This window comes from Pan paniscus, chromosome 3 (genome assembly GCF_029289425.2).
Source record: "Pan paniscus chromosome 3, NHGRI_mPanPan1-v2.0_pri, whole genome shotgun sequence".
Taxonomy (NCBI): domain Eukaryota; kingdom Metazoa; phylum Chordata; class Mammalia; order Primates; family Hominidae; genus Pan; species Pan paniscus.
Window position 1 is genome coordinate 85,429,021 of NC_073252.2, and position 144,179 is coordinate 85,573,199.

The window sequence follows — 144,179 nt, forward strand, 5'->3', positions numbered from 1 at the left end:
AAAAAGTCCTTACTTCTCCTTCAATTCTGATGACATCTGTTTAACTAATTTAGGATGTGGGTAATTTGATGAGGAGATGTTTTGTTTCTACCCAAGAGCAGGTTGCAGAACATGCACTCACTACACCTGAGCAGACGTGGAGTATGCATCCCTGAAGGGAGGAACCCAGGAGATCTGGCTGTCCCAGCTAATTGCAGTTTTGTTTCAGTGCCATGGAACTGGTTTTGTTTGTACAGTTGTTTGCACAGGTTCATCAAACTAAGTTCACGCTAGCCTCCCCTTAGGGAATATGGAGTTATAAGACTAGGGTCTGAGGAGCTTCCTGTGAGAACTACTTTCTGTTGCTCCCTTTCTTTGATTGTTGACTTTGTAACTCACTGCTTTTCTCCTGTCTTCTCTCGTGACTAATTTGTCAACAGACTTTGGACACACTGAACTTGATGAACAGAGCCGGTCTAATACATTTCCAGTTTAAGCAGTGATTAACAACACTGAGAGCAAAGTTTATCTGACCAGAGGAAGCCGAGTACTGATATTTATCTTTAAAATGCACATTTCAATAATAGTACTTCTCAACCTGAGAAAGCAGTCAAAATAAACAAAGCTGGACACTAGTTAAAGCAGTAAGGACAGACTTTATTCAGTGATGCTAGTCCAATAGGGAAGAGAGTGTAATACAAACTAATCCCACACTTCCCTGAAACAAAAGGCTGTGGTATGCAAAAAGGAAAGGCACAAAAGGATCTTAAGTTTTGGGGGGTGGCAGGGGGGCACGGTGGTTTGTTGATTGATGTGATTAGGCCATTTGGGTTTGTTAACTGGCTCTTATCCAGAGGAGAAACAAACTTCTATCTTTATGATAGGAGGCAGTGGTGCTAGCTAAAGCAAGGTACCGGTCTTGTATAGGGACTAGGAGCTAGAGTGAGTTATCTTTCTGAATATTTGCATTTCAAAGAGATGGCTCCCAAGTCTTTGAGGAAACTGTGTTGGGTGGTAGACTTACATCACCAAGGGTAGAGAAACAAGCTTTCTAAAGTGACTGCTCTAAGAAGGGGTTCAGGGACCTATCTGCCTATCATCAAGTTTTGGCTGGAACAAACAGTAAATTCTCCAGGCATTGAGTTTTGATTTCAGGGAAGCATTTTAACGGGATCTGAGGTCAGCCTAGGGACAAAGCCTTAAGCTACTGGAAGCTATGCTAGAGTATAATCAAATCTCTCAGTGCCGAGAAAAGAACTTTTATATGAGGAAGGTGAATCCTTTTAAATTATCAGGCCCAGAGAGACATTAAAATGAGACAGCAATTACATCCTACTCCCCACTTTGTTATGCATTCATCTCTTTAAACTGCTTGCTATAGCCACAAGTAGCTAAAAATTAACCTAATAATGGTACACTGGACACTGTAACTCGCACCCTATAGCTTAACGTATAGCCAACCACTAACCAATGCTATTTCTACAAACCAGTAATTCTTTACAACTTTGTATCAGTCAACTCCCTGTCCCCTTTTTGCCTTTAAAAACCTGATTGTAACAAAGGTGGACAGGAGTTCACATTTAAGGTTACTTGGGTCTGGGTCTTCTGGGCAGCTGTCCTCACTTTGGCTAAATGCTTTAAATTCTATTTCGTGCCTCAGCGTCTAGGTTGACAGTGTAGTTTGAACAGTCAATACCTGTCAAGAGTTCTGCAGTTTTCAGAACAATGGTTGTTAAAATTTGATTAATCTGGCTTTTAAGATGGTCAAAGTTTTGTAACGTCGGTGTATTGGAACCACACCACAGAAACAGCGGATCATCTCAGTAAAAGTCAAATATTTGCCACATCAATAAGCTAATATAAATGAGGTAAGCCTGATTACAAGCTGCTTTGGACAGTCTGGGTTTCCAACTTTGTTTGTCGGTTTGGCTAATTTTTCCCTCTCAAGTTTATTATCCAGTATTATGGGTGTTGCCCTCTGTTCCTCCTCCAGCATGTGTGCCTATTTTCATAGCTTTTCTCCTCCACGAGTTTCCAAGGGCCACAGCTGGTCCTAGCAAAGCCTTGTGAATGAAATCCAGCAATTGGAGCAGACAACTTGGTTAACAAAACAAAAACAAAAAACCAAGAAACGCTTCAAGATACGAGCGCTGAGTCTCTGGACTATCTCCTCTTGCTGTAACCGCCCAAGGGGTTCACCTTTCCCGCTTCCTAGACAGAGCTGATTCATCAAGACAGGGGAATTGCCATAGAGAAAGAGTAATTCATGCAGAGCCAGCTGTGTGGGAGACCGGAGTTTTATTATTACTCAAATCAGTCTCCTTGTGCATTCAGGGAGCAGGGTTTTTTTTTTTTTTTTTGATACGTAGTTTCACTCTTGTCGCCCAGGGTGGAGTGCAGTGGTGCGACGTCGGCTCACTGCAACCTCCACCTCTCGGGTTCAAGCGATTCTCCTGCTTCATCCTCCTGAGTAGCTGGGACTACAGGCGCGTTTACCACCATGCCCAGCTAATTTTTGTATTTTTAGTAGAGACGAGGTTTCACCACGTTGGCCAGGCTGGTCTTGAACTCCTGACCGAAAGTGATCCCGCCTCGGCCTCCCAAATCAGTCATAATTTTGCAAAAGCGGTTTCATTCCCATAACCAAGTATTATTCAAAATATGGCCAAGACCTGCGTCCTTCCGCAACAACTTACTCCCTAAAAAAACTAGGACAGGGCCAGGCGCGTTGGCTGAGGCCTGTAACCTCAGCACTTTGGGAGGCCCAAACAGTTGGATTATTTGAGCTTGAGAGTTGGAGACCAGCCTGGGCAACATGGCAAAAATCTGTCGCTACAAAACATACAAAAATTAGCCAGGTATGGCGGTGTGTGCCGGTAGTCCCAGCTACGCCGGGGGCTGAGACAGGAGACTCGCTTAAGCCCAGGAGGTTGAGGCGGCAATGAGCTAAGATCGCGCCCTTGCACTCCAGCCTGGGCGACAGAGCCAGACTCTTGTCTCAAAAAACAAAAACCCAGGGCAGCAAGTCTCTCTCAAACCCCTTGGCTTCTTTCCCACCTATTCCCGTTCCAGTTCCTCGTCTGTTTCACGTTTCCTTTCCTCTGACACTTTCTTGGTAGCTCCCTGCGTCCTCAAGTAAGCCTGCGCAGACTAGGAAGTCGAAGGAAGGCGCTGCGAAGCCGGCAACGCACGACCTTTGCTTTGCGGCGCGGCCGTAAAGCGCCATTATGCACAGAGAAAGTTACGAGGTTCGTGGCCGCGGTTCCCCCAGGCAGCTGGCGCTGGGGGCTTCGGCGTCACGTGCTGGTCTGGATTTTTCTCGATGCACTGGGGAAAGCGGTGGACTCTTATCGTGGGAGGGCTCTTGATCTGTGATTTATAGATAGGCACAGCTACTCCCGTTCGGGAACCCAACGGCAGACAGGTCCTAGTGCCCATCAGATACCCGCGGCCGGGACTCGGAGCTGTGGGGTGTGGGGAGGCGGAGGCACCAACTAAGAGCGACCTAGCATCGCAAAGCCGCCCTCGGGGCGCTGATGGCCAGACGCCTCCTGGGAAAGGCTTTAGCCGCGGTGTCTCTCTCTCTGGCCTTGGCCTCTGTGACTATCAGGTCCTCGGGCTGCCGCGGCATCCCGGCGTTCAGGTATTCCACCCTCCTACTACCGGCTCCTTTGCCCTAGACCTTGAGTTGGGGGTGGGAAGCAGCTTTTTTTTCTGGCGTTTTCTGTAGGCTTTGCTTTGCCTCCCGGGTTTTTATAGTCATATACAAGTTTTCAAAAAGGCTCTAAAATGTTTTCTCTGCCTTTTGAGGAAAACGAGTGGCAGGGACCCTTCTTGACCTCTGATTTTGAAATTTGCCATCCTCCGTAAATCATTGTTAGTATCACGAGAGAGTTTAAATAGCAATTGTTTGGGGTGGTGGTGTCCCGTGCCATTTTTTTATGGTTAATACTTAAAACATTATTATTAGTATTAATACATGTACTTAGTTAAAACAACTTGAAAATGTAAAATGAAAAGTAAAATCACTATTCCCCCTGTCCCCTTTCCAGGGTGGACAATATATTATATTTACTATCTACCTCCTTTTTTTTTTTATAATTTGTCTATTGTGGATAAATTTAGGGATTTATGGTGTCTTACACTGCCTCCTTCTGTTCTTCCCTTCTCCAGTTTTTATTCTTTGAGTTAGTAAACACAGGGTCCTAGGTGCAGCAGTCTTTTCTTATTTTATAGATATTAAAAGTCTTGAATCTACAAAGATGATAATTAGAAAAAATATCTATTTCCTAAATAATGTACTTACTGTTGGTCAATTGTTCTGTGTCTTTTTGGTCCTGTTTCCTTCTGTTGCTTTTTCTCGAACATGTGATGGGCACTGGTTATCTGTCTATATTTTGATTAATATGAGTAATAGGTCTTGTTTTCAGTACATGGGTCGCTAATTGACTTTTGGCTCTGTACCAGGTTGCCTAGATAGGAAGGTTTCAGTTGAGGGCATGTGAGCAGGTACCAGATGGGTAGACTGGGAACCTGCCTTTTGCTTCAGGCTTTGCAGTAGTGGTGGAGCAACTTCTCTACAGAGTATAGCTGTTTATTTCCTCAGTGTGAACTGTAAAATTATTAAGGCTAAGTTTCTGCTGTGTACTCTTAACACCAGTATTCACAGTAGGGGTCCTACCCCTTCATTTCTAAAAAACTTTTGATTTTATCTTGGAGACAAACATAACTATTTTGGACTTTTTGCTTGGAGATTGGGGAGGGAGGAGGACTGAGTGATTTCCATGGTTATTGTCGCGCTGCCAGTTTATGATCCTTGGGCCCACTGACTTCAAGCTTGAAACCTCTAGCTCGGCTCAGCTTGTAGGAATAGCATTTCTCCCTAACCTTTTGGTGCGTTTTTTTTTTTTTTTTTGAGAAGGAGTTTCGCTCTGTCGCCCAGGCTGGAGCGCAGTGGCGCGATCTCGGCTCACTGCAACTTCCGCCTCCTGGGTTCAAGCGATTCTTCTGCCTCAGCCTCTTGAGTAGCTGAGATTACTGGCACTCGCACGCCCGGCTAATTTTTTTGTATTTTTAGTAGAGACAGGGTTTCACCATCTTGGTTAGGCTGATCTGGTCTTGAACTCTTGACCTCGTGATCTGCCAGTCTCGGCCTCCCAAAGTGCTGGGATTACAGGCGTGAGCCACTGCGCCCGGCCTTGGTGCATATTCTTATTTTACTTTGTCCTGCTCTGGTTTGTAGGTCAATATTCCAACTACTTTTAATTTTCCTGAAGTTGGTTACCATCTGTCATTCACTGGTGGCATTTATTCCTTCTCCTGGTATGGATTTTATTTCCTTTTATCTTTATCTTATTTTAGTGGGATTTGAGGAAGGAAGGAATACACGTGTGTGCTCTCTGGAAATCTCTAATGCTCTTTTTGTTAGATGCCAGCAGAACAATGTAAAGTTGCTTGGCAGTTATTCTTCGTTTTTGTAACTCTGGGAACCCTACATGAGGCAGGTATATCCAGAACCAGAGACTGTACTGACTTGAAAGAAAAAGCCAACAGTTAACAAATGTGCCAAGTACCTGGTAACTAATGTGGCAGAAAAGCTTGAACCGGGGAGGTGGAGGTTGCAGTGAGCTGAGATCATGCCACTGCATTCCATTCTGGGTGACAGAGTGATACAATGTCTCAAGAAAAACAAAAAAAGAATTTTATGGCCACGCACAGTGGCTAACACCTGTAATCCCAGTGCTTTGGGAGGCTGAGGCAGGAGGATCGTGTGAGGCCAGGAGTTTGAGACCAGTCTAGGCAACTTAGCAAGACCCTTGTCTCTAAAAAAAAAAACGGGGCCTGGTGGCATGCATGTGTAGTCCTCACTATCAGTAGGATCAGAGTAGGCTCAGAGACTACTAAGTGATCAGTAGGATTGCTTGAGCTCAGGAGTTGAGTTTGAGGCTGTGGTAAGCTATGATCGCATCACTGCATTCCAGCCTGAGTGGCACAGCAAGAGCCTGTCCCTAGTGTTCTTTTCCTTTTTTTTTTTTTTTTTTTTTTGAGATGGAGTCTTGCTCTCGTTGCCAAGGCTGGAGTGCAGTGGCGTGATCTTGGCTCATTGCAACCTCCGCCTCCCAGGTTCTAGTGATTCTCCTGCCCCAGCCTCCCTAATAGCTAGGATTACAGGCGCCCATCACCATGCCTGGCTAAGTTTTATATTTTTAGTAGAGACGGGGTTTCACCATGTTGGCCAGGCTGGTTTTGAACTCCTGACCTCAGGCAATCTGTCTGCCTTGGCCTCTCAAAGTGCTGGTGATTACAGGTGTGAGCCTCCACGCCTGGCCAAGACCCTGTCTCTTTAAAAAAAAAAAAAAAAAAAAAAGAATTTTACCAGTCTTTGATAATTTGGAAAAACCCAGAAAGTGACAGTTTTGCACTTAGTTTTTGTGATTACTAGAAGGTTTCCAATGTTCATTTTCTTTTTTTCTTGCTCTGTCACCTAGGCTGGAGTGCAGTGATGTGATCATGACTCACTGCAGTCTCAACTTCCTGGGCTCAATGATTGTCCCAGCTCAGCATCCTGAGTATCTGGTACTACCGGTGCGCACTACCAGGCCTGGCTAATTAAAAATTTATTTATTGTTTGTAGAGATGGGTCTCCCTATGTTGCCCAGGCTGGTCTCAAACTATTGGGCTCAAGTGATCCTCCTGCCTTGGCCTCCTGAAGTTCTGGGATTGTAGGTGTGAGACACTGCTCCCAGTCATCAAATGTACATTTTCTAGAAAAAAGGTAGTATATTACAAAGATGTAGTGAATGCTTTTACATACCACAACATACAAATCTTCCAGAAGGATCTACTGGTGACGTGTGTAGAATATTGTTTTATTCCTGTGAATGCATAAAACATATGAATGAACTAAAAATGAAATAGAGATAGTAAAACATAGTGTTAAGAGCCTGGAATTCTAAGACAGCTTGCCTAGGTTTGGATGCTGATTTCTACTCTCAATTGTGTGACCTTGGTAAACTTATTTACCTCTCTGGGTCTTAATGTTCTTATTTCCTTTTTTTTTTTTTTTTGAGACAGTCTCTCACTGTCGCCCCAGCTGGTGTGCAGTGGTGCAATCTTGGCTCTCTGCAACTTGCGCCTCCAGGGTTCAAGCGATTCTCCTGCCTCAGCCTCCTGAGTAGCTAGGATTACAGGCGTCTGCCACCATGCCTAGCTAATTTTTTTGTACTTTTAGTAGAGACGGGGTTTCACTATGTTGGCCAGGCTGTTCTTGAACTCCTGACCTTGCGATCGCCTGCCTCGGCCTCCCAAAGTGCTGGGATTACAGGCGTGAGCCACTGCGCCTGGCCTTAATGTTCTTATTTATTAAAAAAAAAATTGAAAAAGGATAATATGGCCTGGTGTGGAGGCTCACACCTGTAATCTCAGCACTTTGGAAGTCCGAGGCAGGAAGATTGCTTGAGCCTAGGAGTTCAGGACCAGCCTGGGCAACATAGAGTGAGACCCCATCTTGACAAAAAAATAAACAAAATTGGGAGTTGCTCAGCCTACCCGATTTACCAAACGACTCCCTTGCCAAAAAAAACACAAAAAACTAAACCAAAAAAAAAGCCGGGTGTGGTAGCACGTGCCTGTAGTCCCACCTACTCAGGAGGCTGAGGTAGGAGGATTGCTTGAGCCTGGGAGGTCGAGACTGCAGTGAGCCATGATTGTACCAATGCATGCCAGCCTGGGTAACAGAGTGAGGCCTTGTCTCAAAAAAAAAAAAAAAAGTTAAAAAAAAAAAAAAGTACCTGAACTCAGTTGTGAGGATCAAGTGAGTTAATTTACAGTGCTTAGAACACTGTCTTACACATAGCAATCACTGTATACATTTAGGTGTGATTATGACAATGATTGTTGCAGATTTTATTTCAAAGCACCATGTCAGTATTGCATTTTTAAAAGTTTACCAGTCTTAAGAATTGGTTTTTGCCATGTAAATGGACCTTATCAGCTACTTAGTTCCCATTTGCTAGGCCAAATATATTTCTTGCACTTGTTCAATAATACAATACAAAGGTCTAGGCTGTATATGTGTGTATTACAAGTATTCTTTTTTCTGGTACCTTACAGTGTATCACATTTAAATAGCATATATAGATAGCAGTGTTAGCACTTCTTGATGTGATAAGATGTATAGCCTGAATTTTTGCACAATTAAATTTGTTTTAGAAAAGTAAATAATCCAGTGTGTAAATCTGCCTGGTCAAGTAGGTAGATTTGTGGAATTCCATAAACATTTTATTGCTAAATCGGGGAACAAAGAGCCTTAAGTTATTTAAACATTTTTGGTACGTGGGTGGGATGGAGTGGAACAGGATTAGTGTTTCCTGTTGGGTATTTAATTAATGGCCTTAACTTTTTTCTTGCCCTACTCCCAAACTATGAAACATAACTCATTTTGTAATAGGGTTCAGTTAGAGATTAGGGTTCCATATGTTAAAATTTTGCTTTTTAAAACACCTGAAGTCTGTTTGCTAATTTTGATAAATGTGTTTCATATATGTATTCATTTTTTATTGAGTATGGGTTTAAGGTGAGTGAGGGAGACTTTATTTTCAGAATATTCATTGTGTAGGTTTCCTAAACTGTGGCAGCTGAGGCAAGAAAGTCGTCATAATATGAAAGTGACTGAACCTACTGCTTTTAGTAAAGTTAGTCACAAATCAAATACTCGCTCACGTTACACTAGTTTTCAGCCCGTCTGGGGATATTAACTTCTTTATTAGTTAGGTTTTCCCTCATTTTTGGGTGTTTTACAACACTTTACAGATGTAAAGTGAGTGTAAAATGAAATAGTCATTGTTACAGAGTCTTTAAATGTGATGAAAGAGAACAGCTTGAATAGTATATAAAACTGTAGACACACAAGAATAGGAAAGAATGAAACCAGTTAAAAATCCAACTGAGTTTGTCAGTTTCTTACAGAACTCAACACTTATAATTCAGCAATCACACTCTTTGGTATTTACCCAAATGAATTGAAAATTTATGTCCACACAAAAACCTGCACACGGATGTTTATAGCAGTTTTATTCATAACTGCCAAAACTTGGAAGCAACCAAGATGTTCTTCAGTAGGTAAATGGATAAATAAACTGCGGTACATCCAGACAATGGGATATTATTTAGTGCTAAGAAGAAATGAGCTATCAAGCCATGAAAAGACATGGAGGAATCTTAAATGCATATTATTAACTGAAGGAAAGGCTGTATGATTCCAACTATATGGCATTCTTGAAGGCAGAACTGTGGAGACAGTAAAAAGATCAGGAGTTAGATGAATTGGGGTAGCACAGAGGACTTTAAAAAATAGTCATTTTTTTAGAGCAGTTTTTAGGTTCACACCAAAATTGAGCTAAAGATAAGAGATATCCTGTATACCTCCTACCTCCACCCATGCATAGCCTCCCGCACTGTCAACATCCCCACAGAGCCACGGAGCCATACGTTTGTTAAAATTGAACCTACATTGACGCTTTATCACCCAAAGTCCTGTGGTTTATGTCAGGGTTTACTCTTGGTCTTGTACTTTATGGTTTGGATAAATGTATAATGACATGCATCAACTCTTATGGAATTGTACACATAAAATTCACTGCCTTTAGGGCAGTGAAACTTGCGTATGATACCTAATGGTAGGTACATGTTTACACTATATACACCGAAGAGGGACCAGGAGGAAGTCTAGTAAGCAGTTCTTGTAAGTCAGGTTAAGAATTTTAATTTAAAAAGTTTCTTATTTTTTTAATGAGTCAGGATCTCACTATGTTGCCCAGGCTGGAGTGCAGTGGCATGATCATGGTTCACTGCAGCCTTGACCTCCTGGACTCAGGAGATCCTCCCACCTCAGCTTCCTGAGTAGCGGCAACTACAGGCACATACCACCATGCCTGGCTAACTTTTAAAATTTTTTGTAGAGATAAGGGTCTCACTGTCTCACCTAGGGTGGTCTTGAACTCCTAGCTTCAAGCAGTCCCCCTGCCTTGGCCTCCCAAAGTGTTGAGATTACAGACGTGAGCCACCGTGCCCCACTGAGAAGTTTCTTTTTATAGATATATAATTATGTAATTTGCCCTAATTGCATACATTTGATCAGGCATACCTCACTTTATTTGGTATATTTGGGTAGTCTTTTTTCCTTCTCTTTTTTTCCTTGTTTCCTTTTCTCCTTTTTCTTCAGTTTTATTTCTTATCCTTTTTAAATTTTTCTTTCTTGTTCTTTTTTTTCTTATCCTTTCTTGCAACTCCCTTTCCTTTTCTCCTTTTCTCTCTCCCCTTTTCCTCCCCATCTTTGCCACTGTCTCTTCTTTCCCCCTCATCTCCTTTTTCTTCTCTCCTGTACTCCCCTTTCCCCCTCCCTTTTCTTTTCGTTCTTCTTCCTTTCTTTTCCCTCTTCCTGTTTGCCTCTACTTCTCTTCACATCAGCACCTTATTTCCTAGCCCATATTAAGAACCTGATTATATGGCTCCTTCTATATATGTTTATATAGTAAATAGTAGAGACAGTTGTGGTAAGCAGAATAATGGCCCCCCAAGTATGTCCACATCCTGATACCTGGAACCTGTGTATATGTTGCCTTACATAGCAAAAGAGAGTGCAGAGGTGGTTAAGGTTAAGGACTTTGAGATGGGGAGAGCATCCTGGAAGGTGCGCCTGATTTAATTGAGAGTCCTTAAAAAATGGCCTGGCCGTGATCAAAGATATGATTACTAATAAATGGTCAGAGATTTCTATGTTGCTGGCTTTGAAGATGATGGAAGGGGGCCATGAGCCACAGAATGCAGGTGGAATGAGGATTCCCTCTAGAAGCTGGGAAAGTATGGCAAATGGATTTTTCTCTTGAGCCTCCAGAGAGGAATGCAGCCCTGCTGATAAATTGTCTTTAGCTGAGTGAGACCTGTGTTGGACTTCTAACCTACAAAACTGTAAGACAATGAATTTTTATTGTCTTAAGTCATTGAATTTGTGGTGATTTGTTGTGGCTTCAGTAGAAAACTAATACATTATATACATGCACTGAAATATACTTATTTATTTTTTATGTCATTGCTTTATAAAAATAGTACCATATTATAGGACTTTACTGAATCTTTTTTCAGCAATGCCTTACAGAAATACAAATTGTTTGATGTCATTTTTTTATTAGCAAGTAAATTTCTCCACATCCTTGCCAATACTTATTTTCTGTATTGTTTTTTTGATAGTGATCATTCTAATGGGTCTGAGGCAGTATCTCATTGTGGTTTTGACTTGCTTTTGTCTAATAATTAGTGATATTGAGCATCTTTCCGTGTGCTTATTGGCCATTTGTATATCTTCTTTGGAGAAATGTCTATTGGAGTCCTTTGCCCGTTTTTAAATTGGGTTGTTTTGTTGTTGTTGTGTGTAGGAGTTCTTTCTATATTCTGGATATAACCAACCCCTTATCAGACATGTGATTACCAAGTATCTTCTCCTGTTCCATGGGTTGCTTTTTCACTCTTGATTGTGTCTTTTGATACCCAGAAGTTTTTCATCTTGATGTAATATGTAGTCCAGCTTACCAATTTTTTCTCTTGTTGCTTGTACTTTTGGTGTCATATCCAGAAAATCATTGCCAAATCCAGTGTCATGAAATTTTGTCAGCATGTGTTCCTCTAAGATTTTGATCATTTTAGGTCTTATGTTTAGGTCTTTGACCCACTTTTAATTAATGTTTTTATATGGTGAAAGGTAAAGGTCAAACTTCATACTACTTTTGCATGTGAATATCCAGTTTTCCCAGCACCATTTGTTGAAAAGACTGCCCTTTCCCTGTTGAAATGGTCTTGGTACCTTTGTCAAAAATTATTGTGAGGATTTATTTCTGGGTTCTACTTCTATTCCACTAGTCTATATGTCTTTCCGTATGCCAGTATCTCAGTGTTGGGATTACTATAGCTGTGTAGTAAGTGTGAGACCTTGAACTTGTTTCTCCCTTTCAAGATTGTCTTGGCTATTTGGGGTTCCTTGAGATTCCATATGAATTTTAAGGTAGAATTTTCTCTTTCTGGAAAAACATCATTGGGATTTTGACAGAGATTGCATTGAATCTGCAGATAACTTTGAGTAGTATTGACATCTTAATATTTTTTTCCAGTCAATGAACATAGGATGTCTTTTTATTTATTGGTGTCTTTAATTTCTTTTAGCAGTATTTTGTGGTATTCAGTGTATAAGAGTTTTGCTTCCTTAAGTTTATTCCTAAGTATTTTATTCTTTTCTATGCTATTGTAAGTAGAATTTTCTTAATGTTCCTTTTGGATTGTTAATTATTAGTGCTTTGTTTGTTTGTTTGTTTGTTTTTGAGATGGAGCCTCGATCTCGGCTTACTGCAACCTCTGCCTCTGGGGTTTAAGCGATTCTCCTGCCTCAGCTTCTCGAGTAGCTGGGATTACAGGCACACATCACCATGCCCGGCTAATTTTTGTATTTTTAGTAGAGACAGGGTTTTGCCATGTTGGCCAGGCTGGTCTTGAACTGCTGATCTCAGGTGATCCACTAGCCTCTGCCTTCCAGAGTGCTGAGATTACAGGCATGAGCCAGTGCACCCAGCCTGTTAGTGTTTTTTAATGTAACCATTTTTGTGTGTTGATTCATACCTTGCAACTTTGCTGAATTCATTTATTAGTTCTAACAGTTTTTTCATGAATTATCTTGGGTTTTCTACATAAAACATCATGCGATGTGTAAATACAGGTTGAGTATCCCTTATCTAAAATGCTTGAGACCAGAGCGGTTTGGATTTCAGGTTTTGGAATATTCGCATACACATAATGAGATGTCTTGGAGATGGGACTCAAGTCTAAACACAAAATTCATTTATGTTTTATATATACTTTAAACAGGTAGCCTGGAGATACTCTTATACAGTATTTTAAACTTGTGCCTGAAACAGTTTTGGTTGTGACCCATTACATGAAGCCAGGTGTGAAATTTTCTATTTGTGGCATCATATCAGCACTCAAAAAATTTCTGATTTTGGATTTTTGGATTAGGGATGCTCAACCAGTTTTACTTCTTCCTTTCCAATGTGGATACCTTTTCCTTTTTTTTTCTTTCCTAATTGTTCTGGCTAGAACTTCTATTTCTTTCCTAATTGCTCTGGCTGAACTTCCAGTGTTATATTGATTAAAGTGAACATCCTTGTCTTGTTCCTGATCTTAGAGGAAAAACTTTCAGTCTTTCACCTTCACACCATTAGCTGTGGGCTTTTCATATATGGCCTTTATTATGTTGAAGTAATTTCCTTCTATTCCTAGTTTGTTGAATATTCTTAAATCATGAAAGGGTGCTGAATTTTGTTAGATAATTTTTCTGCATCAATCAAGAAGATTGTGTGTTTTTTTTTTAAATTTTGTTAATGTGATACATTATGTTGATTGATTTTCGTTATATGGAACCATCATTGGATTCCAAGAATGTCTCCCTTGGTCATGGCATATAATCCTTTTCATGTGCTGTTGAATTCTGTTTGTTATTATTTTGTTGAGGATTTTCACATCAGTATTAATCAAAGATAATGGTTTGTAGTTTTTTTATAGTGTCTTTGTCAAGCTTTAGTATCAGGATAATGCTGGCCTCAGAGTGAGTTTGGAAGTGTTTACTTCCTCTTTAGGTTTTTGGAAGAGTTGAGGGAATATTGGTGTTGATTCTTCTTTAAATGTTTGGTAGAATTTATCAGTAAAGCCATCTGGTCCTGGGTTTTTCTTTGTTGGGAGTAAATAGATACTTTAAAAAAATTCACCTTTTAAAATTATTTATACAACCCCATCCAAACTTTACTACCTATCCTGCAATGTTTATTTTTTCCTTTATGGTCATCAGCCCATCCAGGATCATTGATTGCTTCTAATTGTCATGTCTTTTTAGTCTTAATCTATCTGGAAGAGTTCCTGCACCTTTCTCTATCTTTCATGACCTTACCAATTTAGAGAGAACACACCTTTATTCTGTAAGATGTCTCTTAACCTGGGTCTGTCTTGTGTTTCCTAATGTCCAGATTCATGTCATATATTTTTGGGAGAAATACCTCAAATGACTGTTGCATGCTTCTCACTGTATGAGATCAGGAGGCACATGCTGTTGACTTATTCCACAACCTTGGTCAAGTGGATATTTGCCCCGTCAATCATTTGTCTTAAGAAGGGCAAATTGACTGGTATTGTGAGAGCAGGGGAAAGGAGCTATCATAATTTTACCATGTCCTCAGAATCTCCTTTCACACTTTAGATGTCCTAATTTAAGGTCATCAAGAATTCGTATTTTATTTTAAGAATAATGAGAAGTCATTTAACTTTTTAGGCAAGATGAGATATGAAAAATTTTTGTATATGCTGTGTGGTTAGGGTGAAGGTTAGTTGGTTTTTCTTTTGCATATGCTATCCAGTTATTTCATGCCTGTATATTTTATTTAAATTTTGCTCTAAAGGTTACAATTTGTATATTTACCACAGTCTACCTTCAGATTATATTACATTAGTTCATTTTCAGTGTAAAAAATTTTTCAATAATTTCTATTTTCCTGTTTTTCCTTTGAACCATTTTTGCCATACGTTTTATGTGTATGTTAGACTATAGATGATTTTTAAAAAATATATTCCTTTACATAGACTTTAAACAGTTTTCTTTTATATATATATATTTTTTTGAGATGGAGTTTCACTCTTTCACCCAGGCTGGAGTGCAGTGCCACAATCTCGGCTCACTGCAACCTCCGCCTCCCGGGTTCAAGCAGTTCTCCTGCCCCAGCCTCCCGAGTAGCTGGGATTCACCACACCTGGCTAATTTTTGTATCTTTTAGTAGAGACAGGGTTTCACCATGTTGAGCAGGCTGGTCTCGAACTCCTGACCTCAAGTGATCTGCCCTCCTTAGCCTCCCAAAGTGTTGGGATTACAGATATGAGCCACCACACCTGGCCTACACTTGTTTTTATGGTTTGAGTTTTCATAACAAACTTCCCCTTCCACAACAGATAGCACACAAGTAAGTTTGTGTCCTTTTTTTTCTTTTTTTTTTTGCCCAAAATAAATTCAGTGAGTGGGTTCCAGCTAATAAGATTTAGCTGTATGTTAAAAAAATGTATATTTGAAAATAATCTCTCATAGATGTTGGACCTTTAGACTAATATGCATCATATTTGAATTTTCTGATTCTTAAAGGCTTTTGAAATTGGAAAGTATGTTTTTGGGTCTTTGAATTAGGTTCTTTTTTTTCTGAGATGGAGTTTTCGCTCCTGTTGCCCAGGTTGGAGTGCAATGGCGCGATGTTGTCTCACTGCAACCTCTGCCTTCTGGGTTCAAGTGATTCTCTTGCCTCAGCCTCCCAAGTAGCTGGGATTACAGGCATACGCCACTGATTTTGTATTTTTAGTAGAGACGGCATTTCACCATGTTGGTCAGGCTGGTCTTGAACCCCTAACCTCAGGTGATCCACCCACCTCGGCCTCACAAAGTGCTGGGATTACAGGCGTAAGCCACTGCACCCGGCCTAGGTTCTTTAATTAATATGTTTTTGGTATTTATGTAAAATGTTTTTCTTTTTCTCCCCCAGAAACTCGTTTTCATCTTCTTGGTTTCACCTTAATACCAACGTCATGTCTGGTTCTAATGGTTCCAAAGAAAATTCTCACAATAAGGCTCGGACGTCTCCTTACCCAGGTTCAAAAGTTGAACGAAGCCAGGTTCCTAATGAGAAAGTGGGCTGGCTTGTTGAGTGGCAAGACTATAACCCTGTGGAATACACTGCAGTCTCTGTCTTGGCTGGACCCAGGTGGGCAGATCCTCAGATCAGGTGAGCAAATAAGACAGCGTTAGCTGGGAATAAGACTTTTAGAGAAGGTAATGGTTTTATTTGTAAAGTATCTTTTTGACACCTGAAAATAATTTCAATCCATGCTTAGCTGTGTTATAACTCAGTTTCCACATTTGCTTGAATTCTTGCCAAAGATAAACAGTTCATATTTGTTTATTCTTTTGGGGGTTTTATTGAGGATACTTCCAAATAGTTAAATCTGTTTTGATTTGAAATGACAAATAACATCAGCTATATGTTATGAAATAACAGCTGGTACTGTTATATTTGTTTTGAAATAACAGCTGATGGTATTTGTTTTCATGTGTTCTATTTGGGTTATCAATAGAACATCCTTTATGGTTATTTTCCAACATAGCTAGACTTGTGAAAATATTTTTCGGAAAATTCTCCAGGTTACTAAGAACAGGATGATGATAAACCAGTGTGAAAAAATAGAAAAGGGATGGATAAAGGGGAGTGAGAGGGGGAGAATGAGAGAGAAGGGGCTCTCACTAAATTCATAGAAGTGCCGCATTGATTAACATTTTATGTTTATGTTTCTTTTATATTTTCCAGCTTTATTGATGTATGATTGACAAGTAACTATATATATTTAAGGTGTACAATGTGATATTTTGACATACATATACATTGTGAAGTGATTACAACAATCAAGCCATTTAAAATAATCTTACATGGTTACCTTTTTTTTGTGTGTAGTGAGAAGAGTTGAGATCCACTCTCAGTGAGTTTCAAGTATACAATACTGTATTATTACTATTTTTGAGACTGGTGCTCTCTCTCTCTGTCACCCAGGCTGGGGTACAGTGATGTGATCACAGCTTGCTCCAACCTTGAACTCCTGGGCTCAGGTGATTCTCCTGCCTCAGCCACCTGAGTAGCTAGGACTATGGGCATGTTCCACCATACTTGGCTAATTTTATTTTAAAGTAGAGATGGGGTCTCACTGTATTGTCCAGGCTGGACAAGAACAGTATTATTAACTGTAGTCACCACACTGTGCATTAGATCTCTAGAACTTACTCATTTTGCATAACTGAAACTTTGTACCCTTTGACCATCATCTCCCCATTTTTCCCATCCCTTTATGTTCCTTTTCTAACCCAGGGTGGAGTGCAGTGGTGTGATCATAGCTCACTGCAGCCTTGATCTCCTGGGCTCAAGTGATCCTCCCACTTCAGCCTCCTGAGCAGGTGGGACTACAGGTGTGTGCCACCATGCCTGGCTAACTTTTAAATTTTTAGCAGAGAAGAGTTCTCACTGTATCGTCCAGTCTGGTCTCGAACTCCTGAGCTCAGGTGATCCTTCTGGCCTTGGCCTCCCAAAGTGCTGGGATTACAGGCATGAGCCGGCACGCCTGGTGATTTTTTTAAAAGGGTGAATCTCTAGAGTCCCAAGGGCATTGCAGCTCTGGTTTTATAATTTCATGGTTTTTATCATTTAATTCTTTTTATTTGCATGTTAGATGGCAGATTGGTTAGAAGTCTTAAGAAAATGTATGGATCATTGAAATTGGAAATTATTCCCCAAACAGACCACAGATATTTCTTTGCTCACTCAATGGAATTAAAGCAAGAAAAAAGTGAAACCTGTGTCAGAACTGCCCATGAACTATCCAGTGCTATGTAACTCTTTATTCACTGTCAGTGCAATTATGGCAGGGATTTTATAGTGGTGAGGAGAGTAGTTTAGTTATGTCTGTTTAAAAATGTTTTTGTTGGGCCGGGCGCAGTGGCTCACGCCTGTAATCCCAGCACTTTGGGAGGCTGAGGCGGGGCGGATCACTTGAGGTCAGGAGTTTGAGACCAGCTTGGCAAACATGATGAAACCCTGTGTATACCAAAAGTATAAAAAATTAGCTGGGTATAGTGGCATGTTCCTGTAGTCCCAGCTATTCAGCAGGCTGAGGCAGGAGAGTCGCTTGAATCTGGGTGTTGGAAGTTGCAGTGAACCAAGATAATGCTACAGCACTCCAGCCTGGGTGACAGAACGAGACTCCATCTCAAAAAAAAAAAAAAAGAAAGAAAGAAAAAATAATTTTTTTTGTGGCATGATATAAATATAGTAAAGTGCGCATTTCTTTATTTTTATTTTATTTATTTATTTTTTGAGATGGAGTCTCGCTCTGTCGCCCAGGCTGGAGTGCAGTGGCGCCATCTCGGCTCACTGCAAGCTCCACCTCCTGGGTTCACGCCATTCTCCTGCCTCAGCCTCCCGAGTAGCTGGGACTACAGGTGCCCACCACCATGCCCAGCTAATTTTTTGTATTTTTTTAGTAGAGATGGGTTCCACCATGTTAGCCAGGATGGTCTTGATCTCCTGACCTCGTGATCCGCCCACCTTGGCCTCCCAAAGTGCTGGGATTACAGGCGTGAGCCACCATGCCCGGCTGTAAAGTGCACATTTCTTACATGTGAAGGTGTGCAGCTCAGCAAAATTTTACATTTACATAGCTCTGTAACCACTGCCCAGATCAAGATCTAGAACATTTCCAGCATAGTATGTCTGTTTTTAATTTACATCATATTTATTATGCAGCTTGTGGGGCAAATTCACTGCTTTGTGGGTTTACTCTGATAAGAATATTAATCAGTGTGCATTTGAAGAAATTTAAATTATTTTGAAATAGTAGAAACATCATCAGAAGAAATCTTATTTTTGGAATTACATGGGAGCAAATAGTTTTCATATTGTGCCCACAAACAATTCCTTCTTGCTAATAGACCTTCTTGTAGCATGAGGTAGGAGCTCTAGCTCTTCTGCTGGTAGTCCTTCCTGGAGGGGTTAGTAAGTTTAATAATAATATATATCTTTGTACTGTGTGGTGTTTTGGTTAAAACTTTTTTTTGCCTTAAAAATTGTTTTGAAGGAATAAGATGGATTTGTGAAAAAAAAAAACTAACCCTTAAAAATTTATTGTTTCAGAAATACTTCTTATGGATAACAGATTGACTTGCATTATTAAGCTGTTGGTAGTTTTGAATCATTATTTCTTATTTTACATTGGTATTCTCATTACAGTGAAAGTAATTTTTCTCCCAAGTTTAACGAAAAGGATGGGCATGTTGAGAGAAAGAGCAAGAATGGCCTGTATGAGATTGAAAATGGAAGACCGAGGTAGGTACTGGGAGCAGAGCATCTTACAATAATGAGTCACCAAAAAGTAGAAAAGATAGTTCATATTTATCAAATCCTTGTATGTGCCAGATGTTGTACAAATTTATTTACATATGTGATGTAATTAAATCTGCACAATAACCCTGTTGGTGGATATTTTTAATTGAATTTTACAGATAAGGAAAGAGAGTATAAGCAATTTGTATACAGCTAGTAAGTGGCAGAGGCAGCGTTTGAATGCATCTTTTTGTAATTGTATCTTGGAAACAGAAATAATTGAATACATTAACAGAAAGAAAAATTGTTCAGCAGATATTTATTAAATGGTATAGTATCTTAAAGTAAGAATTTATCCAAACATGTAAGAGTAAAAATAAAGATAACCCAATAATTCGGGTCTTTCTATACTTTTTAAAAAATGATTTTTCTATACAACTCAAAAATTATCCATTTTCCTTAAGATATTATAAAAGTGTATCAGCCTGTTCTCACAGTGCTATACAGACATACCTGGCCGGGCACAGTGGCTCACGCCTGTAATCCCAGCACTTTGGGAGGCTGAGGTGGGCGGATCCCCTAAGGTCAGGAGTTTAAGACCAGCCTGACCAACATGGAGAAACCCCATCTTTACTAAAGATAAAAAATTTAGCCAGGCATGGTGGCGGGCACCTGTAATCCCAGCTACTCGGGAGGCTGAGGGAGGAGAATTGCTTGAACCGGGAGGCGGAGGTTGCGGTGGGCTGAGATTGCACCACTGCACTCCAGCCTGGGCGACAGAGCGAAACTCCATCTCAAAAAAAAAAAAAAATAGACATACCCAAGACTGGGTAATGTATAAGGGAAAGAAGTTTAAATAACTTACAGTTCTGCATGGCTGGGGAGGCCTCAGGAAACCTACTGTCATGGTGGAAGGCAAGAGAGAAGCAAAGATACATCTTACATGGCAACAGGTGACAGAGAGTGAATAAGTAAAGGGGGAAGAGCCCCTTATAAAACCATCAGATTGGCCAGGCACAGTGGCTCACACCTGTAATCCCAGCACTTTGGGAGGCCAAGGTGGGTGGATCACCTGAGATCAGGAGTTGAAGACCAGCCTGGCCAATATGGCAGAACCCTGTCTCTACTAAAAATACAAAAATTAGCTGGGCATGGTGGCGGGCACCTGTAATTCCAGCTACTCGGGAGGCTGAGGCAGGAGAATCGCTTGAACCCAGGAGGCGGAGGTTGGAGTGAGCCAGGATTGTGCCGCTGCACTCCAGCCTGGGCAACAGAGTGAGACTCCATCTCAAAAAAACAAACAACAAAAAAACCATCAGCTCCCATGAGAACTCACTCACTATCATGAGAACAGCATGGAGAAACTGTCCCCATGATCCAGTCACCTCCCACCAGGTTCTGCCCTCAACTTTCGAGAATTAAAATTTGAGGTGAGATTTGGGTGGAGTCACAGCGCCAAATCATATTAAAAAGTTAGAAAGAAGTGTAAAAATTAGCATGTACCAAATAAAACCAAAGAAGGATCACAGATTTGAAATCATGGTTATCATCTTATAAAAATGTTACACTTTGTATTCTTGGTTCCTGTAAGACAAGGAAATGGTAGTACTCCTCTCATCTCAACCTGGTCCTTCAGTTTTGCTAAGTTCTTTCTTTGGTCATAACTTATTCACCTTTCTATGTTATTGAGTCTTTTTAAGTCAAATTCTCCTTGCATTTGACTGATTCCTTAGGTTCTTTTATAGATACAATTATAAAAATATTATGAAAAGATAGGTAAGATATATAGATGGAAATGCAAGATAGATTGTTCTTTTAATCAAGTCTCTTTGACTAATAGAAACTAACTTTAGCTTGCCTGAGCAAAAGTAAAATTTATTTTAAGGCTATGCTATAGGAATGTCTCAAGGAGCTCAAAGCAAAAATGCAGCTAACTTGAGGAAAAGATGGAATTCGAAATCCATCAGGACTCTCTCTCTGCTTCATTTATGCTTTTGTCTATATTTTTGGCTTATTACTCTCTCTTTGCAAATAACCATCTGTGCTTTTCAGGTTTCAATATAGTCTGTGTGTCCATTCCAGTTTCCTGTTTCCAACTTATGGTCTTGGTCATCTATACAAACTAATCTGTCTCTTTATGGTGGCCTTGATCACTTGTGTTCAGGGGTGTGTGGTTACATGGAATAAAATATGGTTGCAGGCCGGGCACGGTGGCTCACGCCTGTAATCCCAGCACTTTGGGAGGCTGAGGCGGGTGGATCGTGAGGTCAGGAGTTTGAGACCAGCCTGACCAACATGGTGAAACCCTGTCTCTACTAAAAATGCGAAAATTAGCTGGGCGTGGTGGTGCATGCCTGTAATCCCAGCTACTCAGGAGGCTGAGGCAGGAGAATTGCTTGAACCCAGGAGACGGAGGTTGCAGTGAGCTGAGATCATGCCACTGCACTCCAGCGTGGGTGACAGAGTGAGACTCTGTCTCAAAAAAAAAAAAATATGCATATGCATATATATATATATATATATGGTTGCTGGCCACTCTGCCCCTCCTCCTGTGAATTTGGAAAGAATTATTGTCAGCTGGGCAGGTGTCTTGTCTCTTCTTTCTGTTGCTATTTGCAAGTCTTGCTGAAATATTTCTGAGTCTAGTACAAAAACAATATAAAAATTCATTCAATTTTAATAACAGTCACTGGGAAAAAAGAATAAAAAGAGATGGCAAAAAGGGAAATTTTGGCAAGTTGTTTATTTACTTTCATATAGTGGGAGGGCAAGAGATACAGCACCATGAAGTAGAATTACATGTTAGAACATTTTAGTAGTACATAATGAAAGTTGAACATTTAAAGAATGTTTACTGAAATAAAATGACACAGGCATGAGTATTGATAGGTTTCTCTGACAAATTTTTAACACTGGATTGTGGCATCAGGTTAAATAGCTGGCATTTTTATAAAATTGTATTTTAGTCTACTTGAAATCTATGAAATAGTAATACTAATACCTTATCATATGCTACAAATATATATTATTGATAATAAAAATCCAGAAACCATTGAGGAAAAAGGGATTTAATGTAACAAGGACAATTTTAATAGGAAGGGTTGTAGGAGAGTAGAGTAGGAAATGAGAATAATGAGCAAGTGAAGAGAGATCTAGGTGTTCCAGAAGAAACCAGGAAGGTTCCAGTTTGAATTTGGGAGTATAGGTGGAAACTGAAACAAATCATCACATTGTAGAACCACTTGGGGTATGAGAGCCTCTTTCTGGATCAAGTTTAAAGCATATCACATGCACAAAAGAAAAATTAAATAGCAGTGTCATGAAATACATGACTTCAGCACCAGATATGTGATAGTTCCATTGGATTTGTAAGGACTTATTCTGTCTTACTGCTTATGTTCTCTTCTTTTGGGTTATATCAAATCAGGTTAAAAAGATGAACACATTCAATTGATTTTATGCTTTTTTTGTTTTTCCAGAAATCCTGCAGGACGGACTGGACTGGTGGGCCGGGGGCTTTTGGGGCGATGGGGCCCAAATCACGCTGCAGATCCCATTATAACCAGGTAAGAACCAATAAAAAGCGTATCAGCAGCAAAGAGCTAAGTGATAGAAAAATTGCAGACTGTAGCTATGTTTGTGTATATATGTATACCTGTGTGTATATACATATGTATGTGTTTGTATATATATATATGTATGTATACAGTCATGCATTGCTTAACAATGAGGACACGTTCTGAGAAATGCATTATTAGATGATTTTGTTGTTGTGTGAACATCATAGAGTATATTTACATAAAACTAGATTGTGTAGGTACAATTGTATAAGTAGTATACACCTATGCCATATGCTATAGCCTATTGCTCTTAGGCTACAAGCCTGTACAGCATGTTACTGTACTGAATACTATAGGCAACTGTAACACAATTGTAAGTGTATGTATATCTAAACATAGGGAAAGTAGGTAAAAACACGATATAAAAGATAAAAAACCATACACCTGTTTCGGGCACTTACCCTGAATGGAGCTTATAGGACTGGAAGTTGATCTGGGTGAGTCAGAGTGAGTGGTGAGTGAACATGAAAGCCTAAGACATTACTGTCCCCTATTGTAGAGTTTATAAACACTGCATACTTAGGCTACACCAAATTTATAAAAAATATTTTCATTTTGTTAATAATAAATTGACCTTAACTTACTGTAACTTCTTTATAAACTTAAACATTTTTAAAACCTTTTTGGCTTTTTTATAGTAACAGCTTAAAACACATCATGCAACTGTACAAAAATAGTTTCTTTTGTTACCTCCTTATTCTGTGAGCTTTTTTTAATTTAAAAAAGTTGTTTCTTCTGTTTGTTTTTAAACTGTTTGTTAAAAACTAAGGCACAAACACACACATTAGCCTACGGCTATACAAGGTCAGGATCATCAATATCACTGTTTTCCACCTCCACATCTTGTCCCACTGGAAAGTTGTCAGGGGCAGTAATATGCATGGAGCTGTCATCTCCTATGATAATAACGCCTTCCTCTTGAATATCTCCTGAAGGACCTGCCTGAGGCTGTTTTACAGTTAACTTTTTTTATAAGTAGAAGGAATATACTCTAAAATAATGATAAAAAGTGCAGTATAGTAAATACATAAGCCAGTAACATAGTCACTTATTATCAAGTATTATATACTGTATGTGATTGTACTCTTATGACTGGCAGTGCAGTAGGTTTGTTTACGTCAGCATCACCACAAGCATGTGAGTAATGCATTGGGTGAGGATATTGACAATGGCTTATGACATCATTAGGTGATAGGAATGTTTCAGCTCCATTGTAATCTTATGGGACCACCATTGCATATGTGGTCTGTTATTGACCAAAACATCATTATGTGGCACGACTATACACACACACACATGCCTGCACATGTATATTACATAAATATGCATGCAGATGTATATATAATTGATATTTTAAAGGGACTTTATATAAAATCATAGTGATGCGATGTAAGTATAAAGCTGTACTTATATGAGTAGGTTAGGCATTATATAAAGAAGGTTAATTCTATTTGTGCATCTATTTATTGAACATCTATTTGTTCTCAGCATTGAGTAGACACTTTGGTAAATATAAAAAAATCTAAGAATCCTAAGTTGGTTCTCTGTCACTGAAGAGCAATGGCTTTAGTTGCAAGATGGAAAATGTGAAGTAAGAAAACATGTTAAATGTGATCAAATAATATGGGTGATTCAGGATGCTTTAGAAGATTAGAAGATTGGATGTGGGTCATGACTGTGGTAAACTAGAGCACCCAAGAAAGGCTTTATAAAGCAGGTAGATTTGAGCTGAACTTGAACCTTGGGTAGGGAGACAGCAGGAAGCCTAAGAAAAGGGTTTGTAGTAATATCTGAGTAGAGACCAGCTTGGTTGAAACAGAATATTCTTGTAGAAGAGTAGTGGGCGAAAAATGAAACTTAAAGTTAATTTTTGTGCAGTTTTATTGTGGAGAATTTTAAATGCCAAAGTTAGGAGTATGGACTGGAGCCATTGAAGGTTTCAGAACGGGGGAGAGGCATTCTCTTCCTGAGGCAGACCTATGTGGTAAGCCAAATCATATTCAAGTCTCTTGATGAGCATGAATCAGAATTAAGAAGGTCAGTGAATCTAATGTTTAGATGTGCTTAGCTATCTCCACAGGAATCATCTTTCTAATGTACCTGAAATATTGTCATATTTGTCATCCTTTTAATTTTTATTTTTTTACTTTTAGAATTTCTTTGCTGACCATCTGTCTCCCCACGTGGAATTGTCATGTTCTTTCTTTAAATAATGCAAATATCCTCATATTGTTACTTTCTTAGTTTTGATATTTTGGGGGCTTTTCTTCAAGGAGACTCTGTTTTTCTTTGATCTGAGATATAATAATAATTTGATAGTTTAACTCTTTATATATTTTTTTATTTTCAAGTTACTGGAAGAGGCACCCATACTCACCCGGTCTTATTTTGTTACTTGCCCTCTTGATTCTCCTGCCAAAAAGGATCTTTACCCAACCCCAAATTTTATCTTCCCTCCATCCATCCATCCACTTACCCACCCATTCACCTACCTACTTACTTAACTACTGATCAGCCTACCTCTCCATCCACGTACTGTTAGAACCTCTATGGTTTAAATGAGATGGAAAGAGTTAATAAAAAAAATATTAATGGCAGTGTTAGTTTCTGATTTTGGTGAAGCTGGCTAAAAACAGGAAGGTATGAAATGTTTGAAACAGGAATGTAATGCTAGTAAGGGGACAAGAGCAGAAAAGGGAAGCCAGAGTTTTGAAAGTTAGAATCTAGTTAGCTTATCTTTATCTATGGTGGACCAAATAGTGGCTGGGAGTATACATGGTGATTGTGTATCAAGTTGTTTTGAAATGGTAGACTTTTTTAGCTTAACTCTGTCATACAGATAAGAGAACTGAAGGCTTAGAGATGGTCCGAGGCTATAAGAGAGCCCACAGGTGGCAGAGTCTGGCTTTCAACTGTACTCTTAAGTTGATGTTCTTTGTTATCTCAATAATGCATTAATTAATAATAAATAGTAATGCATTAATTAATAAATTGATGAGTTCCTCTAAATAGATGAGAGGCAGCAGAAATGGAACAGAGAAGAATGAAAGATGTTGAAGGAAGATTCAAGCCTTAGATGAATTGTTAAAAGTATTCTACTTTTAGACTAGTCTATTCCAGGCATCCTGTCAGTGCTATCATTAGTTTTTCTATTTGTTTTTCACAGAAGCCCCTCCAAGTAGGTATTGATATATCTATTTTGAGGATTTGAAAATAGAGACTCACTGGGGTTAAGTTACTTGCCTAAATGTTGTAGATCTGACATCTGAATCAGGGGTAAGTGGCTTTAAATACTGTACTTTTTCTGTTACACCACTAGTGAGTCTTTACTATACTGTACTTTTTATCATTGTTTTAGAGTATATTCATTCTACTGGAGAATCACCCAGGCACTTTCAGAGCCAAGATTTCACCCCCCTTTCTTTCAAGTATGCACTTCATGATTCAAAACAGCGTTGTTCAGGATTTCATAAACTTTTTCAGAAGCTCCGGGGCAGGTGTTAAATTTTCAGATTCCCAGGCATCTCTCCTAGAGATTGTCCAGGTACAATTATCAAAAGTTTCTTCAGATCCTCTAGAGTCAAAATGAGTTGGGAAGTGTTAATATATTATTGTGAATAAATTCAGGTCAAACAATTGATGACAATTTCATTTTCTGTTCACTTTTGGTTAAAGACAGGAAGGTACATACTGTTAGAACTGGGGAGGGAATAGCAATAGGGCATAGAAATATTACTGATATTCAGTAAATGTTTATTAGGTTCATCAATTAAAATGATGTATTAGTTCTGTTAGATCAAGAAATTTTGTTTTAAAATTGGTGATAATGTATTTAATACTAATAAATAATATAGCAAGAAGCTACTCTGCATAAAATCCATACATTTGTCCTTCGGAATAAAATCTGAGAACATATGCAAGCTGCTGATCATCTCTCTGATCCTGCCTTCTCCCCAGTAGCATCTCTCTCTTTTTTTTTTTTTTTTTTTGAGATGGGTCTTGCTATGTTACCCTGGCTGGTCTTGAACTCCTGAGCTCAAGCAGTCCTCCCACCTCGGCCTCCCAAAGTGCTAAGATTACAGGCAGGAGCCACCACACTACACCTGGCCAGTGGCCAGCATCTCTCTCTATTCTGTTTCTCATCCTTGTTTCATAGTCACAACTGGCTGGCTGAAGAGCAGTGGCTGTATTGAGTCTTTGTTTTCCCAGCTCCTTGCATGTGATGTGTAGTAGGTGCCAGTAAATGTTTATGAGTGAACATAGCCACCATTTGCCTTCTTATCTTTCCTTTTTTTTTTTTTTTTTTTGTGAGACAGATTCTAGCTCTGTCGCCCAGGCTGGAGTGTAGTGGTGCTATCTCGGCTCACTGCAACCTCCAAGTGATTCTCCTGCTTCAGCCTCCCAAGTAGCTGGGACTACAGGTGCACACCACCCCGCCCAGCTAATTTTTTGTATTTAGTAGAGACAGGGTTTCACCATGTTGGCCAGGATGGTCTTGATCTCTTGACTTCGTGATCTGCCTGCCTCGGCCTCTCAAAGTGCTGGAATTACAGGCGTGGGCCACTGCTCCTGGCCGTCTTTCCTCTTATCTAATTAGTGTAAACATTCTGCTTGTTCAGTTTAAGTAGATAGTATAGTAATTAAGAACACAGATTCTGGAACCAGATTGTCCAGGTTCAAAGTTGTGTTTACGCCCTTGTTAACACTGTAGTCTTGGGGAAGTTACCTAACTGTTCTGTGCCTCATTTTCCATACCTGTAAAATAAAGATAATAAAACAACTATGTTATAGGGTTGTTTTGAGGCTTAAATGGATAAATACATTAAAGCACTTAGAACAGTGTTTTATATATATATAATAAATGCTATCTAAATGGCTTTTAGAAAATAAAAATAAAATCCATACTGTCTTCTGTCCTGTCATCATCTTTTACCTGGATCATAGTAGTAGCCTCCCAGCTGATCTTCTTGAGTCCAGTCTTGCTTTCCTCCAGACCAACATACATGCTTTTGTCAAAGTGAGTGAGCTTTCTAAAATAAAAACTGGTTATGGTTTTACCCTGCTTAAAAACATTCTCTGGCTCTCTAAGTAGACGAATTAGATGAATCTTGTCGTATAAGCCAGTTGCCCACTTTTCTGGTCTATCTTTTCCCTCACTGATGCCCATGGTGCTAGACCCCATATGAACATTCAGTTTCTTGAACACATTATTTTATTTTATGACTTTGTTTCTTGCTTATGTATTCCCCTTTCTGGCATTTTAAAAACAGATGTGCCCTCTTGTACTAATTATTATTTCATTTCTGTTTAATATACTCATCAAACTATCACCCTTCTGCTAATTTAGAGCCACTGCTAGACTATGAGCTCTTTCATGGGAGGAACTAGATATGGTAGATATGGTAGTCAGCTACTATATAAGGAAATTTGGAAACTCATATCCATACTAATATTTTATTGGGTTTCATCCAGAGTAATACTTATATCATAGACCTTCTTTTTTGGTTTAGCATTGGAAGTTGTTTTTTTTTTTTTTTTTTTTTGCCTGAGAGATCATTAGGACAATTCCTAAAATTGGGCTGGAGGTTGATATGGAGGTGAGGAAGGGGAAGGGGAGATTTATTAATATCAACATCTCTGGCAAAGAGAGTGTGGTTAGAAAAAGTGTATTCTGAAACTAACATTGCCTTGATACTTTCTACAAAACCCATAAGCAATTCAATTTAAAATATAAAATAAAAGGATAGAGTTTTTTTTGTTTATCAAATCAGAGGGCATAAAGATTGAGAAGCAGGGCCGGGTGGCTTACACCTGTAATTGCAGCACTTTGGGATGCCGAGGTGGGAGGATGGCTTGAGGCCAGGAGTTCAAGACCAGCTGGGTAACATAGCAGGAGACCCCATTTGTAAAACAAAAAAAATTAGCTGGGCATGGTGGCCCAACGCCTGTAGTCCTAGCTACACAGGAGGCTGAGACAGGAGGATTGCTTGAGCCCAGGAGTTTAAGGTTACAGTGAACTATGATTGCACCACTGTACTCTAGCCTTGGTGACAGAGCAAGACCCTGTCTTTAAAAAAAAAAAAAAAAAAAATTGAGAAGTACTGCTTTTGACACCAGCTAAACTGGGTCATATAATCTGCTTTTCTCTTAGCACAGGGTGAACTGTTAAAAGCAAATTTTTTTTTTTTTTTTTTTTTTTTTTTTTGAGATGGAGTCTCACTCTGTCATCCAGGCTGGAGTGTAATGGCACGATCTTTGCTCACTGCAGCCTCTGCCTCCTGGGTTCAAGTGATTCTCCTGCCTCAGCCTCCTGAGTAGCTAGGACTGCAGGCACCCATCATCATGCCTAGCTAATTTTTGTATTTTTGTAGAAACAGGGCTTCACCATGTTGGCCAGGCTGGTCTTGAACTGCTGACCTCAGGTGATCCACCCACCTTGGCCTCCCAAAGTGCTGGGATTTCAGGTGTGAGTCACCACGCCTGGCCCAAAGCAAATCTTACCATGCCTTTTTCACTACCAGTAATTTTTTTTTTCTTATTTTTAGATAGGCCCTCTCTCTGTCGCCCAAGCTGGAGTGTAGTGGCACCATCTTATCTCAGTGCAACCTTAAACTCCTGGGTACAGTGACCCTTCTGCCTCAGTCTCCCAAGTAGCTAGGACTATAGGTGCATGCCACTGCACCCAGCTAATTTTTTATTTTTTGTAGAGATGAGGTCTTCCGTTGTTGCCCATCCTGGTCTCGAACTCCTGAGCGCAAGCAATTCTCCCAAAGTGTTGGGATTACAAGTGCGAGACACTGCGCCTGGCAACTACCAGTAATTTTTAAAAGGGGATTCGTAAACTTATTTTTTAAAAAACTTTGATAACCTTTTCTTTAAATTCTATTCTGCTACTTCTTTTTTTGTTAATACTTTAAGTAGTAAAAATTGTTTATATCCTGAATTTTCATTACAGATAATGTAGTGTCTTTTATGTAATGTAGACATTTGTCCTGGTTTGTAACAGTGATGAATATAGAATATTTCCAGTAAAAATCAATAGTTTTAAATAAAACTAGCTGATTTGAGATAAATTTATATATACTCTGCTTTAAAGAAAAAGTCCTTGTAACTTTGTCTCAAGTTTGAGATAGAACCTTAGTTTTTGTTGTAAATCCGTTATGATTTTATATTACTATTCACAGATGGAAAAGGGATAGCAGTGGAAATAAAATCATGCATCCTGTTTCTGGGAAACATATCTTACAATTTGTTGCAATAAAAAGGAAAGACTGTGGAGAATGGGCAATCCCAGGGGTAAGCATTAAAATTAGTGTTTAAGTTCCTTTTAGTTGCTTTACTTACTACAGGGTTATTGTTTGTGAATCTTTTCTATTCCATTTTCCTCTATTCCTTCCCACTTCAATTAGTAATTCTTATGTTTTTCATCCCTGCATGAAGTGTCATTGTCAGCAACAAGTTTAGGATAATCCAAGACTGTTAGTATCTGCGTGTAATTCTGACACCTTTGGGAAATAACGTGGGCTTTGAAGTTAGATGTAGGTCTGTGTTCTGGCCGTTCTACTTGCAGCTGGGTGATTGGGAGTTCAGGCCCTCATCTTTAAAATAAAGAGATCTACTTCACAGGATTATTAGAGATCACATTTAATAGGCATTCATTATGTTGGGTCCCATTTCAGAATTTAACCTCCACTCCAAGCCCAAGGTAGTATTTTTAAGCACTTTTTGGTTGAATTCTGATAACTTTTGACAATATTTAAAAAATTAGCTTTTGTTATTTACTGTTCCGTGTAGTTTAAATAATTTCTATAATGTTATCAAGATGAGTATACTTTTGTTGGCTTGTAGTTTGAATTTATGGCAGTGGTATATTTGAAGTGGCCATTTATTTTTTATTTTTTATTTATTTATTTATTTTGAGACAGAGTCTCACTCTGTTGCCCAGGCTGGAGTGCACTGGCGCAATCTTGGCTCATTGCAACCTTTGCCTCCTGGGTTCATGCAATTCTTGTGCCTCAGTCTCCCAACGTAGCTGGGATTACAAGTGTGCGCCACTATGCCTGGCTAATTTTTGTAATTTTAGTAGAGACAGGTTTCACTGCGTTGGCCAGGCTGGTCTCGAACTCCTGGCCTCAAGCAATCTGCCTGCCCCGGGACCTCCCAAAGTGCTGGGATTACAGGTGTGAGCCACCACACCTGGCCTGAAGTGGCCGTTTAAAATGTTTATGTGTGTGGTAGAGGGTTTTATATTTTATACCATATTGTGAAATGGAGATAGTTTGATATGAGGATGACTCTATAAAAACATACAGTTGTCTGCAAGAATGTTTTTTTCTGTGTAGAATAAAAATGGAGTGGAAATAAGGATCTCAGCTGACTCTGATAAAAGTTTAGGCTAATTTCTTTTTCTTTTTCTTTTTCTTTTTTGAGACGGAGTCTCACTCTGTTGCCCGGCTGGAGTGCAATGGCATGATCTCAGCTTACTGCAGCCTCCACCTCCTGGGTTCAAGCAATTCCCTTCCTCAGCCTCCCGAGTAGCTGGGATTATAGGTGACCACCACCACACCTAGCTAATTTTTGTATTTTTAGTAGAGACAGGGTTTCACCATCTTGGCCAGGCTGGTCTTGAACTCCTGACCTCGTGATCCACCCTCCCTGACCTCCCAAAGTGCTGGGATTACAGGCGTGAGCCACCGTGCTTGGTGAACTTTAGGCTAATTTCTGTGAGCCAAATAGTCAAACTTCACTTAGGTTGAAAGCAATAACGTAATAATGATTTCATCATAGAATCTTGCATTTTTATTGTTATTTAAAATTCTTATCAGGAAACTGCTGTCATTGTTATTTTGACAGTTATTCATCTAATCAGTGTATTTTTAGTATCTTCCTTTTGTCAGCTAATATTTTAGACACTGAGAATACAACAGAGCAACATGAACAAATAACCTCTGTCTTTTGGTGCTCCCATTCCAGTTGGAGAGACAGATAATATAAGATACATAAGTTAAATATATCGCATGTTAGAAGGCAGTAAGTATTAAGAAACAAAAGCAAGGTAGAGGACTAGGAAGTGTTTGAGAGTTTGCGATTTTAGACAGGGCAGTTAAGAGAAGGACCTCCCTGAGGAGGTGCATGTTAGGTAACTATCTGAAGGAAATGAATTAGTGAACCATGCAGATATCTAGAGAAAAGCATCTTGGATAGAGATAATAGCAGGTGCAAAGGCTCTCAGCGGGCAGCATGTTAGGCAGGTCCTGGGAACATTGAGGAGGTCAGTGTGGCTGGAATGGAATGAACAATGGGGGAAGAATCAATGTGCTGTGTTATTTCTAACCTCCAGTCCTTTTTCCTTAGTTCGAGTTTGGCAAGTACCAGGAAATTGGTTTGATTGCCATAGGCTAACCTTGGACCAATCACTGTGGCCAAATACATGAGGTATCCTTATTGGCTCCTTCTACTAGCAACAGATGGTTTAGAGAACAGTGTATCACAGAGAAATGGGGATCACTATTATAGGCAGATTGAATAATAAATGTTCACTCTACTACTCAATAAATATTTGTTGAACAAATCAAAGCTGATCCCTTTTTTCAAAATTTTTAATGTGACTCTTAGGGGATGGTGGATCCAGGAGAGAAGATTAGTGCCACACTGAAAAGAGAATTTGGTGAGGAAGCTCTCAACTCCTTAGAGAAAACCAGTGCTGAGAAGAGAGAAATAGAGGAAAAGTTGCACAAACTCTTCAGCCAAGACCACCTAGTGGTAAGAAATAGTGTTTCTGGGAGGGATTTAGTTCTGTGGATTGGTGAAAATGACTTAAAAGTTGACCTGGAAATCTGTATGTCCTTCTCTAAATAAAGTGGAATACTTGTATATTTAAAATATATTCACAAAAACAAATTACAGATCTTCACTGTAAATAGGTTTCTATTTAAAGTTTTATAGCCCAACTTTAGGCTATATAGGCTAAAATGATATATATTTAGTTCATTTATATCATTTATTATAATAACTTTTTTCTTCTTAGTTTTTCTTTCTTTTTTTTTTGAGATGGAGTCTCACTCTGTCACCCAGGCTGGAGTGCAGTGGCACGATCTTGGCTTACTGCAACCTTCACCTCCCAAGTTCAAGCAATTCTCCTGCCTCAGCCTCTGGAGTAGCTGGGATTACAGGCTTCCACCACCACGCCCGGCTAATTTTTGTATTTTTAGTAGAGACAGGGTTTCACCATGTTGGCCAGGCTGGCCTTGAACTCCTGACTTCAGGTTACCTGCCCACCTCGGCCTCCCAAAGTGCTGGGATTACAGGCGTAAGCCAACACGCCTGGCCTGTAAACTATTTTCTTTCACGTTGAGTACCCATCCAACAGAAAGCTTTTTGTATGTGCATGAATTCAGCTCTCTCTGAAAGAACATTTACATTTTAAATTATGTCATACAGAGATTTTTCTGGTTGATAATCATTTAAGTCTCATGTCTGTTTTGTCCATATACCCTCTGTGATAGGGTCTTGCTCTGTTGTTCAGGCTGGAGTGCAGTGGTGTTATGGCTCACTGCAGTTTTGACCTCTTGGGCTCCTGTGATCCTCCCACCTCAGTCTTCTGGGTAGCTGGGACCACAGGCAAACACCACCGCACTGGGCTAATTTTTTGTTTTTTGTTTTATAGAGATGGGGTTTTACCATGTTGTCCAGGCTGGTCTTGAACTCCTGGGCTGAAGGATCCCCCCACCTCGACCTCCCAAAGTGCTAGGATTACAGGCGTGAGCCTGGCCTTCCGTGCTTTTAAAAAAATACCTTACAAGGTATATGCACACTAATAATAAGAAAATAACAGAGTTTTTTTTTTTTTTTTTTTTTGAGACGAAGTCTCGCTCTTGTCCCCAGGCTGGAGTGCAATGGCGCGATCTTGGCTCACTGCAACCTCTGCCTCCCAGGTTCAAGTGATTCTCCTGCCTCAGCCTCCAGAGTAGCTGGGATTACAGGCATGTGCCACCATGCCTGACTAATTTTTGTATTTTTAGTAGTGACGGGGTTTCACCATGTTGGCCAGGCAGGTCTTGAACTCTTGACCTCAGGTGATCCGCCTGCCTCGGCCTCCCAAAGTCCTGGGATTACAGGCGTGAGCCACCGCACCCGGCCTTTTTTTGGTCAGTTTTTATTTGGATTGCTTGTTTTCTTTTCAGAATTGGGATTTAGTTATTTATGTTGTCCAGATTTTTTTGAGTTACGTTTGTGCTAGATGAATAGATCCAAATATCTTCATATATTAATAGCTTAAGTAGTAATCTTTAGTTTTATTTATAGATCTCCTTTGTTTAACTAGAAGAATCTACCTTTGTATTTCAGAAACTATAATCACAGAAAAATACTTAAGTGATGGACTCTTAAAAAATCATATTGCCCAAATCTGACTGTTCTCAGATTCTGAAATTAGAGTTTGAGGTGTTGAGGGTTTCATGATTTATTTATTTGTTTTGAGACAGTGTCTGGCTCTGTCACCAGGCTGGAGTGTAGTGATGCAATCTCGGCTCACTGCAACCTCTGCCTCACGGGTTCATGCGATTCTCCTGCCTCAGCCTCCTGAGTAGCTGGGACTACAGGTGTTCTCCACCATGCCCAGCTAATTTTTGTGTTTTTAGTAGAGACAAGGTTTCACCATGTTGGCCAGGATGGTCTTGATCTCTTGACCTCATGATCCGCCCACCTCCGCCTCCCAAAGTGCTGGTATTACAGGCATGAGCCACCACGCCTGGCCTGAGGGTTTCATGATTTTTAAAGCTGCCTCAAAAGAGAATATTGTTCTTTGGGAAATTTGAAACAAGCACATGAAGTACTACATTAAAAGTTTTATGATATTTACATTTCTTTCTTTTTTTCTTTCTTTCTTTCTTTTTTTTTTTTTTTGAGACAGAGTCTCGCTGTGTTGCCCAGGCTGGAGTGCAGTGGCGCGATCTTGGCTCACTGCTACCTCCACCTCCTGGGTTCAAGTAATTTCTCCTGTCTCAGCCTCCCGAGTAGCTGGGACTACAGGCACCTACCACCATGCATGGCTAATTTTTTTTGTATTTTTAGTAGAGACAGGGTTTCACCTTGTTGGTCAGGCTGGTCTCGAACTCCTGACCTCAGGTGATCCACCCGCCTCAGCCTCCCAAAGTGCTGCGATTACAGGCGTGAGCCACCACGCCCGGCTATTTACATTTCTTTAAAAAAATTTTGATAGAAACACATAATGTCAAATTTACCATCTAAACTGTTGAATGTACAGCTCAGTAGCATTAAGTATGTTCATGTTGTTGGGCAACAGGATATTTACATTTCTGATGCTAGTGAAGGTAACATGCTCTGCTGTACTCACTACACCTTGGACTTTTAAAAAATTTGTCTTCTTTTGAAAATAGATATATAAGGGATATGTTGATGATCCTCGAAACACTGATAATGCATGGATGGAGACAGAAGCTGTGAACTACCATGACGAAACAGGTAACTTTATATTTATTAAACTGGCTGGGATTAAAGGATCAATTTAAGCCAGTAGCCCACTAAGGCATGATTAAATCTGGACTATTTTAGCATCTTAAACCAATTAACTGTTGATTGTAGGACTGTAGTTATATGAAAGCAAAATTGTTGGTATTAAAGGAATACATAGAAGAAATCTTCAAAACTGTTATCACCAGTGACTAAATTTTCTTTAATCCATTGGTAACATTTGAAATTAAGGTTGAAATTATGGGCTAAAATGATATGCTTTAAAGATGTCAGATTATTTATTGAGTATAGTTCCCTTTTTTTGCAAAACAAAAGCAACTGGGATTTGGGTAGGAAGTATGGCAATGATAAAGGAAATGGGATTTATATCTTACTATTTCAAATATTTTTATAATAATCTTGGATTGTTAATACACAAAGCAATAACAAAAAATTCCAAGTACTGAAAAAATTTTAAATGAATGCTGTTTCTGGTGTATGGAATTTAAAATTTTATGAGGAGGGTCCAACCTGTTATTACAGAAGGAGAAAGGAAAAATCTGCTGTCTTAAAAATTAATTTGGTCTTAATGTACACATTGAATGGCTCCCTTGAAACATATTTTATTGCTAAATTTGATTTGTTTTTATTTGTAGCATAAAAGTGGGGGCACCATGCTAGAGAAATGAAATGAATGTTCCACTCATAGTTCTTTCTGAGCTGTGTAACCTTGTACAAATCATTTGTCCTCTTGGACTCAGTTTTTTCACTTACAAAATGGGCTAGAACTAGATCTGTCATTTCCATATCCTGTGCTTTTGCTTGTTGAACTTGGAGGAAACTCCTGGGACCATTTTCTATTCCTGTATTTCCACTAAGGTGTATTAGAAGAGTTTATCCTAGTTTGAAAACTTAGAAGAAATATGCAGATGTAAATTAGAAGCAGGTCTGTACAACTTTAGTACTGATAAATTTGTTAACTACTTTAAAGTTTTGGAGTTAAAAACAATGACTGATCCTCCAGAAGTTGATTATAGAGTTTATGGATTGTTCACTGTTTTTACCCTATCTTTTTCTCTCTTTAAACTTAAAAAATTTTGTTTTGATAATTCCAAAATCTCTGCCATATTTGAGTTCGGTTTTAATATTTGCTTTGTTTCTTTAGGCTATGTTTTTTGCCTTTTAGCATGCTTTTAGTGCTTTTTTTTCTTTTCTCTTTTTTCTTTTTTTTAACCCCGAGATGGAGTCTTGCTCTGTCACCCACGCTGGAGTGCAGTGGCATGATAACGGCTCACTGCAACCTCTGCCTCTCGGGTTCAGGCGATTCTCCTGCCTCAGACTCTCAAGTAGCTGGTACTACAGGCATGCACCACCATGCCTGGCTAATTTTTGTATTTTTAGTAGAGATGGGGTTTCACCATGTTGGCCATGCTGGTCTCAAACTCCTTACTTCAGGTAATCCACCCACCTTGGCCTCCCAAAGTGCTGGGATTACAGGCATGAGCCACTGCGCCTGGCTGTAGTGCTTTTTTGAAAATTGACCATGATATAACTTGTAAGGGAACTAAGGCAAATAGTTCTTTAGCGTGAGGTTTTATGTTTATCTGGCTAGGAGTTAGGCTGTGTTTTTTGTTTGCTGTCATTGTATGTGTCAGAGGCTAAAATTTCCTCTAGTTTTGGGTTTCCCTGGAGACTTATTAAATGAGGTCGGAAGCGTGCCCTTCTTTCAGCTGTCTTCCCCTTTTATTAAACAGGAGTCCTATTGATAGATATGGTGGTAAATTCTAGAGGAAGGGGAATCATAGGAGAATATATGGTTAGATGTCAGTCTTTTAGTGAGCCTGTGGCCCTGGACTGTGACCCTTCATATGTTATTCTCAGCTTCCCTCCTTCCTCCCCAATCCTTAGGAAAGACAGGAAATCCAGCGGGGGCTGGAGTTGGGTATTTCCTTTCCCTCAGGTTGCTTAGGGCTTGGTAAAATAGTTTTCCTTGAGGGCAGAGTGATCTGGGTGTATTTGAAATTGGTTACCTTTCCCCTCTCCATGTTAGAAAGGAGAGAGGATTTTTCTCCAGTCTTCACCTGGTGGCTTTCTTGGAGGTAAAGCTCACTAAAATGTAGGCCCCCTCTTCATACTGGTATGGCTGACCCCCTAGGAGATTTTATCTTTCAAGCTAGTCCAAAGGTCAGCTTTCAGCAGTTAGTTACCCTTTAAGTGTTCCTACCAGGTGCTGACTCCAGCGGTAGGCTTCTCTCCCTGGTCAGTTGTGATTCTCTGTATTTGCCTGTCTCTCCAGTTTTTGGTATGGCAGTGTGCTCTCTACTAAGAATACAAAAAAGTTAGCTGGGCGTGGTGGCAGATGCCTGTAATCCCAGGTACTCGGGGGGCTGAGGCAGGAGAATCGCTTGTACTCAGGACGCGGAGGTTGCAGTGAGCCGTGATTGTGCCACTGCACTTCAGCCTGGTCAACAACAGCGAGACTCCATCTAAAAATAAATAAAATAAAATAAAATATTTAAGTAATGTTGCCTTGAATACTTTAATAGGCTTATCTCTATTTCATCAGAATAAATTCTTCAAAGAGGAATTACTGGATTGCTTATTGTATCTTCAGTGCCTAGTACAGAGTCTGGCACACAAGATGCACTCTGATATTTACAGAATGAGTGCTTGTCAAAGAAAACTTACTTTTTAAAAGCTCTTGATAAACATTGCCAAATTTCCTACAGAAATATGCCATTTATATTCCCAGCAGCGATTGGGAGCACTTATTTTTTATTTTTTTGATAATTTAAATTTTTTTTTTTTTTTTTTTTGAGGTGGAGTCTCACCCTGTTGCCAGGCTGGAGTGCAGTGGTGTGATCTTGGCTCACTGCAACCTCCACCTCATGGATTCAGACAATTCTCTTGCCTCAGCCTCCCAAGTAAGCTGGGACTGCAGGCATGTGCCACCACTCCTGGCTAATTTTTGTATTTTTAGTAGAGATGGGGTTTCACCATGTTGGCCAGGCTGGTCTCGAACTCCTGACCTCAGGTGATCCACCCGCCTCAGCTTTGTTTATTTTTTTACATTTAAATCTCTCATCCCTCTTGGACTGATTTTGATGTAAGGTTTCATATTCATATAATATAATCTCTTTTTTAAGGATAATCTTTTTAGAGAAAACTCTTTGTGTTTATCTAAAATTTAGGGACTTGGTTAAAATTTGGACATTTTGGAATACTCTAGTTTTTTTTCTTTTATTCATTCTGCTGACCAGGGATGGAATAGTCTAGTTTTTAATTCACTTGGCCGGCTAGTACAATGATGATTTAAGATTATTTTAAATAAGAATACTTGACGACATAGATATGCTAAAACAGAAATGAGTTTTTCTTGGTGATGGTTTTTCTTTGGCAACCAGGTGAGATAATGGATAATCTTACGCTAGAAGCTGGAGATGATGCTGGAAAAGTGAAATGGGTGGACATCAATGATAAACTGAAGCTTTATGCCAGTCACTCTCAATTCATCAAACTTGTGGCTGAGAAACGAGATGCACACTGGAGCGAGGACTCTGAAGCTGACTGCCGTGCGTTGTAGCTGATGGTCTCCGTGTAAGCCAAAGGCCCACAGAGGAGCATATACTGAAAAGAAGGCAGTATCACAGAATTTATACTATAAAAAGGGCAGGGTAGGCCACTTGGCCTATTTACTTTCAAAACGATTTGCATTTAGAGTGTTTCGCATCAGAATAACATGAGTAAGATGAACTGGAACACAAAATTTTCAGCTCTTTGGTCAAAAGGAATATAAGTAATCATATTTTGTATGTATTCTATTTAAGCATGGCTTAAATTAAATTTAAACAACTAATGCTCTTTGAAGAATCATAATCAGAATAAAGATAAATTCTTGATCAGCTATAACTTCTGTTTCATCTAGTTCTTGTTTGTCAATGCCTTCCCTCCCGCTCCCCATCTTCTGAGGCCTGAAGGATGTTCCTGCCACATCAAACTCCTTTAGGCAGAGTACCGCCACTGGATGTATAGTTTAATGTTTCATCTGATTTTTCTTTAAATTATTTCCTTCACATTTTGCTTCACATGATCTTGTTGAAGCTAATTTTGAAAATGGAAACTATGTTTTCTTGACTTTAGAAGCATTAGTTTTAAGAGGAAATTTCAGCCACTAGTCAATAGAGATCAAAATCAGTGAACAAGAGCTGATACTCTCATTTTCAAAAATTCTGAATTAAAAAAAGTCCAGGAAGTTAGTAATTTAAATCAGTATGTTCATTTCACTCTAGTGAAACTACTATATGTTGTAAATTAGTTAAAAATGGATGTTCAGGAAAGAATTGAAATCAGGACAAAAAATTACAGATGCTGGTGAGGTTGTAGAGAAAAAGGAATGCTTATACGCTGTTAGTGGGAGTGTAAATTGGTCCGACCATTGTGGAAGAGAGTGTAGAGAGTCCTCAAATATTTAAAGATATTTGACCCAGTAATCCCATTACTAGGTATATACCCGAAGGAATATAAATTGTTCTATTATAAACACATACTCACGTGTATGTTCATTGCTGCACTATTCACAATAGCAAAGACATGAAATCAACCTAAATGCTCATCAGTGATAGACTGGATAAAGACAATGTGGTATATGTACACCATGGAATACTATGCAGCCGTAAAAAAGAATAAGATCACGTCCTCTGAAAAGACATGAGTGGAGCTGGAGGCCATTATCCTTAGCAAACTAATGCAAGAACAGAAAACCAAACACTGCATGTTCTCTTATAAGTGAGAGCTAAATGGTGAGAACACATGGACACGGGAACAACACATTCTGGGGTCTATTGGAGGGTGGGAGGAGGGAGAGGATCAGGAAAAATAACTAATGAGTACTAGGGTTAATACCTTGGTGATGAAATTATCTGTACAACAAACCCTCATGACCCAAGTTTACCTATGTAACAAACCTGCACATGTACCCCTGTACTTAACAACAAAATAAACACAAAGGAAAATGTTAGCCATGTGTGAATTTTAAACTTCTTGGTAGTCACGTTAAAAATAATGAAACAAGTAAAATGGTTTGTAATTATTTAATCCATGATATCCAAAATATCTTAATATGTGATCAATATATAATTATTAAGTAATTATTTTGGTTCTATAAAAACAGGAACAGAGGTGGAAGTCTCTGTGAGTTAGTGTTTTTTTTGTTAGGAAAGAAATGTTAAAGATTGAAATAGATTTTTGAGAAAAGCATGGTTAATGTTATAAATCCCAGAGGAAAGGAGGGGGTTGGTGCTTTGGGGGTTTTTGGAAGCAAGGAAAAGGAAAGAAAAGTAGTACTGCCTTGTCTTAGTGGACATGTTTATCTCATTCTGGCTAAGGATCTCCGTTGGAAAGCCCTGTGATAGGAACTCCTATCCACCTAAGTAGGGTTGGGCTATAGCTGGAGCATCTCAGGAAAAGCTTTAGGGGAGACAGACATGATTGTTTTTCCTTCAGATGTTTGAAAAAGATTAGGCTTACTCTGTAGCTAGAGAGCAGAATTACGGTTAAGGTAAAACAAAGTGTTGTTCTGTTTTTTATTTCGTTTATTTGATGTCAGAAGTTTTGGTGGTAAACCTGAATTGAACTGACAGGAGGCTTTTTTCCCCTTAGTTATGACTGTAGATTTTCCTGAAAAGCATTAGAATGTTTGATTTCAGGATACCTCGAACCCTTCTGGAGTAGTTATAAATAGGGCTTATGTATGTATTAACTTCTAAAAATCCATAAAATCCTGGTGCCTGCGGTGAGTAATAAGGGATTGATACTTGATGAGGATGACCTGCTCAAGAGGTTAGATGGCCTTCCTGCATGGAAGAGTTGGCTTCTAATTTCACCATTTGGCAGGAAGAAATTGCTTCTTCCTGTCACTGAATGGAGTTCTCCAAAATTGAAGCTACTTGTTTACAAAAGCTCTTTTAACAGTTTGAGCAATTTTCTGAAAATTTTGGCCTTTACTTGTGTGTCATAGTATTTTGAGACAGGGTCTCATTCTGTTGCCCGTGATAGCACCACTGGAGTGCAATGGTGCTCTTATGGCTCACTGCAGCCTCAACCTCCTGGGCTCAAGCAATCCTCCCACCTCAGCCTCCTAATTAGTTGGGACCACATGTGTGCACCACCACACCCAGCTAATTTTTTTATTTTTATTTTTGTGGAGACTGGAATTTCCCTATGTTGCCCAGGCTGGTCTTGGACTCCTGGGCTCAAGAGATCCTCCCACCCCAGCCTCCCAAAGTGTTGGGATTACAGGTGTGAGCCACCATGCCCAGCCTGTTTAATAGTTTTGATACATTTGAACTGCCATTAATAAAGACATTTGGTTATATTAAAGGTTTATTTAAAGTATGACTAAAGCCCATGGTCTAGATAAATTCTTTATGGTTTTTTGGAGTTTTCACTGGAACATGCACAAAGTATGCAAAATTATAAAACTATCATCAACTATAGATAAGATAGAAGTAGATACTCTTCTGATAACTGTAAATATCCAGCACCATCTATAATAGGGAAAAAACAAAATGTTAGTTTCAGATATTCCTAGAGGAAGATCTATCTGCTGTATCACTAGGTAATATTCCCTTCATACTTATTTTCCTTATGTCTTATGTAAAATGAATGTTTTTTATTTTAGAGACATTTAGTAAAATAAGTAATAATATTTGCCATTTACTGAGTATCTGTACTATATTTCTTAATTCTATCCACATCCTGTTAGGTAGTAGTATTCCCATTTCACAAATGAATACATTGATATTTAGAAAGGTTGCCCGCAGTTTTATTTGCTAGTAGACTTGGGATTTGAATCATGGTCTGACTGGGTTGCAAAGCTATTCTGTCTATTGTATTCCCTACTAAGGTTAAGAGTCTTTTATGATACATTATTTAAATATACAGCTTGGAAGATTATGTGTTACATAAATAGTACTCATGTTTTTCATAGTATTGCAGTTACGATTTGTGAGTTGAAATTTAAGGGCCACACCTGATTTGGCTAGCATTGTTGAAGTTGTTTGTGTAATTTTGGCCCAAAGATAGTTTATTTGATGATAACCTAAGGATAAAGGGCCACAGTCAGTATTTGTTTTGTCAGCAGGTGTTCTTGAGCTTTTGAAAGCATTTCAAACTCAAATAGAAGGATATGCAAAGTTTCCTTAGGATCATAACTACTTTAAATATTTGGTGGCTAAAGGGGGAACTTGAAAATTCTGAGCACTTCGAGAGGCTATTCTTATTTAACAGTATGTTTTCTTATGCTTAGGACTTCTGGTGGTGGTTATTTTCTAAAATATTTCTGGAGTTTTAATAAATAAACTGACTTTAAAATACATCCTTTGAAGAAAGCATTTGTAATTAATTGGTCTTGTTTACACCTATTTTCATCATATTATTAATTTACCGTTGTGGACACAATCAGAGGCAATTAAACTCATGATAAAAATATTGAAAAGGATATAAATGCTTGAAAGAATTTGAAGATTTTACTAACCATACGTAACTTCTGGCATAGTAGTGGGAGAATTATTTCTGTCAAAATAGATAATACAGATTATAGTTATAATTTATTATATGAAGATATTTTCACCACAACTCCTTCTTCACCCATGCCTCCTATTTTATGGTTATTTTATTGCTGGTGTGTTAATATTGGTATAATCATGTATGTTGGAGGTGGAAAATAATGTGGAACTGTTAAATGCTGATAAATTGAATCCTTAACTGTTTACAGCATAGAGCTTAATCTCTCCCACTTGGCCTCAGATAGTCTAAGTATTTGAAATGGTAAAAGGTACTAAATAAGCACTTCAGGGCAATGTAACTTGTTAGGAGAGAAGCAGTTGGGTGGAAATCCAGTTTCTTTCTCCAAGGCTGTAGTACACTATGATTGGGCCCGTGAATAGCCTCTGCAGTCCAGCCAGGACAACATAGCAAGATCCTGTTTCTTAAAAATATTAGAACAACAAAAGGGATATATACCTTTTTGGTCTCCACATTTTTCTTTCTTTCTTTCTTTCTTTTTTTTTTGGTATGTATTTTACATGAAAGCAAACTTCAGTGAAAGTCAAAGTAGAAGTCAAAGTTTGTAGCCTTTGTATCCAGCAAGTTAATGCTTTTTGTTAAGATGTGTTACCTTGCCTTGAGATCAGTCCATTTCTAGGTGTGGCAGTTTTACAGTAGGCTTTTCTCATTATTTACTATGAATTGCCTATAAGACAAAAATAAGCCTGAAAGCCTGGGCACGGTGGCTCACGCCTGTAATCCCAGCACTTAGGGAGGCTGAAGCGGGTGGATCTCTTGAGGTCAGGAGTTTGAGACCAGCCTGGCTAACGTGGTGAAACCCCGTCTCTACTAAAAATGTAAAAATTAGCCAGGTGTGGTGGCACATGCTTGTAATCCCAGCTACTAGGAAGGCTGAGGCAGGAGAATCGCTTGAGCCCGGGGGGCAGAGGTTGCAGTGAGCCGAGATCACGCCACTGCACTCTAGCCTGGGTGACAGAGCAAGACTCCTCAAAAAAAAAAAAAAAAAAAAAGCCTGAAGCAAACTTTGTTGTTTGAAATTTCATATTGCATATATGCCTGTAAATTTAAATTTTGTGAAATATCAAGGACATTATTAAAAAATAACTTTTTAGACTGGCAAAAATTTTGATGTGAAGATTTTGGAGGAAATGAGTTTATAACTTATGAGTTCTAGTTTGGTAGATCAGTTGAGGTTGACTCTCATATATTTTTATAGTTACAAAGAGTTTCTCTTACCTTTCGTGGCATTGAATATAACTTACCTTTATCAATTTAGTCATGGAAATAAAATCTTACCCCAGAGAAGTTCCAAAAGTTAAAAAAAAAAAAGAAAAAAAAATTTAGTAAGATGTTATCTTTAGTCTATTAAGTAAATGTGTAGTTTATTATAGCATAAAAATAGAGCCTTACCCCTAGTTGGTTCAAAATAGCAATGAGTAACTGTGAAGGAAGAAAAATTGATGATCAGTGCTGTCAATAGGTTAATTTTTAAACCTACATTTAACTTATTACATATGCAAGTTAGTATACTTTGTATACAAAAATCTATTTTATTGAAAAATTCCATTTTATTGCTTAGTATATTATTTATATGATACAAGATTTTAAAATGACAATATCTGGATTTAAATACCTTTAATTCACAGAAATATTTTCTTTCTACAGCTTTGTAATGATATTTACCATATTTGAAAGTTAGAAAATTGATTTGAATGGTTAAGAAACCCTCTGTGTACACTTCCATACAAGTCCCATCTTTCATAAATGATTCAGATTCCCTGTGTGAATGATACTTGAACTAAAATTTTAGGACAACTATGAATACTTTGTTTTGAGAACTTGGTTATACAAGCAGTTTTACTGGAAAATTGTTTTGTAGCATCCACATGGTCCTGTTTTAAGATTCTGGCAGCTTGCTCAAGAAATTGACCAACTCCGTCTAAAAGGTGAATCTCTTTACTTGTTGAGCTGTCTGTCTCAGAGTGTATGCAGTAATATTTAAGCTAAACACTGTCCCAACTGTGACAGATCTTAGGCACGAACAATGCCCTCAGGTAGCGTTTGTTCTGTTAGGGTGCCTTTCTCTGCTCCCTACCTTAATTAGGACCATTGAGAGATGTTGAATGTAGTATTTATATGGACTTTATAGAATAACAGGGCAGAATATATTTACCGCGATAAGATCATTAGGTGTGAGGACCTAGAATAAAGGAAACAGTCAAAATAGATGAAATTCAGCATTTCATCTACTTTTGTATCTTATATATTTTATATTAGCTTGGTAAATGAGAGCATGCTTTTTAGAATTCTCATCATTTCTAAAGTTCAATTATTAAAATTCACTAATATTTTAAGTGCCCCCCCCACCCCAAACCTATCTCTGGAAACATGTAGTCTGTATTTTCTGTTGGCTCCAGACATAGCAGTGACTTCTTGGAAAGATTATTAAACCTATGATTATTGGGTTTGAAAAAGACTATTTTGGGATCACCTCTTTCTGAAAGAAAACTTTAATAATATTACTTCCTATAATCGTAATAGGAGTGCTGGGCATGGTGGCTCACGCCTGTAATACAGCACTTTTGGAGGCCAAGGGAGGAGGATCACTTGAGTCCAGGAGTTCGAGACCAGCCTGGGCAACATGGTGAAACCCCATCTCTACAGAAAATACAAAAATTAGCCCAGCGTGGTAGTGCGCCCCTGTAGTCCCAGCTACTCAGGAGGCTGAGGCTGGAGAATCACTTGTACCTGGGAGGTGGAGGTTGCAGTGAGCTGTGATTGCACCACTTCCAGCTTGGGTGACAGAGCGAGACTCAGTCTCAAAAAACAACAACAGAAAATCATAATAGGAGTATTATTACTTGGAGTTAATATGCTGAAATATACATAACTTTTTTGTATGTTACTGAATCCGCCTCATCTTATGTATTTATCACTAATTCAGTAAAATCTTTTCAAAAGTAAAATTTAAGCAATTCCTTTATACCATGACTGTAACCTTAAATCTATTTCAAATGCTTCTAGGATATATTACATTTCAATAAGAATGCATTTTACCCCCACTAATGACAAATGTAAGCATAAAATTTTAGAGGTGAAATGGACTTTGTAAATCATCTGTTGTCACTGTTTTATATTCTAGAAGAGGATAAGGGTCACAGGAGTTAAAGATAATTCCAAAGTATTAAAGGGCAGACATGGAGCTTACATCTCCAGATCATTTAACTTCAAATTAAGTGCTTTTTCTACTGGTTGGTCCCTGGGTTTATTCTACACAAATAAGGAAAGTTTCAGGTCTTAGGTAATTCAGTTTTCAAGGATATGTGAAATTTGAACATTCAATTACTCAAATCAAACAAAATATCAATAACTAATGGTCCCCCAAAGAGAATGTTAGCCAGTAATTATTGGTATCAAATTCTCCGCAATTAAATCTAAAGAATTTTCAAGTTTTTGTTTTGTATTAGTTTAAGTATTTCCTAAGAAAGCTTTAAGTATAACCACCTGATTTGGATTGTAAGGAAAAGGAATAGAAATCTACAAAAAAAAAAAAAAAAAAAGTAAATTGTGAATGAAACTGTGAACACTTTCTCTTGCTTTTTCTCATTTATTCATACATTCACTCATCCTTCCACCCATCTATCCATCCATCCCTACAATATTTACTGAGCAATTATTCTATATCTAGGGTTTAGGGATAGCAGTAAATGACACTTAGAGAGCTCACCTTCTATTTGGTGGAGATTAGAATCTAGTGGGTTCAATATAATATTTTCTTTCAAGAGGTATGGTTGTTCTTCTTAATTCATCTAACTTAAAGTCCAGGAATCTGTCTTAATGTGTTGATAGTTTTTACAAATCTACCACTTTCCCTACAGTAAGTGTTACTTTCTTTGCTTGCTTTGAAGATACTAGTCTGCCATCTGGTGGTAGGAAGAGTTTCCATTTCACAGAAGAGTGATTCTTTTAATTGTCATATAGATTTAAATAAATTTAAATTTAAATGTTAACAGCGATTCCTAAGTTCTAATCATAAACCAAGACTCCAAGATTTTGCATCAATTTAAAATAAATCTTGCCAGGGCGCGGTCGCTCATGCCTGTAATCCTAGCACTTTGGGAGGCCGAGGCAGGCAGATCACTTGAGGTCAGGAGTGAGTTCGCCCAGCCCAACTAACATGGTGAAACCCATCTCTACTAAAAACACAAAAATTAGCCAGGCATGGTGGCTACACGGGAGGCTGAGGCAGGAGAATTGCTTGAACCTGGGAGGTGGAGGTTGCAGTGAGCTGAGATTGCACCACTGTACTCCAGCCTGGGCAACAGAGAGAGACTCTGTCTCAAAAAACAAAAACAAAAACAAAAAAAAACAAATTTTAGCAAACAATAGGGAAACAATGCACCTAGTCCTGACTAGAACCAAAATAATTAGCAATTAATTATAAGTGCAAGAATAATATTTAGAATTTAACAGCTGGGATTCAATCAGAACAAGTAAAAACATTAAAGGAGAAGAAATGTTCTATTGAGGACTAAGTTTAGTGACAAATTTTTAAAAGTTGAGAGAAACACAGTTTGAAATTAAATGCAAGCAAAGGGAAGGTGTTTATTAAATTTAGATATAAAAACAGTTACACAAAATCATGTTTGTATATTTAAAAATATTTAGGAGATCAGACAATATTAAGCAAGATGTAGTTTTAAAATGTTTGTGAGCTGGGCATGGTGGTGTGCACCTATAATCCCAGCTACTGGGGAGCCTGTGGGAGGTGGGAGGATCACTTGAGCCCAGGAGTTTGAGACTAGCCTGGGTAACATAGTGAGGTCCTTGTCTGTAAATAAGGGGTATGTGAAGTTTTAAAATGTATGTGATTTTTAAAGAAAAAAATCATTGCTTAAATACTTATCCAAATTTAACAAGGCCCCAATCTGTGTTGCAGCATCATTATTTTAGACTAAAATAATTTTCTACCCCCAAATTGCCTTGTGCTTTTCAAGTCTGCAGCCATGCACTTGCTGTTCCTCTGCCTGAAATGTTTCATCCATTTGTCTTCCTTCAAGACCTGGTTCAGATACTGTCTTCTCTGAAGTCTTTGATCCATAGCTTTGTATTTGTGTCTCGAAATACTTATCAAATTACATTGTAGTTTCCCTTTATGAGTCTCTCTTCCTCATCAGATCTGAACTTATACTGTTTGTACCTCAAGCACTCACTGTTGACTCTATAATGTAGTCGACTTACAAAAGTGTTATATATAGAATAAAGGCAACTCTCTTGTGTATTTAGCATTGTTCCAAACTTTATTGAAAAAATGTTTTAAGAATCCAGATATTAGGAGAGCCTGGAGAGAGTCCAAACAGAAAAGCAAAATAACTATTTTGCTTGAACTTGGGAAAAAGTTATAGAAAGCTGGGGGAAAAAATCTTCTTAGAGAAAGAAAGCAACAAGGTGAATTTGAAAAAGCAAAAGAATGGATATTATAGAAAGAAGTATTCTCTTCATAAAGAGTAAGCTCGTAACGGTCAAAGTAATTCAGCACAAACACCTTTTTAATAGTAAGTGCAGAGAAACACTGCGAGAGGGCACTGAAGATTTGGAGGGAAATTTGCTAGCCCCTTGTCATGTTCCACTATAAGCTATATGGGAGAGAAGTTTGAATAACTGATTCCTGGGGACTGCCTAAAGCCTCATATTTCAGTATCAAAATTTGGAAAGTTTCATAACCACCATCCAACAAATAAATCCTTTTAGCTATTTCAGATTCCCCAAACCCATGCTTACCAGGGGCGGTTGCGGAGGTAGGGGAAACAGGACCTGAGGGAAAAATGGTGGTACTTGTGGTGGGTAAAAGATAAATCTCTGTAAAAAGAAACATGATGTCAGTCATTTCAGACAACGGCAAACTTTTAAAATGATGAATGCATTATTTAAAAATACAATTAGAAGTTCACCTGTTCACTGGAACTTTCAGCATATTGTTCGAGCTTGCAAAACAATAACAGCAACAAGGTAAAGCAGCATATGGAAATACATTATCCACTAAAGAGAGGTTTTGTTCTAAAGGAGAATAAGTAATAAGCCACTATGGAGCATTATACCCATCAGTAATGTAACTTCACTTCTGAAATAAATAGCAGTCGGATATCTAATAGGGAAAAGTTTAATTAATTTTGTGCAATGATTTGGAAGACCAAGGCTTTTTGCTTTTAAATTTATATCCAAAGAATGCTTTTATTTACATTTCTTAAGATTAATTCCATATTACATGAATATTTCCTTTTGTAAATCTTTGAATGGTGTTCTTGATTTAGTTCTCAGTAGTTATAAACTCAAAGTGAAGGGAGTGTGGAAATGTACACTTAAGTTCTGCACCCCAAACACAAATTTTGAAAGCTCCCTCACTTCTTCAAAAGCTCCTTTGATACAAAGTGTGCAGGGGAGAGAGTTTCTTGCCTACTTGGTGCCCTCATATTCAGACTAGTAAACCCAGATTAGACTCAGTGGATCTCATTTGTATATAGTCAGTTGATGACAAAATGTCTATATAGGTGAAGTTAATGATGTTCTGGGATTACAGTATTTCATATATTCTTAGATGCTATCATTGTCAAAAGCACCATTATTTCATAAATTACCAAAAAAGAAAAGCACTGCTGTTAAGCTGCCATGACACTTTATCAAATTGTGTTTGTAAGACACAGCTCAATTTCAGAGCTGCTAAAATATCAAAAAGTACATATTAGAATTAATGAAATATGTATACTGCAACATTCCCATCAGCCTAAAGAAACAGGCAATACAAATTGTTTGGAATTTTAGACCACGATACTTGCCAGCTTTGGCAAAAAGGATTGTGGTCTAAAGAAACAAATTAGGTTTGTTATCAAGGGCACTATAGATGAATGTAGCTTTTTATCCAAATCTGGTTTTCAAAAATTGGACTTTAAAGGTGTGTCTGTATGATCACTCAAATATAATTCAGGCATAAGTTGTTTTTATATTCATAATTTAGTAATCAATGTAAGTTATCTTAAATATTTCCTTCTTTAAAATCAAATCTACAATGAGGTAGATAGTCCTTTGGTGTCAGAGCATTTCCATGTAACAGCCTTTTAAGAAAACATGAGATGGTTTGGGGCAAGGGCATTACAAATGAAACTCAATTCAAACTGCTTAATTTAGACCTGGGTCACTGCAGAATATTTGTTCTATATCACTGAGTTTATTGAGAACATCCTATCTTTCAAATAGGACCCTTCTCTGCCTTAGATGCGTTAAAAAAATCATCTCCATGCAACTCTGAGGTGTTCCTAGGACTCATTTTATAGACAAGGAAACCATGGGTTAGTTCAAAGTCACACAGCTAGCACATGGCATATGAAGCTGAGATTTGTACTGGGCAGAGTCTTGGACTGACAAAGAGTGGTGAACTCCTAGTTCTATGACTTTCCTGGGTTCCGCTTTCCTCTTTTGTGAAATGAAAAGCTAAGACCTGCTTTCTAGCCGAGAAATGCGATGACTCTAAATCTGAAATTGAGTCAGCAGCTGAGGAGGGTGTACTCACGGGGATGGGCAGAGCAGTGGCAGTGCTCAAAAGGCCAGCCAAGATGAGAAACTTCATTCTAAAGGTCGACCCTGGAATTGAAGGGGCAGGAGATCATTTCGAGTTTTTTTCTATATAAGTCCTATTCCTATTTAGAGGTGTTGAAATAGTGGTCAAGATAAATCCTGCCTCCAAACAGGTTTTGTAAGCCTACAAGAGTGTTTTTAAAAGCTTTGAATTCCTTAGACAAGACATGCACTGTTTAGCTCCCAACATAGCCCATTACTTTCTACTTTCTTATAAAGTTACAGTTCGGCCTATACACTGTACATGTTTGGTCCCTGAAGTTGCGTTTGTGATCTCTACACACAAATCTTTTTTTTTTTTTTTTTTTTTTTTGAGACAGGGTCTTGCTCTGTCACTCAGGCTGGAGTGCAGTGGCACAATCATAGCCTCCTGTACTCTCGAACTGCTGGGCTCAAGTGATCCTTCTGCCTCAGTCTCCCAAGGAGCTAGGATTACAGGTGTGCACCACCACACTTGGCTAATTTAAAAAAAACTTTCTTAGAGATGGGGTCTTGCTATGTTGCCCCCCTGTTGCAAGGCTGGTCTTGAACTTCTGGCCTCAATCGACCTTCCCACCACAGCCTTCCAAAGTGCTGGGATTACAGGTGTGAGCCACTGTGCTCAATTCTACTCACAAATCTTTAAACACCAGTGTTACATCATGCTTATTATTAGTAATTGATCACTACTGGCTAAAATGAAAGTTTTTATGTAATACACAAATAAATCCACCTGAAGCTTGTACCTCTGTGAGACTTACCAGGCCTTCATATAGTCTGGTTGCTGTTATTGCCAGTTATAGTTCTCGGGAAGGAAATTGTATGGGAAAAATTTTGTAAGATGTAATGGGTTGGTAGAAAATCAGCACAATATGAGTAAATTCAGATTCAATAAAGGAAATCAACTGGCCTTTTATTGGTCCATTGGTTCTGAAAGGAGACATTTTTATGTTTTAAAAATCGCATTTAATTCAAATTAACTTACCTTATGAGTTTCAAACAAAATCACTGTATTCTGGAATTGGATTTTGAAAGAAAAACAACTTAATCATGTTCTTATTAAGACTTATCTCCAGCATTTGAGGCAAGTTATATCTATAAATCACACTTCATCTGTTATATATATCTAAAACCCAACTCTGATTTCAATCTTAGTGCTACTTTGCCTGAATTTAGGCAACTTATTTCCCTTCTTTTCCTTTTTCATGTTTTTTTCTTTGTATTTTTCTTCTTTCTGGATTCAAACACTAATTTCTTTCTTCTTATTAGAAGTGGACCTATTAGAAATCATTAAATTACCCAATACAAGAATATGTTACATTCTTTTATCTAGTGCATTAGAATCAGTCCAAATTATACTATATATCTCTTCAATTACCTTTGCTTCAGTGGCCCTTGGAGCAACAAATTCAAGGAGCAGTGTGATCACCTAGAATCTCTATGCCCATCTAGTATTTAAGCCATGTTACTAATGCCTTTATGGTTATGGGCAATATGAGTCACAAAATTCAAAGCTAAACTGAATAATTGCTTTCACACCAGGAGCTCCAACTTCCAAAATATCTCAATTACACAGAGGTAGACTTGCAGACTGATTACTGAGAAAATAACTTCATCTCTTAGGTTGGGATTAGAGTATGTCTTTATCACAAACAACCCACAATTAAAAATTGTGACCACCAAGAATATTAACGTGCCTCTATAATAGATGAGCTAGCTGTACATGTAAGAGCCTTAAATGATACAGAAATTTAAGGTTTGAGATGTTCTCTTATTAAATATTTTTCATTTCAAAATGAATATTATTTTCAAACAAAATTTTTTAGTAGATATTGAGGTGGTTTCCTTACCTTGGTGTTAAAATCACTTTTCACTATTCTAAAATATTTTTGAAAGTTGTCTGAGGGTAAAAGATACTTTAGGCCTAATTAATACCTCTGAATACAACTTCACTGTTCCCAATAACCTAGTTTGTAATTAGCTAAGACCTTTTCAGCTTCATATAAAAACGTTCTGAAATTTGGAATAGTTCCTAAAATTATTTCTGTAGTTGGAAAAAATTACAAATAATACTTAATTCGATTTTGATTAATCAAATTGAACTTAATTTTTTAGAAAGGACATAGTATGATATGGTTCTAGTTAAGGTAATTGGCCAGGTGTGGTGGCTCACGCCTGTAATCCCAGCACTTTGGGAGGCCGAGGTGGGCGGATCATGAGGTCAGGAGTTCGAGACCAGCCTGACCAACATGGTGAAACCTCGTCTCTACTAAAAATACAAAAATTAGCTGGGCATGGTGGCGCACGCCTATAATCCCAGCTACTGAGGAGGTTGAGGCAGGAGAATCGCTTGAACCCAGGAGGTGGAGGTTGCAGTGAGCTGAGATTGTGCCACTGCACTCCAGCCTGGGTGACAGAGCAAGACTCCATCTCAAAAAAAAAAAAAAAAAAAAAGAATAAGTAATTTATTGAGCTATGAAAGAGATAATGAATGAAATTTTGAAATACTCAGAGAAGATTATTCTGATAAAAAAATAAACTATTCTGTAAATATCTTTCAGATAAAATTCCTAGGGGCATGTTCTCTCAGTGACTATCACAGATAAGGTTTGTAACAACAACAACAACAACACATTTTTGATTATTTGAAAAAATAGTAAAAGATAATTGTATTGATATCTTTCATTTCAGCTAGAAAAATATGTAAAAAACCATTTTCTTTCAAATAGTCAAATAAAGTGGGTGACATGTCCTTTTATTGCCTCACTTCAGAACTTGGAAAACTATATTATGATGTCATATTTTTGTGATCTAGCTTTTACTGTAATAGTTGCCAAAGAAGAGCGCAAATAAAAAGACAAATTTTTGCTTATGACAGGTTTTTCGCTATCAATTTACATTAATAATATTTAATCTCTTTCTACATTGGACAGCAAGACGCTTTATGGCCCTCTACCTGTTTTACCCTTACATTTTCTTTATTTTGAGGCAATGATTATGTGAAATTTTTGCAGGGCCGCCCTCTTCCCCAGCACACATGCTCAACTGCACAAAAAGTTAGAATTAGTTGGATCAAGCAGTGCATAATCTTTCACATTTTATTTTCATTTATTTATTTTTTGAGACAGGGCCTTGCCCTGTCACCCAGGCTGGAGTGCAGTGGCACAATAGCTCACTGCAGCCTCGACCTACTGGGCTCGAGTAATTCTCCTACCTAAGTCCACCAAGTAGCTGGGACCACAGGTACACGCCACCACGCCTGGCTATTTTTTAAGTTTTCATAGAGACAGGGTCTCTCCATGTTGCCTAGGCTGGTCTCGAAATCTTGAGCTCAAGGAATCCTCCCGCCTTGGCTTCCCAAAGTGTTGAGATTACAGGTGTGAGGCTCTGCACCCAGCTTGTTCTACATTTTAAATCAAATTTGGTAAAAAAGCACTTGATATTAGTTTTTTTCTGTTTAAACTTACATAATGATGAAGGACATTAATGAGCAGCTCTTATCTTACCACTGAGTATTTGTTTCCTGTAAGAGATGTCTCACCCTTTTTCCTCAACCACACACACACACACACACACACACACACACACTTAAGGTAGTAGGGTTTAGGAAGCACAATTATAATTTGACATGAAGTGTGAGTCTTGGGTTGATCTTTTACATTTGATTGTCTAAATAATAACTGGAAATACACTTGCATAAGCATTTGGATTTTTATGGACTCTTTATTAGGGTATTAAGATATTGAAAATAATACACGTAAACCACAAAAGAGTAGCATTCCATTTTCTTGAAGTGCACATGATATTATGAACAATACAAATGCATTATTTTTATCATTAACAGTTTAATCATTAATTATCTCATAAGTCAATGCAGAGAGTGAAATTACTATGAATTAAACTTCTGTTCACAATGTACAGTATTTTGCATATGTTGACTTTACTAAATTGTACATTTTTGTTTCCAAAGTTAATGTTAAATACCTGGTGCATAGGTTGTTGTCAAGCAATTACTCTCATTGTCTTGTCATACATGCTAACATTTTGCTAAATATAAGTCTACAAGTATCACAGCTGCATAAATTTCTGAAGTGGTTAGAACAGAGGAGGATGCTGGAAAGTTGAGTTCTTTAAAATCTTCATTCAAAACAAGAGATTTTCATCTATGTCCTCTATAAAAAAACAAGAAGCAAAACGACACTTTTAGAAAGTAGCCAGAGTAGTAGCACAAACAATATTAGAGTTGGGGGATTAGAGAAACCATCTAATAAGGCAGTATAATGGTGATCCTCAACTTTGGTAGGACATCAACATCACTCATGAACTTTTACAAATATATATTTTTAGGCCTCACCTCTGGACTCTAGAATCAGAATCCCTAGGGGTGGACTAATGGCATGTAGACATTTAGAAAACTCTGCAGGTAATTTGGCTGCAGGGTTGAGAACCACTGATAGAGGAAGAGCAGGTTAATGGGAGGTCCAGCCAAGAAGTGCCCAGTATACTAATCTAGAAGGTGAGCTGAAATATAATGGAAATAAATAGAAGTGTAGTGCTAGGTTATTCCAGTTTTTAATTGAGTAGCTTGTGAAAGAAATTGTTGCCATACCTGTGGAAGAAGACAGCATCCTCTAGCAAATATAAGATCACTCCTTACCAACATGGCCCACCCTAACAAACTATTATACTACTCTGTGTGGGCACTAGGTAATTTTCCTGCTAATAATCTTTATCTAGCCCAGAGAATGGGAAAGATTATGGACTTTGATTTTTTTTTTGAGTACTTGCTTCATATGTAAAATGGAGATAATAGCTTCATTACTTATACGTTTACTTATATTTGCACCCATAGCCTTTGTCTTCTTTCTGTTGCTCAGATAAGAGATTGTCCTTTTTCTTGACGTTAAGGCTAATTCCTCTACCTATGCTCAAGATCTCTTCTGACCTTCACAAGATTCTCCTTTTACTTTCCTCTTTTTTTCTTACATCCTTCTTCCACCTTTCCTTTTTTACTAGACCCTTCCATTAGCATTTAAATATGTTTCATATTTAGCCTCTAGAACAGTGCCTGCATTTATGTAGACCATCTGTAAAGATTTCTCTTTTTTTTTTTTTTGAGACGGAGTCTTGCTCTTTCACCCAGGCCGGACTGAAGTGGCGCTATCTCGGCTCACTGCAAGCTCCGCCTCCCGGGTTCACGCCATTCTCCTGCCTCAGCCTCCCGAGTGGCTGGGACTACAGGCGCCCGCCATCGCACCCGGCTAATTTTTTGTATTTTTAGTAGAGACGGGGTTTCACCGTGTTAGCCAAGATGGTCTCGATCTCCTGAACTCGTGATCCGCCTGCCTCAGCCTCCCAAAGTGCTGGGATTACAGGCGTGAGCCACCGCGCCCGGCCTGTAAAGATTTCTTGAGCAAATGAATGAGTAAATGAAAGGAGTGCTCAAATCTCTTTTATTCTAAAAAATGCTCCCCTTTTTTAGAAAATGCTCTGTATCTTTTCTAGGTCTTTCCTGCACTCAAACATTCACTCCTTACCCTTTCTAATCTCCCTTTTCTTCTCAACCCATAGAATGTGACTTCCATCTCTACCATTCCACCAAAACTACTCTAACCAAGGCCACCCAGGATATCCTTATTTCTTTCATCTTCTTTGACATCTCAGTCGCATTTGGCACTGTTAATCTCTTCCTCCTCTTTGAAACACCTCCTTTGCATGGCACTATCCCGGTTTTCTTCCTTCATTTCAGGAGAAACTTCATTCTCCTTACTGAATTCTTTCTTCCTCCCCTATCCATCATCTAGATGTTGTTGTTTCTCAGTGCAGTGTTCAATCCTAGACCCCTTTTCATGTAACTCAATGCGTTTTCCTTGGGAGAATTAATTCCCTTCCCTGGTGTCAATTATTCTCTGTATGCTTATAATCCTCAAATATGCATTTCAGTTCCAAAACCCTGTCTTGATATATAAGCGGCCAACAAATATATATAAAGTTCCACGTTACTAGTCATCAGGAAAATTTAAATCAAAACCATCTCACAATAAGATGCCATTTCACACCAGTCAGAATGGCTATAATTAAAAAGTCTAAAAACAGCATGCTGGTGAAGCTGCAGAGAAAAAGAATGCTTAGACACTGGTAATGTAAATTAGTTGAGCCACTGTGGAAAGCAGCTTGAAGATTTCTCAAAGAACTTAAAACAGATCTACTATTCAACCCAGCAATCCCATACTGGGTATATTTATAAAAAATCATTTTATTAAAAAGACACATGCACTCATATGCTCGTTGCAGCACTATACACAATAGCAAAGATATAAAATCAATGTAGGTGCCCATCAGTGGTGGGCATGGTAGGGATAATGGTAGTTTTGATGGAGTGGTAGAGATAATGGCCAAACCATAATTACTTTTGCATGAAACTAACACTTAGGAGACAACCTAATACTTTACAATTCAACGTATCTAAAATGGAATTTGTCATTTACTCCAAATCCACTTCTGTTCTTGTGTTTTCTCAGTGGAAGATGCCTCTATTTACCTCTATTTACCCTGCCTGCTCTGAGCCAGGGACCTAGGCATTGCACTTCTCTTTTCAATCTCTCACCTGTCTGCTCTCGGCTCCCACATATTTCCTATCAAATATTGTCTTATTTCCACATGCTATATATTTGAGTATGCTTATATCTTAAAATATATCTTGAATATGTTTACTTCTCTTTTTTTTCACCCTTTGGTCACTCCCCTAGTTCAAGTTCTCATCAGCTCTTGCCTGGGTTTACCACAGTATTCTCTCAACAATTCTTTGGCCCCACCACAATGTAACCAGGGGAATCCGTCTTAAATACAAACCCAGGGAAATCACTGGCTTGTTTGAAACACTTTGGTGGCCCCCCAGTACTCTTAGGATAATGTCTTTAAATGGCTTAGGGGAACTTGCGTCATCTGAGTTGTTTACCCTGTTAGTCTCACTTGGAGGGTTTTCTGATGATTAGCATGGGTATGTGTCAATGCATGGTATGCACGGGCACAAAATAAATGAGGACTCCTGCACCTGTTACCTGAACCCCATTTTTACAGATAAGGAAAATGAGACTCACTGAGGCTAAGCAACATGCCCTAATTCACACAGCTAGTTAATAACAGCTATGTGAGGAATATATGAGCACGTCTATCACTGGCAGTTAAAATTCAGGAAAACATTGGCTAAACTTTATCTTCTCCTGTAGATTTCTCAGCCTTGAAGGAAAGAAGGGTATACTTACAAATAAATTTGTTTTTCTTTAGCTACATTCCAAAGCAGTAAGTTGTTTACGTGTTCTGACTGAATATTTAATATCTGCTTTATTGGTTTATTATGTGATAATTTTTTCCTTTCTTCAAAATAAGGCAATGATGGCCAAACCACAGTGCACAAACAAGATCATTAGCAGCTTTGTAAATGACTGGATTTTAAGCCCTTCCTGCTCCTCCCAGACAACCGCCCAGCGGAGCCTGGGTGAGCTTACACACTGAAGAGCTGCCAGAAGCTTTGCAAAAGGAAGAATGAGATGCAACTGGTTTTCTTAAGTAAAATGGCCTCTGTTTAAATTTGCCTTTTTATCAGTCCTTTAAAATCACATGTCATATAAACAGGCATCCATAAATACATCCTATCCCAGCTGATTTTCCCCTCTAGATAATGGTGGGCAGGGCAGGACAGAAGGATACATTTGAATTTTTATAAGTACTCTGCTTGTATCATAGATGTTAGAAAGACAATTGACATCCAACCCCCTGTGGTCTCCTTCTTCTCCTCCTGCTGTAGCAGGATTGGTCAGTGTGACCAATAGAATGAGGCAGAAATCATGATATATAACTTCTGAGGTTAGGTTATAAAAGACATTGGGGCCTCAGTCTTGGCTTTTTCTCTCTTTCTGCCTGGTCACTCGCTCTGGAGGAATCCAGATACCATGCTGTGGGCAGCCCTGTAGACCAGAGGCCTACACGATGGGATACTGAAGGCTCCTGCAAAGAGCCATGGGAGTGAGCTTAGAAGTAGACCCTTAGCTGCAGTCAAGCCATCAGATAACTGCCACACTGCATGACCCCTTGACCACAACCTAATGAGAGATCCTAATCCAGAGCCATCCAGGTTAGTTCCTGTGAGATTCCTGACCCTTGGAAACTGTGAGAAAGAATTTAACCTGTTAAGTTGTGGGGTGATTCACTATGCAGCATAGACAACTAATACACAGAACTAGGTACTTACAAAAATATACATCCTTTCACAGAATGTTTATTTCACAGAATGATATTGCAAGGAAAAGGACTGACCCTCTCTGCTTACCTATTTATTAATAAGTAAATCCTCATACTTTCACCTCTTCCTCTCTAATTTCAAGGCATTCTACATATGCATGGGGGATATTTTAAAAATGAAGTTTGCACAAGTTATTTCTTTTTGGGAACTTCTGACATTTGATGAACTGACTTTCTTTAATGGCTTAGCTGCATGTTTATCCCAAGGGTATATTGTAAACATGAATGAAATCTCTGTTTCAGAGATTTGATGTTCACTGTTAATTTATGTTCTGTGAGTGGTATTTTTCTTATTTATTTTAATTGACAAATAAAAATGGTATGTATTTATCATGTAAAACATGACCTTTTAAAATATATATACCTTATGGAATGGTTAAATTGATCTGATTAACGAATGCATTACCTCACATACTATCATTTTTGTGTGTGTGTGGTGAGAATTGCGAGTAGATTTGAATGCTCATTGTTTGAACATCTTTCACTTTTTTTTTTTTTTTTTTTGAGACTGAGTCTCACTCTATCACCCAGGCTGGAGTGCAGTGTTGGGATCTTGGCTCACTGCAAACTCTGCCTCCCGGGTTCAAGCAATTCTCCTGCCTCAGCCTCCCGAGTAGCTGGGATTACAGGTGTGTGCCACCAAGCCCGCCTAATTTTTGTATTTTTGGTAGAGGCGGGGTTTCACCATGTTGGCCAGGCTAGTCTCTAACTCCTGACCTCACGTGATCCACCCACCTCGGCCTCCCAAAGTGCTGGGATTACAGGCATGAGCCACCGTGCCCAGCCTTTCATATCTTAATTATTGAAAACATACCTGCTCATAAAATTCAAGCCTAACTTAAGGAAAGAAAAGGAAACATATTAAGACATAACCCAGCAAAACAAGCATCTAAATTTAATTTCCTCCACTGCAGGAGTAAAGAAAGAATACTCTGATCTACCCTCCCACAGCTCCCATTCATTGAGGATGAAGCCATGGGTGAGTTTTGGGTTAAAGGATTATCCCGGCACTAATTGTGATGTAAAATCCAGTCTTTAGTGTGTTGGTAATGGATTCTGAGATGTTCTGACATCTCCCATTGTCAGAAATGGGCTTGCTTTTTTATTCTTTATGTGTAATTTTGAAAAGTTTGGCCCAAGGCCCAGGTTAAGGTAGGATATGAAATAAGGAAGGACACAAAGCCTGCTGAGATTTGGCCCAACTCTGGATTCACACGTCTTTCTAGGCTTAGCTGACTGTTGAGACCTCAATGCATGTTCACCCTTGCTACCCTTTGAAAACAGTGCCATAAAGGTAGTAAGAAGTGACTTCGCAATGACAGCATGTGCACCAAGGGAGTCCTATCTGGGAAGCTGCCACCTTTTTGTTTCTAGCTTCCAATTTGAACATGTGGCAGGACCTCTCTATGAAGCATGCAGGGCTTAGGGCTTGTCGGAGGAAGAAGACATCCCTCTTCTTTGGCTGGTAATGAATTTACCTTCTTTAATTCCAAAGCAGTGGCCCCACTCCTTCAGGGTGATGTGCTTATCCTTGTTGGGGTCACACTCCTCAAAGAAACGGGTTATGCAGTGTTCCATGGGCACCAGAGATGCTCGCAGAGGAGCAAGTTCAGAATGTGTCAAGACTCTGCAATGAAATACATGGCATCCTATTAACTGAGTAGCTTGTGCATGAAGATTTAACTCTCAGGCTCACCAAGGACATTTTTCTCCCATAAGGTTGCTGTATATGTGATATAAATAGAATACAGATAAAAACTGCCAACGAAATAAAGTATTTGTGGGTAAGGTTGACAGCTTTTGGGATGTTGATTCACAAGGTTTCTGTCTTCACAGGAACTGTCCTTACCCCACCCTAAATCTATAGGGGTGTACCCAGCAGTCATGTTGGTACAACCTGGTTCTCATCTACTGGCCATACCTGATTGTTTTAGATGTAGTCACTTGACCCACATTGGGCCAATCTTGGGAATTTACGATCAAGAATGAGAAAGTTGGAGGAGTATCTGTGGGAAGCTGGACCTTAACATGTAAACTTGGGAGCTGTGGTGTAGCCATATTCTGCTATCTTCACAGCAGCTTTTTTTTTTTTAAATGAATATTACATAGCTTTGATAATTGTGATAAGGGGACTTCAAAAAGTTCACTGAGAAATGGAATTAAAAGATAAAATTATAAAACATAAACTTTATCAACATAAGCTCTATCAAGTTTCAGACTTTTTATTATTATTATTATTATACCTTAAGTTCTAGGGTACATCATACACAGCAGCTTTGTGTTTAGACTCCTAACCAGGCATTTCAGTATTCTAAAATGGAACTGGGAAATGTCCTAAATCTGTTTAGATTTTCCTTTTGCATAGATATGTAGATATTTTATCAGAGAGATAAATCTAGAAATGGAAAGGTAAAGAGTTCTTACCTATCCATAGGGTGTTGGTCAAGTTCACTAAACTGCCAGTGCACAGGATACACATACATGTGGTAGTTTTTCTTAAAGTCCCTTAAGAGAAGGTCAATGGGATGGTCCCCAGCCAAGAGCCTCTTTTCATCCAGGTAAATTTTCTTGACCTGGGATTAGGAAGGCAGAAGACTGTCAGAGAATCAGACAAATGTAATGGACTCGTCACTTGCTAAACTTTACTTGAAGAGTGACAGTAACACGATAGGGGAAAACAAGCTCAGGACATCATGTGCAACCAAATGAAATTCCTTCCAATCAATACTACAGACCTTTCTCATGTCTACATAGAATAGCACCTGATGTAAGAAACCTCTGGTTTTTAGAAGAAATTTAAATTCTTTTTTAAATTTTTAAATATTTTAAGTATTTTTTGCCTCTTTCTTTTAACCAAGTAATGTTCGCTGCTTTTTTTTTTGTTAAACTATGAGGTTTTAATGAAAAGGGCTGAATTGACTAAGGTGATTAGTTAGTGAAAAGTGCTGCTCCTTCCCCCGATGACAGAGTCCATTCTTAGTCTTCTAGGTCATCCATCCAGTGCCCACTCAGTCTTGCTTTCACCCTGGTGTGTTATTGCTTGGCCAGCCCCATTGAAATTTCCCTGTTTCATAGCTAATACCCTCAAGGCTCTCTGTGACAAGGTATTCAAGACGGGGGCTAGAAATTATTCTTGAGCAGTGCCTGTGAAACTCTCAGCTTGTGATGTTGCCTCTTATTTCACTGAGTAATTGGAAGCAAACAGGACCTCCACCTGCTCCCAGAACCACAACTTTGCTCCCTGCGACCTTCCTGTGCTCCTAACCTAAGTACAATCCCTCTCCTCTGGGTGGGACATGTATCAAAGAACGCCCTCTGGCAGTTGTGTGCATTCTGTGCTCCCCACTAATATTTCCTTCTTGACTGGGTTATTTCCAGAAGCATGCAAACATCCTCTACCATCTTCCACTGCTAGGTGGGACTCTTGAACTCACTTTCCACTCCAGCTGCCACCCCATTTCTCTTTATCTCTTCATAGCAAAACTCCTTGAAAGGATTGTCTATACTTGCTGCATCCATTCCTCCTAGTCTCTGTTGAACTCTGTCCACTGGAGCTTCCCTCCTGAAACATGCTCCCACCCCAGGAACAGCTCCTATCAAGGTCAACTATGACTTTGACATGCTAAATCCCTGGCCAATTCTCAGTCTTCAACTAATAACCTATAAACAGCATCTGACACAGTTAATGCACACCCTCCTTCTTGTTTTATTTGTCTTCACACCATGTTTAATCCCAACTGACATACTTATACATATATTTGCTGATTTGGTTACATTTACATAAATGCTTATTTTACTATATATAATTGCATATATGCATATATATGTATATACAAATATATGCATATACAAACATTACATACGCACACACATATATACTTATTTGTTTAGAGTCTGTCTCTTCACCCAGAATGTAAACTCATGAAGGCAGAGATTTTCTTTTCGTTGCTGTATCTCCAGTATTTAGGTCAATTTCTGGCACCCAGGATACACTCAATAACTATCTGGTGAATGAATTTTCTCTGGAAGCTTTTGGAATCAATGTTCTGTACTTTTTAATCTTAATATATTACTGATATTTTGAGTAATGGATTTACTTTATATCATACATCTAGGTCTGGCCTATGAGAACAAAACAAATGCTTAGATTTAAATAAGATGTTTGGACTGACTAGATCAATGCTAAATTTATATTAACTTTGCTCAACCAGAGCTTGCTCTAGGTAGGAATTGAAGAGCCCTAATTCAGGCCACTGACCATTGGGAAGAATGGGGCGGTTTGGTGGTGTCTGAAACCTTGTGGCGTGAATGGTGACATCTATTATTCTGTTAAGCCACATGGGCTAACCGGGCATGGGGAAGCATAGTGGGCTTTTGCCAGTATGCAGAGGTAGGTAGCCCCCCCACCACGTCTTTCTTCCTCATGCCCTGTAGACAGACATTGAAGAAGCTAACCTGTGGATAACTTACTTTATTTCTCTGCTTCTCATTTAGATAACCAGCGTGTTCAGAGTTGGCTTCATAAAGCTGCATGAGGATATTCTTGAGCCAGTCTCTCATCCGTAGAGGAAACTGAATCACTTCAAAGTCCGTACAAGTAGGAATAGCTGTTACAAGCAGAAAACGTACTGTAATCTTTCGGCTTATTCGTGTCCTATGGCAAGTCCTCATAATAGGAAGCTTAACGACTTCTGGCAACTGACAGAGCTTTCTCAGGGCCCCATTATTATTACAGTGGTCTTCAGCCCTGGCAGCAGCACAACAAAATTGCCTGGGGTTTTAAAAAACATACCAAATGCCAGCTTCCAATCAAGTAAATTCTGATGTGATTGGTCTGGCGTGAAGTCTGGGCATCAGGATGTTTTTAAAGCTCCAAGATCTATTTGGATGTGCAGCTAGGCCCCAGAATCACTACTGTAGAATCAGAGTTGAAATTTGTAGGTGGAGGGCACAAGTGCTATTGAATAGAGAAAAAGGTAGCTATTAGCTGATACTACGGTAAGAAATAATGCTAAATCTCAGTGGCTTAAAGAAACAAAAGTCAATTTTGCAATCCTGCTACAAGTCCAATACAAGTTGGCAGGAGGGCTCTGCTCGTTGCAGTCTCCCCAGAGCTCAGGATCACTGTCGTTTTGGTTTTTTTTTTTAATTATACTTTAAGTTCTGAGATACATGTGCAGAATGTGCAGGTTTGTTACATAGGTATACACATGCCATAGTGGTTTGCTGCACCCATCAACCCATCATCTACATTAGATATTTCTCCTAATGCTATCCCTCTCCTAGTCCCCCAGCCCCTGACAGGCCCTGGTATATAATATTCCCCTCCCTGTGTCCATGTGTTTTCACTGTTCAACTCCCACTTATGAGTGAGAACATGCAGTGTTTGGTTTTCTGTTCCTGTGTTAGTTTGCTGAGAACGATGTTTTCCAGCTTCATCCATGTCTCTGCAAAGGACGTGAACTTATCCTTTTTTATGGCTGCATAGTATTCCATGGTGTATATGTGTCATATTTTCTTTATCCAGTCTATCACTGATGGGCATTTTGGTTGGTTCCAAGTCTTTGCTATTGTGAACAGTGCTGTAATAAACATATGTGTGAATGCATCTTTATAGTAGAATGATTTGTAACCCTTTGGGTATATACCCAGTAATGGGATTGCTGTACCAAATGGTATTTTTAGTTCTAGATCCTTGAGGAATTGCCACACTGTCTTCCACAATGATTGAACTAATTTACTCCCACCAACAGTATGAAAGCATTCCTATTTCTTCACATCCTCTCCAGTATCTGTTGTTTCCTGACTTTTTAATGATCGCCATTCTAACTGGTGAGAGGTGGTATCTCAATGTGGTTTTGATTTGCACTTGTCTAATGACGAGTGATTATGAGCTTTTTTTCATATGTTTTTTGGCCGCATAAATGTCTTCTTTTTGAGAAGTGTCTGTTCATATGCTTCACCCACTTTTTGATGGGGTTGTTTTTTTCTTGTAAATTTGTATCTGTTCCTTGTAGGTTCTGGGTATAAGCCCTTAGTTAGATTGACAGATTGCAAAAATTTTCTCCCATTCTGTAGGTTGCCTGTTTACTCTGATGATAGTTTCTCTTGCTGTGCAGAAGCTCTTTAGTTTAATTAGATCCCATTAATCAATTTTGGCTTTTGTTGTCATTGCTTTCGGTGTTTTAGTCATGAAGTCTTTGCCCATGCCTATGTCCTGAATGGTATTGCCTAAGTTTTCTTCTAGGGTTTTTATGGTTTTAGGTCTTATGTTTAAGTCTTTAATCCATCTTGAGTTAATTTTTGTATGAAGTGTAAGGAAGGGATCCAGTTTCAGTTTTCTGCATATGGCTAGCCAGTTTTCCCAGCACCATTTATTAAATAAGGAATCCTTTCCCCATTGCTTATTTTTGTCAGGTTTGTCAAATATCAGATGGCTGTATATGTGTGGCATTATTTCTGAGCCATCTGCTCTGTTCCATTGGTCTATATATCTGTTTTGATACCAGTACCATGCTGTTTTAGTTACTGTAGCCTTGTAGTATAGTTTGAAGTTAGTTAGCGTGATGCCTCCAGCTTTGTTGTTTTTGCTTAGGATTGTCTTGGATATATGGGCTCTTTTTTGGTTCCATATGAACTTTAAAGTAGTTTTTTCCTAATTCTGTGAAGAAAGTCAGTGGTAGCTTGATGGGGATAGGATTGAATCTATAAATTACTTTGGGCAGTACAACCATTTTCATGATATTGATTCTTCCTATCCATGAGCATTTGTTTGTGTCCTCTCTTATTTCCTTCAGCAATGGTTTGTAGTTCTCCTTGAAGAGGTCCTTCACATCCATTGTAAGTTGTATTCCTAGGTATTTTATTCTCTTTGTAGCAATTGCGAATGGGCATTCACTTATGATTTGGCTCTCTGCTTGTCTGTTATTGGTATATAGGAATGCTTGTGATTTTCATACATTGATTTTGTATCCTGAGACTTTGCTGAAGTTGCTTATCAGCTAAAGGAGATTTTGGACTGAGATGATGGGGTTTTCTAAATATACAATCATGTCATCTGCAAACAGGGACAATTTGACTTCCTGTCTTCCTATTTGAATGCCCTTTATTTATTTCTCTTGCCTGACTGCCCTGGCCAGAACTTCCAATACTATGTTGAATAGGAGTGGTGAGAGAGGGCTTCCTTGTCTTGTGCTGGTTTTCAAAGGGAATGCTTCCAGCTTCTGCCCATTCAGTATGATATTGGCTATGGGTTTGTCATAAATAGCTGTTATTATTTTGAGATATGTTCCATCAATACCTAGTTTATTGAGAGTTTTTAGCATGAAGGGGTATTGAATTTTGTTGAAGACCTTTTCTGCATCTATTGAGATAATCATGTGGTTTTTGTCATTAGTTCTGTTTATGTGATGGCTTACACTTATTGATTTGCGTATGTTGAACCATCCTTGCATCCCAGGGATGAAGATGACTTGATTGTGGTAGATAAGCTTTTTGATGTGCTCCTGGATTTGGTTTGCCAGTATTTTATTGAGGATTTTCGCATCCATGTTCATCAGTGATATTGGCCTGAAATTTTTTTTTTTTTGTATATCTGTCAGGTTTTGGTATCAGGATGATGCTGGCCTCATAAAATGAGCTAGGGAGGAGTCCCTCTTTTTCTATTGTTTGGAATACTTTCTGAAGGAATAGTACCAGCTCCTCTTTGTACCTCTGGTAGAATTCAGCTGTGAATCTGTCTGGTCCCCAGCTTTTTTTGGTTGGTAGGCTATTAATTACTGCCTCAATTTCAGAACTTGTTATTGGTCTATTCAGGGATTCAACTTCTTCCTGATTTAGTCTTGGGAGGGTATATGTGTCCAGGAATTTATCTATTTCTTCTAGATTTTCTAGTTTATTTGTATAGAGGTGTTTATAGTATTCTCTGATGGTAGTTTGTATTTCTGTGGGATCAGTGGTGATATCCCCTTTATCATTTTTTATTGTATCTATTTGATTCTTCTCTCTTTTCTTCTCTATTAGTCTGGCTAGCTGTCTATCTAGTCTGTTAATCTTTTAAAAAAACCAGCTCCTAGGTTCATTGATTTTTTGAAGGGTTTTTCGTGTCTCTATCTCCTTCAGTTATGCTCTGATCTTAGTTATTTCTTGTCTTCTGCTAGCTTTTGAATGTGTTTGCTCTTGCTTCTCTAGTTCTTTTAATTGTGATGCTAGGGTGTCAATTTTAGATCTTTCCTGCTTTCTCTTATGGGCATTTAGTGGTATATATTTCCCTCTAAACACTGCTTTAGCTGTGTCCCAGAGATTCTGGCCCGTTTTGTCTTCATTCTCATTGGTTTCAAAGAACTTCCTTATTTCTGCCTTAATTTCGTTATTTACCCAGTAGTCATTCAGGAGCAGGTTGTTCAGTTTCCATGTATTTGTGCAGTTTTGAGTGAGTTTCTTAATCCTGAGTTCTAATTTGATTGCAGTGTGGTCTGAGAGACTGTTATGATTTCCATTCTTTTGCATCTGCTGAGGAGTTTTTACTTTGAATTATTTGGTGAATTTTAGAATAAGTACAATGTGGTGCTGAGAAGAACGTATATTCTGTTGATTTGGGGTGGAGAGTTCTGTAGATGTCTATTAGGTCTGCTTGGTCCAGAGCTGAGTTCAAGTCCTGAATATACTTGTTAATGTCTGTCTTGTTGATCTGTCTAATTTTGACAGTGGGGTTTTAAAGTCTCCCACTATTATTGTGTGGGAGTCTAAGTCTCTTTGTAGGTCTCTAAGAACTTGCTTTATATATCTGGGTGCTCCTATATTGGGTGCATATATGTTTAGGATAGTTAGCTCTTCTTGTTGCATTTATCTCTTTACCATTATGTGATGCCCTTCTTTGTGTTTTTTGATCTTTGTTGGTTTAAAGCCTGTTTTATCAGAGGCTAGTATTGCAATTCCTGCTTTTTTTTTTTTTTGCTTTCCAATTCTTGGTAAATAGTCCTCCATCCCTTAATTTTGAGCCTATGTATGTCTTTGCACGTGAGCTGGGTCTCCTGAATACAGCACGCTGATGGGTCTTGACTTTTTATCCAATTTGCCAGTCTGTGTCTTTTAATTGGGGCATTTAGCCCATTTACATTTAAAATTAATATTGTTATGTGTGAATTTGATCCTGTCATTATGATGCTAGCTGGTTATTTTGCCCATTAGTTGATGTAGTTTCTTCATAGTGTCGATGGTCTTTACAATTTGGTATGTTTTTGCAGTGGCTGGTACTGGTTTTTCCTTTCCATATTTAGTGCTTCCTTCAGAAGCTCTTGTAAAGCAGGCCTGGTGGTGAAAAAATCTCTCAGCATTTGCTTATCTGTAAAATATTTTATTTCTCCTTCACTTATGAAGCTTAGTTTGACTGGTTATGAAATTCTAGGTCGAAAATTCTTTTCTTTAAGCATGTTGAATATTGGCCCCCACTCTTTTCTTGCTTGTAGGGTTTCTGCAGAGAGTTCCACTGTTAGTCTGATGGGCTTCCCTTTGTGGGTATTCCGACCTTTCTGTCTGGCTGCCCTTAACATTTTTTCCTTCATTTCAACCTTGGTGAATCTGACAATTATGTGTCTTGGAGTTGCTCTTCTTGAGGATTATCTTTGTGGTGTTCTCCGTATTTGCTGAATTTCAGTGTTGTTCTGTCTTGCTAGGTTGGGGAAGTTCTCTCGGATAATATCCTGAAGAGCGTTTTCCAACTTGGTTCCATTCTCCTCATTACTTCCAGGTACACCAATCAGATGTAGGTTTGGTCTTTTCACATAGTCTCACATTTCTTGGAGGCTTTGTTTATTCCTTTTCATTCTTTTTTCTCTAATCTTGTCTTCACGCTTTATTTCATTAAGTTGATCTTCAATCTCTGATATCCTTTCTTCCACTTAATCGATTTGGATATTGATACTTGTGTATGCTTCACGAAGTTCTCGTGCTGTGTTTTTCAGCTCCATCAGGTCATTTATGTTCTTCTCTAAACTGGTTATTCTGGTTAGCAATTCCTCTAACCTTTTTTCAAGGTTCTTAGCTTCCTTGTATTGGGTTATAACATGTTCCTTTAACTCAGAGGAGTTTGTTATTACCCATGTTCTGAAGCCTACTTCTGTCACTTCCTCAAACTCATTCTCCATCCACTTTTGTTCCCTTGCTGGCAAGGAGTTGTGATCCTTTGGAGGAGAAGAGGCATTCCTATTTTTGGAATTTTCAGGCTTTTTGTGTTGGTTTTTCCTCATCTTCATGGATTTTCTGCCTTTGGTCTTTGATGTTAGTGGCCTTTGGATGGGGTTTTTGTGTGGATATCTTTTTTGTTGATGTTGATGCTATTCCTTTCTGTTCATTAGTTTTCCTTCTAACAGGCCCCTCTGCTGCAGGTCTGCTGGAGTTCCCTCAAGGTCCATTCTAGACCTTGTTTGCCTGGGTGTCACCAGCAGAGGCTGCAGAACAGCAAACATTGCTGCCTGTTCCTTCCTCTGGAAGCTTCGTCCCAGAGGGGTACCTGCTAGATGCCAGCCAGAGCTCTCCTGTATGAGATGTCTGTTGACCCCTGCTGGGAGGTTTCTCCCAGTCAGGAGGCATGGGGGCCAGGGACCCACTTGAGGAGGCAGTCTGTTCCTTAGCAGAGCTTGAATGCTGTGCTGGGAGATCTGCTGCTCTCTTCAGAGCCGGCAGGCAGGAACATTTAAGTCTGCTCTGCCCACAGCCGCCCCTTCCCCCAGGTGCTCTTTCCCAAGGAGATGGGAGCTTTATCTATAAACCCCTGACTGGGGCTGCTGCCTTACTTTCAGAGATGCCTTTCCCAGAGAGGAAGAATCTAGAGAGGCAGTCTAGCTACAGTGGCTTTCTGGTGCTGCCGTGGGCTCCACCCAGTCCGAACTTCCTAGCAGCTTTGTTTACACTGTGAAGGGAAAACCGCCAACTCAAGCCTCAGTAATGGTGGATGCCCCTCCCCCCACCAAACTCAAGCATCCCAGGTCAACTTCAGACTGCTGTGCTGGCAGCAAGAATTTCAAGCCAGTGGATCTTAGCTTGCTGGGCTCTGTGGGGGTGGGATCCACTGAGCTAGACCATTTGGCTCACTGGCTTCAGCCACATTTCCAGGGAAGTGAACAGTTCTGTCTTGCTGGCATTCCAGGTGCCACTGGGATATGGAAAAAAACTCCTGTAGCTAGCTCGGTGTCTACCCAAATGGTGGCCCAGTTTTGTGCTTGAAACCCAGGGTCCTGGTGGTGTAGGCACCCGACGGAATCTCCTGGTCTGTGGATTGCGAAGACTGTGGGAAAAGCGTAGTATCTGGGCCAGAATGCACCGTCTTTCGCAGCACAGTCCCTCACAGCTTCCCTTCGCTAGGGGAGAGAGTTTCCCGATCCCTTGCAGTTACTGGGTGAGGCAACACCCCACCCTACTTTGGCTCCCCCTCTGTGAGCTGCACCCACCGTCTAACCAGTCCCAATGAGCTGGGTACCTCAGTTGGAAATGCAGAAATCACCCTCTTTCTGCGTTGATCTCACTGGGAGCTGCAAACCAGAGCGGTCCCTATTTGGCTATCTTGCCAGCCACCAATGACGTTGCCATTTTTTGAGGCCACTATCTCAAAGAGAGTTTGTGGTGGCAAAGGAGCAGAGGATGGAGAACCATACCCCAGCTCTTGAATGCTTCTGTCCAGAACTCACATAGATGACTTTTTTCACATTTCATTGGACAAAGCAAGATATATGGTCATACCTAACGTCCAGGAGGCTGACATGTTTCATCCTCTCCTGTGTCTGGAAGGGGAGGAGACCCAGAAACATTAGTGAGCACTGCTAATGTGGAGAATCACTTAGTGGTAAGGGGAGCCAAACACAATTGAGAATATCCTGGGGAAGGAAGACAGCCTTAAAATACTTCTGGAAAAATGTGTTGTCAGAAGACTTCTTGGCAAAGGCTTAACTTAAATTGGGAAAAGGGCAAATAATGTAGCAAAATCCCAGTGATTCAACTCTGTGATTAAGTGGATAGCATTATCATAGTGGTTCTGAGCCCTGGCTGCACATTAGAATTGTCTAGGTTACTTTAAAAACAAATAAAAAAAACAATGTCACGATTCCAACCTAGTTCAGTTAAATCAGAATGTCCTACGGTTAAGGCCTGAGAGTTCTTATTTTTTAAGTTTCTCCAGTTGATGATTTTTGTGTTCAGAACTACATCAGCTTTTCCCTGTTTGCATATAGATAATTCAGGCATGTCCAGATTCACCCCAAGCCCTCTCAGAGATGATGGTTGACAGGAGGGACATAATCTTACATTTGCAGGCTCCAAAATAATCCAGCTGGAGTTGATGCCCCTTTTTGGTCCCCTCCAGTCTGCATTTAGTAGCGAATAGATGACAGGAGCTAGCATAGGTCTGATTGTCAGTGCCACAAACCTATGGAAGATAAGTAGAAGAAAAAGCTGATAGAGCCAAATGCTCACTGGAAGACACTCTGCTCCTTAAAGCTCATATGCTGATAACAGTGCTGTGCCAAAGATGCAGTCAGGTAGGTGAGACTATTAAAATCGTAATTGTTCCATTTGGCATCAAAAAAATCAACTAAACTGTACCAACGGTGATGACAATTTAGCTCTAGATAAGCTCAGTAGAATGAAAACTGCAGATGTTCCAAATATCCCAAATAACCAAATGATAACCTAGGTATCTACCTTTTTTAAGCAAAAATTTCAATGGCAAATATTTTTATTTCAATCAGTAACCTTTTGGAGCCATTTAAAGACTATTTTGCAGAATACTTACTTGATCAAGGGGTTTTGTTGGAGGACAAGTCACTGGATCCTGGCAGACACAGTGAGGTTTTCCCTGTTGGTCTGCCTTACAGATGTGGCCTCTTTTACACTGGAAGCTCATGCAAGAATCTAGCAGAAAAGATTGGGCAGGAAGCATGGACAAAGTTAAATTGAGTATGTAAATACAAATTCACTCAACTAGTTTCATTTTCACTAATGGGGGGAAATTTTGAAGTCCTTGAAATTTGCAAATTTGGAAGTGGGAAGACATTGGAATCCTCTTTAATTGATGTGTTAATGTCAGATGGAACCTTCTATTTTACATGATAATTTTACAGATTATTTTACATGATAATCTAGATTTCCTCTTGCAGCAGTTTGGATTGGAGATGTGCAAAGAACAGACAGCTCTTCTATGCCTGAGACGGTCATAGTCTGAAGTCCTTAGTGCAACGTTGTGCAAGCTGGTCAGAAGTGAAATAAGGCTGAAATTCAAAATGTTTGTGATAGGGGGAGGAATAAGGTCCTTTATCAAGTATGGGATATAAATTCACCAGCAAGTTACAGATTTGAGAATAAATAAGATAGAATTAAGTCTTTTCAGAAGCAAAAGGATTTAAGGAAGAACTCTAGCCCTTTCACTAATATCTCAACAGGGCTTCCAGTTTGCAAACACATTTACCCATAGTTGTATATCAAGTATGCACAAGAAAATGTCAACAATTTATGGGAGCATTTCCTTGGGGAGGACTGGGGAGAGAAAAAATTCTGTGCAGCATTCACAAAGGATGGAGGGGCAAGCCCAAAGTGGCAGATTCCATTTCTTCCTTGATACAGTCACAAACAGCTTGCTTCATGCATACTTACCCACACCATGCACCCTCATGTTGCCTTCACTTGACGTTTCCTCCTCATTTGATGAGTTCTCTGCTTTCTTGGCCTTTAGAATAACAAGAGCAAAAGTTAAAATCTACTAAGAGGAGAGCCATTACTTAATTTATATTTTCACTGTGCATACTTTCACAGAGTATTTTTCATGCTCAAATCATTTCAAATCTCAGAAAGGGAAACCACGTGTGTAATCCCAGCACTTTGGGAGGCCAGGGTGGGAGGATCACTTGAGCCCAGGAGTTTAAGACCAACCTGGGCAACATAGGGAAACTCCATCTCTACCCTAAAAAAAAAAAAAAAAAAAAAAAAAAAAATTAGCTGGGCATGATGGTGCATGCCTGTGGTCCCGGTTACTCAGGAGGCTAAGGTGGGAGGACTGCTAGAGCCCAGGAGGTTGAGGTTGCAGTAAGCTGTGATTGCATCACTGCACTCCAGCCTAGGAGACAGAGCAAGACTCCATCTCTAAAAACAAAACAAAACAGAAAAAAAAAGAAGAAATGGAGCCTGTAATCCCAGCACTTTGGGAGGCTGAGGTGGGTGGATCACCTGAGGTCAGGAATTTGAGACCAGCCTGACCAACAAGGTGAAACCCTGTCTCTACTAAAAATACAAAAATTAGCTGGGCATGGTGGCAGGCGCCTATAGTCCCACCTACTTGAGTGGCTGAGACAGGAGAATTGCTTGAACCTGGGAGGCAGAGGTTGCAGTGAGCCGAGATTGCGCCACTGCACTCCAGCCTGGGTGAAGGAGTGAGACTCCGTCTCAAAAAAAAAAAAAAAAGAAAAGAAAAAAGAAAGGGAAATCAGTCACAACTGTGGAGGTAGACAGTAACCCTTGGAGAACAGGACCCATTTCTATCTTTATCAATGAGATTTAGTGCGTTATCTCTGGGGATTACTCAATAAGACTTGGAGTCTCTTCTTTGGATTTGAGAAAACACTAGAAATGTAGTATTATCTTGTGATTTTGTAGTTAAGCCAGAGTTACATTGGAAATCTCTCTGAATTTGTTGGTAAAGCTTTCATACCAGGCTTTTAAGGTATAAGAAAACTTCTACGTTAGAGTGGCAGCAGAGTTCTCAGTAACTGAGGTTACCATTGACCTTGTGTACCAAAATCTGTGCCAAGTCCTGCTGGTGGGTGGCTGCCAGGATTTTGAATGAAAGCTCCAAATATGCTTCCTCCCTGCCCCGATCCTGCTGTAGTTTCCAGATTATCATTTTGGTATGTGTTTGCTTAATAAAGTAGGACCTTAATCTTTATAACTAATTCAACAAACATTGTTGGCTCTTTTGTTATGTCAGAGACATTTTGTTGGACACTGGTGATTCAATTCGAAAACAATATGGCATCTGCTTTCAAGGCATTAGAGCAGCAGTTGCCAGTATCTCCTATCCTTCAGATCTGTCATAATTTATCATTCCAGCTAGTTCCAGGGACTTTCAATGGCCAATATCTGCATTTCCGTGCCTGAAAAATCATGGAAATTGACCTGGCTCACTCAAGGGACAGGCTGGAAATGCTGGGAAATTAATACCCCTCTAGCAATCCTCAGCCAAAAGAAGTACCCTAGCTCCTTCAGTCGCCAAATGGAATAATTCTGAGAAAATGTCTTTACATGGCTTGAATGATGTTCCTTTTATTAGCTTCCTTTCCTTCTTGTGTTACTTCTGCACTCCTCTTTGTTCCCTGTGCTTCTTAAATAAACAACACTCAAATCCAAGATCTGCATCTACGGGAACTCAAATAAAACAGGCATTCTCAGCCTAATGATAAAGATAGACCTAAAAAGAAATAACTGTAATATATTTTAGTAATGTACTAGTAGACATCCATACATGACACTGTGAGAGCACAGAGAAAGGTCATGACTGTTTATATTGGACAAGGACCATTTAAAATAATTTTACCTCTTGGTGCTCTCCAGGCTCACTGGTACCTATATTTTCATTTTCATGTACTTTTTCTCTTTGCTCCTCAATTTTGAGGTGATAGGCAATGGATTGAGCTCTCTCGGCCTCCAGAAAGGCCTGGCTTGGGATGAAGTAGTCATCACTTGCACTGTGCCTGGGGCCATCAGTGCCGCCATCATCGCCATCATCATTGCCATCATCATCAACTCCATGATTTCTGGGCGTGGTATTACCATCATCAGTAGGTTCCATGAGCAGAGCCTCAGAAACAGTCTTTTCATCTGTCTCTTTGTGGTTGCTGATAGCTTCCAGGCCAGTTTTACCCTCTTGACTCTGCCATTCAGTTTCTTGAATGTGCTTATTGACGTTCGATGCATTTTCCTCTTCCATTTCTGCATTGGAGTTATCTTCTTGTTCTTGGTTACCCTGATCAAATTCATCCTCCTGCATCTTGCTTACTTGAGTTGGTTGATCAGACTCTTCCAAAATATCATCAGATTGGGTATTGTCTTCCTCCTGCTTGCTGTTAGCATGCTCCCTGGGCAATTCTGTCTTTCTTTCTTGGTTATCATTGTGGGTACCAACTTCACCTGGCCCTTTTTCTTCTTCCTCTTCTCCATTGGAAATATTTGGATCCTGCTCTTGGTTTCCTTGATCCCTTAGGCCTTGGCTATGTTTACTGCTCCTGTTCAACTGATGATGTGAATAATTTCTAGGTTGTTCTTGGTTTTCCTCTCTCTTTGTGATACTTTCTTGTTGGTTAGAATCTGTGAAGGAACTAACACCAGGAGCCAAAAAATCAGTGTTCTCTGAGAGTTTTTTCTCCTGAGGCTCACTCATATCTTCTTTTATGTCCAATGTACCTTCAGTTGGTGCATACTCCAAATTCACACTTAAGTCACCATCACTGTCCTCTTGATCCTTCAATCCCAGCTCTTGGCTAGAACTCTTGCCCTGTTCTGCTGACTGTTCATGGCTTTCCTCTTTTGACTTTAGTACTGATGATTTTTCAGCCTTAAAAGAAAAAAAAGTTCGTTCTTCAAACAAATGATAATGTAACCATATTTATGCCTAAGGTAACATTTAATATTCATTATTCTTTTTCTTCACACATTATCATGTAAACATGTTTATAATATTCCTCACACTCTGTAGCCACAGGTTTAAACTGAATTTGGATTTTATAAAATGAAACAAGTATACAGCAGCTCAGCCCAAGTAGTAAAACTCATTAATCCTCATCATTCTTCTAGTGATTGGAGGCAGTTGAGGTGATCATCATGTTTTAAAAAAATTAAACTGAGACATAAATAACATAATCTCTTTTACCATGCTTTGAAACTAAGACCTTTGGAGAATTAAAAAATTGTATTAATATAAATGATGTTACTTTTACCTTACGTTGGGAATCGTCTTCTGTGGATACTGCTGTTTCTTTTTCATTTTCTTCATCTTCAGCCCTTAAACTGGGGATTGCAGTGTTGTCAGGTGCTACCGTTTCAGCAGTTGGTTTTGAATGATCAGATAATAATCTTGCATTTGTCTGAAAAAATTAAAAACTGGTTTTTTTTATTCATGTCTGGATGCTAATTTACAAATTTGCTAGTTACTCTTGTTGTCATCATTATTAGTAGCAATATACTTCATTTATACCAACAATTTAAAAATATTCTCTAGAGTTTTTGAGGATATAAGCAAATGCCTAGAACAGAATGTTAAGTGGAAGCAGAATCTCAATTGTGTTTAAGAAAAAGTTATTTATGCAGAGACTGGGTGAAAATAAAACAAAATGCATTTAAATAATGGTAACTTTGAGTTTTGAAATTATTTTCTGTGTTTTTTAAACTTTTGCAAAGCATTTGTACTTTACAATTTTGGAAAGTGTTGTTTAGCAGAAAGTTGAAGTCAAATAAAATTAACCATAGGATATAGTATTGTACATTTGCCTAATTTAAGTACCCACTGATAATTAGCAGAAAAATTTATAAACTTTTTATCAATATTTATTTGATTTCTTAACGCCATTGGCCTTAACGTTGGTCAGGAAATCTTAATGGGGCTGGGCATGGTGGCTCACGCCTGTAATCCCAGGTCTTTGGGATGCCGAGGTGGGTGGATCACCTGAGGTCAAGGGCAGGAGTTCAAGACCAGCCTGGATAACATGGTGAAACCCCGTCTCTACTAAAAATACAAAAAATTAGCTGGGTGTGGTGGTGGGTGCCTGTAATCGCAGCTACTCGGGAGGCTGAGGCAGGAGAATCACTTGAACCCTGGAGGCGGAGGTTGCAGTGAGCTGAGATTGTGCCATTGCACTCCAGCCTGGTCAACAAGAGTGAAACTCCATCTCAAAAACAAAAAAAATTAGAATTAATTCAGACTGTGTGAGACAGGGCACTAAGCCTAAGTAGAAAAGGGCATGTCTGGAGTATTAATTTCTATTAGAGGGATGGTCCTATTTCTAGCAAGATTGGAGACTTGGATAAAGAACTGGGCAGTGATGCATGATGGGGAAGTTGAACAACTGAACTTGGAGGTAAGAGGCCTCCATTCAAGTCTTGCCTCTGCTATTTACTTTCTATCTGTGGTTTGACAGGTCGTTAATATTTTTTATTAATTAAAAAACATTAATAAAATTAATTCATTATATTAACTTTTTAATTAATTAACTCCAGCCTCTTGCCCAGGGTGGAGTTCAGTGATGAAGTCTCGGCTCACTGCAACCTCTGCCTCCCAGGCGCAAGCCACCCTTCCACTTCAGCCTCCCCAGTAACTGGGACTATAGGCACCACCATGCCTGGGTAATTTTTGTATTTTTTGTAGAGACGGAGTTTCACCATGTTGCCCAGTCTGGCCTCGAACTTCTGAACTCAAGCAATCTTCCTGTCTGGGCCTCCCAAAGTGCTGGGATTACAGGTGTGAGCCACCATGACCGGCCAAGGTCATTAATTTCTACCCTGCCATCTCTCAAGGTGGCAAGAAATATCAAGTGAGCAGAAATATCAAAATAAGATTATGTATAAAAAATATGTTATAAATTTTAAGGAGTTGCCCAACTGAAAATTACTATTTCTAGTACTAATGTCACACTGTGTCAATAATATAAACTGCCCAGTATCTGAGGCAGATATTCACCATGGATCTTTATTAGAGAGATACTCTGGACACTCAGATGGCCTATCCAGGTGTAAGTATGAAACTGAGATTCTATTTGGATTAACTTATTTTTATTCCATTAGCAGGTCCTGTAGTGCTGACTGTGTAATAGTCATGGAGTACAGGATTTATTTTTTATTTTTAAAATTTTTTTTGAGACAGAGTCTCACTCTGTTGCCCAGGCTGAAGTACAGTGGTGATCTTGGCTCACTGTAACCTCCAACTGCTGGGTTCAAGCAATTCTCATGCCTTAGCCTCCTGAGTAGCTGGGATTGCAGGTGCCTGCCACCATGCCCTGCTAATTTTTGTATTTATTTATTTTTTTAGTAGAGACAGGATTTCACCATGTTGGCCAGGCTGGTCTCGAACTCCTGGCCTCAAGTGATCTGCCCACCTCAGCCTCCCAAAGTGCTGGGATTACAGATGTGAGCCACGGCTTCTGGCCAAAGTACAGGATTCATATTAGGTTTGGTTTGCTCCTTTGCTTCTTATCTCCTTTTCACCTAAGATGGGTAATGAATTTGAAAAAGTTTATAAAGAAGCCTTAAAGAAGGGGGAAAAGGAGAAAGAATGGTGGCCACTTTGGTAAGCTGCCAGCAGGGGGCATCATAGAAGGCAATGGATGGGGGAGATTTTAGGCTTATTAGTGGAGAACTGGTCACTCTCTCTCCCCCTCCATCCGCCTACTGCCCAAGCACACAAAAAATGGCAGCTCTTTTACTTTCAGAAATATTCTGCAATTGAAATTATGTTTTATCATTATGGGCATATTTCTATTTATTTAACTCTGGAAATCTATTTGGAATCTCCCAACTACACAGAATCCATTTACATCTGGAGAATTCAGGCAGGCAGGGAAAATGATACAAATTTTTAATAGGTCATTTCTATGAGAAGATACTTAGCTTTCTAGCAGTTTGGCTAGGTTTACATGATATCAAATTGTCCCAGAAAGGAAACATCTGGAATGTGTCTAAATGCAAGTGTGTCATTCAAACATTTGGTTCAAACACTTTTTTTGTTTTTTGAGGCAGTCTTGCTCTGTCACCCAGGCTGGAGTGCTGTGTGCGATCTTGGCTCACTGCAGCCTCGACTACCCTGGCTTAAGGGATCCTCCCTCCTGTGCCTCCCAAGTAGCTGGGACTACAGGCACATGCCATGGCAGCTGGCTAATTATTTATTTATTTTTTTGTAGAGACGTGGCCTCAGTATGTTACCCAGGCCGGTCTTGAGCTCTTGGGCTCAAGCGATCCTCTGGCCTTGACCTCCCAAAGTGCTGGGATTATAGGTAGGAGCCACTGTGCCTGGCCCAAAGACAGTTTTTAATGTTTATTTACATAACAGCAACAGCCACAAGGACAAAGCACATTTTCAGGAGAAAACAACGGTTTTGTGGGAACTCCTTTCAGTGTTCAACATTAACTTGCCCCGCTTTTGTAATTTCAGGGTGTAATGTATAATTTCAGCTAGAGTAGCTCCATACTACTTAAGCATGACTCCTGATGGTGGGCATAAACTCTGTCTTCCAAGAACAGCTTGATCTGGGTGCCATGGAGTTTGTTTTTGCTGACACATTTGTCAACCAGAAGCTAGCTAACAACTTATCCAAAAAGCAAGGACAGAATTTTAGACCTAGAGAAGAAGGGAGGAAAGGGACAATTGAGAAATTGTTTTGTCTCTTTAAAGGAGGCTGATTCCTCCATTTGGTGAAAAAGAAAAAAAAATATGGCACGAATCCTTTGGTTTAATGAAGGATTACACGAATCATTTGCGGAACATCTCCAGTGGTCATTCATGCTATGGTTTCATTTGTTTTTTAACTTTCAGTTTGTTTTGAGGCCACTGACACGGTTTCAAATGATCTGATTTGTGTACAGCTGCTTTATTGCTGTGCAAATGGGGCCAATATATCTGACCATGAAGAAGAGAATATTCTAGTCCTGCCTACTTTCAGCATACTTGCTTGGACAGCCTCCCAAGGATGAATTAGGAGCTGATTTATGATTACCATATCGTTTCCTGCCTAAACCATTGGTTTCTGTTTTCATTATAGACTCTCAAAATTTCTCAGCCAGCATCTATTTGATCTTGCAGAAAATGCTGCTGGAGACCGTAGATATGCACCCTAAGTATTTTTTTTTTTCAGATGGAGTCTCACTCTGTTGCCCAGGCTGGAGTGCAGTGGAGTGATCTCAGCTCACTGCAGTCTCTGCCTCCTAGGTTCAATTGATTCTCCTTGCCTCAGCCTCCCGAGTAGCTGGGATTACAGGTGCCCGCCACCATGCCCGGCTAATTTTTGTATCTTTTAGTAGAGACGGGGTTTTGCCATGTTGGCCAGGCTGGTCTTGAGCTCCTGACCTCAGGTGATCCGCCCATCTCAGCCTCCCGAAGTGCTGGGATTACAGGCGTGAGCCACCGCACCTGGCCTAAAATCTTGGGTTTATAATAACAATGTGATGAGCTTCCCTGGGAGAATTTATTTCTTCCTGTCTCTTGTGTATTTGGGCTGATTCTATGGCTAATAAACTGATAGCCCAAACTTTCTGGGGCATATTTATTGTGTCCTGTAGAACCTGATAGTTCTAAAATTTTTTTTAAGTACCTTATCTTGAGTTTTCCAGTTATTTGTTTGTTACTTGGGCAATAAAGGATATAATTAAAATAAAAAGAGAATTTCAAACCATTATATAAGAACATTTTCTTTTAAATGGAGGATTTCTACATTAAATGTCAGGAGAAAAAGATGTAATAACAGAAGAAAGGAAATTTACCGGGATTGCAGCTGCAGTTCCCAAGAGACATAGGAAAAAAAGCCCAGTCTTCATGCTTTCCAGATCTGTGAACCAAGAAGATAATTATCAGTGGCAGGGAAAAGTTTCCTCATGAAAAACTGAAAGATAGTCTTAGCAAATACTGAGCTTGATATTGTCCTTGGCATATAAAAGTGATTTCTATCTTTGTGGATTAATATGTCTGAAAAGACAGATTGATGGCAGTTCTTAATTGTGTACCTGTGAAAATTGCTCCCTGATTTTTTGGTCCGGCCATGTTCGGCAGAACCTATCTCTGTTTATGACAGTACTTCTTCGAGTAAAGACTCTGTGCAGATCTCAGGTCTTAAGATTCATGAGTATTCATAATGAAAAAAAAAGTCATGAAATGAAGTAACGTGGTATGTCAAGGTTGAGTAAAAACACGCTGCCTGTTTAGTGGTAAAGAAACACATTCATTCAGTGAAGATTTTTAGTCATGCAGCACTGCACTGCCACAGAGTAATAGACCTAGAGGGTATTAATGTTCATCTGATTTAGAGGTCTTTACTGGCAATCTGTGAGTTGGGGGTGGCCTGCAGATAGGTTTGGTTTGGTAGGCACTGTGCATTTTAAAACAGTATTTTAAATTCCAGAGGTTTCATGTCGAAATCCAAATTTCCAGTTTCTCTTGAACCATCTGACCTCTTAGCAACAACAGCTCTTCATGACAGCAGTTGGCTGCATCTGAGTTGAGACTGTCCTCTGTAAGGGATGCTGGCGTTTGTGCTTGATCTGTCTCACTTTTGGTATTTGCCTTTCATTTGAGTTTAGTTAGTTCCGAACGAACTCTTTAAGTTTAGAAATGAGACAAGTGAGGCTCAGAGAGGTTAAGTAAGTTGTCTCCAGATGAACTCTGGGTGTAAGGCTTTTCCCACACACCAGTTATATTATTGTGGTTCTTGAAAGTAGTGGGCAGCCTACATTTTTTTGCAGGATATCCCTAAGTCTGGTAGTCTGACCTGTAACTGGGATTAGGGCTACAGCTTTTAGTATTTAGTAGAGGTTTTATGGATCGCCCAGAAATACTAGATGACTCCTTTAAATTATTTTTTGCAAACATAAACACATTCACAGAGTTTTAAATAAGACTTTGAGGTTTATAAAGAAACTGAGCAGTTTCTTCTGCTACTTATTCCAATATTTCTAAATAATGTGCTTAAATGGATATTTTAAAATATATTAAATATTACTCTAGGGATTTAATATTGCAACAACTATCACTTCACACACACGTACGCGCGCACGCACATACGCGCGCGCACACACACTTCTCTTCCTCCTTTCTCTTCCTAAAATAATTTTATCATAATTCTTGTTTAAATTTTTATTTAACATTCATGACAATGTAAATATTCTTCACAGCTGAACCAAGTAGTCATTTCATGTGTTGAACCACACTGATATTTATTTTCTTGAACGATATTTTGGTTTTGTTTTGATTTAAAAATTGCCTTCCTTTTAAAGCTTTTTACGTACTTTTTTGTGCACCCATCACTTATTCTTCCTGAATTTTCCAACAAAATTTAAAATTTCCTCTTAATATGGTAACAACAATAACAACAACAGAGCTACATCAACAACCCCCTAAGGAAATCCCTCGTGTCCATTTCGCCCCTTGGAAGTGGCACTCCCAGAGCCTCGGAGTTCTTGCTTCCTTTGGACTGGTGTATCCCCGGCTGCTGGGCAGCTTTTCTCCTGGGGTCCATACCTGGGGTCACCACACCCTGGTAACCCCCTTTGTCTTTTTTCTTCTGTTTGATTTCTTGCTTCCTAAGTCCCATATATTTTTCTTTCTTAGTTTTCTCCCTCATTTTGATGAAGCACATACTTCATCAGTTTCTTGAGAAACCACACACAGGAGACAGAATTTTTAAGGTATTGCATATTAGAAAAATATCTGTATTTTACCCTTTACTTGATACATAGTTTGAATAGATATAGAATTCTAGATTGGAATTTTTTTTCTCAGAATTTTTTTTAAAACATTGGTCTATTTTCTTATAATTTCCAGTGTTGCTAGTAAGAACTCTGATGTGAGTTTTTCCCCAATGTTTTTATGAACACAGTATTTTTTTCTTCTTTATGGATGCTTTTATGTTTTTACATTTGGCCCTAGTCTTCTGAAATATTACCATCTCTGCCTTAGTTTGGATACTTTTACATTTACTTTAGGAACTCATTAGGCCCTTTGAATTTGGAAATTTATATATTTCAGTTCTGGTGAGCATTTTATGTGTTAGTTCCTTAATGATTTTTGCCCTTCTATTTTTTGTCTTTTCTTTCTAGAATTTATATTAGTTAAATATCAGAATTCTGGGGTTGATTCTCCGATTTGCTAATAATTTTTGCTCTTCTCTTCAATAGTGTGTCTATCATTCTGGGAAACTTTCTCAATTTTACCTTACATCTCTCCTATTGATTTTTTTTTTTTTTCCTAGAGATAGGGTTTCACCATGATACCTAGGCTGGTATCAAACTCCTGAGCTCAAAGTGATCTGCCCGCCTCAGCCCCCTAAAGTGCTAGGATTACAGGGATGAGCCACTGTGCCTGGCCTGTCTTATTGATTAAAAAAAATTATACTCTTATACTTCATTTTCTTTTTTATTTTTATTTTTAAATTGACAAATAACAATTATACATATTCATGGGGTACATAGTGATGCTTCACTACATATAATGTATAGTGATCAGATAAGGATAATTTGCATATCCATCACCTCAAACAATTATTATTTCTTTGTATTGGGAACAGTGTCTTCTTTCTAGCTATTTGAAATATATAATATCCTACAGTGGTATAGGGCACTAGAACTTATTCTTCCTATTAGCTATAGTTTTATGTCCTTTAACAAATAGCTCCCTATTCCTTTCTTCTCCTCACCCTTCCCAGCCTCAAGTATCCTCTGTTCTACTTCTTATTTCTATGAGATCAACTTTTTTGCTTCCATATGAGTGAGAATATGCTTATATACTGTTAATTTTTTATTTCCTGAAGGCTTCTTTTTAATATTGTCCTGTTCTTTATTAGTGTGACATATATTCTTGTCTCCTTGAGGATATTAATCAAATATTTTGAAAATTTCCTCTGCACCCTGCATTTTCTGTTTCCTTCTTGTTCCTTTTTTTTCCCAGTTAGTTTGTTTTGATCTTTGTTTTTCATGTTGAAAGCTTTTCTCTAATGTCTGATGTATTTGGCTGTCCATTAATACTTCGCAGTGAGTCACTAGAAAGCCAATTAGAACTTTATGGACAGGGCTTGCAGGGCTTCCAAAGAATAGTTCCATGGAGCATTGGAGGGCTTCCAAGGAGCAGTAACCCGACAGTCTTGATGGGGCACCCCAAATGTCATTGACAGATATTATAGGGAGATTTTCTTTTCTCTAGAGGAGAAATTCATACCTCTTACCTTGAGAAGCAAATATAAACCTGGTTGCTAGCATTCTGTGAAATCAGTGAAGAGACTGGAGTTCTCTCAGTGCACACACTGATTTTTCACTTAGTCCCTAGGTTTCTGTATGGCTCCACCTCCCACCTGACATTGTGCTTATTCCGAGTGCAGAGCCAGAGAATAAGCTTTTTCCTGTTTGTGTTGAAACATGGAAGTCCCCTGGCTGTGCAGGCAGGAGGAAGGATCTTGAATCTAAGAATTAATCTGATAGGCTTTCAACCAATACTCCAGATTTCAGCCTCTATCCTCACCCTGCCTTCCAAATCACCTGGTGCCTCCAATTCTGGAAACTTGCATGGGTTCTTCAGTGTGAATGGCTTCCTTCTTTGTCTATGGCATCCTTCTCTGCAGACTCTTAGGTTTAAGCTTTCCCTGTTCTAAGTCAGTCTTCCATCTTCTAAAGATGTGTTGACACTTGTCTTCTTTGTCTCCTCTTCTTTTATCTCAGTCACTGTGAGTCTATATTATTACTATTCTTTTCCTATCATTATTCTGGAATTTTAGCAGGGAGTGGCAACATATATATATATTTCATCTCCATTTAACAACAGATGACTTCCATTTCATATTTTCTTCATATTTTCCTCCATCATTATCATCATCATTTTTAGTGTGACACATAGGAATTCCTATGGGTCTTTGGTTCTAACTCAGCAAATGAAGTTTTTTTTTTTCTTTTTCTTTTTTTTTTATACAGAGTCTTGCTCTATTGCCCAGGCTGGAGTGCAATGGCGCAATCTTGGTTCACTATAACCTCTGCCTCCTAGGCTCAAGTGATTCTCATGCCTCAGCCTCCCAAGTAGCTGGAATAACAGACATGTGCCACCATGCCTGGCTAATTTTTGTATTTTTAGTAGAGACAGGGGTTTCGCCATGTTGCCCAGGCTGGTCTCGAACTCCTGGCCTCAAGTGGTCCACCTGCCTCGGCCTCTCAAAGTAGCAGCAAATGAAGTTTTTATTGAAGAAAACAGGGCTATAGCATAGACTTCCTCATCATGTTGGGAACAAGAACACATTTTTACCTATCTCACTATTCAAATCCAGGTGGTCCAGGGTTGGCCACCTGGACCAGGGAACAGTGAGTTGGAAGAATGGAGAGTAAAGCTGCACATAGAAAGGGATTTGGTATTTTGTGTGTGTGTGTGTGTGTGTGTGTGTGTGTGTCTGTGTGTGTGTGTGTGGTGGGGTGGGGGTGGGAGGGTTGAATCAGGGGTGTGGGGAGAAACTTAAATCATTTATAACCTTACTAGTCTGGACTAATCAATTCCCAGTTTTAATGAAAATGACATGTACTTGGAGACTGAAGTATAATTCTTCTAAGTGAGCCTTCTGAAAATGACTACATATAACAAGGAGAAATTTAGAATATTAACAATGGAATGGGTGTTTATTTAGAACGGGTAATGGCATATAAAATATACTTGACATTTCTATTGCCATAGTGCTTTGGGTTTACCAAATAAATTTACAAATGGGATATTACCTTATTTGATCTTCACAACAACCCCAGGATGTGGCAGATGAAGAACAGGCCTAGAAAGCCTACAGTGTGACATGCTGGAGATCACTGAGCTCTGTAGAAGGGGAGCTGGGATTGAAGCTAGATTTCCTGGCTCCTACTCCAGCTTTTTTCTAGCTATTTTGCAAATTCTCCATTTTATCTCTTACACAAAGGTGTAAGGAAGGGGGACAAAAACTTAAAAAATCCCAAAACAAACAAAAAAACCACCACTGTGACAAATTGAGATTTCACTTTGAGTTTGAGTTTTTAAACAAAAAGTTCCAAACATTTTAAGGAGTAAGATGGTACGTACTTGGCAAAATGCACTTCTTTGTGTTGAAGGAAAAGGCTTATCTTAGAAGGTTGGCTGGATTACTTGATACTGAAAGTTTCTTTCAGTAAAACATCTTATGGCCTAAACAAGGCAAAAAGCATAGGAATTCAATTTTCCATGAAAGAAAAATGTATTTAAGTAAAAACATGGAGCAACCTCCCCCCGCTGCCCCAAAACTCTAATACATTGAAAAACACCTTACAACAAGAAAAGCATTAAACTGTCAGGAGAGCTGGATTCTGGCTCTAGCAGTGTCCCTGACTGCCAGGAGACCTTGGGAAAGTCACTTGCCCTTTCTTAGATACAGTTTTCTCAAGTGATGAACAATGAAGAGTGAGACCTAGATGATCCTCTAACCCTAATATTTTAGGATTCTAAAATTGAAAATAATTCCATTAATTGTATGAACCCTAAATTGCTGCTATCTTTTCCCCTTAAACTACTAAACCCACTAAAATATATTCCATGATTTTTATTGTATTAAAATAAAATATTTTACATATAGTAATTCATGCTTAAAGTAAATATGTGGACTCTATTAGCGATGATAATTTAAAACATTCTATCCTCTTAGTGAATGCTAATTGTAAAGAATCATTGAAAAATGCAGTTTCTTTCCTCTACATTTTAAATTCAATGTTTACTTATTTATTCATTTATTCCACAAATATTTATTAGAGTTATGGAACTATAGTCACTTATATTTTATTTTATTTATTTTTATTTTTGAGACAGGGTCTTGCTCTGTTGCTCAGGCTGGAGTGTAATTGCAATCATAGCTCACTGCAGCCTCCAGTTCCTGGGCTCAGGTGATCCTCCTGCCTCAGACTCTCAAGTAGCTGGGGATATAGGTGCAAACTATTATGCTCGGCTAATTGTTTTTTTTTTTTTTTTTGTAGAGATGGGGTCTTTCCATGTTGCCCAGGCTGGTCTCAAACTTCTGGCTTCAAGCATTCCTCCTACCTCAGCCTCCTAAAGTACTGGGATTACAGGGATGAGCCACTGTGCCTAGCCTTATATTTTAGATCAGTATGTTATTACTATTCTACTGGTTTTGAAAACTATAGAAATACAAAATAGTATGGTTTAGTGCAGGGTTTCTTTATCTTGGCACTGTTAACATTTTGGCTTGATGATTCTTTTTTGTGGGGGGCTGTCCTGTGCCTTGTAGGATGCTTAGCAGCATTCCTGGCCTCTGCCCATTAGATGTCAGTAGTGAGCCCCCATCTCCCACCAGCTAGGGACAAACAAAAATGTCTCCAGACATTGCCAAATGTTCCATGGGGGGCAAAATCGCCCTGATTGAGAACCATTGGTTTAGCGGAAGCAGACTGGTACTTTCAGGTTAGAGAGACATGCATTTGAACTCTGGAGCAACATTTGCCATCTATATGATCTTTGGCAAGTTACTTAGCCCTCTAAGCCTCAGATTCCCCATCTAAAAATGGGGATAACATCTGTGATGGTTAATTTTATATGTCAACTTGACTAGACCATGGGATGCCCAGATATCTACTTAGACATTATTCCTGGGTGTGTCTCTGAGGGTGTGTTCTGAAGAAATTAACATTTGAATTGGTAGACAGAATAAAGCAGATTGCTCTACCCAATGTGAGTGGGCATAATTCAATCCACTGGGGACCTGAATAGAACAAAAAGGCAGGGGAAGGGAGAATTCTCTCTCTCTCTCTGCCTATCTGTTTGAGTTGGGACATTGATATTCTGCTGTTGGATTGGGACTTAACACCATCAGCCCTCCAATTCTTAGGCCTTCAGACTTGGACTAGAACTCAACATCATTGGTTCTCAGGTCTTCAGACTTGAACGGGAACTATACAATTGGCTCTCTTGGCTTTCCAATTTGCTGACTGCAGATCTTGGGACTGGCTCCATTAATGTAAACTAAGTCCTCATTATCTATATCTCTATCTATCTATCTATCTATCTATCTATCTATCTATCTACCTACCTACCTACCTATCTCCTATTGGTTCTGTTTCTCTGGAGAACCTTGACTAATAAAACATCTAATTCAGTTTTGTGAGAGTTAGAAGAAATGGTACTGGTAAAAATGCCTGATACCTAGGAGATGCTCAATAAATTTTAATTCTTTTTTCTCTCATCTTCCTGATAAGTTAAGTTGTGATTCTTGAATAAACAACTTAGATTCTCAGAAAATAATGTAATTTAAGTTTTGCTGTGAGGTCAGAAAAATTGTCCAGTGGAACATTAAAGTCCATTCTGGCCACACATTTAGGCTCCTTTTAATGCCAGGAGTGTTTCCGACATTCATCACACATAACAGTGGAATTAGGCACATGGAATGCTACCCTATTTTCTTACAAATGGTACAACTTAAAAGGGGAGTAAGAATTATCAAACGTGTTTTGCATCATAAGGCTCATTTCTTTTTGTTTGTTGCAGCAACATGCATAACTAATTAAATTTGAGAAAATATTTCCCTTTTAATCTGTCCGCATGATCTCACATGATCTCACAAGTTCCCTTCATTTCCCTAAATCTAAATGTAGCTGAATGAATCAAAAGGAAAGAATGTCCAGTTGGCCAGAACTTGCATCACTCATCCATTTTTTAAAATTCATTCATTGAGTGCTTACTAGACACTGCCTAAGCACAGGGACACATAGTTTCTCTCTTAAGAGTTTCTGGGTGTGGAAAATCTCAAACTGCTTTTCCTGTGGTCTCACACCACGCTACAATCAACACAGAAGACTTCTGTGACCAAATGTGGGAGATTTTTTGTCATCAACATGCAAGCAATCAACTCTGCAGCAGGCACCAGCTGAGTGTCCTCCAAATGAATTCTGACACTGTGTACCTGGAGATAGCGTCAGATCCCATAGGTTGAGGGCTCAGTCTCACAAGACATCTTCCCTTTCCCAGATACCAGTCACAAGATCAGGCCTCCAGAACTTCTGGCTGACTGGTTTCAAGTTGGGCTTCCATGACTCCCTCTTGGGGTTTGATTAATTTGCTAGAGTGCATCACAGAACTCAGGGAAACACCTACTTAGATTTACTGGTTTATAATAAAGGATATTACAAAAGATACAAGTGAAGAGATGCAAAGGGTGAGGTATGGGGGAAGGGGCACAGAGCTGCCAAGCCCTCCCCAGAACACACCCTCTAGGAACCTCCACAGGTTCAGTTATCTTGTAATTTCTTCAAACCTCGTCCCCTTGGGCCTTTTAGGGAGACTTCATGAAAGGATAGGCACCATTGACAACCACATAGAAATGTGTTTAGACAAAAAGGGTATGCTTTAGTACTCAAAGGCTGAGTGGGGAAACCCGGTAAGGCCCATCTGTTCAGATTCTTTTTGGCCTCTTTTTTTTTCCTTTGAGGTGGGTCTCACTCTGACTGTGAGGCTGGAGTGCAGTGGCGTGATTTTGACCTCCTGGGCCCAAGCATGCTCCCACCTCAACCTCCCAAGTAGTTGAGGTTACAGGCGATTGCCACCACACTTGGGTAATTAATTTTTTTTTTTCTGTAGAGACAGGATCTTCCTATGTTGCCCAGGCTGGTCTTGAACTCCTGGGCTCAAACGATTGTCCCATCTTGCCCTCCAAAAGTGCTGAGATTACAGACATGGATCACTGTGCTGGGCCTCTTCTTGGCCTCTCCATGCAACATTCCTTCCTCCAGAATATGGGGCAGAACCCCTTCTGAAATGGGGGTCTTATGACCTACAATCACACAAGGTAGGTAAAGGCAGGGGAAGATTAGAGTCCTGCCTTGGGGAGAAAAAGTAGCAGGTAAAAAAATAGAAGATTAGAGAGAGAGAAATCCTGTTATTCTGAGGTCCGCTTATGAGGCCTAAAATGCGCCAACATTATAACATTATAAAAAGGTCTATGGGAATTATGAGACAGGAACCATGGATGAAACATATACGTGTGTGTGTGTGTGTATAGATACATATATGTATGTAATGTAGATACGTATATAGATAAATATATACATATATAGATACATTTATATAAGTGTATATATATATATAGAGTATACATATGTGTATATCCTATGTATGTGCACCTGGAGATAGTGTCAGATCCCACAGGTTGAGGGCTAAATGTATACTATATGTGTATATATGTAATCTATATACTTATATACATGTATCTATATATGTATTATATACACGTATCTATATATGTATATACTAATAATGTATCTATAAATTTATAATATATTTATATAAAATCATATAGTGTAATGTAATGATTATGTACATAATGCAATGGAAAGAGAGATAGGAAGCATTTTTAAATTAGGTAGTTGATAATAGCTAACTTTACTACATCCAAAGTACTTAAGTTCTAGGCACTATTCTAAGAGCTTTGCACACACATATTCTTTAAACCTTCTGAACAGTTCTATCAGGTAAGCACATTATTGTAATCATTTCACTAGTAAGGAAACTCGGGCATAAAGATTAAGTAACTTGTTCAGGGTTACACAGCTAGGAAGTGGCACAGAAGATATTTAACACTTCTGTTTGATATCAGGTCTGTGTTCTTAACTACAGTGTTCTTAACTACTGTATAGAGATGACCTCCAGAGAAGGTAATTCTTGATCTGAGGTTTGAAAACTAATAAACAGTAGTTAGCTGTATGAAGGATGTTCTCACACAGCTAGATGTACTCTAGAGGGTGGCAGGCAGCAGCATGGGGTGAAGTTGCAGAAGCATGGAGTCTCTAGGATGTTAATATTTGGGTCTCTAGGCTGTCAATAGGGGAAGTGGGCTGGGGTAGAGAAGGCTCAAAAGTAAGCAGATAGCCATATTGTAAAAGTCATAGTGCATTAAACAAGGAATTAAAAATTCCAGCCATAGAGCTATAGGGACCCAAAGAATTATTGTAAGTGTCTGTGTGTGCACGCATGTGTGTATGTCTGTGTGTGTGCACACATGTGTGGACAGGGGTGATGATATAACCAGATTTGTATGTGTGACAGCTGTGTGGAGGACAGACCAGTAGCATGACCTGTGAGAGACAATTGTAACATCAAGGTGAGGTGGTCAGAGCCTTACATTTGGGCTGTGGTCTTAGGAGTGGAGAAAAGAGGGATAGATCCAACCTGTACTGGTTTGTGAGAGCTGTTTGTTACATTTCAAGACTTTTTTGAGTTGGTTATTAAAGCCATCAATTAAAAATTAAATTACATACATGTATAATTTAATTATGTTAAAAGCAAAGAAAATAAATAGTAAAAACTCATCACTTCATAATTATTTTACTATTATCTACTCTTTTGAGGTTATTTACATCTATTATATCTGTTGGTGGAAATACTATATAATATGTGTTCCGCATATCTCTTCCCAATTCTGTTCAGTGGCGTCATGTTGGTAGTTTAAAATTGATAGCAACAGGAGGCAGAGAAACTGTAGGCATACAGGGGCGGGTCCCTGGCAAAATCCCACCTTCAAGCCGAAAAGCCTGAAACCCACAGCCCAAAGTGAGAACTTCCATTCTCTCCCGATTGGTTCTTTCTGAATAATGTCTTTTTACCAGTTGAATATTGCCTTTTCCAAAACTACCTACGGCCTGCCCCGTCCCCATCCTGTGCCCATAAAGACCCCAGAACTCAGCCAGCAGAGGGAAGAAGCAGCCTGATGTCGAGAAGAAGCGCCTGGACATAGGAGAGAGGTGGCTTGACTTCAGAGGAGAGGGATCTTCCCTTCCCGTTCCCTTTCCAGCTCCCCTCTCCACCGAGAGCCGCTTTTGTCACTGAAAAAAAAATTCTCCACATTCGCCATCCTTCAATTCATCTGTGTGACCTCATTCCTCTTGGGCACTGGACAAGAACTAGGACACACTACGTGCAGGTACCCAAAAAGGCGGTCGCACTGGCCCTTTGCCCTTGCTGGCGGAAGGCAGCTGCCCCACGTGATGAGGCAAAGGGCTCACTGAGCTGATAACACACTGCTGTCTGCGGACGGTGAAGCTAAGAGTATGGTTACACGCCCTCTGGGGCTTGGCGTGGCTGGTGCCCACACCTGGACGCTGGTGAGGGGCCCACATGGAGTTTGCTCCTGCTGGTGCCAAAGTAGCCAGTTCCTGCCTTCGCTCGCTCAGGTTCCTGCAGTCATTCGCTTGCGCACTCCCTCCTGCAAGGGATTGAGCAGGGCGGGCTGAGTAAACAAGGCACCCCTGCCGCGAGTTCCGTGAAGGGGTCAAGAAAATATCCTGCATCAAAATCAGTTGTGGTGGGAGGATCAGTCACACCATGAAAACCATCAACTGTCACCCACCTCTCCCTCTCTCAGAGAATGGGTTGCTCATTTACCAAAACACAACTGGATAGTTCTAAGAAATAATTAAAAAAAGAACAGATAAAACTTAATGACGAATTAGATATTGTAGGAATATGAGAAGGAAAAGTCTTGAGTCACATTTCTCATATGAACAACTTAGTAAATGGTGGTATTAATTACCAAGGTGAAGGATTACAGGAGGAAGGTTTGGTTTTAGAAGAAAGACGGTGGATTAGTTTTGGGCTTGTTGAATTTGAGTAGAGATATCTAGTAGATACTTGGGTAGATAGGTCTGGAGGTAAGCATGGAGTTTGGGGTTACAGATGTAGCTTGCATGCTGTAGCATGAGCAGTTATTCAGCCAGTTGAGCAAAGAGCTGGAGCCAGAACCCTGGGGAGTGAAGATCATTAGGCACCATCAGAGGATGGGAAGAGCTAAAGATACAAACAGCGAGAGAAAGAAGAGTCACATGAGAAGAGGGAAGTGTTAAATGTCACAGAGTTCAAAGCAAACAAGGTCAGGAAATTATCCATTGCCTCTGGAAGTGCAGAGGTTATTGAGGATCTCAGGGAGAGCAGTTTTGTTGCTGTGGTGTCGGTGGATGCCAGCCTGCAGTGACTGGAGAGTGAACAGGCAGTGATGAAGTGAGGGCAGTGAGTGTAGACCACTCTAAAAATGATTGGCTGTGCAAAGGAGAGTAACGTGGTAACTTAAAGGGAATGTGCAGTTACAGGAAATTTATATTTGTATTTGAATGTGATCATTCAGATTCCTTTCCTTTCCTCTTTTTTTTTTTTTTTTTTTTTTTTTGAGACCGAGTCTCACTCTGTTTTCCAGGCTGGAGTGCAGTGGCGTGATCTAGGCTCACTGCAACCTCCGCCTCCAGGGTTCAAGCGATTCTCGTGCCTCAGCCTCCTGAGTAGCTGGGATTATAGGCATGCACCACCAAACCCAGCTAATTTTTTGTATTTTTAGTAGAGATGGGGGTTTCACCATGTTGGTCAGGCTGGTCTCAAACTCCTGACCTCAGGTGATCCACCTGTCTCAGCCCCCTGGAAGTACTGGGATTACAGGCATGAGCCACCATGCCCGGCCCCAGATTTCCCTTCTGTGCTGAAGGGAAAAGACAGGTAAATAAGGAAAAATTGAAGATAAAGGGTAAGAGAGGAGATATGGTAAACAATGATGACCCCCAGTAAACCACAACTTATGGGCTTCATTTCCCTATGATGTGGGCCTTAATCTTGTGATTTGCTTTGACCGATGTGACATTAGCAAGCATGATGCCAGCAGAAACTTGGTAAACCTTTGCACATTGGAGTTTTTCCTCTTGGTGGAAGCTATCAGCCATGCTGTACAAAAGCTTGACCCAGACTATTGAATGATGAGAGACCATGTGGCCGGAACCTTGCAGGATAACAGACCCTCCTGGATGATTTGGCCCCAGATGTGTTCCTAGCTCACTGAAGCCAAATGAATTAACTCCAGACAAAATCAGCAGAAGAATCATGCGGTCGAGCCCAATCCAGATTGGAGAATTATGAGCAAATACAGGGATGTGATTTTAAGCCATTTAATGTGAGAGCATACTGTTTTACAGCAACCGAAAACCAAAACAAAGCAAAACAGACCAGTTGCCAAAACCATTAGCAAGACAATATTTCATAACAATTAAAGGCATAAGTTCTGAAACAGGATGTCATAGGCTCTAATACTTAATTTGTGTAAATGAGCAAATTGTGTAGCTTTTGGGGGCTTCAGCTCATTGTCTATAAAATAGTATGAAGATTAAGTGAGACAATACCATCTTAGTAAATCCTGGATACATATTTACTGGTCTACTATTAAAGCACATGTGAAAGGTTTAACTCCAAAGAGAAGGAGGAACTCTTTATTCTTTAACACAAAAGGGAGGAAAGTTTAACTGTAAGGATGTCTTGAGGCAGGGTTCCAAGGAGTATTAACTTATTAAGATGGATTTAGTTATACATTCCTTGTATTTCTTTAGCATTTCACAGTTTATAAAGTGTTTTCTTATATACTGTCTCATTTGATTCAATGAAGAAAGGAGGGAAAGAATTTTTAAACGTAAAGAAACAGAAATTTGAAGAGTCTAAATTATTTGGCCAAATGTACAAGGCTTAAGAGGTGGGCAAGAATTAGAAACGCTGAGCTTTGGACTCAGTATCCAATATTCTCCCCAAACAGACTAGTGAACAGGCTACAGACGAGAAGCCAGAAGTTCTGGCTTTGGGCCCTGGCTTTGCCAAGTGCTAAATACTACCTTGAACAAATTACTTTCTCTCTCCAAACTTCATCTATAGGATGGGAATACCAGTTCCTTCCGATGTCAAAGGTAGCTCCTTGCAAGGTGAGGTGAGGAAGCTCTTTGCAAACTCTGAAGTACCTTACACATGCAAATGATTATTATTTTCATTGTTCTGCCTGCTCCCTGTCATCAGTAATATCATTAGAGTCATTTATATCTTGTATTAACTACATATGTCTTGTATTAAGTGTGATATAAGGGAAAAGAACCTTAGTGTTTCTCCTCCCCCTTTCCGTATCTTCCTCCCCTAGGGGATTTCAAGCTTCCCAGGAGCTAGTTCCAGAACATATTTACCTTTAGTTCACTCATTAAACACAAACTCACCTATCCTATATTCTATACTTTTAAATCTTTGTTTTTTGCATGCATCTAAACCATACCGAGGAAATAGGAATATTCCTGAATTAGGGCTGGGCATTGTGGCTCATGCCTGTAATCCCACCACTTTGGGAGGCTGAGGCAGGCAGATCACTTGAGGTCAGGAGTTCGAGAGCAGCCTGTCCAACATGGTGAAACCCCGTCTCTACTGAAAACACAAAAATTAGCTGGGCGTGGTGGCATGAGCCTGTAATCCCAGCTACTTGGGAGGCTGAGGCAGGAGAATTTCTTGAACCCAGGAGGTGGACGTTGCAGTGAGCCAAGATTGAGCCACTGCACTCCAGCCTGGGCAATAGAGTGAGACTCCATCTCAAAAAAAAAAAAAAAGATTATTCCTGAATTAATGTATTTCTATTCTCTGGTAAGAGGTATGTTCACATTGTTCTTAACCCAAAAAGAGCTATCGAATGCTGAGAATCCTGGCGTAGCTGTATGGAAGATATTTTAAGGCATAGAACAAGTCGAGGGATTGTCATATAACCTCAGATGGCCACTTGTGCAGGCTTTTTGAGAGCCAGCATTTACTGAATGGTCCCTGATTTTTACTGAGTCCAAAGATGGAACTATTTTTTAAGAGTTTTTTTCCATCCTGTAATTGAAAACAAAATTTAAACGCAGAGTATGGTCATGTCATTTAGAATGATCCAAGCAGGAAACCCCTTCAAGTTTCAATTATAAAGAAGATGCCTGTGTTTTATTTTTGAAGGACCTTGTGGGACAATCCAGTATCTAGACTTTAAAACGCCTTGTGTTCTTCCGTTGTGTTCCACGTTGTCCTTTAGACTAGTCACTGGGCATTTTTGTCTCACTGAGCTAATTGTATTTGCCACATATTGATCAAAAATAAGTTCATGGCCTTTAGCTTCTTATTTTAAGAACTGAGCAAATGTGCTGATTGTATAAATAAGACAGAATGGAGAACTTTCCTGGGAAATGAGAGATATTTTGAAAACAACTGTCACACTGAAGACTCAGGGAGGCTTAATTAGCTGATGCTTGCAAAGTACTTTGAAAAATCAAAACCATGATGTCCTTGCTAAGTATGATGAATACCATTTATTCTTGGATGAGTAAAAAGTCATTTATTTTGAGACATTCGAGTTTGGTGTGCACTGACTACAAAATACAGATTATTTTTGCAGAAATAGAAAATAAAACTCCAGATGAAAAATGCAAAAATGAGACAAATTTTGGAATTCACAGAATTATTATTCTCAAAGACTTAAATATGCAGTATTGATGTGAAACTAAATAAATATTCTTTTGCTCAAATGCGTGAGCTTATTCAAAGGCAGCTGCATAGTTTAAAGGACAGTTGGTACGGAAATGGAAGATCTAAGTTCCAGACTTAAACTGCCTTTTACCAGCTAAGAGACTTTGATCAAGTCACTGGTTTCTTCATCTACAAAACAGGAAAAGTAATATTACATTTTCTTATCTATCTTCTGGAGTTGTTTTGAGATTCAAATGTGATCCTATAGTTATTTGGTAATTTCACCAACTGTAAAAATGAAATGAAAGATGTTATCATATCTTTGAAACACGCATAAGGCAGAAAATGGCTTAATAACCCCAATAATGAATAATTCAGGCACTTTAATTCATCCCTTTACTAGAGTCCTTAGGTTATTTCTTTCTTTCCTTCATCCCACTGTTTCTTTTTATGGATTTAGAGAGGTTAAAGATGAGGGATGATAGGTAACTGGAAGGAGAGCCCTTTCCTTCTGTTAGGAACAGGGTGTCTCATTACCAAACTTTCAGGAGAACCTCAGCTGGAATTTTAAAAGATGATAGCTAGACAGCATTTTATAGAGAACATCCAGCATTTGAATTTCAAATGCCTAGAGTTTTTCTATTGGCTGACCCATGTACCATTAAAACAAATCTCCAGAGGAATCATTTGTCATGGCAGAAATAGGTCTCCCATTAAGAGCCAAACACCCACAAATGTCAACTCTATTCTAACTCACATGGGTAACTGCAGACAATTTCTTACATTTCTTATTTAATAGGTATAAATATTGTGGTAGAGATTGCTGTAAATTCTTTGCTATTTCTCGTATTGAGAGGTGGAGTCTAATTCTCCTTCCCTTGAATCTGGACTGGGTTTAGTGACTTACTTGGCCAATTGAGATAGAAATGATGTTCTGGGACTTCTGAGGCTAGGTCATAAGAAACCTTGGAACTTTTACCTAATCTCCTGGAAAACTCATTTTGGGAGCCTTGAGCCATTTTCTGAGTCTGTCATGTCACAGAAGACACTTCAACAGTTCTACCAATCCCAGCTTTGCATCTGTCCTTGCAAATGCGCAGGACACGTGAGTGGAGAGATCCTGTGCCACTCCAGATCAGCTCATCTCCTAGCTGAGTACCTCTGAGAGGCCTGCCCAAATTTCTGACCCACCAGATCTCGAGACATTATGAAACAGTTGCTTTGAGTCACTAAGTTTGTAAGAAGCCATATATAATTGGCTGTAAACATTAAATATTTTTGTGTGGAATAGCACTCAAGTGTACTCATTAGTAGTAGAATCACTTATGGTCATCAAAGTATTATTTTATTGAAAAAGTACATTTTTATCTTAGACCATTTAATAGTAGCTCATTCAATGGCATATACATTCCTGAGATTTTACTATATGCCAGGTTCTATGCTAAGCACTTCACCTGCGTACCACCCATGCACTCCCATCTGTGACCCTCACCTCCATTTCACAGAACTACCATTCAGTGAGTGCTTCCTGACCATCCCTCTTTGCCACTGTGCCTGGTCAGCAGTGAGGAGCATGGAAGCCAAAGGGCACCCGGAGGCACAGCTTTTCAGACACATTCTTAAAGGTCTGTTTCTTTCTTGCTCAGGCGAAACTAGTCCATTCCTCCTTTTCTATAATGTGTAATTGAGGGATTACTTTAATTATATCTAGAGGATCCCCCAGGCTTATCTTACCCAAGCTTGTGCAATAGCCACCTTTCACCACCTCTTAATCATGCCTTTCAGAGTTTCTCATCTTATCATACCACTCACTAATCTCACTGTGTCTCATTCCAGAGCTCCAGATGGGATGGATCCATCCAGGGAGACAGTTGCCTGTTCTTTTTCTCAGACATTTGCCAATCCTTCAGAAAGGGTCCACCACACCCTGCCCTGTGTTATAGTGGGAGACATTATTTTGGCCATATTTATTTTTCTTTGCTCAAGTCCTACTATGGTATCTGTGCTACTATTTTCTCTTTCTCAGAGAAAGAGAACACAGGATTTTCTCATATTTACATTTATTTATTTTTCTGAACTTTTTGTTGTATTTGGGGTATAGACATTTGAATATGGCCAGGATAGACGTGCCATAAAACTAGGAAGCTTGAGTTTCAAGGCCCTTCACTTGTGCAGCCTCCATACAAAGTTCTAGACTTGATTTTGACTTTTATATTTTTAAAAAAGAAGGTCCCAAACATATGTATAAACTCTTGGCTTCACAAACCCTGAATCTGCTCTTAGGATGGCTCACCTGAAGTCCTGGCATTTGTGACGTTGCAGTAACTTAATAATATCTGAATGATTGGCTTCATGTTGTTAATAGTAAGACAATACACCTTTTAAAGCCTAGCCCCTGTAATTATCAGATAGATTAATCCTCTGCTTTTTCTGCCTTTAACTCTTCTCCCTACCCCTTAATTTATTTGTTTCTCTACTACCCCTGTAATTTCTTTCCCCTGAATGCCTAGTTCTTGGCTTTATCCTCTGACTGCTCTTATTTGAATTTCCCTTATTAGTTAAACTCTACCAGTATAATATAAAACTCCTTTGGATTCAGTGGAAATTGTCTCTCTTTTGCTAACAGAGTAAGTCAGTTGTTAAATTCTGCTAGTTGGGAGAGGAATTTCAAGTGCTTTCAGCTCTGTGAATGGACCAAGAATTATTTATTGGGGGGTAGTTCTCTTCCAGGATTAAGAAAAACAACAAATAATACCAAAGAACAGTTCCAAGTAGCCTCATTCTCATGGTGTTGGGACCTTCTGGGGAATAATGGTGTACTTTGATGAGCGTTTAGTTCTTGTGTGAACCGCTAATGCAAGCATTCAGTCCCAGCAGAAGTCCCTTTAGGATTCAGATCATGGTCCAAGCTTCTCATGTACCTTGGTGAGGGCCAACACATTTAATATGGGAAACAATTGCTTGCTTACCTCAGTGGTGCAAAGTTACCTATTATCTACCTTTTCGGAAAGAAGCAGATGTAATAAACCCTAATGGATTTTAAGGCTAGAGTTTGAAAAGTTCTTTGAAAATAGGGTGAAAACCTGGAAGCTTATTTATGCCTTCAGAGAGAAAACGTTAAGAAGATGCCTTCAAGCGAGGAAAAGACACAGCTTGCCCACAGCTGGTCCACAGCTGTTAATTCTTCTCCTCCCACCATGGGAAAAGATTTTTCCCCTCAAGCCAGGCTTAATGGCTCGTGCCTGTAGTCCCAGCTACTGAGGAGGCTGAGGCAGGAGGACTGCTTGAGCCCGGGAGTTTGAGGCTGCAGTTATCTCAGGCTATCATAACCTTGAATGATCCAATCCAGAGTGTTTTTCAAAGTATAATAAAACATTTGCTTTTGAAATCAATGGCTTCATTTTCAGATTGTAAGAAGACATCAGCTGTTTTTATCAGTGAGATGATGCTGATACTTCTCTTCCCCGCCTATGCCTATCCAAAAAGCTAATGAGTACAAGATCAATACGAGTACCAAGGTTTCAACCAAGCATTTTTCTATTTTATAACAACATCTTCCACTATTTTCTTCTCCCCATATTTTAGGAAATTATTGAAAAGTTTTTCTAGTAAGACATTAACCTGCTTCCCATTATAAAGTCCTTAAAACCCATTAGCTGGAGTTGGGCAACAGGGAAGAAAAAGAGAGAAAAAGAAGACACTTAGGGCTAAGAATTTGTGCTTTGTTTCTTCTGAATTCTAATAGAATACTCCCTTGATTTAGAGAGAATTAGCTCAAAATTGTTTGGTCCCCAGTAAAAGGTTGGGAGGATCCACTGAACTAATGGCTTGAAAGTTAAAAATGATTTCAATGAGCTAAGACAGCATGAACATCTGACCAAACACATCATGAAACCATTTACATGTTTTATTTACCTATCATAAAGGTCAATTCTTCTGATTTTTGTATATCTCAGGGTACCTTCCTATCAGGTCCCTATCTTTTTTTTTTTTTCTGAGATGGAGTCTTGCTCTGTTGCCCAGGCTGGAGTACAGTGGCTGATCTCTACTCACTGCAACCTCTGCCTCCCGGGTTCAAGCAATTCTTCTGCCTCAACCTCCTGAGTAGCTGAGACTACAGGTGCACACAACCACGCCCGGCTAATTTTTATATTTTTTAGTAGAGACGGGTTTTCACCATGTTGGTCAGGCTGGTCTTGAACTCCTGACCTCAAGTGATCCACCTGACTCAGCCTCCCAAAGTGCTGGGATTACAGGCATGAGCCATTGTGTCCAGCCTGGGTCCCTATCATATTATATAGGCAATTAGATAACTCAAGTTGAATCAAATAATGTAAAAATGCTTTGCTTTCAGAGCTATTTAGGGCCACTTTGAATGGTGGGTTCGTTAACTCTGTAGGCATAGCACTTTTATTTGAACCTAGGGTAAAGTTTGTCCTAAGTTTTGAAAAAGATAACCATTTACCACTCCCCACTCCACTAATCTTCAATTAAGAACCTATTAGTTGACTGCATGATTCTTCTGAAAATTTGCAAATTTTTTCCCTATAAGCTGCAAATACGTATTTTACACACATTCAGTGGAGTACAGTGATTATACAGAAGTGACAGAGATTTGAATAGAATGTGGTTAGTAATTTTATTATTAAATATCTCAGCAATTATAGACTTGTGTCAAGTACTCATAAAATATCTATTTTCATAAATTACTGTTTTGAGAACTGTTTCCGTTTATCTCAACCAGGTTTTAGGAATTTAGGATGACCCCTCTCCAAGCAGTACTACAGTCTCACTAACCTCAAGCAAACAGGTTGGCTGAAAGGGTGACACACAGCATTGGATATCACAAAGGTATCAGAAACAGGCCAGGCACGGTGGCTCACACCTGTAATCCCAGCACTTTGGGAGGCCGAGGTGGGTGGATCACTTGAGGCCAGAAGTTCAAGACCAGCCCGGCCAACATGGTGAAACCTCATCTCTACTAAAAATACAAAAACTAGCCAGGTGTGGTGACGGGTGCCTGTAGTCCCAGCTACTCAGGAGGCTGAGGCAGGAGAATCACTTGAGCTGGGTAGGCGGAGGTTGCAGTGAGCCGAGATTGCACCAGTGCACACTGTACTCTAGCCTGGGTGACAGAGCCAGACACTGTCTCAAAAAAAAAAAAAAAAAAAAAAAAAAGTTGTTGGGAACAGATTATGGGAGGATATTGGCCTAAATAATTCACTAATTTATTTATCAATTAACATGGCATTCCAAGTTCAATAAGAAAAGTCATCTTGCCGGAAAAAAAAGTGTGTGGGAGGGAGCAAGTGTTGGCTCAAAATTTGCTTTGCCTGACTAATGGATCCTTGAGGAAACTCCCCAAACTCCTGGAATCAGATATGAAAACGTTTTTCCTTTTTGTGGGAGCAGGGGGTAGAAGATTATGACTTTTGTTCCTAAGCAAGGCAAGCCAAGGTCATTGCAACCTTCCTGCATAATTGCCAAAGTGAGAAGGCAGAGCACAAGCATATCCCCTGCCTGAAGCCCTTTTGTTTAGTTTCCTTTTGTATCAAAAAGATTGGCTTTCACCATGGGAGAGGTTGTAATTGGATTTCACCATGAAAGGAAGTTGTAATTGGATTTCTCAGCACTCTACAAGCTCTGTCCCTGGAAAAGCAAGGAAAAGGGGCCTGAATATCCTTTCTGCTAGCTGGAAACAGCCCAGCCAAGCCCTCAGAGATTGACCTGAAAGGTATGGGCAGAATGGGCCATGTGTGTGTCAGCTACCCCCATCTCTGATGAAAAGCTATGTGTGTTAATAGCTAAATATCGCTCCTGAAATTTGTATCTCCTAGAAAAGAGGAGGGTGTCTAAAGTTTGGCATACACTAAAACACAAAAACATCATTCTCCGTCTAGATTTATTAGGGAACCTACACAAACGACCAGAATATGTTTTTATTTTTGGTACTATGGTTTATTTTGCATTCTTTTTCTGTAATTGGTTCCACTTCAGTTTCTATGATATTTCCTAGAAACTTAAATTACAGTAAGATTAGGTCGAAGTAGATATTTGTATTTGATTTATTTTCAGTTCCTATAGTTTTTTAGAACATTAATTTACATTAAAATTTTAAAAGATAAATTTTATTTTTGAAGTTCTGTATATTGCCATGCCACTTAAATCAACTTAGCATACCTGCTCCCCTGGGCACTTCTTGCCTTGCTGTACTTCTTCTATCTTCCTTCTCTTTCCTTTTCTCTTAAGCATTAATAAGCTGTCTGAACACTGAACCAGACTGTAAACGCAGTCATCCATACCTCTGAAAGGAGGAACAGGATTCCTCTTTCATATTGGCCACATCAGTGACTCCCTGGAAATTTTAGTGCTGGTAGTTATTGCTTCAAGTCTTTCTAATTGAATTTTCCTTGTGTTGCCTAGCATTGCCCTGGTTTCTGAACCCTCCAATCTGAACCCTCCAGTGGTTAGCTCCTTCTGTGGCAGCCTCAGCAAAATTTACAAGTCCTCTTCCTTCCCTTCTGGGCCTAGGGAACTTGTTTCAATATTTTTTGGGTTTCAAGGCGGATGATGACAACTTGATCTGTTTATCACTTTGTCTAAAGTTTAATGAACTAAGAAAGACATACCACGTGTACTAGAAAAAGGAGAGGTTTGTCTTGTTACTTTCTTTTTCTTATTACTCTTGGCCTATCATTTCCTGGAGTATGTACATCCATGCATCCAAATAAGGCCAGGTATCTTCTGTTGAATTTGTTTATATCAGAGGAAGCCTGTAGACTGCTATTTTTAGGAATTATTACAACTATGGAAAAATTTCCTTTCTGGGAAATGTAGTAAACAAAACAGTTATTATAGATACTTTATAATCAGACTCAGAACGTTCCTGTTCACCTTGTTTTTACATAATAGTCAAAGGCCTTGTTATCAGAGAGCAAATCTCTTAGTCATATTTTGGCTAACATATACGTGCTGTTACCTGATCCAGTGTTAACACTGATGCTTTAGAGCTTTTAAAGTATTAATGAGTCTCTGGGGAGAGCTCTATGGTTTGGCCCTAAAGTCATCTGAAGGATGAAAAAGACGTTCTTCTATTTTGAGTTCTCTGCTGAGTCACCATCTGACATCAAGGTGTCCCAGCCCTGTGAGTGTATATGATATACTCAGAGTCAATGACTTAAGACTTTTCTGGGCATCTGACCTTCAACTGCCCATCATCCTTCCTAATTGAACCTATCACCATAAGGGTCTGAGCTAGGGATAGACATGGTCATGCCTGTTGGGGCTTTGAGACTAACCAGAAATCCATCCAGACGTTAAAAGTATACATTAAACCTGAATCAAGCAGACGGCACATACATTTAGTGCTCAGGGAAGGGAGTATTATGGAGATTTACATCTCCCACTGCTCTGCCCTTGCTCTCGGGAGCTGGCTGCCTCTCAGTTCCTCAAATAGGCCACGATCCCTCTTGCTCCAGGGTCTTTGCACAAGTGTTCATGCTGTCAGAATTCTCTCTCCAGCACCCGCTCCTCCCAGCCACCACCACCAAACACACACACACACACACACACACACACACACACACACGCACACACAGAGTTAACCTCTATTCAGACTTCAGATCAAGGAAAGCCATTATTGACCCTGAGTGGAGGTCAGGATCCTTATATACTCTCTTGGAACAAAGGTGTTTTGCCTTCATAACACTTATTTCAGTGTATCATTATATATGGCATGTGTTCAAATAAAATGTGTTTTTTCTCACGCCACCAAATCCTGCTGTAAAAAAGAGGGATTTGACTTATATTCAAGTGCTTCCAAAGTTTCTTCATTTTGAGCAGCAAAGTACTATTCAAAAAAACAATTAGAAATCATCTCAAGCGCTGGGCACAGTGGCTCATGCCTGTAATCCCAGCACTCTGGGAGGCCGAGGTGGGTGATCACCTGAGATCAGGAGTTCAAGACCAGCCTAGCCAACATGGCTAAACCCTGTCTCTACTAAAAATACAAAAAATTAGCCAGGCGTGGTGGTGCACACCTGTAATCCTAGCCACTCAGGAGGCTGAGGCAGAAGAATTGCTCCAGCCCAGGAGGTAGAAGTTGCAGGGACCCAAGGTCACACCACTGCACTCCAGCCTGGGTTACAGAATGAGACTCTGTCTCAAAAAAAAAAAAAAAAAAAAAAAAAAACTCAAGCAATGCTTATTTTTATTCTTAGGAAGGTCACCTTGATAAAATGGATGAAAAAATAGATAAAGATATTTAAAGCAGGTTTAGTCATTATTCCTGAGGTATGACTTCATTATTGCAAGTTGGAATCACATAGTTTTAGAGCCACACTTACAGTTTCAAGTGGTTTTTAAATAAGCCCTTTAAAAAGCACTGGAAAAAACAATCTAGTAAGTAATGAAAGTGTGGAGAACATGACCACGAGTGAGGACTAATGCCTGGGGATTAAATTTGCAGCATCAGCAGATGTTTAGCAACTTGCAGAAGGATTGATGATGTGCTCTGTATTAGATAATTACAGCGTGGATCCAGTGAACATATACATTGGTGTTAAAGATGCGTATGAAGAGTTTTAACAAAATTGTTTCATGAAATGTGAGAAAGGAAAAAGTCATGTTAATAAGTATAAAATATATATATATATATATATATATATTTTTTTTTTTTTTTGAGACGGAGTCTCGCTCTGTCACCCAGGCTGGAGTGCAGTGGCACAGTCTCGGCTCACTGCAAGCTCCGCCTCCCGGGTTCACGCCATTCTCCTGCCTCAGCCTCTCCGAGTAGCTGGGACTACAGGCGCCCGCCACCACGCCCGGCTAATTTTTTTTTTGTATTTTTAGTAGAGACGGGGTTTCACCGTGGTCTCGATCTCCTGACCTCGTGATCCACCCGCCTCGGCCTCCCAAAGTGCTGGGATTACAAGCGTGAGCCACCGCGCCCGGCCATAAGTATAAAATATTTAAATTAAAATAACATATTAAATATGTATGTGAACCATAGATTAAATATCCCAAGTGTACATTACAATATATTACCTATTTGTACATGCTGTTTGGCCAAACACTTTGGTTGAGGATGTTCTCACTAGAAAGATGAAGATGGCATTGTATTTGGGGGCACCTTATGTTTGGTCCTATGCAGTTTTCATTATTGTGATGGTTTGATTAATGACCATTTTCATAACTACATGGTAAGCACCACAAGAGCTCAGCCCCTCTCTAGTTTTGCTCCTTGCTGCATTTCTGGCATTTTGCATGGGATAGAACACTGAATACATTAGTTGTTTGAGATGTAAGATAAAAATGCTAACTTATTTTCATAATTGCATGACCTAGAAAACACTGGAGGAACTGAAACAGTAACGTAATAAAAAGTTAATGAAAGATAAGATGTTTTAATACTTTTTACCCTGGTGTTAATCAAGATGAGATGAGTCTTTATAAATGTAAAAAGTCACAATTCTTTTTTTTCCCCCTGTAGAAATCAAATGGTTCACATTTATGCAATGATAATTCTGAGGCCTCTATTCATTATATTTGACTCACTGGGAGATTCTAAGTTCAAAAAGGCCATTCATGTCAGAGTTAGATCAAACTGAAACTTACCCAATAGTCCCACAGACAGATCTTTTTGAAAAACATAGAAATTGACCCTCCTGGTCTTAAAGTGTGAAACTTATATTTGTTTTATCTAAGTTCCTTCCTCAGGACAGGACCTTCAGGCTTCTAAAAAAGTATAAAAGAATGGAAACTCACCAGATCACTGCAGCAGATGCCTGACCGCTTATTCACCATGATTGTTTCCTTACCCCTACCTAGTTCTTATTTTCTTACACATTGTTACATTTTTTCCCTGCTATGTAAACCCCTAGTTTTAGTCAGTTAGTGAGATGGATTTGAGACTGTGCTCCCATCTCCTCAGCTGCAGCACCTGATTAAAGCCTTCTTCATTGGCAATACTTGTTGTCTCAGTGATTGGCTTTCTACGAAGTGAGCAGCAGGACCTAGACTGGAACCTTGCTGTTTCAATAACAAAACCATGAAAAAGAATTGTAATAACTACTACTTATTGAGCCTGTACATTCATTATTTTAGTTAATCATACAATGATCATCTGGGCATGGTGGCTCACACCTGTAATCCCAGCACCTTGGGAGCCTGAGGCAAGCAGATCACTTGAGGCCTGGAGTTTGAGACCAGCCTGGCCAACATGACAAAACCCCATCTCTACTAAAACAACAAAAATCAGCCAGGCATGGTAGTACATGCCTGTAGTCCCAGCTACTCAGGAGGCTGAGGCACAAGAATCACTTGAACTCAGGAGGTGGAGGTTGCAGTGAGCTGAGGTCATGTCACTGCACTCTAGCCTGGGCAATAGAGCAAGACTCTGTCTCAAAAAAAAAAAAAACAATGATCTTATGAATTAGCTGTTATCCACATTTCATAAGTGGGGGAAACTGAGGCTCCTGAGCTTAGCAGCCAACCTTTACCATGGGTTAGATACTGTAATAAATGCCTTACATGCTCAATCTCATTCAATTCCCATGACAATTTTATGACTGTTATTATATCTATTTCACAGATGAGAAGACAGAGGCACAGAATGGATTAGATTAAAACAACTAGAAGGTATGAGTGCCAGGATTCAAGTCCAGGCAGTCTGCCCCAGAATTCCCCTCTATAACCACTACACCATAGCACATCGTGAAGATGGGAGGAAGCAGTGGGAACTTGAAAAATGGATTTATTGCAGGGTTTGCTGCAGTATGTGTATCACGTGAGGCCATTTCTATTTCTCTTTCTTTGCCTTCCCAGTTGTTTTTCCCCTGTATGCCACAGTAAACTAGCCACTGTTTTAGCAGCTCTCTTGTTGATTTTTAAAATACCTATTCACTAAATCTTTAAAGGAAACATTTAGCTACTGCAATGGGTGTACATAAGTTGGTTGTGTAATAGGAAGGAAACAAGCCAGGACTGGAGACTTCATTTCTAAAGAAGGATTTTAAAGCAGACTAAGAGTTATTTCCCAGAGCAGGTCATGAAGCAGGAGTCTCTCTACACCCTTTCATTGCTATGACGACAGCCTGCTCCTGCTACATGCAGCCAGAAAAAGCAGCTGACATTTCAATGCAACATAGGGGAGAGGTTTACAAAAACACCAAACAAAGACAAAAAAACAAAAAAAGACTCTTTCACTTGAATTTCAGTTAGAGAGGAAAAAATATTCCCTGGAGCAAGTCAAAAGCCCTATTCTTGCCTTTAGAAGAGATAAAAAAGAAGAAATGTTGGGGCCTTCCCTCTTGTCCAAGTGGGCCAATAAAACAGAATTGACAGCAAAGCAGCATTTCTTCTCACTCTGTGTAATGGCAAGCTGACATAGAACACTTTCTTTGGTTTCCTTTGACTCGGCCATTAAGAAGCTACTAACTGATGCAGCAGTGAAGTCTCATAGTAATAAATACCTCGTGTTGAGGCCCCCCCACCAGGGGAAAATAGTAGTGTCCGATTTACTTTTACATTTCTTTGGATGAAAAAGGCAATTCAAAGAATATTTCCTTCTTGATCTCCATTGTTACTACCAGAGAAATCATTGCAAGTATGTAACAGAGGCCTCACTGATATACTAGATTCCTTATGAGCAACCAGTCAACTTTCCTATGTGTTTACTTCTCTGCCAGGTGCTATACTTGGCATTTAATAAACATCACATTTCATTCCTACAACGACCTCATTTGTGTGTATTATTATCCCCATTTTGCTAAACAGATGAGTAAACTGAGTCATGCAGGTGGGAAGTAACTGCCAAAGCTTACACTGATTGTAAGAAGCAGAGTCAGGATTCTAGCCCAGATGCATTGGACTCTGAAGCCCATGCTCTGTTCACTCTGCTGTGCTGCCTCAGAGGCATACACCTGGCATTCATATTTTATTATAGAGCAAAACGTATAAGTACAAGGAAGAAACCCTGAGAAAATATCTAGAGTCAGTTCCCGTTCTACGGAGTTTCAATAGGGACATATAGTTAGTCCAGTACTTTCATATTATCTACGATTGATTGATTGATTGCTTTAATGTACCAGACGTGGCTCTTTTCTTCACTTAATTCTTACAACAAATCTCTGAGGTAGCTACTGATTTTATAATCCCATTTCCATGAATGAAGAGACTGAGGCACAAAGAGATGAAGTTGTTTGCCCAAAGTCACAGAGCTATTTTGTGGTAAAGCTTGGATATAAACCACGGTCTTATATAAACAAGGTCCATATGGTCAGATATAAACCACAGGTCATGGCCTTATTCACTTTATTAGATTGCCTCCCCACCTTTGGAACAATCATCAAGACCATGCACTCTGTTTTTCAAAGTTCTATCCATCTTTTGATGACTAAGACAAAAGCCAGGCTAGCCCTAGGTAATGCTATCATTGCTAACTCAGCCTTTGGCAGAAGATGCCCTGTGAGCCCCGTAAGAAACAGACCCTGGCCTGGTTGGACATCTCTCAGGAAGCCAGGCCTACTGGGAAGTTCTACTGGATTTATTTATGGGGGTCTCCTTCTCCCCTGAAGATCATTCTAGAGGGATAAGTGAGGACTACGTGCACTTCAGATCTTCTAACAAGTTGTTTATGCCCTTCTTGGTAGAAAAATGTTCCCAACCAGTTCTGGATATGGTGCCAAACTTAAGTAAAATAGCAGTGTTTAAGTCAACTGAGTAAAAAGAACAGTCAAGAGGAAATGAAATAAATAATGTTTTCAAGTTGTCCAGATACATCACTATTCATTTTATTTCTGTCATCACTATTATTTTTACTTAGTTGATATGTGAATCTGTGCCATGAGAAGCTATTGGGGATTAAATCTCAAAAGACCTAGGAAGGAAATGCCAGCACTCTAATTGCTCAATGGCTGTGTGAAAAATTCTCTGAAAGAAAAAGGCAAGGTTCATAAATAACATGTGAATATTCTTCTCCAAAATGTGGAAAGTGGCACTAGTTGATTGGACGATAAGTAGATGAAATAAACTGCTCTGCTTTGCTAGATCTTATTAAATGAACAGAAATATTAACTTAAATCTTTCCAAAGAGGGTGTTTTTAATAAAAAAAAATCATAGTTAACAATAGTCACAACCATCAGGTTTGACTGAGTAAGCTGTGAACTGAAAAAAGCTGGTGTCTACGAGAAAGGGGAGAATTAAAAAAAAAAAGATTTCTGCTGACTTGGACTGAGTGAACATTTCTATTCAATGTGCTTAGGCCCTGGGCCAGAGGAGAGCTCAGATACAATGCCAAGGTGACATATTTAACCTCTTTGCAGATTAAAGGCAGTGCAAAAGAGATACTCTTTCTGCAGTACCTCTTGGTGTACTGTTTCAACAGTATTGATCTGCAGTTAAAAGCATTTTTTTTTTCTTTTCTTTTCTTTTTTTCTCTTGCAGAGTGACCTTTAATACCTGGGAAGGATGAATACACACAACCTACATTATTGCTTTATTTTAGAAAAGAGAGCCAGAAATGGTAGTACATTATAATATGAGTTACCATAATCTCTTTAGCTCTTTAATTCTCCTCTCCCATTTTTGCTTTTGTAAATAAGACATTATCAAGAATTAGAGAAATTTTAGGTCTATGTGTGAGCATCTTAACAAATGATAGTAGGAGGCAAAAAATAATTAGTTATAAAGCTGTAAAAGGGAACCAAGAAAGGGAAAATAATCGCAATAACTTAAAAATAATCAAACAAGAATATAGTATAAAAGGAGAAATTTTCCTACCTTTTGGAAAAGCAAAAAGTTCCGTTTCTACATTGCTGTTAGGCTCAGGAGATTGAATAACTTTAGATAATTTAAACATGGAAAACATACAAATTATTTGATTTGAAATTTTTTTTTAAAACTACCTTCTTTATAGTTTATTTCATATATGTAATAAAGTACTTCTACAAAACACATTTCAGGATTCAGGCTTCACTAAGATCTGAATGCTACTGAGGCGATCAACAGTTCCACATTTCTATTCTTGGTCTTCACTAAAATCACCATCATTTATTAGTACTTGCTATTTAATTTCGCAGGAAACAAGAAAACATGAATACAAATGGTAAAATTCTCTATTAAGTATCTTTTCTGTAAATCACACAAAACTTTTTTTGGTAAATAAATGGCTTTGTATTATTTAGGCAAAAATATTTGACAGCTTTATCAGATCACGCAAATCAGCTTAACAAATGCAATTAGATAATGCCGTAAATTTATTACAACTTACCTTTAAGTAAGGGGCTGGACCCAGAGCCGCTGCAGAAAAATTGAAGTTGAATCCCCTCTGCACACAGACAGGGAATAAAAGTTTGACAAACACCCAAGAAAAACTCTTTAAATCCCTTTCCTCGTTAGCTCTGCTTCTTTGCCCAGAGGCACATTCAAGTCTACTGGAGTTGAAATTCTGCTGCTCTGTCAACTAGTGGGGGTCTGAAGTGACAGACGAGAATTTGGAGGTTGGCACCAGAGAGTATTTCAGACTGTCATCGTTTTTGTTGCAGATTCCTGGATTTCCCTAGCAGGCTGGCCTCTCATGCGAGGGCTTTACAGGCAGTGCTTGCAAACCAAAAGGGAAAGAGCTAATTCTGGTGGCGTGGATGGGGTTAACAGTCTTCCCCTCAAGCTCTTGTTCTCAGAGCCTCATAACTTGGCCAGAATATAAGCACTTGGCTCTTTATGCATTTTTTTTCTTTTTCAAACAACTCTGAAAGGTTTTATAAGCAGCATCCCTTTTTTGGAGATTTTTATTTTAAGACCTTGAAAAGAAACTCCATGCTGTTGTTTCTTTCTAAAGGAAATTGGGGAGTAGGCATTAAAGGAGGGAAGAAGAGAAATGGCAGCAGATGCATTTTTACGTTGCTCAATTGGAAATTGTTCTAGCAAATACAGTCTGAATTTTAATAGAAGGGTACTTCAGATACCTTAACCTTCTTTGAATGAGATTTGGAAATGGACATATATAAAAATGATTGCTCCTTATATTATAGATCACTTGTATGCTGATTCAGAAATGTTGCAGTTCTCCCCTCAACACAGCTCTCCACTGTAACTCCATGGTTATAATGGTTGGTCTCTAAGAAGGAGGTTTCCCATAAAAAGAATGGAGGTGTGCACTTATTTTTGGCCCGGGATTCTGGTTGTTTGTATGTGTGTCTAATCTCTTCTACTGCTACTTCTACATTTATCACACATTTATTATGTGTCAGACACTGTGCTAACAGCTTTTTATGCGTTATTATCAGTTGATCCTCACTACGCATGGTAAGTTTTACTGTGTTCCCATTTGAGGGGTAGTGTCATACAGTGGTTGGATTGGCTGAATTTGAGGCCAGCCAGCTTGGATTTGCATCCTATCTTCACCACTTCTTAACTATGACCCGGGACAAGTTATATAACCTCTCTAAAGCATCAGTGCTTTTATCTATAAGACAGGGATATACATATGGAAATGATGATAATATCTATCTCGGCAATTGTTCTGAGTTTTAAGTTAGTTAATATGATAAACTGCATAGAACACCCCTGCCACGTAGCAGACACTCAATAAATGTTAGCTATTATCATTTACATAAGAGGAAACCAAAGCTTAGTAAGGGTGTTTTTTCTAGAGTCTCCAACTGTAACTTACAGGATGGGATTCCAAATCAGCTACCATGGCTGACAGCCACACTTGTGTAACTTATCTATAATCCCTCTATTATGTGATATAGACACATATATATATCATACCTGCTTCTGAGCAAGCTGTAAACTCCTTGAAGGAAGGGGATGTGCCCTTTCTGCATTCTCCTGGTGCCTAGCACAGTGCTTTGCATCCTGTAAATGTTCCATTATCATCAGATGAATAATTATAACTTAATTTAATTTAATTTAGATTTTCTAAATGCATGCCAACGTCTGGCCAAAAGCAAAAACACTGACAAAAACAAAATAAAACCAAAATAAACCAAAAACCCCCACCTACAACTCTAGGCAAATATGCCCTCAGCCAAATCTCTCAAAACACTTTAGAATTATTTGCCCTATTTATTTTCAGAACACTGCAAGAAAAAGGTAACAAGGATTATCTCTACTTTGCAGTTGGAGAAATTTGGGAGCAGAGGAAACTGGGCACTTTGCCTAGGAGCCAAAAACAAGTCACGGTGCAGCTGGGAACAATCTCACGTCTCTAGAATCAGGATAACTTGTTCCAAACTGCCTTTCCCAGGACAGGATGAAAGGACTTGATGTCTTTTTGCCTCAGACAATAGGATGTTTTTCCTTAGCCAAGGTCTAGGGGTTGAGCAATCTCCTCGGAGGAAGGATAAAGGGGTGGGCAGTGTTTGACCATGCTTCTCCCTGGTGTGCATATCCTCTGTGCACATCTGCTCTGAGAAGTGTGGAAGACACAGACCATTTTTCCAAGTCTCCCAAGGGGCGCGGGAGCAGTGAGACTATTGCAGAATATGTAAGAAAAGCATTTCTGAGGATTTGGCCTGAGTTGGCTAAAGAAAATTTTCTTGGGGACCCAAAATATTAACTTCTTATTCTAACTAGCATTCCCCATTTATTTAAGATGGCTTTGTAAGACTGATTTCAGGTGATTACATCAATTCAACGAGAATGTAGAAAAAAATTTCATTTAAAGGGCTCTGGAAAAAAAGTTACCCGACTAAAATTTTTTTCTGCTAAAATTGATATTTTATGCTTCTGTAAAATGATCAAAATAAATTTTCTTATGTAACTCTGTGTTAACCTAAAAAGTAATTACTTAAAGCAAACTGGATTAATCTCTTAAATGTAAATAGGTACCTAGAGAGTTCATTTGTAGGTGGCAAAGCTTGAGAATTTTGACTTTCAGTTTTATTGGAGGTCTTATTAATTTATAACATGATTAATAAAGACCCACTGTATTTCTTATAACAAAACAAGAGAGAAAAATGAATAAAAAAAGGCCTTTGAATTCGCGGTGTCTTTTCAGTATAGCTTTATTTGGAAATGTTTGTTGGCAGATATTCAAACTCTCATTGTTTCTGAAGCTGTTTTTTCTAAAATAGTTTACAGTTCAGAAAGCTGAGGACAATGAACCTGCAACAATACTCACCTAACAGATGGAGCTATAGATCAGATTTAGAAAACGTATGAGACGTCCAAATGGGTTGGGAAAAGTTTGACAAAAAGCTCATTATGTTACTGTACATGAAGAGACGTAACATCAGTGTTGGTCAGAGGATGTGACAGATGTCAATATCTAAGTGGATTTTCTTTTTTCTTTTTTTTTACCTTTTAGTGTTAGGATTCCCTTTGAGAATCTGATGAAAGCTGTGGGCAAGCTCCTAAAACCCATCTATGAAACTCCCCCCCAGTATCCTCTCAGGGATTCTATGAAGTTAAAAACCCCTAATTCAGGGGAAGGAGCAGAGAACACGTTAATTAATCCTCAAGCATATACAGAACTTCTTTGTTACATATAGCAGAAGCCTCTGGGTGATATGAAAGAAATGTAGTTCCTGCCTATTAGGAGTCCAAGAGCCAAGGCATACGCTCATTGTCAGAAGGTCACATGATTCTTTTGGAATAGTGGAGATCCCCAGGAAGGAGGTAAGTATGGGTGAGTGAAAAAGCTGCAGTAAAAACAGAGTGTCTGTATTGATCTTGGCCAGGACCTGGCCTGTAGGACCCTCTTCCTTGCTTACCCAATGTATTAGTTTCCTAGGGCTGGCGTAACAAAATACCACAAATTGGGTGGCTTAAACAGCAGAAATTAATTTTCTCACAGTTCTGGAGGCTGGAAGTCCAAGATCAAGGTGCCAGCAGGGTTGGTTTCTCCTGAGGCCTCTCTCCTTGGCTTGTGGATGGTCACTTTCTCACTGTGTCCTCACACAGTCCTTCCCCTGGGCATGTGTGCTTCTGGTGTCTCTGCCTCTTTTTATAAGGACGCCAGTGCTGTTGGATTAGATCCTCACGTTTACGTCTTCATTTAACCTTAATTTACCTCTTTAAAGGCTCTGTCTCTAAATATAGTGACAATGGGGGTTAGAACTTCAATTTATGAATTTTGGGGGAAATAATTCAGCCCATAACACCCCATTACATTTAAAATATTTTCCCCATTATGTTTTTAATACCTTGATATTTAGTTCTCTGTGGGTCTTGCTTCTGGTACCCATCTTGAGGTCTCAATTCTAGGTGAGTTACTGATCTCTGCCTGTGGAATTTCCTTACCCCCACAGTACCATCATAACTTGACACTGAACCATTTCAGATCTCTCAGTTCTGTGTTGATTATTAACCCTCTGGGTCATTTTCTGACTATGGACTCTTGCAGGAGTTTATTCTAGCTATCCTTTCCCAGGCCAGCCCTTCTATGGGTTTAGTCATACCCTCTATTTGGTCTTAGGCATAGGCTTGATACACAGAGAGCAATTAACGAGTAAGACAGTAGCCAAATGTGCACAATATTTTGTTAAATATAATGTGGACATTATTATGTTACACATTACACATTATGTTTATACATTACACATTATATTTCACAAAATTACACTACACATTATATATTTAATTTGTGAAATATAATGTGTAATGTAATTAATTGCTTTTTTTAGTAATAAATTTTGAAGCAAAATAAGTGAAACTAAAAGGAGAAAGATAGGTTAGAACTCGTGGATTTTATTTTATTTTATTTTATTTTATTTTTTTTTTGAGACAGAGTCTCACTCTGTCACCCAGGCTGGATTGCAGTGGCCCAATCTTGGCTCACTGTAACCTCTGCCTGCTGGGTTCCAGCCATTCTCCTGCCTTAACCTCCCAAGTAGCTGGGATTACAGGCGTGTGCCACCACGCCTGGCTAATTTTTGTATTTTTTCACCATGTTGGCCAGGCTGGTCTTGAACTCCTGACCTCAGGTGATCTGCCTCGGCCTCCCAAAGTGCTGGGATTACAGGCATGAGCCACGGTGCCCAGCCAGGACTAGTGGATTTTAGATATCAGGCTAAGCAGTTTGATCTTTATTCATTAGATAAAAGGGAGATCTGGAAAGTTTTCTCATTGAATGTTAGGGAGTGTAAGAAGAACATGTTATGCTGTAGTAACAAGTAATCCCCAAATATCAGATGCTTACAACAACAAATTTTTGTTTGTTTTTTTTTTCTATTCTTGCCACATGTTTATTGCAGGTCTGCTGCAATTCTGTTACATGTCTTTACTCTGGAGTGTAGGCTGATGGACCAATTCCCTTGGCAGAAGAAAAACAGATACAGCAAAATATGCTTGGTTTGTAAAGCTTCTGCCTGGGTGTAATACTTATCATTTCTGCCTACATTTCATTGATCAACATAAGTCATTTGACCACAGCTGACTTCAGTGGGATGGGGAGATATATTCCTCCCATCCAGAGGATGGTCCCTGTATAGGCAAGAGAACCAGAAAATAGATTTTCATTAGGAATGGAAGGAGACCCTGTTGAGAAAAAAAGTATTAGGAAAAAGGAAGAAAAGAAGATAGAAGGGGCAGAGCAAAGTTTTAAGAAAAGCATGGCGGGGCAGATATAAGACATAAAGGGGGGAAGGGAGAGAAAATTAGGGCAAAAATAAGAGGCAGCCCTATAAAGACACAAATAATTGAGACAACTGGGATAACAGAAATATAAAGGGTTAGATTATCTTAGTGCCGTACAATCACGTGGTTCTATAGAGCCATAAGAGGTTTGCATTAGTTTCCTGGGCTGTCATAACAAATTACCACAAACCGGGTGGCTTAAAACAACAGAAATGTACTTTCTTGAAGTTCTAGAGGCTAAAGGTCTGAAATCAAGGTGTCAGCAGGCACCTGCTGCATCCCAATGCCATAGGGAAGAATACTTTCTTGCCTCTTCCTGACTTCCACTGGGTGGCTTCCAGAAACACCTGGTATTTCTTGGCTCATAGCCGCATCACACCAGTCTCTGCTTCCCTCTTCTCATGACCTTCTTTCCCTGTGGGTCTCCTGTGAATCTCTGTGTGCCCTCTTCTTGTGAGGACACCAGTCATTGGATTTAGGGTTTACCGTAATCCAATGTGACCTCATCTTAACTTGATTACATCTGCAAAGACCCTATTTTCAAATAAGCTCACACTCACAGGTATGAAGGATGAAGACTTGAACATACCTTTTTGGGGAGCAATTCAACACATTATAGTCCATTCTCTGGTCCCCCAAAATTCATGTCTTTTCCACACGCAGAATACATCCATCCCATTCTTAACCCATTTCAAATTTCTGAACCTATTCCGGCATTAACTCTAAATTCCAAATCTCATTTAAATACCATCGAGTCAAAAAGTCCTAAATATCATCATCTAAATCATCTAAATCAGGTGTATGTGAGTTTCTTGGTATGATTTATCCTGATTCCTCATCTATGAAACTAGAAAACCAGTTACCTCTCCCCAAATACAATGGCATAGTATAAACAGTTTCATTCTGAAATGGAGAAAATGGAAGGAATACATAAGTGGACAAGGGTCATTTGTTCCAAGCAAGTTCAAAACAGAGCAGGCCAAATTCCATCATGTTTCAGGCCTGAGAATAATCCTCTGTGGCTCAGTGCGCTGCTCTTTGGCCCACAGAGGCTCTGCCCTCGGGGCCTGCAGGAACCCCACCGGTTCCTGAACTATCTTCTGAGTTGTATTACTTTGCTAGAGCTGCCATAGGAAAATACCACAGGCTGAGTGGCTTAAACAGAAGAAATTTATTTTCCTCCCAGTTCTAGAGGCTGGAAATCCACGGTCAAGGTGTCAGGAGGGTTGGTTTCTCCCCAGGCCTCTCTCCTTGGCTTGCAGATAACCACCTTGCTGTGCCCTCACGTGGTCCTTCTCCTGTGTGTATCTGTATTCTAATCCCTTTCTGTAAGGACACCAGTCATTGTGGATTAGGGACCACTCTTATTACTTGACTTTACCTTAGTTACTTTAAAAGACTTATCTCTAAATATAGTCACATTCTGAGGTATTTTAACATATGAATTTTGAGGAGACACAATTCAGCCTATTACAGGAGTCATTTATTCATGTGTGAAAGAAAATTAAATTTTGGGACCTCAAACTCATTTACAAGGGAAAAGTCAAGCTGGGAACTGAGTCACGCAAACCTGCGTCCCCGTTTTGGTTCCTAAATAAGATGACTACAAGATGAAAAGCTACATGCCCGCCTTATATTTTGCCCACAAGGAAATTCCTAGTGAGCTCTTATAACTTTACCATGGCAATGCAAATTGATAGCTTATCTTTACCGGTGCAGTCGCTCTGGCCCACTAGACACAAATGCTTATCTGACAGTTCCCTGACCCCATTTTGTCCATTTTGTCTGTGTTATCTGATGTAAAATGCAGATTCTCCACATTTTTCCTCTGCCCTTTTTGTTTATGTCATCTTATGTAAAAAAATGTAGATTCACGGAGCCAGGAAAAGGCATAAATGACTATTTTTCCCTAACCCCTCTTACATGAAAACTGTGTGCTTCTCAATATCCCATGCTTTCCCCTTTAAATTTGGAGCCCTCAAAATCATCTTCAGAGAAAAGCATAGACCTGTGTCCCGGGCGCGTCCTTAACTTCAGTAAATAAATCTCCTAAAATTATTGAGACTTGTCTCATCATTTTCCTCAATTGACATGTTTTTATTTTTATTTATTTATTTATTTAATGAGGCAGGATCTCACTCTGTCACCCAGGCTAGAGTGCAGTGGCATGATCCTGGCTTATTGCAACCTCCGCTTTCCAGGTTCAAGTGATCCTTCCACCTCAGCCTCTGGAGTAGCTGAGACTACAGGTGTGTCCCATGGTACCTGGTGAATTGTTGTGTTTTTAGTAAAGATGGGGTTTCACCATGTTGCCCAGGCTGCTCTCGAACTCCTGGGCTCAAGCAATCTGCCTGCCTTGGCCTCCCAAAGTGATGGGATTACACATGTGAGCCACTGTGCCCAGCAGGAATAATTTTTTCTTTTCCTTGATGGATAACACATGTTCGCAGTCATATAGAATTTTGAAAGTCCTACAGCCTTCATTTTATCCTGCCTCTGTTTCTTGAAGCCCAGGTTGGCAGTATTTCTGCTGATATAACAATCTTAAAAACATTATTGGTTTCCTATGCAATTCTTGGGGATCTGGGCCATCAGACAAGAAGGTCCTGCACAGATTTTTCCTGGATAAACCCACTTGTATTTCTGGCTGCTGCTGAGAAGGTTGACTGAATCCATGGGTCACACTCGCATACCTAATCTCTATAACAAAAGGCTGTTTAGCCAGATTCTTGGTGTTCTTCCCAGAGCATGCTTTCTCGCCATTTGCATTCTGGATAGGCTGAGAATTTCCAAAGTCATCAAGTTCTATGTTGCTTAGTAGTTTCTTCCTCCAATTATCTCTTTCCTCTCATTTTCTACTATAAACAGCAAGAGAAAACCAGGCCACATTTTCCACACTGTGTTTGGAAATCTCATCAGTTCAATATCCAAGTTCATCACTTATGAGTTCTGCTTTCCACCCAACAGTAGAACATAATTCAGTCAAGCTCCTGCCATTTTATAACAAGAATCGCCTTCCTGCCAGTGTCAAATAACATGTTCATCATTTCCTCTGAGTCCTCACCAGAAGCACCTTAACATTTATATTTCTACCAACATTCTGTTTGTGACAATATACATGTTCTCTAAGATGATAGACGATTTATCTACAGTTCTCCTTACTTCTTTCTGAGCCCTTCTTGGAATCTCCTCTAACATCCACATTTCTACCAACAATCTTTTCAAGGCAATCTAGGCTCTTTGAAACCATGTGTCTAGGCTGGGAGTGGTAGCTCACGCCTATAATCCCAGCATATGGGAGGCTGAGGTGGGTGGATCATTTGAGCTCAGGAGTTGGAGACCAGCCTGGCCAACATGGTGAAAACCCATCTCTATTAAAAATATGAAAATTAGCCTGGCACAGTGGCATGTACCTGTAATCCCAGCTACTTGGGAGGCTGAGGCATGAGAATCGCTTGAACCTGGGAGGCGGAGGTTGCAGGGAGCCAAGATTGCACCGCTGAACTCCAGCATGGGTGACAGAGCCAGACTCAGTCTCAAAAAAATGAAAAAAAAAAAAGTGTCTGAAAATTCTTCCCACTACCACCACTATCCAATTCCAAATCCACTTCAACATTTTTAGGAATTTGTTATGGCGGTATCCCATTCTCAGTACCAAAATCTGTATTGGTTTTCAAGGGCTGCCATCACAACTTACCATAAACTGTTTGGCTTAAGACAATAGAACTTTATTTTCTCAAAGTTTTGGGGGCCAAAACTCTAAAATCAAGGAAGCAGGGCCATACTCTCTCCAAACTCTGTAGGGAAAAATCCAAAAGAATCTAGCCTGATGGTATTTGCTGTGAACATGTACTGCCAGGTTTATTGCCAGAGTGCTAGACATGTGTGTCTGAGTTCCAGCCCAAAGAGTTATGTATATCCAGTGCTTTGATTCAGAATTGGTACATTCTAAATTGAAGGACATTTGGAGTTGAAGTTCACTGCCTGTTTTCTTAACCCTTTAATCCTTCATGCTACCTCCCTATCAGGTGCTAGGCTATCATAAGACATAAAAAAGGCCTGGGGAGTTTTGGTAATCACTGATGCCACTGAATACTACCAGAAATAAGTTCTATTCCTCAAGCTAAATTACACCAATCAAGCCCTGTAAAGAAGGAGAGTGTATTTAAAATCCTTGCTCTCACTGGAGGAAGTATAGCAGAAAATTGATGAGTCAGAAAGACCTGAATTCAAGTTCCAGCTCTGATGCTTCCTAGCTGTGTGATGTTGGGCAAGTTACTTAACCTCTCTCTCTGTGTCTCATTATCCTCATGTGTCCAATAAGGATGATAATAAAACCTGTCTAATAGGGTAGCTGCGAGGAAAAGAGATGATGTTTGCATAGTGCTTTGCCCAATTCATGACTAGACTGGGGTTCAATATATGATAATAATGGCGATGATGATGAAGGCCAATAAGAAAGCCGAATATTCACTCTGATGGTAGTTTCTTTTGCTGTGCAGACGCTCTTTAGTTTAATTAGATCCCATTTGTCAATTCTGGCTTTTGTTGCCATTGCTTTTGGTGTTTTAGACATGAAGTCCTTGCCCATGCCTATGTCCTGAATGGTAATGCCTAGGTTTTCTTCTAGGGTTTTTATGGTTTTAGGTCTAACGTTTAAGTCTTTAATCCATCTTGAATTAATTTTTGTATAAAGTGTAAGGAAGGGATCCAGTTTCAGCTTTTACATATGGCTAGCCAGTTTTCCCAGCACCATTTATTAAATAGGGAATCCTTTCCCCATTGCTTGTTTTTCTCAACAGGCAACCTACAAAATGGGAGAAAATTTTCGCCACCTACTCATCTGACAAAAGGCTAATATCCAGAATCTACAATGAACTCAAACAAATTTACAAGAAAAAAAAAAAACAACCCCATCAAAAAGTGGGCAAAGGACATGAACAGACACTTCTCAAAAGAAGATATTTATGCAGCCAAAAAACACATGAAAAAATGCTCACCATCACTGGCCATCAGAGAAATGCAAATCAAAACCACAATGAGATACCATCTCACACCAGTTAGAATGGCAATCATTAAAAAGTCAGGAAACAACAGGTGCTGGAGAGGATGTGGAGGAATAGGAACAATTTTACACTGTTGGTGGGACTGTAAACTAGTTCAACCCTTGTGGAAGTCAGTGTGGTGATTCCTCAGGGATCTAGAACTAGAAATACCATTTGACCCAGCCATCCCATTACTGGGTATATACCCAAAGGACTATAAATCATGCTGCTATAAAGACACATGCACATGTATGTTTATTGTGGCATTATTCACAATAGCAAAGACTTGGAACCAGCCCAAATGTCCAACAATGATAGACTGGATTAAGAAAATGTGGCACATATACACCATGGAATACTATGCAGCCATAAAAAATGATGAGTTCATGTCCTTTGTAGGGACATGGATGAAATTGGAAATCATCATTCTCAGTAAACTATCGCAAGAACAAAAAACCAAACACCACATATTCTCACTCATAGGTGGGAACTGAACAATGAGAACACGTGGACACATGAAGGGGAACCTCACACTCTGGGGACTGTTGTGGGGTGGGGGGAGGGTGAGGGATAGCTTTAGGAGATATACCTAATGCTAAATGACGAGTTAATGGGTGCAGCACACCAGCATGGCACATGTATACATATGTAACTAACCTGCACATTGTGCACATGTACCCTAAAACTTAAAGCATAATAATAATAAAATAAAAAAAAAGAAAGAAAGCTGAATATTGTTGAAGATTGTGTCAAGGAACCTCTGTTATAGGATATAGAACGCCTCCTCTTTTCACATGAACTGCTAATACTATCTGTGAAGAATGACGATTTTTAGGCAGAGGGGTGAAACATATCCCTTTAGTCAAGCTATGCAAACACAGCAGCTGCTCACATAAATCCCTTGAGTTTTATGCCGTTGTCTTTTCTCAGACAGAGCCCTCATTGAGTTTGGGAGAATTTGGGTTGGCTGGGTAATAACAGCGTGAGCTATGTAGCTACTCTTTCATTCTGACCTCACCTTGGGATAGACACAGAACCCAATGTATCAAATCGCCTGGTGTACAGATCTCTTGTCCAAGTGAGGTGCAGCTGGACTTTATATTTCTGTGCATTTGACTTGCAGGCTGCGTCTTATTCACCAAGACAGAAGTTTATACTTGGGCCTTCTCATGGGTGAGGTCACTTTGCTGTTATTAGCCAAACGCCGCTCTTCTCCAAATGTCTGATGTTTTCTTGGCTGTAGTGTTCAGTTCCCAGAGCAAGATGTTTTTAGACTAAGAAGTACTGCTTCTGCAATGACGCAAAGCCTATTCTGGAAATTTGCTCCAATGGTTGTGTTTTCTTGTTGGTTTTGAGCAACGGTATTTGTATTTTTGTTGATATTTCCCTTGTGAAGGAGCAATGGGTTTGTTAGATTTTGCGTGGTCTGATTGTACAACGTCAGGGATGCAGCTGAGGCTTTGTCCCTAGCAAATGTTAGGAGAGCCAAATTCGGACTGTTTAGAGTCTACATTGGCATTAACTGGCTGGCAACTTGAAATGAGACAAAAATGAATGATTTGCACAATGTCTGTCCTCGCTAGCTCAGTATTTCTTAAAAATTTCTTTTCATTGTCACTCCCCCAAGGAGCTTTTTGAACATTTTTTTCCTAAATGTCTCCTCCCACCATGAAATTTTAATACTCCAGATACACTGTATATCTATTTATATACTATTACCTGTATCTGTGTTTTATATATAAAAGAATAGAATTCTAGCCACCCCTGAACCAATTTTGCCCTTTTACTAATGATCCTCACCAATTGACTGAAACACATCTCATGCCTGAAAAAAACACAATTTACTATGGGGTAATTCATTGGCAATTACAATTTATAGCTGGAGAAACTGAGTCATGAATGATTTTCTAAGAACTTGATATAATATTTATAACAGCATTCATTACTCTACAAACATTTACAAAAGAACACAGAAGAATAACTTTTTGAATACATTACAGTTATTTTTCTGAGGAAATGCAGTCAGAATCTTTATAATTATAAGCTTTTTGTCCATGTTGTTAGCGCTTCTCATGTTGTGTGCTAAAGTTGGTTGAGATCTGTAAAAGCACAGGACAAATATTTCCTGCACATGCCCTTTTTCATTCCTATGCTCAAATCCCTGATGAAAGCCCCAACCACTTCACATCTGACTGTTTTCCCTACCTCTGGACTCACATTCACAAATGCAAATTGCCCTCAAGGGCCAGGGAGGCCACAGAAATTAACGAAGGGGGCCCGAAGTAAGAAAACGACACTCTCCCAACACAGGCAGGGATGACTGGCAGCTGACACATGGCCTTTGTGTTAGGAAGACAAGAGGGGGTGCATGGGACTTGGGAAATGGAAAATATGTAGTCCATCTGAAGGTGGCAGCCGCTACTCAATTCTTGTAGCTTTATTGTCACAGGGAAATGGCAGCCCAACATTGTCTGATCATTTTACTGTTTTAGAGATAAACCAGAAATCTAACATTTTATGGGATTATTAAATATTGACCAATAGTCTTTGTGCCAAATAAAACGGGTCTGTGAGCTGGGCTGGGCCACTGAACACTAAGCTTTGAGCACAGTTCCAGAGACTTCCTTCTCTTTCCAACCCAATCTATCTTAAACACTATTTTAAACAATTTCACCCTCTCAAAGTGTAATTCACATCATGTTCCTCTCCTGCTTAAAAGTTTTCAATAGCTTCCCACTGCCTACCAAGTCAATTCTAAACTCGTGAGCCAGGCATTTTAAAGCCATCTGCCACTTTATGTAATATCTTCCCTTCACTTATGTGAACATCAACTTTTTCTCCTTTCCTTGACTTGCTTTGTAATTTTCTGCCTCACTCCTTTGACTAAGGTGGCTTCTTCTGCCTGAAACCTTCATGTTTAAATCTTACCAATCTTCAAAGTTGAACTTTAGATGTCTCCTTTCCAAGAATCCTTCTTTGCTATATCTGATAAGAGGTTATTCTTTCTCTGAACTTCAATAACGTATTATTTTTGATAAAGTGCTTGGAACACTCTGCTCAGAGTAAGTGCGATAGGACGAGTTGGCTCGGAAGGAGTGGCTCATCACCCTCATTTGCCCTTCACTTCCCATCTCTGGCTCTGTCCTGTGTCATAGGGGAATAGCATATTCATTTAATTTTTTCTCTGGCATTTTTCACTTTTCATTGTGTAATACAGAGTCCTCTATCCCTTACTAGGTAATATTTTCAAACAGGGATTCTTTCTTTCTTTCTTTTTCTTTTTCTTTCTTTCTTTCCTTCCTTCCTTCTTTCCTTTCTTTCTTTTCTTTCCTTCTTTCTTTCTTTTCTCTTTCTTCCTTCCTTCTTTCTTTCCCTTCCTTCCTTCCGTCCTTCCTTCCTCCCTTCCTCCTTTCCTTTCTTTCCTTCTTTCCTTTCTTTTTCTTTCTTTCTCTCTCTCTCTCTTCCTTCCTTCCCTCCCTTCCTCCCTCCCTCCCTCCCTCCCTCCCTCCCTCCCTCCTTCCTTCCTTCCTTCCTTCCTTCCTTCCTTCCTTCCTTCCTCAGGGTCTTGCTCTGTCACCCAGGCTGGGGTGCCATGGGCCAATCATGGCTCACTGCAGCCTTGACCTCCCAGGCTCAAGCGATCCTCCTACCTCAGCCTTCCAAGTAGCTGGGACTACAGGCTTAAGCCACCAGGCCTGGCTAATTAAAAAAAAAATTTTTTTTCCAGGGATGGGTGTCTCCCTATGTTGGTCAGGATGGTCTCAAACTCCTGAGCTCAAGTGATCTTCCCGCCTGAGCCTCCCAAAGTGCTGGGATTACAGACATGAACCATTGTGCCCCACCAGGGATCATTTTCTTGTATAACCTTGATTCCCCACAGTGGCAAGTACTTAAATATTTGTAAAACGAGCATTTGCAACTCTATTGATTGCTTCATTCACCAGATCATTCCTTCCCACATGCCCCCAAAATTCCAAATCTATGAATGTGTTACTTGAAGAGAACCAAATTGAGAGAAGGCAAACATACTTCAGGAAGGGTAATGTATAAGGAACCATCAGGATTCTCATGCATTTGCATGATTTGTCTACCCTCTTTGGCCCAAATATTGAGCCTTTTAAACATTTAAAAATATTGACCAATGAAGATTTAATATGTTCAATTGACCCTCGTTTTAACATGCTGTTCAACATCTGCCAATTTCTAAAAACTGGTCTGACATTCTAGAAAGTAAAAAAGAATGAGAAATTCCTAGGTTAACTAACATATATAAAGGAATTTGATATCTCTTTTGCCTTACTGGGCTCCTGGGTACAGGCCAGTATACTTGGAAGTGGCCACAAGAGGGGAGTATGAACCACAGTCATCCTTAAATGAATGAGACCAAGGATTCATTCTTTCTCCAGCTGAATGAAGAAAGCTCCATCCTGAACAATAGTCAATTGAATTATCATTCCCTTTCCAGCTGACGATCAAAGACTGAATGTGGATCTGCCTTTCTGTGTTCACAGAGACTGTAACCTTCACCTCTCAGCTGTCCAATCAGACCATAATCCTGACTGGAAGAAATACTTACAGAGCAGGGCCTGAAGGATGTGCAGTCCCTCTCGCTCAATTTCTCTCACATTGTTTTACCTTTGCATGAAACCAGAGCCCTGAGAGAACTGTGTTCCTGGATCATGTTGCTTTGGGTCCTGTAGAATTATTTCTACTGAATTGTGATTTGGCCTCCCTCAAAATCTTTGTACTGAGGGAAGCTTTAAGAAGCAGCTGTTTAAAATGTGTTATTAGGCCAGGCGTGGTGGCTCACGCCTATGATCCCAGCACTTTGGAAGGCCGAGGAGGGTGGATCACCTGAGGTCAGGAGTTCGAGACCTGCCTGGCCAACACGATGAAACCCTGTCTCTACTAAAAATACAAAAATTAGCTGGGTGTGGTGGCAGGCGCCTGTAATCCCAGCTACTCAGGAGGCTGAGGCAGGAGAATCACTTGAACCTGGGGGATGGAGGTTGCAGTGAGCCGAGATCGCACCACTGCACTCCAGCCTGGGTAACAGAGTGAGACTCCGTCTCAAAGAAAAAAAAAAAGAGTGAAACTCTGTCTCAAAAAATAAAAATAAAAATAAAAAAATTTAAAGAATAAAATGTATTATTATATCAACATAAAGATGTTGTCTACAAATTCATACAATGTTCTGTTTTTAAGGACCCATGGGAGAAATTTTGCTTAAAACTCAGAATGCAGCAAAAGCTGTTTGTCTTGATATATTGACTTTCTAAATATTTTAACTTATTATGCCTTTCTCTTTCCTTTGACTGCTGGGAGGCTTCATTTATTCAACCAGTATGTACGGAGTGCCCGTATGTGCCAGCTGGCTGCTGGAGATATGATGGGGAGCAAAAGGAGAAGGAATCTTATCCTCACGAAGCTTCCAGTTTAGAGGAAGAAACAGATATTTATTTATTACTCAGATAAATGCACAAACTGAAAAGTGCTATGAAGGGAAGGGCCCTTGCTATGAGAACATAACAAGACAGGACTTCATTTGAAGAAGTCCCCTTTGGGCCCGAGGCGGTGTGAGTTTCCTAAGGGAAAGGACGTGGGGTGCTGGCATTCCTGACCTGAAGACAAACCACCTACTGGGGAGAAGACCTGCATTCTGGCAAGTGGAAGAATTCCAGGGAGCTAAAGTGCACTTTATGTGGATGGGGAAGGTGTGGAGCAAGGTTTGAGTGGGGAGTGAAGTTTTGGTGCCCTGTACAGGCGTTTCTGCTTGCTAATCTTTTTTTTTTTTTTTTTTTTTTTTTTTTTTTTTTTTTACTTTTATTTTAAGTTCAGGGGTCCATGTGCAGGTTTGTTATATAGGTAAACTCGTGTCATGGGGGTTTGGTGTACAGATTATTTTGTCACCCGGATGCTAAGCCTACTACCCAGTAGTTATTTTTCCGGATCCTCTCCCTCCTCCCACCCTCCACTCTCAAGTAGGCCCCAGTGTCTGTCTTTCCCCGCTTTGTGTCCATGAGTTCTCATCATTTAGCTCCCGCTTATTTTTATTTTTTTGAAACAGAGTCTCCCTCTGTCGCCCAGGCTGGAGTGCAGTGGCGCCATCACGGCTCACTGAAGGCTCCACCTCCCAGGTTCACGCCATTCTCCTGCCTCAGCCTCTGGAATAGCTGGTACTACAGGCACCGCCACCAGGACCGTCTAATTTTTTGTATTTCTTACTAGAGACGGGGTTTCACCGCGTTAGCCAGGATGGTCTCGCGATCTCCTGACCTCGTGATCTGCCTGCCTCGGCCTCCCAAATGAGCCCGGCCTTAGCTCCCACTTACAAGTGAGAACATGCAGTGTTAGTTTTCTAAGGATAATGGCCTCCAGCTCCATTCATGTTCCTATAAAAGACATGATCTCATTCTTTTTTGGCTGCATAGTATTCCATACAGAACAACATAGTATTCCATGGTGTATATGTACCACACTTTTAAAAATTCTATCTGGCCGGGTGTGGTGGCTCACGCCTGTAATCCCAGTACTTTGGGAGGCCGAGGCAGGCAGATCGCGAGGTCAGGAGATCGAGACCATCCTGGCTAGCACGGTGAAACCCCGTCTCTACTAAAAATACAAAAAATTGCCGAGTGCCTGTAATCCCAGCTACTCAGGAGGCTGAGGCAGGAGAACGGTGTGAACCTGGGAGGTGGAGCTTGCAGTGAGCCGAGGTCGCACCACTGCACTCCAGCCTGGGTGACAGAGGGGGACTCTGTCTCAAAAAAAAAATAAAAATAAAAATAAAAAAAATTTTTAAAAAATAAAAAGATTCTATCTGTTGTCCCTGATGGGCATTTAGGTTGATTCCATGTCTTTGCTCTTGCGAATAGTGCTGCAATGAACATATGTATGTATGTGTCTTTATGGTAGAATGATTTCTATTCCTTTGGGTATATACCCAGTAATGGGATTGCTGGGTCAAATGATAGTTCTGTTTCTATATGCATGCTAATCTTACCCAGGCTTTTGTTTTACCCTATATCCCTTGATATGTTATCTTTTCATAAGAAACATATTTTGTAGAATAAGATGGAATAAAAAGTTATTCAAAATTGCATTATAAGCAGACTCCATCTTGAATTAAATAAAAACAGATTTCACACCATGCCACCCGTGCCAAGACTCCCTCACGCCCATGGGTTCTCACTCTTGGACACAAGGTGTACTGTTCCACCTTGTGGGTGAGCCTGTGGACTTGAGAACATAGACTGGCTTTGCTCTGCTGGCATCTGAAGGCTCAAGGTATTTTTCCTTCACAGCACATCAGGATCCGGAGTTATAAAGTACTCGCTCCTAGATGGAATTATTGACAATTTAGAAATTATAGTCCTGCCTTCTGGTCCTATAAAAAGTTACATCCAGTTCCCTCTGAAAAACACTCCAGGAATAAACAGGCCAAGTGAATAAGGCAGTATTTTATAGTTGCTTTTCTGATCAGAAACCTTCATTCTGCTGGCTTTGCTGAGGATTAGAATGTGTTGGTAAAATGTTGCTAGAGGAAACCTCTGCGGTTAGGCGTTCTTGCCTTCATCTGTCATCTCTGTTCTCAGTGTTGATTTGAACCAAGGACTTAATGGGGACAAAATAGAACATATCAATGCCTCTTACATTTCCTAGGTCAGGAAAAAGCCTATTTCTGAGCCCTTACTCATTGTAATAACACATTTCATTTAACAGAAGGGGGTGCGGTGGAAAGGAAGAAAGAAGAGAATGAATTGTGATACCAGTGAGGTGGTTAGAAATAGGGTTGCCCATCATTCTGCCTCAGCCAGACAGAGCTCTTTGCTGAGCTCCAAAATGCACTGGACATATTGCTGCCACAGGACTTTTGCACTGGCTGCCCATCAACCTGGAATGCTCTTCCTCTATATAACCACAAGCTTGACTTGTTCACCTCCTTCTAGTTTTTGATTGAATATATTATCAACTTGATCATTGTATTTAAAATTGATGACCCTCTTGAACTCCTGATTCCCATTACCACATCTCAGGGGTTGGCAAATTATGACCTCTAACCACCTGTTTTTGTAAATAAAGTTTTATTGGAACATAGCCAAACTCATTTGTTGTTGTTGTTCTTGTATTTTACACCTTGAGTATGACTGCTTTTGTCCAACAATGGCAGAGTTGAGAGACAACGTGGCCCACAAAGTCTAAACAATTTACTACCTGGCCCTTTTCAGAAAATTTGCCAACACTGCCCTGTTTCATTTTCTTCTGTTTCATTTCTAACCTTCTAACGGTATACACATATCTATATATCTATATCCATCTATACCTATCTACATATCTATATCTTATTTTTATTTTATTCTGTTTTTTGAAATGGAGGCTTGCTGTGTTGCCCAGGCTGGAGTGCAGTGGTGCGATCTCAGCTCACTACAACCTCCGCCTCCCGGGTTCAAGTGATTCTCCTGCCTCAGCCTTTTGAGTAGCTGGGATTACAGGCATGTGCCACCAAGCTAATTTTTGTATTTTTAGTAGAGATGGGCTTTCACCATGTTGGCCAGGTTGGTCTTGAACTTCTGACCTCAAGTGATCTGCCCACCTTGGCCTCTCAAAGTGCTGGGATTACAGGCGTGAACCACCGCGCCCAGTCCATCTTTTTTTTTTTTTTTAGTTTTGAGATGGAGTCTCCCTCCTCTGTCGCCTAGGCTGGAGTGCAGTGGCATGATCTTGGCTCACTGCAACCTCCGCCTCCTGGGTTCAAGTGATTCTTCTGCCTCAGCCTCCTTGAGAAGCTGAGACTACAGGCATGTGCCACCAAGCCCAGCTAATTTTTTTTTGTATTTTTAGTAGAGCTGAAGTTTCACCATGTTGGCCAGGCTTGTCTCGAACTCTTGACCTTAGGTGATCCGCCTGCCTCAGCCTCCCAAAGTGCTGGGATTACAGGTATGAACCACTGCATCCGGCCTGCCCATCTTATTTTTAAAAATCTCCACAAGGGCAGAGATTTTTAATTTATTTTGTTAGTTCACCAATATATTTAAATATCTAGAACATTGCTCGGTAGATTTTGAATAATGATTTGTTGGATGAACAAATGAATAAGTGAATATAAAGTGTCCTACAAAGATTAGACAGTTAGTTTGATAATTATTATTATTTCAATATAACTGCAACTTACGAAAAGGGGAAGATATCCATTACACCAGTGTATATTCTCAACCTAACACGTAGAAAGTTGTGACTATTACAAGCTCCTCTCAGCTGCTGCAAGAAGCATGCTGTCACAGGCTTGTCTCTGAGCCTTATATACCTGCTTACTTCTGCTAGGACACCTACACAATCCTCAAATAAACACTAGAGGAAAAGGCTTTTTTATGAAAGTAAACATTTTTTGTCATTCTAAAAGTTTTGGCTTTTGTTGGGGAAGTGCTATTTTCATGTTCAGACAGAGGAATGCCTATTTTTACACTACAGCCAGACAAGACTCAACTATTGAGCCAAATGGGCAGGTGTGTTTTCAAACTATGTCTTTATTTCACTTAAAAGAAGACGAGAAGAAAGAAACTCACCTTTTGATCAAGGAAATAAAAGGTTCAGCCTTCTAGTTCCTTTCAGCAGCTGGTAAAATTTTTCATATGGGTTACATTTCTCGATCACATAAACAAAAATCAATTTACATAAATTAGTCTCTTGTCAATATGAAATATCTATGTAGTTGCTGCAAAAACACTAAGGTTGGACAGCATCTAACTAGAATTCTGAAGTTTTTTTCTTATTTCTGCTGACTTTTTGATTGCCACTCCAGTGCTAGTTTTCAAAAGTACAGATATGTCAGTCTCCTTATTATTTTTAGGTGGGTTTTGAGGATTAGAATGAGGAAAGAGTTACATATGGCACAAGTAAGTCATACTCTGAGAGCTGGGCTCAATTGGGGGTGATTTTGCATTTAGCAAAGTCTGGAGACATTTTTGATGGTCACAACTGGGCAGGTGCTATTGGCAGTTTAGTGGGTAGAGGGCAGAGTGGTTGTTAAACAGTCTGCAGTGCCCAGGATGGGTTCTTCCCATCCCCATCAAGCCCCAACCTCCCAACAAATAATTATGCTTTCCAAAATGTCAGTAGTGCTGAGGTTGAAAAATCCTGTCCTGTGATCTAGTTAACATGCTGCCTTTTCCTTTCTCAGCCTTTTGCTTTCTTGTTGCCTTGGTGATGTCATTCCTTGCAACCTGGGGTTAATAATAGATGCCCATTTCTTCCTTCACTGGGAGGAGATAAACATGGTGAGCCATTCAAGCACCAAAAACACCTAAGGAAAAGTATTATTACTATTTTTTAAGAAATAATCGTATGTCTCCAAATGTCATGTCTGTATTTCTTCATGACTGCTTAAAAAAAGTTTAAATAATTGAAGGGTGCCTATAACCTATGTGTCTTCTGTCCCTTCTGTTGTAGAGAGAGGGTCATAGAACACAGGCTGCTGAAATCCACTTTAAAAACCTACAGCTGATGTGTTTGCTCCTTTTGGTCTTTTTCTGGCTGTCCTATTCCAGAGTGTCCTCTTTCCCTCTCTTTGTCCTTGTCCCCTCGGTGATCCCCTGACCTCCTTGTCTTTTTCCTTCACCTGATACACCTGAAGGGTATGACTGCTACAACCTCTTATTCCTTTCCCCTTAATTCACTTGATTCTTGATTCAGTATTTCATCAACTATTTTCTGTTACTCAAGCATTCCCTTGGGGTCTTGCACTTCACTCAAGTAGCTTTTTAGCAATTTTTCTGAAGGAAATGTTCTCCGTCTTAATATAAATTATATATAAATATTTACCCTTGAATGTTGAAAGTCACGGCTAAATAATAATACAAAAATGAGAACCAAAGAAAACAATCACTTTACTTAAACATTAATTTGGGCTGGAAAGAACTTTGTGGCTTTAAACCAGATTCCTGATGTTTTAGCCATCTAAATCCCCAAATTTTTGTTAGAATAAATTGTATTTGTTCATTTTTAATTTTATGGAAGTCTTAGGTTCTCGAAGTCCTGGAGCTTGAGGACCCAACTGGCAAGCATGAAGGGCTGGAAAATCCTATTGTTAACTGACAAAATATCTTTTCACAAGAGTTTATGCAAGCTAAAAGAATATATCTGAAGACAGGATTATGTGCTTTTCTACAAAGTTCTCTTACAGTTTTTAAGGGGATGTTAGTGATTAGGATACAGCACTGGTCTTTTTGTTGTTGTTGTTGTTTGTTGTTTTCTTTTGAGATAGAGTCTTGCTGTCGCCCAGGCTGGAGTGCAGTGGCACGATCTTGGCTCACTGCAATCTCTGCTTCCTGGGTTCAAGCGATTCTCTTCCCTCAGCCACCCAAGTAGCTGGGATTACAGGCACATGCCACCATGACTGGCTAATTTTGTATTCTTAGTAGAGATGGGGTTTTGGCATGTTGGCCAGGCTGGTCTTGAACTCCTGACCTCAGGTGATTTGCCCACCTTGGCATCCCAAAGTGCTGGGATTACAGACGGGAGCCACTGCACCCGGCCACAGCACTGGGTTTAAAGGAGATCTTAGAGAAGAATTTGTTCCCCTCAGCAAGCTGGAAACACTTAAGATGCAGGAGATTAACTTGGTTAGGTCATGGTCCTTCCCATTGTGTTATTTCTTAGATTTTTATATGTTTTCTTAAAAGAGGAGAAATATTCTGTCTATATTAATTAAATTGGGAGAAAATGAAATTTACTTTCTATTTACACCCAGTTTCACTCAGAGTAACACCCCAAGTCCTCACATTGGTCTCCAAGTTCTTGAGGCTACGGTGCAGTAACTGTGCTGACCTCATCTCTTGCTATTGTCCCCCCACTCAATTACTCACTCTGCTGCAGAACGCTGGCCTCCCTGCAGCTCTTCACACCCTTCAGACACACTCTTGCTGGGGAGCCTTTGTGTTTGCTCCTCCTGCTTGGAATGCTCTTCCCTAGTTTACCTACTTGGCTTACTCTCTCACCAACCTCCTCTTTATTCCAGTTTCTCCTCAATGAGACCTCTCTGCCCACATTGTTTAATTCTGAAAACCATACTTTTTCCTTCTTCCCTTAGGTCTTAATCCTTCTTCCCTGCCCAACTTTTTTCTCCTTTTTTAAAACATAGAATAATGATCTTTTAACAAACTATTTACTCATTTATAATGCATTGTGTTTATTTCCTACTTGCCCTTGCTAGAATGTAAATTTCTCAGGGGCAGAGATTTTTGTCTGTTTTATTTACTATTATGTCTCAAGAGTCTAAAACAGTGCCTGGCTCTGTGTGAAGCCACACATCATTGTTGAATAAGCAAGTGGGTTGGTTAAGCATAAGCAGGGACAGAGAGGCTTTTATGAGGAATTTGTAGCTGTCAAAAGAATAGCTTGAAGGCCAGGTGTGGAGGCTCATGCCTGTAATCCCAGCACTTTGAGAGGCCGAGGCGGGTGGATCACCTGAGGTCAGGAGTTTGAGACCAGCCTGGCCAACATGGCAAAACTCCATCTCTACTAAAAATACAAAAAATTAGCTGGGCGTGGTGGCGGGCGCCTGTAATCCCAGCTACTTGGGAGGCTGAGGCAGGAGAATTGCATGAACCTGGGAGGTGGAGGTTGCAGTGAGCCAAGACTGTGCCATTGGACTCCAGCCTGGGGGACAGAGCAAGACTCTGTCTCAGAAAAAAAAAAAAGAATAGCTTGAAGACACCCACAAAAGTAGGACAGAAGGAAGGTAAAATGGAGATGGAGGAAACACATACAGATGATCCTTGACTACGAAGGTTCAACTCACAATTTTTCAACTTTATGATAATGCAAAAGCTATATGCATTCAGCAGAAACCATGCTTTGAGTACACTTACTGTTCTTTTTCTGACTTTCAGTACAGAATTCAATAAATTATATGAGAAATTCAACACTTTATTACAAAATAAGCTTTGTGTTAGATGATTTCGCTCAACTGTGGGCTAACATAAAGTGTTCTGAGTATGTTTAAGGTAGGTTCAGTTTTCTAAATGCATTTTTGATTTAGGATATTTTCAGCCTACAATGGGTTTATCAGGAAGTAACTCCATCATAAATCAAGGAACATTTGTATTGCCCTTACAATTTTTTCTAGGGTTTACCTTGCTGACAGGTATCTGAGGTATAGGAAAATGCCTGGATATAGCTGCTCAGGGGCGGCTGTTTCTAGTGAATTTTAGGGGAGTGTGTATGTGACAGAGACAAGAGGAAGAAGGGAAGGCATCGCAATGAATATAGCTAAGAAACATTCCATCACTCCCTTGATCTTTTATCCTTCCAGCCTTCGTGCACTCAACTTTTGTGCTTATACCTGCAGCACACCATTGGTTTTATTTTTATAGTCAGACAAAGATGACAAACATAAGATATCTCTGGATAGAACTTTAAATACCTCTCAGGGCCATAATGAGACAAAACAACTTCATTTTTACCAGACACAAGACAAAGATGACTGGCTTACCAGACCAAACAATCTACCTGCTCACCTGTGTGGAACTGTTTTAACTCGATATTCCAGTGTGCTCCTGCTGAATTAGAAGAAAGAATGGAAAAGCTGCTAGAAGATGAAAAAGTCATGTTAGTTTATGCTTTCCCCAACAAACAGCAGATGCTGCTAGTAAGCATCTTTTATGTGCGCAGCTCAGAGCCTGAGCTCTGTATTTGTTTGGGGGATAGGAATCAGACTGTCTGGGTTTAAATCTTGTTTCCACTACTCACTAGCTGTGTGACTTAAGGAAAGTTATCTGATCTTTTAAATCCCGTTTTACCATGTGTAAATAGCACCGTGAGATTATTGTGAGGATATACATGTGAAGTGTCTAGCACAGTGCCTTAATGTATTAGACCTGCTCTATAATATAGGCAGTTAGGCTGCCTACTTTTTTTTTTTTTTTTTTTGAGGTGGAATCTCACTCCCATTGCTCAGGCTGGAGTGCAGGGGCATGAACTTGGCTCACTGCAACCCCTGCCTCCTGGGTTCAAACGATTGTCCTGCCTCAGCCCCCTGAGTAACTGGGACTACATTTGCACCACCACTCCAGGCTACTTTGTGTATTTTTTAGTAGAGATGGGCTTTCACCATGTTGGCCAGGCTGGTCTCAAACTCCTGACCTCAAGTGATCTACCTGCCTCAGCCTCCTAAAGTGCTGGGATTACAGGCACGAGCCACCATGCCAGGCCAGGCTGCCTATCTTAAAATTCTGGTATTATTCTGTACTTGTTATGAAATTTAGGGCGAGATACTTCACCTCACTTTGCTTCAGCTTCTGCATTTTCTTTTCTTTTTTCTTTCTTTTTTTAAAAAAATATTTTGTAGAGATGGTGTTTCACCACATTGCCCAGGCTGGCCTCAAACTCCTGATCTCAAGCGATCTGCCCACTTCGGTCTCCCAGAGTGTTGGGATTCCATGTGTGAGCCACTGCATCTGGTTTCAGAGTCCTCATTTTCAAAAGAGGCAAATTAATTATTATGCAGAATTGTTATGAGGATCCAATGAAATTATTTAGGAAAATAAGAAAGACTTGGCACGTGCAAGTGTGCAGTAAAAGACAAACTTTATTACTATTTTTTCCTCCTATTTTTTTTTTTTAACTGTGGTAAAAAAAATACTGTGGTATGTGATATACATAACAGAAAATGTACCAACTTAACCATTTTTAAATGTATAGCTCAGTGGTATTAAATACATTTATAATGTTCAACCATCACTGCCATCCAACTCCAGAACTCTTTCCAACTTGTAAAACTGAAACTCTCTTGGGGCGTGGTGGCTCAGGCCTGTAATCCCAGCACTTTGGGAGGCCGTGGTAGGTGGATCACTTGAGGTTACGAGTTCGAGACCAGCCTGGCCAATATGGTGAAACCCTGTCTTTAATAAAAATACAAAAATTAGTCAGGCATGGTGGTGCACGCCTGTAGTTCCGGCTACTCGGGAGGCTGAGACAGGAGAACTGTTCGAACTGGGGAGGCGGAGGTTGCAGTGAACCAAGATTGTGCCACTGCACTCCAGCCTGGGTGACAGAGTGAGACTCCATCTCAAAAAAAAAAAAAAAAAAAAAAAGACCAAAAAAACGGAAACTCTATACACATTAAACAATAATACCTCATTCCCCACCCTCCTCCCAGTCCCTGGCAACCATCATTCTCCTTTCTGTCTCTCTGATTTGACCACTACTATAAGTATGTCATATGAGTGGAATCAGTGTTTTTTTGTGACTGGCTTATCTCACTTAGCATAATGTCTTCAAGTTTCATTCATGTTGTAGCACATGCCGGCATTTCCTTTATTTTCATTTTTAAGGCTGAATAATATTCCATTGTATAAATATGCCACATGCTTATCTATTCAACTGTTGATGTACATTTTGGTTGCTATTGTGAATAATACAGCTATGAACAGGGGCATATAAACATCTCTTTGAGACCCTACTTTCAATTATTTTTGGTGTCTACTCAGAAATGGAATTGTAATCATATAGCAATTTTATCTCTAATTTTTTGAGGGACCACCATATTGTTTTCCCTAGTGGATGTACCTTTTTACATGTATTCCCATCAACAATGTATAAGAGTTCCAATTACTCTACATTCTTCTCAACACTTGTAATTTTCTGGCTTTTTCTTTTTGGATAGTGGCCATCCTAATAGATGTAAGGTGGTAACTTGTCTTACTCTTTTGTTTTTGAGATGGGGTGTCATTCTTTCACACAGGCTGGAGTGCAGTGGTGCAATCTTGGCTCACTGCAACCTCCACCACTCAATCTCAAGCGTTCCTCCCACTCCAGCCTCCCGAGTAGCTGGGACCACAGGCTCACATCACCATGCCTGGCTAATTTTCTGTATTTTTGGTAGAGATGGGGTTTAACCATATTGCCCAGGCTGGTCTTGAATTCCTGAGCTCAAGTGATCCACCTGCCTTGGCCTCCCAAAGGCCTGGGATTATAGGTGTGACCCACTGTGCCTGGTTGGTTAACTTATCTTACTTTTGTCTACAACTACAATTCCTGCTGCTACTATCGCTATTACTACAACCATGGCTGCTGCTTCTACTATATTTACTAAGCAATGTGAGAAAGTTGAAAAAAATTAAAAACATAAATTTTACTCTCAAGGAGACTTCTGTTTGTTATATTTAAAACCAATTTTCCTCATCTTCCTATCCATATTCCTTTGTTTATCCCTGAAGTGCAATCACTTACCAACAGGAACTGGTGAATGCCATCAACATACTAGAGTAAGAGGAGGGAATGTACTTCAGACTCTTGCCTCTAGAAGCAGCCATAGAGTTCCTTAATTACAAATCAGACAGGATCCTGGATTGCAAAAGTTCCCGTTTTCTACTTTATTTCAATTGTGAACTTGGACTTGGTAATATACTGAAAATAATGGAAGGGATGATGAAGAGCTGGCTATAAATGAGAAAGAACTGGTCATTGTGGGAGAGACTATGAGTTGTCTACCAGTATCTGTTTTGTCCTTTTTTCTTTAGCATCAAAACTCCTGAGTCATAGCTGGGCATGCTGCTTTCCAGCTGGAGTCTATATTTCCCACATTCACTTGCAGTAGCTGTGCCCTTATGACTAAGTTCTTGGCAGTAGAATAGCAGTAGAAGTGATGTGTGCCAGTTTCACATCATGCCCTTGAAATAAATGAGTAACACAAACTTATTTTCTTTCTTCTTACTGCCTGAGAGGTAGATATGATGGAGGGTTCTGGGGCAGCCATTTTAGAGCCAGCGATCGAAGGTGTGTAATGGGTATGGCAGAGACGCCCTCCCAGTCTCAGATCGTCTATCTATGGACTGTTACATGTGAGAGAGCAATAAACTTCTACTTTCTATTAGCCACTGAATTTTGAGATATCTTAGCTTAATCTATAACAAATAACAGACAAATTAACTCAATAAAACCGGCATTCTACTCAACCACAATAATAAAGAAAGACAATTTCAAATAGTTTGAATGTAATGCAGACATTTTCAGAAAGGAAATACATTAGCCTTTGAAGTAGACCAATTAAAATTCAAGAAACCACATTAAGTTTTGAGTTTCCAAGTATTTTCCAAATCTTTTTCTCATAGTTCTTTGTCCCATAATGAAGGTCTAGCTCTAGTGATCAGTGGTGATGCACAGTTATATTTGCAATGTTATCAATTACCAAAACTCTTTTGGGTTTTTGGTTAAATGCTATTTTGTATGATTAGAACTCTAACAAGTAGCAATGTGATCATCTACATAGCCTGTACTTAAGGTTTTAAAATACTCTGTCCATGGATAGAGTGGTGTAGACATCAAAGTATTATAGACCCTAAAATTTAGAGTAAAAACTACCTCTGTGGTCCATGCAATCACATGCTGAGGACTCCTAAGTCTGATTTACTCGGGACATGTATTGCTTTCACATTTCAAAACAAGCTTTAAAGAAATTCAATCTAAGGTTGCAATTGGTTATTTACCAGTTTAGAATTATCCTATAATTTAGAGGTAGTTTTCTGCTCTATGAGAGTTGGTCCACAGCATCTCTAGGAAGTCAGCATTTTAAAATATAATCAATGAAAATTAATACACTTGGGAATTAGCATGTTAATGGAACTTGAAAGAAGAAGGCTCACGTTGCAATGTTACCTTTAGAAGAAGGTAAGTAACCCTTTTATAGAAAGGGGATTAATAGTGGGTCTTTTTCTGTAGCATGGTCAATGGCCAAAGAATGATTTTGCTTCATAGACTGTGATTGTGATTCATTAGGGAATACCTAAAATGAAGGGAGCTTTCTATCCAGCCGGCTTAGCTTCATAAATATGCCTGTAAGAACATCCCACATCCTGTACTTTCCTTCTGCGAATATTTGCTCTGAGGTTTGTGCTCTTGGGTGATCCACCAAGCCAGAGGAAATGAGTACCCTTCCCCTGGGCAAGCTTTGTCAGATATAGTTATACTTGATATGCTAGCTTGTAGATACATCTCTTGGGAGTTTGGCATGGCTCAATGCCTGTATATTCTTCTATCTCTAGGTCAATGAATAAAATAGCTCCTAGTCCCCAAAGCTCGGAGCAGATCATTGACCTCAGTGTAAGCCATTCACTGAGAGTCAGTTTGAAATAGCCATTCCTGAGTTCAAATTATCACATTTACCTTATACTAACTTTATGTTTAGGAAGCACTATTTTAATTTAAATAGTTCTCAATTTTAAATTGGGCATGCAAAGAAAGGAAAGGTAATGCTCTTAAAAATAAATGTTTTCTCCTCTACATACATAGTAGCATGGGAAAAAATATTGATAATATTAAATGCTGTTGAGAATGCAGAGATACTTAGATCTCTCATACTGAGATCTCTCATAAATTGGGGCATCTACTCTGGAAAAGAGTTTGGCAGTTTCATATAAAATTAAACATTACTTACCATACATTCTAGCATATGCAGTCTTGGGCATTTATCCTAGAGAAATGAAAACTTATGTTCACACAAAAACCTGTACACAAATATTTTCTGCGGCTTTATTTGCAATAACTCTAGGTGGAAACAACCCAAGTGTCCTTCAAAAGGTGGATGGATAAAGAAACTGAGGTAAATCTATACAATGGAATTCTATGCCAAAATATAAAGGGGTGAAGTATTCATATATCACGTCAGCTTGGATAGATCTTAAGGGTATTATGCTACGTGAAAAATGCCAGTCTCAATGGGTTACATAAGATATGATTACACGTATATCACATTCTTGAAATGGTAACATTTTTAAAGATCAGGTAATGGAGACAGATCAGTGGTTGCCAAGGATTAAGGATGGGGATGGAGAGTGGGTGCGGCTATAAAGGGGTATCACAACGGAGCTCCTTTGTGGTGATGGAATCTATACGTGAGATAACATTTCATAGAACTATGCAAAACAATGACTGCATGTGAAAACCAATGGAATTTTAGTAGTCTATAGTCTAGTTAGTAGTATTCCTGGTTTTGATAATGCATTATACTTAAGTAAGATGTTACCTTTGGGGGAAAGTGGGGGAAGGGCCCGCAGGACCTTTCTGTACTATTTTTTGCAATTTTTCTTGAGTTTATAATTATTTCAATAAATTAAAAATAATGACTACATTAACACATAAGCCATGACAGATTTCTTTCTTTCTTTACAAGGGAGCAATGCAATAGGAGGGAAAATGCCAAACTGCAAATTAAAAGAGTTCTGCTTTTATATGTCTGTCCCTCTGGGAATATTTCTTCTGAAGAAAGATTTCCCGGGATAAAGTTTGAAAACCACTTCTTAAAAGATTGTGAAAATTTCTTGAGACAATAAAAATCAAATCATGTGAAATCATTTAGTTTTTAATCAAGAAAAGGAGTTGTATTTTAGAAGGTGATCTGATACATTATTTGTTACAATCAAGGGTTATACCTTCCAAGGGAAGTGATTACAAATAGCCACATAATTTAGACATGGTATTAGAATTCGTTGGTTTGTTATGAAATCACAGATGCTGATTTAACCCTAGCTAATATACTGTTTGCTGCATTGCAGAGAAATGAAATTGTTAGAGGACTCATCCTAGCAGTCACTTAAAACTGGCAGTTAGCTGGTGGAGTCATGATTTTTTGATCTGAGATCCAGATAGACAAGACACAGGATTTGTTGCCAAAGCAAACTGCATCTCTAGATACTCCAGCACTATTTATTTGCATTCATAAAATTTTGCTCTCATTCAGATATTTTGAACTGCAGAGCAGTTTGTGGTGGTTGTCCATTGCCTTGTGTAGCATGTACACAATGTTTTGTGTAGCATCTGTGGAGGCAAAGCTTTCTTGATAGGCTCTGTACAAACGGGGTTTGGATGGTTCACTGTCTGTGTTCAGCATATCTATCCAGAGCCCCAATTCGTCTCTCCTTCCGGTGACCGATGCCTGATTACTACTGTGGTACCTAGGCAGGGCCTCCGGGTAATTATAGAGTCGGCTCTGTGGTTGTCTTCCAGGAAATGGCAAGTACCAGTTGCCCTAGTATGTCCCTGCAGACTTCACTCAAGGGACAACAGGAAACAAATGCCATATAAGGGCATCCCGCAGCAGCTGCTGCTTTTCTGAGGACAATTGGAAGGTAGACAGGTTCTCTTTTGCCATTTCCATTGCCCCTTTCTAGATCAATTTTAGCTCATTATTAAGAAAAATGTGTGGATATATCATGATCCTCAAAAGGACCTACATGAACTTTTCTTTTATCTTTTCTTTCTTCTTTTTCTTTTTCTTTCTCTTTTTTTTTTTTTTTTTTTTTTTTTGAGACAGAGTTTTGCTCTTGTCACCCAGGCTGGAGTGCAATGGCACAATCTCGGCTCACTGCAACCTCCACCTCCCCGGTTCAAGTGATTCTCCTGCCTCAGCCTCGTGAGTAGCTGGAATTACAGGCGCCTGCCACTATGCCCGGCTAATTTTTGTATTTTTAGTAGAGATGGGGTTTCACCATGTTGGCCAGGCTAATCTCGAACTCCTGACCTCAGGCGATCTGCCTGCCTCAGCCTCCCAAAGTGCTGAGATTAGAGGCATGAGCCACCACGCCTGGCTACATGAAATTTTGCACCAGAGTTTTAGATACTTGCTGTTGACTTTCTTCTATTTACAGTGACTCTGAGAATGTATTTGCAGCTTTTTAAATACTATTAGCTTTCTGCTAAGTCTCCTGGAAAGTCCTTAAAAGAGTTTCTCTGTTTTTATCATTTATTTGAGAGAACAGTAGCTTTATTAGCTTGTAGCCAGAAACAGATTTTAACGTTATAACTCAATTCCCAGAATTAAATTTATCAGTTGTAGAAATTTAGCTCTGAACTGTTAACTTTTGCTGTATGATGTGAAATGAGAGCAGGAGGAGAGGAAGTATGTTACTGGCAGAAGACAAGTCAGACAGGATCTTCTCAGGTATCCTCATAGTCAATTGCTCTTGGCAACTTGTTCCATTTTCCTACCATCAGAGGAAGTTGACAGGATGTCATAACATGAAAGGAGGCCGTTGTAGGAAAAGCTTTGGAATGCCATGGACTATTATGTGGCCATTAAAAATAATGAATTAGAGGGCATCCAAATAATTTGCAGGAATTTCCATAAATTATTGTTGAATGAGGAAAACAAGAGGCCAAAGAGTGTGATGCTGTATGGAGCACTCAGCACTAGTCTCTCTTGCTCGCAGGTTGTACGTTTGGCAGGAGTAGCAGCTAAATCAACCTTGATGAATGGGAACCTAGGTTGGACATATGCATAGCCTCTCTCCCTGCCATGATGGTTACTTCATCCACTTGGCCATCTGATTGGGGTTGCTGATGACAGAGGCTGACTGATGTGAGTTGGCTGAGTCATTTTGTCTATGACTGGCTGTTTGGTGTTCCTTCCATGTTGGCACTCTTTGGTGAGTGTTAACATGTCTCATGAAACTCTTCATTCTTCATGCTTGTTCTTTAATGTCCAACTGCATGTCTATTTCCAACATCTCCTTTTTCTAGATTTTCCAATCTTTTCCTTTTTTAAGCCCCTGTGGTGGGTTGAACAGTGTCCCCCCAAAATTCATGTCCACCTCAAACCTCAGAATGTGACCTTATTTGAAAATAGTGTCTTTGCAGATGCAATTGGTTAAAAATCTTGAGATGAAACATCTTGGAATCGTCCTGAACATATCTTGACTTGTGTTTTTATAAGAAGAGGAGAGCACAAGAGAGCTCCATAGGGAAGAAGGTGATATGACAACAGTGGCAGAAATTGGAATGATGAGTCTGCAAGTCAAGGAACACCAAGAATTGCCAGCAATCACCAGAAGCTAGGAGAGAGGCCCAGGATGCTTTCTTCCTTGGAGCCTCCAGAAAAACCAACCCTGCTGACAACTTGATTTCAGACTTCTGGCCTCCTAAACCATGAGGGAGTAAATTATTTTTATTTTTTTTGTAGAGACAGAGTCTTGCTACATTGCCCAGGCTGATCTTGAACTCCTGGCCTCAAGAGATCCTCCTGCCTTGGCCTCCCAAAGCTCTGGAATTATAGGAGTGAATCACTGTACCCAGCCAAGAGGGAGTAAACTGAAGCTGCTCAATTTGTGGTCATTTCCATGGCAGCTCAGTGAAACTAGTACAGTCCCTGACCAGCTGGCCATGCGTTGGCCACTGTCCATAAGTCCATGTATATTCTAATCTTGGATCACTTCCTTTTTTGTACAAAGTGGATGATCAGGTACCCAGCTTGAAGCTCTAATCATTTGGAAAATTTCTCTTACCACCACCCTTCAAGGCTATCCCTTAAACTTCTATGACAGCAGATGTCTCTGACAATAAATTTAATATATTAAAACTGAAAATGTCTGAATATTAAAAGATATTTTGAAGAAAGTGGAAAAATAAACTGAGACAAAATATTCATGACACCCTGGCAAAGAACTGATAGCAATAATATCTAAAGGACCTAAAGGACATCTATCTGTAAGCTAATAAAGAATGGCCATACCAGTGATTTAAAAATGGACAAAAGCCATGAATAGGAAGCTCACAGAAGAGATAAAACATATGGCCAATAAACCTACAAAGAGATACTCAAGTTCATTAGTGATCAGTGAAATGGATAACCAAAAATCAGGATGACAATGAGATACTATTTTAAACATAGTAAATTGGCAAGTTTAAAAAGTCTAATAACACAAAATATTGGGAAGGTTGTGGATCAGTAGATTAGTTTATAGTTTGCTGGTGGGAGTGTTCAACCACTTTAGCAAGCAATTTGGCATTATCTCTTAAAGTTGGAGACTCATATATCTATGATGAGTAATTCTACACTGGGCATATACTCAAAAGAAATTATTGCAGGTGTACATTAGGAGACATCTACAAGAATGTCCATGGAAGCATTTCTGTTTGAAATAGCAAAAGCTTTGAAAAAAACTTACATGCCTCATGACAGGAGAAGAGATAAATTGTGGTACCTTCATACAATAAAATATCTTACTGGAAAGAAAATGAATATAAACGATGCTAGAAATATAATTTGAATAAAAATTAAGCTCTCAAAAGGTTACATATACTACAAAACACATTTTAAAAAGTTACAAACAACTAAAACTACCCAATATGCTTTTTAAGAAATATTTATATTATGGTAAAACTGTAGTTCTAAAAAGCAAAGGGAAGACTAATACAAGTTGCAAGGTAGTGGTTACCTCTGGCGGAGGGAGGCAGGGTATGAGATAGGGAAGATAACATTGGAGGATGTTAGAAATTATGAATGTTTCCATTGTCATGCAGGGTGGTGTATACACAGGTATTTATTGCATAACAAACAAATTGTTCAACAAACAAATAGGTAAATACATAAATAAATAAAAAGAAGGCCATGCCTGAACCAAGGATGAGACCATGTCATGAACCAAGTTTTATGATTAATTAAATTTTAGGCATCCAGCATTAGAAACACAACTACTGGATTTTTGATTGGGCAGACATGTTTCTGGTTGAACCAGCAATGGAAGCAGGAAGAGCCCTAAACCTGGGGCAAGGGGAGAGACAGGATGTGGTGTGAAAGAGAAAGGAAAGAATCCCCAAGAAAGTCACACAAGTGGCCTAAAGGGAAAGGCCTGTGAGAAATCCCCTGTAGGAGCTGGTCCAGGAGCTTGGAAAAGAGAGCTGTCTAGGGGTCTATTTGAAGTTGTTTCCTGTTCTGATCCTTGGTATAAGTAATCTCCAGTATCCAAAGCCCACAGTAAAACTCTACTACATAGTTAAAATACATAACAAATAACAAACTCTCTTCATTCAATCACTCGTTCATTATATGCTTATTTATTGGGTTCCTATGGCATGGGGCACAGCATTTAGCAGCAAACAAAACAGACCAAGTCTTTGTTCTCGTGGAGTTAATACATCATTTTCCAGATGATACTAAATGCAATGGCAAACAATGAAGCCGTGTAACAGATTTAGGGAGAGCCGGGAGTGGAGGTGATT

General features: G+C 39.5%; 2 protein-coding genes across 5 annotated transcripts; one reads left to right on the plus strand and one right to left on the minus strand.

Moving 5' to 3' along the window:
- The first annotated feature begins 623 nt into the window (after positions 1–623).
- On the plus strand, positions 624–38,971 carry NUDT9 (nudix hydrolase 9). 3 transcript variants are annotated; one of them, XM_008963644.4, is made up of 8 exons: positions 624–3,227; positions 15,594–15,833; positions 18,879–18,974; positions 22,451–22,537; positions 29,776–29,887; positions 32,207–32,353; positions 34,990–35,074; positions 38,467–38,971. In XM_008963644.4, exons 2-8 carry the CDS (start codon positions 15,637–15,639, stop codon positions 38,643–38,645), a joined length of 903 nt encoding a protein of 300 aa, XP_008961892.1. In that variant the 5' UTR covers positions 624–3,227; positions 15,594–15,636; the 3' UTR covers positions 38,646–38,971. The 3 variants fall into 3 exon arrangements, with proteins under 3 accessions (XP_008961892.1, XP_003811308.1, XP_003811310.1); XM_003811260.6 differs by having other exon boundaries at positions 3,171–3,622; XM_003811262.5 differs by lacking the exon at positions 624–3,227 and adding an exon at positions 3,265–3,285.
- Positions 38,972–53,939: 14,968 nt separating this feature from the next.
- On the minus strand, positions 53,940–110,803 carry SPARCL1 (SPARC like 1). Of its 2 annotated transcripts, XM_003811264.5 has the most exons (12): positions 109,835–110,262; positions 85,344–85,445; positions 80,039–80,103; positions 75,511–75,657; positions 74,112–75,128; positions 72,179–72,251; positions 71,322–71,440; positions 70,835–70,955; positions 63,008–63,144; positions 60,962–61,110; positions 60,016–60,164; positions 53,940–54,408 (listed from the first exon to the last, which is right to left on the minus strand). In XM_003811264.5, exons 3-12 carry the CDS (start codon positions 80,090–80,092, stop codon positions 54,380–54,382), a joined length of 1,995 nt encoding a protein of 664 aa, XP_003811312.1. In that variant the 5' UTR covers positions 80,093–80,103; positions 85,344–85,445; positions 109,835–110,262; the 3' UTR covers positions 53,940–54,379. The 2 variants fall into 2 exon arrangements, with proteins under 2 accessions (XP_003811312.1, XP_003811311.1); XM_003811263.5 differs by lacking the exon at positions 85,344–85,445 and having other exon boundaries at positions 109,835–110,803.
- Positions 110,804–144,179: the final 33,376 nt, after the last annotated feature.

Coding starts and splice junctions, on each gene's coding strand:
- NUDT9 (XM_003811260.6), top strand. CDS start 3,516: ATGGCCAGACGCCTCCTGGGAAAGGCTTTAGCCGCGGTGTCTCTCTCT. Junction 18,975..22,450: donor ATTGAAAATGGAAGACCGAG/GTAGGTACTGGG, acceptor TTGTTTTTCCAG/AAATCCTGCAGGACGGACTG. Junction 22,538..29,775: donor GCAGATCCCATTATAACCAG/GTAAGAACCAAT, acceptor TACTATTCACAG/ATGGAAAAGGGATAGCAGTG.
- SPARCL1 (XM_003811263.5), bottom strand. CDS start 80,092: ATGAAGACTGGGCTTTTTTTCCTATGTCTCTTGGGAACTGCAGCTGCA. Junction 72,252..74,111: donor AGCCTGGAGAGCACCAAGAG/GTAAAATTATTT, acceptor GTTATTCTAAAG/GCCAAGAAAGCAGAGAACTC. Junction 54,409..60,015: donor CTGCTTTGGAATTAAAGAAG/GTAAATTCATTA, acceptor GTTTTTTTATAG/AGGACATAGATGAAAATCTC.